The sequence below is a fragment of the Vanellus vanellus genome (genome assembly GCF_965231255.1).
Source record: "Vanellus vanellus genome assembly, chromosome: 1".
Classification (NCBI taxonomy): Eukaryota; Metazoa; Chordata; class Aves; order Charadriiformes; family Charadriidae; genus Vanellus; species Vanellus vanellus.
This window is the reverse complement of record NC_138905.1, coordinates 25,106,142-25,250,320: the sequence shown is the minus strand read 5'-3', so window position 1 is coordinate 25,250,320 and position 144,179 is coordinate 25,106,142. Positions and strand designations below refer to the sequence as shown.

Sequence of the window (144,179 nt, the reverse complement as noted above, 5' to 3'; positions counted from 1 at the left end):
AGTTGCAGCTGCAGGGATTTGACATGGCACAGAGACTCCAGCAGCACGTATGGCCCCCTGATGTGGTGGATTGGCTGTCCGTGTCCAGGTGTTGGCAGCCAGGGGTGGCCTCTGTGAGAAGAGGCCAGACCTGCTGGGTGGGCGTCTGCCAGCCAGCCAAGGTCAACCTACCACATGTGGACAAAGAAGAGTTGGTCATCCTCTACGAAGGACTGGCTATTGTCCCCAGACCCCAGTCCACCTGGCTCCCAGGATGGCTAGCGCTGTGGGTAGTTCCCTTCCTTTTCTGCTGTTTTTCCCAGCACAGACCTCACAAGGATAACCTTGCCACATGAAGGGCTACAACACAGGGCTTGAGCTTTCCATCACAGGGGTATCCCAACTCACTATAGAAACAGAATATATGCCCCTACAGGCCCTGTTTGCCTGTATTCATGGTATCGTCGTGAGAGAATCTAGAAGGAAAAAGCTTTTTCCCCACAAAAAGACCTTCCCCTTCAGCCTGAAATGTGTAATGTCAAACACAGCAGATAAATAGTTCAGTTTGGCCCTTTTCTGAGGGCTTCAGTCTTAATGCATCAGCAAAAAGCTAGTCCAACAAACATCTCCTCCAGCATCTGATCCAGCTTGATCTCTTCTGAAAGAGACTTATCTCTTCATCATGGTATATGAGACCCTGTTTCCTCCTCTTCTGCAGAGTCCAGCCCAGGCAAGCAAGGGAGGGTACAAGTATCCGCAGTGCCACACTATAATCAGGACCCTGTGAGCTCTAGGAGAGTGCACAGGCTCATGGGGAGGCTGGACAGATTAATGAACTATAGCTATACCCAGAATTATTAACTAGAAAGACACCACTTCTAAGGCTGAGGAAGTCCTTGAGCTTAAACGGTGGAGACTGGTGGAACATCTGCAGGAAGTACTACCACGTGCTTGCCGTACTCATACCACTGCTGGAGGCAGGATTCTGAGCTGGCCTCGTAAAGCCGTTCTTCAGTTCCGATATATCGTCACTGTTGAACAAAATCTGTTCCAAATTTTGTTGAATCTAGATAAAAGTCATAAGAAACCTGTCTTCTACAAACCAAGCCCTTTGTAATAGTCTTCCTGTCTTTTAGCTATCATTTACATGGCTGTTATGTCAATTTTCAATGTCACATTCACGTAACTTGCTTTGAAGGGGGAATTAATAAAACAAGCCCAGTTGTCTCTACTGGCGACTAGTTTTTTGCAAAGAAAATGTGCCTTTCTAACACAGTGTTTTTGTGTAGATCAAATGCCAGCGTTTTTTGAGGTTTTGAAAAACATTTGGGAAAAATATTACAGCAGACAAGTCACCTCTGCTAGTTACACGCAAGCTCTCTTTTTGTTTTCCAGGTCAGGATTGAATGATTTGGGAAGAATAGCTTCAGACAGCATTTAATTTACTTTTTTGACTGTGTAATAAAAATGTGACATCCAGGAATGATGAGTAGAAACTATTGTTGGTCTAGTTAAAGAGCTGATTCTAACTGTCTTTCCTCTGTATCATTGTTCCATGACATGGATCAAGATGAGAAAATTTAGAATTCTTTTCATGTGACAATTGTAATTTGTCAGAATTATATTTTTTGTTCTTTAACTACTAATAGAACGTGCACAATCGTAACAAAACACTACAGAAGAGAATGAAAATGTTATTTTTACCATTTTTTACCAATTCAATACTGCTTTTTTACTATTTCCTAGTTTTTCATAACATTTAGTAATTCACTGCATAGTCAGATTGCTCAATGAGAAGATGTAGCACCTTTTATTAATTGCAAAAGAATCCAGCATGTTCTGAATGTTTTAAGGCTTCTGGAATTATTGAGATGACCATAAACATGCTCAGACTTAAGCAGTACATTAGCACAGTGCTTCTAATGACTTCTTTTTTTTTTTTCCTTTTTCATACAAACTTCATAACTATTCCAAAGATACCTGGCAAAGGAGGGGTGCTAAGAAAATTACCTTATCTCTGTTAAGATGCTGTCTGGATCTTCGTTTGTGAGCTTGAAAAGTTGCATTCATTGCCATGACACCAAACACAATTTTGTGATCAGTTTGGACAAAGACCTATCTTGCTTAGTAACTCCATCAGCTGTCCAGGGCTAAAACCAACACATGAGTTAGTATTACCCAACATAATTCCCACAGGCATACGCTGATGTTAAAGGGAAGGTAAGCCTTAATCCATCCGTTCTCATTTGTGATACCACATTTGAACAAAGATGTATTTTGAAAAGACTTTTGAAGACCATTTATTTCGTGACTTATACTTTATTACTTCTGTACTTCTCTGTTTTCTCGAGAGAAAAAATGTCAAGACGTAGTTCAGCCTTCTTAATATGTAGCATCAACATGATATACTTACTAAAGAGCTTTTAGAGAGACCAGTACTTTCAATATATAGTTTCCTATCAAATAAGTTATTTATCCTTCTCATTTATCTCTGTTGTGATACCCTTTCTTTGCCAATAAGGGTTAATCTGAAGGCAGTCTGTACAGGTCTTTCTAACAGCCAGCTAGAGTAATAACCTCTACAGCCTCACCTCAGACCCTTAACACAGAGAGCTATTAACAAATGATGGTAATAACAAGTAGAATTATTATTGTTGCCAAGCATAAGTATCCTTTTTATACGTAGTTTAATTACCCCTTTCTGCTATGATATCTTTTTAGGTTATTATGAAGTAAATGTTATTATTACACATATTATGAAGTAAAAGGGCAAAAAAAATCATAAATATTAGACCAGGAAAAGCTGGAGCGGCATTAAATCAATCCACAGCTATTCTGTCTGAGGAACTGACAGAGCTGGACCTTTGGGGTCATCAAATCTGCTGTTTGTTGTGAGCTGCAAGATCATATGGATGCCATAGGCCAGGATCCACAGTAAAACTACAGATGTCACCAAGCCCATCCAGATTCCAGGAGCGAAGAAGCCTGTACAGTCACTTGCATAGGAAAACTGGTTGTTTTCAATGTTGAAGCCTTGAATCTGGGAACGAAGAAAGGTAGATAGATGAGTGCAAGTAAACACAGAGTGTAGGCCCTACTTTCAGGATGTGTGTGGTAATTACAAGAACCACACCTGTTAATTACCACTCACTCTCTGCCCATTAAAAAAGAGTGAGAACCAAATCCTCTGCAGAACAATTTTCCAGGTGCCCTTTTCACCCAGGAAATTAAAGATGCAGAATTCATTTTTTTTTTTTTTTTGGCAAGAGGGAGGTTTCCCACTCAGAAATTTGTGTTACTTTTAGAAGTAAAGTCCCAACGGGAATATGTGATCAGTACAGCGCAATGACCACTTAAGAACCAGGACACTCAAAGCACTCAAAGGCATCAGAGTTAAGGCCCCCACAGATCATGAGATTTGTTGAAATACTCTGAGATTTTTAGCTAATAACTGCTTGACAAGCAGAACTCCTGAAACCTACTTTAAAATCCCTCTAATGAAGGTGACCTTTTTGGCTGAGTTTTAGTGAAAGTTCAAGGAGAAAACATTGTGAAACCTTTCCCCCCCTCTCAGACATCAGAGACTCAAAACAGGAGAAAGGGCTTGCTTTATTGAGGTGTGGGACCTGCGTTGTCTATTAACATATGAAACCCATATAAACTTTTCCAGCAGTTAGAAAAATCTGTGATCTCTCTCCTTTGACTGTATTCTCGAGGTCTGCTGCTGGCTGAGCTCCTGCCATATTGTTTTCCTCAGAAAAAAACAACTAATCTGGGGGTCTCTTTTGCAAAAAGTATCAACAAACTTAAGTGTCTTTGAGACCACTATCCTTCTAAAAATTTTGTTAAAAACAGTCAAAAGATTAGAAAGCAACGAAGAAAGGGAAGACACTTCCCCCTCTAAACCCATGCACATAACGACATAAGCACTGATTCCTTCAGAAGGACAGGAATCTAACTGGTGGAAGAAAATGAAGGAAAGAAAGAATTAATCTGATCTGTGGGTTTGAGTCTTTCTTAAATAATTTTATAACAAAAAATAAAGACTGGGATTCTTATGTATTTACAGATTCTCTGAAATGGTTGCGTAAGGAAAGCACTGAACGTCATAAATCCACCAGTAAGGAAATAAGACCTTAAAACTGACTATTTTCTGTAAAATATTATAGTATAAAATAAAAAAGGATTATTTTATGTAAATCACTTCCCTCACCAGGCAATGAGCAAGGAAGCAGGAGATCATGGATTTCTACTTTTCTGTGTTCCCACTCCATGATTACTCTATGCTTTACAATAAACTAAATGGGAAGCTTTGTGGTAAGAAAAGAGTTTGTACTTCCTAGCAGAGGTGTTGGTACAAACTCCAAAAAACTTAGTCTGTGGCTTGCATGCCATGCTACATCAGTAAGCACTCTGGGTTTGAATTCATTCATGGCTCAGGCGTCTAAAAAGTTAATGTGTATGTAATATCCATATTAAGAGCAATGACTATACCTTCCAGAATGCTGATTAATAAAACTCTTATCCTATGCAGAACTAAGGGCTATTTATTTACTGTGGAGGTGAAGACAATTTTAGCAATTCAAGCTTTTCTGGGCTTCTGAGAAGAATCTTTCTAAGTCAGACCGTGGTAGCTAACTTGCCAATACTGTCTGCTTTCACTATAGGCAGTCAGGCTTCTGATTAAAGCAGGATTAGCAAAAATAAGCTTTTGGGTTAGATAACAGTTTGCACAGTTTTAGAGAATACAGGTGATTACCTAAGCCTTCGCTTGTTAAGCCACTGCTTTGACAACAGATGAGAATGCGACTAAGAGTCATGAAATGTAGTCTGAAAGACTTATTTACAATAAAAACCAGAAAGCAGGTGATGATTTATGTCATTTATATTCAAAAAATGGATTAAAATTCTGGAAAACAATACACATTTGTTATTACAAGAACTCTCTGAAGCCCTTTACAGGTATATTTGTTTTAGAAAAGCTTTAACACTTCTGATTTAGAGCCAGAAATACTGAATTTTATTATGTCAATCCTACTGGGGTTTCTTGAAGCAGGATTATGCTTATTGAAGCTTCGAGGTGAAAGCTTTAATTGTACATTCTTAAAATGCTATGTCTACTTTTAGGTGGGAGATGAAGTATATGCAGGGTTCTTTTATTGTTTTTCTGAAGCTTTATCATTTCTGTGGGAGTGTTAGATCCCAGGTGGGAGATAAGAATGTGATTCCTAGCAGTATTTCTGCCTATAGAAAAGTTAAAAATACTTACATGTGATTTTCTAATTTTTATGAATGTAAAAGCCTTTTGGAAGTTCCCTGTGGAAGTTTTAATTTTAGTGTTTGGACAAGCATCATTTGTCTTGGTTATACTAGTCTGCATTTACTGTTAATTTTGAAAATATTTTTTTGAATGGAGTTTCACCTTTGACAAAGCCTCCAAGTAAAATCTGTTGTGTTCAGGGCTCTTAAGTGTACAAGGAACATCTAATTTTTCAACTTAGAAATATTTAACCACAAAGAATCCTAATATTCTTGGTTTTAAATTCTTTGGCAGTTTATCTTAGGAACAAATGGACTTCTAAACCACTATGACACATACTAAAGAAAAGCAGTGCTTTTGATGGCAGTGTCCTCTTTATCTTCGTAGACAAATCTGGGATCCTTGAAAGGATAAAATGTATCACGGTAGAACAACCATTCCTGTAACAACCACAAAACCAACATAAAACCCCACCAAACCCAGAGGAGTTTTGGTACTGTGTACAGCTATGAGTGGTGACATCCTAGGCTATGGTCATCCCACAGGGGCTCTTCAGGTGGCAGTGACTGAGCTAGCTCCAGAACTAAAGTAAAAGGCTGCATCAGTTCAGCCTTGCCTTGGAACAAGCTATGCAAGGCTTCACTGTGCAGGTGCCATGTCCCTCTAATACTGTGCTACTGTTTTCAGGACGTAACGTTGCAAAGTACAACTGTACCAGCTAGATTGGTATTGGACCCTGGTTTCTAATTTGTTGCATGACGTTGACACGAAAATCATGTTCCTCAGTTTCAGTAACAAGATTTTGTGCCGGCTGCAACGACCGAGCACATCCCATGTGCTTTTTTCACTGTGCAAAAGAGTTTTGGGGTTTCTAAACCTCATTCTAAAACAAAAACTGATACTGAGATCTATCAGATTTCACTACATATCAGTGGAAGATATCTGGAAAGGTTCAAATAGAACTTAGAAACGAGCCCAGAATGGTGACTTCCTGTCTTTTCATGCAACACAAAAGATCAGAACAGGAGTTTTCAGGTTGTGTTCTACGCTTAGGACTTCATCAGAGAAAAAGGTCTTTCCCAAGAGGAACGGGAAGTTCTGTTGTCTGAACAGTGCAAGCAGCTGCTGCTCCAAAACAATAAGGAAGGTGGGAACCTACTACTTTTACTCTTGATCAAGACCTCAATGCCTACCAAGGATGGAGCAAAGCCTCTCTCTAACCTTTGAGAAGGCAGCAGTATCAATATACATAGAAATTCCAGGAAAAGATACCTTGTAAGTGGATGCTTTGCATTTTCATAGCCCATGTACTTTCATAGCCTAGTGATGCCAAAGTCTAACTTCAAAGAGCTGACTAGGCAAAGTACAGTTGCGTGGACTCAGGTATTCTCAGGCTTCTCCATAAAAAATACTATCAGGAGGAACCTTTATGACATTGGTGTGTATTGCTATGTTGCTTCTCAAAAAAACTGTGGAACTTGATCCTGGAATTTGTGGAAAATAAATCACAGCACCAATTCTGTTCCCGTGAGATTTCCATTGTTTAAACAGAAATGTCAAATCTGAACTCAGATTGAGATTTGGGTTGTTATCAAAATCAGAAATACAATTATATCAGCATTTGTATCCAGTTATCATGGACTTAGCTCATCTTTGACAACTAGAGTCCAGTTTGGAATTATTCCTATCATATCCATGATCTCTTTAATCAAAGAGATTCCTTAGTGCAACAGTGTATTAAGATATAAGTGTCGATGTGCTCCTCCTAAGTCAAGATCAATGCTCTAAATAATAAAGATGCAATTGTCTACACCTCACATATGCAGTCTGTACTACCACACTAAATATACACAAAACCTATGTTTCATGCCAAAAAACCCCCAAAACAACTGCTTTCCTTCTGGGCCAGGCGGGACCTAGCATTGCTCCTGATTGAAGTCCATGGCAAACCTTCCATTAAATCTAATTGCACTGTGCTTTGTTTTTGTCTGTAGGAGTATAGTCTATATCAGTGAAAACAGTAACCACCCTAAGCTGCCCTTTCCCAGGTAAACAAAGTGCAAAGAAATCAAATAAAAACAAAGTAAGCAGCATAAAGCCACCCACCTAATAGGCCCGTGTTTCCAATAGCAGCCCAATTCATTAAACAGGCATGGGGACTTAGTCATTCTTTGCCTGATTAAGCGCATTTGGTTTTATTGGTTTTTCTTTTCTGTGGACAACTTCATAGTTTTTTGTTTTTCAAAGCTGTGCTTTCAGGTTCTTATTGTTCAGCAACTGCCGTCTTTTTTACCCCTTTATTGAATAGCTCACCTAGGGGGAACAGCTTTTCTTTTACATTTTCCTTCAGGCTGCAAAGAAAGTGAGGACATTATGGATGTGTGTCGTTCAGCACCCACAATAGCAAGTAATCATTCTTGGAATTATCTCTGAAATGTCAATGTGTACTCACTTGCAACCTGGAAATGAAAACATCCCAGTTTTTTGCCTCGTTGTTGGATGGAATCAGCCTTGCAGGATAGAGATTGCTTGTTCCCACCAGCTGACAATGAAATGAATACTCTGCAGGAGCAGAGATGACAGAAACATTAAATTTAGCAAACTTTCCTCCATCCTGCACAATCTCAACTGAATCTAAAGTGGACCAATTTCTAGCCGAGCCTCCATAGAACTTGTTGGTCATTAAAAACCTAGAAAGACAACAGAGGGAAAAAAAAAAAGGTCAAAATGACAGAAGGAAAAAGTTAATATTCATTTGATAAAGTACTGGTGGCAGATAAAGGTTCACTACTGCTGGCTGCAAACATCACAGTACCTTAGCTTGGCCTCTCATGTCATTAGGATTGTTCGTAAGTGAAGAGACTTTGTGAATATGCTTTTACTACTTCTTAGAGTTTCATCTCATAAGCACAGCTTTCCGCAGCTATGGCAGGCAAGGAGCAAATGCGATCTCATTCTTCAAGGGCCTCTGCCAGTGCCATATTTCATCAGTTACCAACAGTTTATGATCAGTGGAGCAGAACCTGAGAGACTGTCAGTAGGCCTGCAGCAGCTCTCAATGAACGTTTTATGGGATTTTTTAAAAATTGCTTTTATGATAGGTACAGACATGATAACCATTTTCTGATTTATCATTGCGATTCTTCCTTGGTTCAGGTGCCTAAATGGCAATTTGCCTTTGCAAATGTCTGAATTTGCAGTAGGAGACAGAGTTTTCTCTCACTGAAGGGTGGGGATGGATTGTCAGCCATAGTTTCCCAATTTATAGTGCGTTAGGCTCAAATAAATACTTTATCATTTTGAAAAGGTCTGTGTATGTACAGTATTGCAGCGGTTTCCAGTAGTTTATAATCATGGGCTTTATATATACGTTGCTACCACTGCAGTCTGAACACCTCCCAGATGTTCTGAAACTACCACGTTGTACCCAGTTACCTTCAGGTATTCAACTTATCTCATAAGGAAACGATAAACTTTTCTCCTTGCTGTATGTTGCATAATACTTTAACCCGACTTGGTCTATGTATGTACTGCTCTATATAGTTTGCTGAAGATTTTTTTTTTTTTTTTGCTTAGTGATAACCACAAAGAATTTAGAAGAAGAATCTTTTTAGCCATAAGTGAGACTTGCTACAAAATGAAATATTCTAATACATCTACAACGAGTAACACCGTGTGTGGATTTTAAAATTTGGGGTAATACTAAGATGCCATTATGACAGGTTTGAAATATAAGCAGTCATCTATATTGCGGCATAATATAGAATTTTATGTTCTATAGGGTATATGTATATCTATAGAGAGAGTACTCTCTGTTGTAGAATATTGCTTGTTTGTTCAAATGAGTTGCTTTCAGTAGCATGTCATTCACACAACACAGAGTCTAAACGCAACATAAACAATGCTTTTTAGGAGTAACACACAAAATTTGACAGGTTAGGTTACTACAGTACTTGAACCTTTCCCTTTGATTCGTATAACTTCATAATCCTCAAAAGCTTCAAAACGCTCAGAAAGAATCCTAGAACTCAAAGCGTCATCCACGTGAGAAAAGCATGTTTTGTCTTATGGCATTCTTTATGTTTTGAGCCTAAACAGTTCTTTCCACACAACATTCAGCTGCAAGAAAAAAGCATTTGAATTTCATCTAGTAAACATTCACAAATGTTTATGGAAAATATGCTCTTGTTATAGTGAAGAAGTTACAAAAATAAAACATGTATTAGCCTGGATATTAATGGCTAGGAGAGAGAATTTTTTTCCTGATATACGGCACAATCTGAACAGAATTTCCATAGTGCCTCAGTAGCAATGCTATGGGCACCAGCTGAAGGCCAGTTATAAGCACAGAGAAGTTTACATAAATGTTCATGTCAACCACAGATGCTGGGTGTGCTCTGTACTTTTGCTGAGAAGATAAGAAAAGTAGTAAACAAGGAAATTCTTTGGAGACTTACCATATGAACAAACAAGTTTTATAAGGCTACGTATGCGAGTATAACGTGACTTCCAAAGAATGCTGTCTCTTCACGTTGCGCCAAAGACTAAAATGTTATGTTTCTTGCAGATTTATGAGAATTAAGATTCTAATTAGTGAAATATAGTTCACGTAATAGTGGAGCATGGTTAACTTAATAATACAGGCTTTTACCCTTAGCATTTTTCCGAACAACTGACAGTGAATAGCCCTCGACAAGCACGCGCTTAACTGATAACTGATACAACTATAATTTATTAAATTACAAAAAAGATATTCAAACAACAAAATCAATAGAATTATTTCATTTAGTTTAACATTTTCTCGGATGAGTAGATAGCAAATAGAATGAGCGCAATATAGCAAAAGAATGACAAGGGGAAGAGAGAGAACAAAGACTTTTATCTGCAGAACTGAAAGTACCTGGGTTTTATAAGAAATGCTGTGCTCATATTAAACGTCAGAGCCAATGCAGGAAGCAAACTTTCACATAAACATTGTGTACCTTATGTATCGTGGTACAAACAATTCCTGGTCACAGGCCAGACTCCCTTTGTGCCAGATAACCATATGAACTCTAAATGCCATCACCTGTTACTGATCACCATCCCACGTGGCTGTTCTTTACAAGCAGAGCTATTTCTGAAAAGGAAGCTAGCTGGAATTGCTGCTGTTTCAAAGACTCAAAGAGAAACACGCTTGTTAGGTGAAAGTTCTTGAGTCAATTCTGTTCTGTGTGTGCTATAGGCAACAACAGCCAAGCTCTCACCAATGCAGGTGGCAAAAATACTAAGGCAGTTTTGTCCACCTCGTGCTCTGCGTTTCCATCCGCTTTGGCACCTTTTCCCAGGGATGACAGACAGGTGGATGTCATCAGCTGCTGAGAGAGCTGAGATTATGCTTCTTCCAGCAAAACCTACTGCCCACAGCTCCTACCCGTGCTGCAGCAGCAGTTCACTTTTCTGAAAGCAGCACAACTAGAAACACTCTACCACCGCTCCCGAGCAGCTCACCTCTCTCTGGCAACTGCAGGAGGATGAATGGGACTGCTGCTTTTGCTGGAGGGAGGAAGAGGGAGATGGCAGCTGTTTGCACAGGATGAAGCAGCTATCGCAGCCACTAGTAGGAGGTGGGATATCGCTAGCTGCTCAGCGCGAGGTGGTAGACTAGCGGTGGTAAGGGCAGGCTCTGGATCCAGCTCATGCTGCTGAGGTTAGAGCCTCTTTTATTGAGGAATAAATTCAGCTACTTGAATGTGGTTCTCTCTGGTGTCACTTTCCGTCTTCAAGGGATGCTCTCCTACACTTAAGTAAATGGCCTTTACAGGGGAAAAAATGCAGCCATGGCTCTACGCTCTGTTCCTTCCCACCTCTTCGCCCTGCTTTTGTCTTGTTTATTGAGGCAGACCGCAATCTTACCAAAGAGACATCTTGAACAAGAAATGTAATCTAAGTGAACCAGAAAGGGAAAACAAAGGTTGTAATGTATCTCTGTGGATTTTAGGGGCTTTTGAGAATAGACATGCCGAGATAAACAAGGTGAAGAAAGTGTCCCCGAATCATTAAAAGTTCAATGGATTGTTCTGGTTCCGTTGAGTATATCTTATTATTTGCATTATATGCCATGCAATGTTCTATTGTGGTAGCTAGCGCAGACCTAAAATGACATGATTGCCTTTTAGATCAAGAGATAATCCAACATAAAGCAGCACAAATAACCAGGTGTGTCTTTAGCAGAAAGTTGTCTTTATAAAGACTTCTGAGGTGTTGTGGGTTGCCGCCAGCCAACAGCCAAGGAGCCATGCAGCTGCTTGTTTATTCCCTGTCCCCAACAGGACAGGGATAGAATAGAAAGAGCAAAAATGAGGAAACTTGTGGGTCAAGATAAAGACAGCTTAATAAGTGAAGGAAAGAGGAAAAAAAGCAAAGCAGGAGCAATCACCCGCTACCTCCCGCAAGCAGACCAATTCACAGTGAATGCCCGAGCAACGACTTCCCTGGAAGCCACCCCCGACCTTTTTCATCTACTCCATTTTTTATTGCTAAGCACCTGTGTCACACATGAAAAATAATCAGTTTAGGTATTTTTGTGTCTAAATGACCCTATTAAATAGGGTCATTAATAGGGGCTATTAAAAACCTAGATCACACCTACCCCAACAGAATAAATCAAATTCTCCTGCAAAACAGAGCCAGCCTGTGCTACTTTAATTACATGCTGGGCATGACGATGGGCAGGACTTCACCTACTCTCTTTTCAAGTCCTCACCTATTGTGAAGCCTGAGTTTCTTATCTCAGCTTCAAGGGCTGTTTATGCATTTCGATATTTAGTTATAGAGTATTCAAGTAGAAGCTCAAGTCAAGAGAAACTTTGTGAGTATTTCCGCCTTTATTACAACAGGCTTAAAAGATGTAAAAAAATATTCCATAAGAAGAGAGAAAACATGAACCATTCACCTTTTGTGCTGATATTCTCCTTTAATTTACAGTCAGTCTGTCTGCAGAGTTACTTCAAATTTCTTCTCTTCAGATGCACCTCAGATTCATGACATTAAAGTTTTCTCCCCATAATTAATTAAAATTATAAGATTTTAACAAGCAGATGACTAAACATAAATCTGAATAATCCACATTAAGTCCATATGCAAACACTAACATCACATTTGATCTTCTTATGCCTACTGCAGCAATCAAACTCTAAGATAAATATTTTAACTGCCAAACTACTGTTTTTTCTATAGTAGCATCCTAAGGTTTACAGTTTGCTGTTGTATAGTTGTGCAAAACCTGTTGACCACTTTAAAGAAAACAAACCCTCCAAGATGTATCAATTAACTTGGTAGCTAGTATTGCAGCACAGTTTCATGCTCCATAGGATTTTCAAGTGCTTTATGATTCATACTATTTTCTTGGAACTGTAATTTTACTAGAAAGCATGGTATTGTGCTGAGGATGGTGACATTCAGGACAAATGTAGAAAGCAACCAGATTCATTCACACCGAGATTACAGGAGAGCAGTTAAGACCTGCACCAGTAGGAGCAAAGATGCAGAATGAGAATCCAGGGCACTGATTGTGTGGCTCTGTCTGTACGAGAGTGAGACAGGAGCAGGAGAGAGCAGACAAAGAAGCACCAGAGGAAGCGATATTTTGTAATATGGAGTAAAAGTAAGGACACAACTTGGGCAGAGTCTTGGTTTGAAAACAGTATTTTTGGAATGGGATCCAAGGAAAATGTTTCCTTAATTCCCCGTGGTGTTCAGGGAAAGGCATGCCCCTTTGATAATTTAAAGTATTGAAACCAAGAAATGCTTGAGTCCATCAACAAGGACGAGTCTCAAGGATCCTATACAAAGCTAACTGCAATAGCCAAAAAGTAGAAATACTGTACTAACAGCAATGTTATCTGTACATTATATTCTTTCACAAAGCTCTAGGTGCTTGGGGAGGGAAGGGAGATGTTAAATAACAAAGCATGTTTGGGTTTTTGCCACCTATCGTGGTCTCTGATGATGACTGCAAGTGTCTCTGCTCTCCAGATACAACTCCAAACACATCACTGACTATTCAACACAAATTCTTCTGGGGGTCTTTTTACCTAAATGTAGACTGTCCATCTGTCCCAGTGTAAATAATGGTATTTACTCATTTGTGCTTATCATCTTGGTGCCGCATGCCTCTTTTACACTCCTACCAAAATGTCGTTCAAGCTCTGATTGTCTCCTACGTTATTACTTTAAACTTCCTCTCCTTGGTTTCCTTGGTGCAAGGTTTTGCACCCCTCATTAGCCACAAGCTAGCTCTGACAGAGCACACTGGTAATCCACATTAGGACTAAATACAACCCTGGCCATACAAGTAGACTTCAGGCCCTAGAAATGTTTATAATCACAGTTAGATTTTCCCGAGACACAATTGTGGTCTGATCCTATTAGCAACACACAATGTTTCTTATACCAGTACCTTACAGTATAGTTGTTTGCCTATACCGGTTTTTCAGAACTTTTCCTGAGTGTATTAATATATTCTCTATATAAAGACCATATTATTGTTCTGCTGAATAGTAACCGCTCAGAACAGAAATCAAACTGTAATTTCAAAAACATTTTCACTTAACACCTCCTTTTTTTTTTGGTCCTAATTTACAAACAGGCTTAGTACAACACAAAGATCTATGTAAGAAAAAATCATAAGTTACCTTATCTCTAGGCTGCTGATTCCATTCACTGGGTTTGTATATTTTAATGACAGTCTAAGAATAAGAAACAGATTTTTAATGTTAGAGTAGTCAGCTTTAATTAGATCATTGTGACATTTCAATCTGAGGGAATATTCTAAATCAATAGGCAATTACAAAAGTCATATAGCAAAGGTTCGGTACACAGAAAAATATGACAAAATATTTATATAATTTTTTTTTTACCCAAGAGCAGGTGCTTCCAAGTAAAGGAAAGCAGAGATCATGTTTCATTAATGTACTTCCAGCTGAATTACTACCTAGTAACTGGCAATACTCTCCTTCAAGGGAATTTTACAATGAAATGATGATCTCATTAATGCCAGTGGGGTTTTCTGTTATTGTAAGATCGGGCACAGGGAAACTTGTTTGGACCAAATATAAGCAAACAAGGAAGTAAGGAATGTAAGAGGAAAAAAAATGTGAAAATAAGAGGCTGCATCTGAACAATTTCTGTGGTCTTAATCTTTTTCCTCTAAGAATATCCAATTTAGTATTTTTTTCTTATTTTGGATGCTTTAGAAGAAGAAAATTAAAATAGTATTAACTTGACATTGCACCATTTCTGATTAGCTTTCAGAATCACATGTATTATGATGTGAAATTTCTTGTGCTACTCACGTCGTGTTGATGTCTGAGCACCTAGAGGAAGAAATATCCACATTCTGGGTTACAAATGTTGCATTTGTCAAATCTATAGAAACTGAATTGTTGGCTTTGAGGCTGAAATTGCTAGCGTAAAAAAGGATGCATATATCATTTCCAGTGGTCACGTTCAGAGGAGGATATGATAAACTGTCTTCTTCCTCAGTGGCCATTAATTGTCGCCTTAATTCCCACACCACATCAGTTCTTCTCGAAATCTGGAATAAGAGCACATTAAAAACTCATCTCCTTTGCAAGAGATAATATTAGTTGAACACTGACCTTCACCATTCTGTACCATGAGCTTCCATCCTTCTTAAATCCTCAGTCAACCTCAATATTTATTATCGTCTGTCTATTTAATTGGCAGTATGGAGGCAAAAGAAGGGGTGTTAACCTAGGTTCCCTTGGTCAGGTCTCCACATGTGAAAACAAGCACCACTGACATTAGGCAAATGACCGTAAACCCTTGTTGGTAATGCTGCCTTAGGATAGTAGTATGCATTAGGGATTTTTTTATTTTTTTTTTACAGAAGAATATACTGAAAGAAATTAACTTTTTTTCTGCGATAAAATCACAAGAAAACATCAACTTGCCTGTTCAGTGACACCCATCCTTAGTAACAATACCAGGTTTTGCACTCTTTTTAACAGGCACAGAAAGCAGGCTACTTAACTACAGCAGTGCTATATTTAGACTCTTCTGATGGCTTCTGGAAAAAGAAGATCTATGCTTATTTGGCTGATACGGTGAACTCCTACAACAAACTTCACTGCATATATACATTTTCTTTTAGGAGGTTTCCAGGAATTCCCTTTAATAGATAATGCCTTTTTAGAAATGCGCCCAGGGCATCCTTGGTAAAACAGCCCCATGGATACCAATGGTAAAAGCTAGCTGACCTTATCAGACAATAACTAACTTAATCCTGTTGTTCCTATCTCACTCTTCACTTCTTACTCTGTTCATATCTGGGCTATTCCATCTATTTTTAAGACCCATGTAAGTTTTACAACTTTGTATTCTACAAGCAGCCTCTTCCCTTGAATAACTTTTGGATACAAGAAATGAGAGGCATCACAGGGGTTACCAGATCTATAATTATGGGGAGCTATTGCCTGGAACCACTTTTAACAGGTTTAAAGACAGGCAAGGACCATTTTCCAGTCTGGAACAGAGGCTATAACATCACTTTATAACCTGCCTGTGGAGAGGAGCCCCAGTAGATTTTGTCACCTTAACTGCTGCTCTCTCAACGCTATGGGCCATCTGTTATTTACAACGTGTCTTTGCAGACACCTCATTCGACGAACAAAGCAGAATGGGCTGTGTTAAAAAACTTTGACTAAAAGCTCAAATGAAGATTGCAATCTTCCTCTCCCATACATGCATACTTTATGAATTTCTTTTTAATTCGGGGTAGTGCTTTTTCAAATACATCAGAACATGCATTATTTTAAATGAATACCATTTTCTTTAAAAGAAGAGTGTAAAACAAAAGAAAATACTCAACTTTCGATATAAAACTTTTAATCTTCCCTTAGGCTCTCCTGAAATGTAATCGTTTTATTTCAAACTGAGAGGAAGAGCTGAAGTCTAAATTATATCCTGTCTAACAATTGACTTCACTATGTGGGCCCCGCGTATCATCCGGAGAGGGTTTTAAAAACCACCTGCTAATAGCTGAAAACAATGCTACACCGGAGACTGTGATTGGGCTAACTTGGGGGATTAGGTTTAAGTATCTTAAAATAAAAAGAAAGACATTAGAATATAATCATGAGACTACAGCTTTATCTCTGTTGCTCCGCTGCCAGTACTTTGTCATGAGGCTCTCACATAAAGATTCCCTTTCGTCTCTGGAAAAGCACATGAACTGAAAGAACATTTGCCTGTGAAGAAGGGGTGTCAAGGACTAAGAAACCCACTGGCTTCCCACAATGAAACCTGCTTTTAAAAATTTACCCATGATGAAGAAGGGAGGCAGCACCGCTTGGCAAAAACATTTCTAAAAGTGCGCTTTTCTTCAGTCATATTTGTGGCTGAAAATACAGGTGGTGGTGGACTGTGCAGCCCAGTGAGTCCTTAGGCGCACAGCGACAGGCAGCAGGATGGCTACACCAAATGGGAGCCTGAAAGCGTGAGCTCTCTGGAGAAATGTTCCCCAAACACTTACTGGCCTCTATCACAGAATCACAGAATGGTCAGGGTTGGAAGGGACCTCTGGAGAGACCATCTAGTCCAACCCCCCCGCCAGAGCAGGGTCACCTACAGCAGGTTGCACAGGACGGCATTCAGGTGGGTTCTGAATGTCTCCAGAGTGGGAGACTCCACCACCTCTCTGGGCAGCCTGTGCCAGTGCTCTGCCACCCTCAAAGTAAAGAAGTTCCTCCTCATGTTTAGATGGAACTTCCTATGTTCAAGTTTGTGCCCGTTCTCTCTTGTCCTATCACTGGGCACCACTGAAAAAAAAAACTGTTCCCATCCCCCTGGCACCCTCCCTTTAAGTATTTATAAGCATTGATAAGGTCCCCCCTCAGTCTTCTCTTCTCTAGACTGAAAAGACCCAAGTCCCTCAGCCTTTCCTCATAAGAAAGATGCTCCAATCTGTTAATCATCTTCGTAGCCCTTTGCAGGTCCCTCTCCAGCAGTTCCCTGTCCCTCTTGAACTGGGGAGCCCAGAACTGGACACAGTACTCCAGATGCAGCCTCACCAGGGCAGAGTAGAGGGGGAGGATGACCTCCCTCGACCTTTATATTTGTCCCTTCAGCCTGGAGATGCATTTCTCTAAGTTACCTGTGGGTGAGGTGGTTTAGCACATTTGAAATCAGAAAGAATACACTCACAGAGATTCAAGAAAATTTAGTCTTGAGGCTGGAAGGAGAACCTCTGAAACACCCCAGCCCGGGACTCACTGGAGACCTGAAAGCGGCAGTTGCTCCTTCCAGTTGACCCGCAGTGGGAAGCTGAGAGCTCCCCCAGTACCTCCCTGCCTCTCTGTTTCGGGCATGTTTTCTTATTCTTTTGTTGCTGCACAAACGTAAGCTTACTGAATTAAAATCATTCTCCCCGTGCCATACATTTCATGCTAAACTATAAATGACAAGATACTTCCTTGAGAAAAGGATTGTATTTACACTGAATTCTTGTAAAGCAAATTCAGTTATTTAGGAACAATCCGTAGTGGCAGTGTTGTCAATCTTTAAACCGTATTTTATTCTGTTGTTTAGTGCTCCCTTCGCCTTTACCTAATCTGAACCGTGGGATGTGTGAGTCACTGCCTTGTTCCTCTGGATTTATCAATGACATTTTTGATCTCAGATATGCTGTGAACAATCGCAAGACCTGATTAAATAAGATACAGAAAAAAAAAAAAAAAGGGTGCCACTTACGATGTCCTAGACCAGCACTGAACACTGTAATTACTAACTGAACCTGCAATAGAAGTAGCCTGGACAAAATTCTTCCCTTTGATCAGTTTTGCAAGCCTCCTAATTCAGAATCATCTCTCTTGGAATGGAGAAAGACAGCTGATCTGGCACCATTTTGATGCACCAACATACTGATCTTTTTCAAAGCAAACAGACCTTACATCCAAAATTATTCATTTGTTTTGTTGCTGTCGCCGAGCTTTTGTTGGCTGTTCCAAAATAGAATAGCTAGAGACAAGAAAAAAGATTTGGGGCCATATTATATATTTGAATTACAAACAAATATAAATTGAATGGTTGCAAACACATGAGAAAAATACAAAATACTGGGAAAATAAAATTTTCATTGGCTGAAACGATGAATGGTAATGAACCATAGAAATAGGCTACATTTCACGCTAGTTTCAATGTGGGATTTTTGGATATCAGTTCAACAGATGGTTCTACCTTCTTTTCAGTCTTGTACTTCTGGACTTTTTTATTGCTATGTTTAGGTGTGCACATCAAGAATAAGAAAACCATCCTGGTGGTGCTCGTTGGTCTTTTTAATTTCAAAAGGTATGGATCTATGACCACATCCTCTCTGTGGAGTTGTTGCTTTTATTGTAACAGCTAAGGGAAGGGGAAGGTCTTTCTGTACCTTCAAGGAGGGAGGCCAGGAGGAAGAAGGGTTCAGTCCCTTTCTCTTTTTAGGTTGTATCTCAGCCTAGTCCCTGCCTCCATACTGTACTGTGCACTACAGTGCTTTCTCTGTACATTACCTACATAGATGTCAAATGCTAATTTTGTCAAATTTAGCCATAACATGATTAAACAAGTTGTTAGAATCACAAAACTACATAAAATTCTTATCTTCCATTAAAAAAAAAAAAAAAGTGCAGTATAACAATGTGATACTGCTAATAGCATTAAACTTCACGCATGCAGAAAAGAGCCTGAAAATATTTAGGGCGTGCAGGTATAGACAAAAGCTCAAAATACATTGTGAAAGGGGAGGTCAAAGAATCCTTTTGGGTCACTTACGATGGCTTGAATCACACAGTGTAACTTCTGAGGAGGTCCGGGCAGACACTGCAACTGCTACCACAGCACCCCAAAGACAAATACCTGCTACCTGAACCAGATTTGGGGTTTGGTAGCTTGAACTGCTTCTACCCATAATGTACCATCAGTCATTCTTTTAACAGGATACTAAGCTGACTGTACGCTTGCATTTTCTCAATTCGCTTTACAATCTTTTTTTTTTTGGTTTTTTTTTTTGCAAGGTATCATTTAAAAACTGGTTCTATGAGGCTGCCGTGTGCTGAGTGCAGGGGTGCTGCTCCCAGCAGAATGGCAGGTCGTGCTGCTTGCTGGGGTTTGGCTGTGGCACATCAGAAGCTGCTCAGCATTCACATCCCAGCCCAGTACCAGCACGTTTCAAAGCCTTTTGCTGAAATTACCATTTCAGTTTCCTTCCCACGCAAACAGGTCAGTTTTCCTCCATGTTTTCTAACCGGTGTAGCATCATGGCCTTACTACGGACAGCATCACCATCACCCCAGCTAATATATCCATTTTTCTGAAAGATACTGTACCGCCAATCTGTGATGCACGCAACGGCTGTTTGTTTCTCACTGCTAAAGGCAAGCATTACAATTTGGTATAACCACAAAGATGTTCTTTGCAGTGTAAAGCCTATAAAATTACATATATAGCAAGCAGAAAGAATTCGATTACACTTATTTCAGTCATCTGTCGGTGCAAGACTGTAGCAAAACAGTGTTTTGAGCTGTCAAAATCTAGAACATTAAGCAAAGAGTTACCAATTATCTCTATTTTTGAGAGTTTGAACTGTTTATATTTTTATGATTTCTAATGTTTTGTGGGTTTTGATTTTTTCTTCCCCTCTAGGCTATCTTAAAATATAATTTCAATTTTGGCCTTAGATTTGGTGAATCTTGCATTCCATATAAACCTCAAGCACTCTCCCTCTGTTTTATGGAGGAAATTGGATTCCTCATGGATTCATCCACCGATATAGCAGAGGGTTGTGCTGCCGTCTGGGGGAACCTCCACAGGCTGAAGAAATGGGCTGACAGGGACCTCATGAAGTTCAACAAGGGGAAGTGCAAAGTCCTGCACCTGGGGAGGAACAACCCCAAGGCACCTGTACACACTGGGGGCCAACTGGCTGGAAAATAGCTTTGAAGAAAAGGACCTGGAGATCTTGGTACTGAACATGAGCCAACAACGTGACAAAGGAGGCTAATGGTATCCTGGGTTGCATTAGACAAAGTATTACCAGCAGGTCAAAGGTGGGTGATCCTTCCCCTCTACTCAGCACTGGTCAGGCCACACCTGGAGTGCTGGGTCCAGTGGTGGGCTCCTCAGTACAAAAGAGACACGGACATATTAAAGACAGTCCAATGAAGGACCACAAAGATGAGGAAGGGTCTGGAGCATCTGTCTGAAGGGTCTGGAGTTTTATGTGGAAAGGCTGAGAGAGCTGGGACTGTTTAGCCTGGAGATGAGAAGGCTCAAGAAGTGGATCTCACTAGTGTGTGTAATTACCAGAAGAGAGATTATAAAGAAGATGGAGCCTGGCTCTTTTCAGTGGTGCCCAGTGACAGGACCGGAGGCCATGGACACAAACTGAAACACCGGAGATTCCGTCTGAAGATTAGGAAATGCTTTTTCTACTGTGAGGGTGACAAAGCCCTGGCACATGTTGCCCAAAGAAGTTGTGGAGTCTCCATCCTTGGAGATTTTCAAAATCCAACTGGAATTGGTACTGGGCAACTGGCTCTAGGTGGCCCTGCTTGAGCAGGGAGGTTAGACTAGATGACCTCCAGAGGTCACTTCCAACCTCAATTATTCTGTGATTCTGTGTGATTCTGTCTTAAATCATCTACAGATCTAGATCTCAGCATGACCTGAGTAGGATGCAGGATGAGGAAGACTTCTTCATCACAATGGTCAAAGCCTAGATTCCTAGTTTTCAAAAGATATAGAAGCCCAGTCTTGTTAGGATATATTTTCCTGCCTACTAAGTGAACAACACTTATTACTTTTTCCAATTCCTATTGTTTGAATTAAGTTATCACTACAAAACGCAAACCATGAGATACTGCCTGTCCATCACCTACAAAGATATGAAATTAGGCATATGATGTCATGCTCAGCATATAAAGCAGGGGGAAGAAGAAGGAAGGGGGGGATGGTTTGAGGTACAGCATTTGTCTTTCACCCCAGATGGGACTTGAACCCACAATCCCTGTCTTAGGGGACATGTGATGGAGTCCTGCTCTCCCGGAGATGGCTGAACACCTGCCTGATGATGGGAAGAAGTGAATGAATTCCTTGTTTTGCTTTCCTTGTGTGCGTGGCTTTTGCTATTAAACTGTCTTTATCTCAACCCACGACTTTTCTCACTTTCAGTTTTCCAATTCGCTCCCCCGTCCCACCGGGGGAGAGTGAGCGAGCAGCTGTGTGGTGCTTAGTTGCTGGCTGGGGTTAAACCATAACAGCATGGTACTGAAAAAACACACTGGTTCAGAGCAGCATAAAATTTCAAGTAAGTTCAAATTCAAATGCAAGCTTCGATGCAGCAACTACGGTCTTCTGTGCTCCGTTGCAAAGATCTTACCTACTTGCGATGGATTTTGACTTTAGTTTTTTATAACAAAAACTGTCAGAGGCAGAGTTTCTGCTCTGCTGCAAGTGAACCCAGGCGATGTTTAAACCACATTTTCAACCAGGAATGTTTGTAGGGTGACCTAGTTATACTCAGAATCCCCCAAACATTTCCAGTGGAGATGCTTAGCTTATCAGGAATTACCAGAAGCCCATCTGAATACACCTTTCTTGCTCATTTACCTGTCTCGTTCAAGGTGGTATGTTATCACAACTTCAAGGTAGCTTTTCAAATTTGAAATTTCTGTTCATACTAAATCACCTGAAATTTTATAACTTGCATATAATACAGTAAAACTTACATATCTAAAGACTGCACAAATCCCAAGTAATTGCACTTGCAGGTGTTATCAGAACCAGAATTCAATTCCTGAAATTGTTCTTTCCTTCCATGTTAATTCTTTTCAATGCAAACAGCGTGAGGTAAAGCTTTCAAGGCAAACAAAGTAGGTAAAAATGTGCATTGCGTAGATTCAGGCAAATTTAGAAACCTTGTTTAGAAAAATCAGTTTTTGTAGGTATGTATGTATAGCATGTATGTATAAGCTGCAGTAAGCTCTTTCGATTGTGAGAGCCAAGCCCTTACATTTTTTACTCAGACATATTTCCTGTCAATAAATGTTTTCCTAAGTAGAAACTTTAAACTGACTAGAATCAGCAGTCTACACAGAAAAAGCAAGCAGGTATGTAATGTGCTCCTCTTCAGCGAAACACAAAATAGAAAATTTGTTCTAAGTTACAAGCAAAGAGAGAAACATGCTTTAACATAAAGATAACATAATTCAAAATCCATGCATAACTGAACTATGACAATACTTGGCATAAGCATGGTCTTGGATACTTGCATTGCTCACATACATACGTGCATTCATGCATACACAGATACAGAAAGAGTAGAGTGGAAATATACTCAGAAGTGGAGAATTTCTCAGAAATCTCATTCTTTTCCCTGCTGACTGCATGGATCTATGGGTAGATCCAGATTGAGAACGCAGATCTGAGGGCATTTACAGGATGACTGAGAGAAGGAGCTTAAAGTGGTCATACTAAAAAGCACACACAAAGAAAAAAGTTTTTCAAAGCAGGATTAAGTTTACATTGCCGAAACTGGAATAGACTCCTCACAAAAAAAACCTGAAATTAAACTTCCAGAAAACGATCTCCTTCTTAACATTATACTTTCTCCTTTTTATTTCCACTTCAGCAGCTGGTAGGGAATCATTAGGCCACTGCTCCTCTCACCTTGAAATGAATTCTATGCTATTTCACATGTCTGAAAAGCAACTGTAAGCCTAAGCAAGACATCAGAATAAATATCAACAGCATGACGTTTTGCCCAGAGGAATCCTTCACCTCTTTTCCCCTTCTTTATTAATGTTCTGATAAAGCAGAGGAAAAAGAATGCACAGAAATGAGGTACATTATATCCATAGCAATCATTTATTAACAATGATTGCTATCATTTTAGAGCCCTGCAGGGTATATGACCAAGCTTACTGGCTCACATTATCATCTGAGGGCTCCCCTGTCCAACCATGTGTACTTTTACCAGCAAGTCAAATGGCCTGGGGACTGTGACGCTCGTCTCCTACCTGGTGTTCTGCATCTCCCAGGGTTTTCCACAAATGTGAGGCTGGGACACAAATGTTAAAGTCAAAATATAAGTCTCACTGTAAGAGATAATGATGTAAATGTAAGGGATAAAGTTCTCTTTGATAATTGACAGTATTGTTATGACTTGCAGAGAGTACCCAAGTCATGACCAAGCACTTGAAGATCTGCTGTTAGAAGGAACAATAAAACTGCAGTATTTATTATACTGCTGAGTTCAGTGTCCTGCATGAACACTATCTGTGGTGTCAGTTCATATGTTTTTTTTTATGACTCGATGTGTTTCTTCACTGTCCTTTTGCGGCACTGGGCTGTACAAGAGATCTCTTGACTGTCATTTACGGAGAATGGGACTACAGTTCTGTGGAACTGAATGCGGTGCAGGGACCGTGCCAGTGGCAGAACACAGAGCAGAGGAAGGTGCTGTGACGCAGCACTTGTGATAATCATTCTGCTTGAAAGGCCTTAAAATGAGGCAAGGGATTTTTGCATGTATGGGACATACAAGCACATCCATAAATGCCACAGTAGTCCAAATTTTCTGAAGAAAATGGTGATATTTCCTGCTATTTTCTTGCTCCAACTTTTAATGCATTTTTTATACCAAACTTTTTCAGATAACTTAAGAAAGAGCGGGAATTGGTCTATAAAACGATCTTGATTTTAGAAAGTAAAGCAGAATACATATAAGCTGGAGCAGCAGTGGAAGGAACTGCTACACTTAACTCTCCACCTTAAATTTCACTTTGGACAAGTAACCCAAATACAATTATTCCAATGAAAACAGTGTCTTGGTCATCTACCAGACTGTTAAAACTCATTTGCATCCTTTTAGCTAATCAGATTTTTCAGTCTAATATACAAAAGAGGAAAAAGGTTGTATTAAGAGCTTGCATTGTAAAACATAATTAATCCTGAAAGGAATATACCAGATGTATTACTTAAAGAGTATTTGCTGATGCCAATCTCCCCAGGTTTAACATTAGATTTTGGGCCCTGTTTAAGGCAATTCTGCCATACGGATAAAAGAAGTTACAGATTTTACATAATTTTTAGACTGCTAAGGGGAATACCCACTCAAACTGGCTGTTTTCCCCACTTTCTTATGTCCATAGGTGGAATCCAAGCTGCCATGGGAGATGTGAAAAAGGATGAGGAGCCTCTGCTGCAATAAGAGGAAACGGCTATGTAGTGAGGGTTGGACTGAGGTTAGGCAGGGGTCTGGTGGGTTACCTAATTAAAAAATGCAGACACGGGCCAAAATATGTTACTCACAGCGCCAGAAGAGTTGCCAGCACTGTTTGTCCCAGATCTAGGCTAGTCACAGGGAAATGAAAAATCTGAAGATCCATAAAAGTCTCCCTCCCTCCACTTAATATTTTGATCCTGCAGCACTTTGGACGACTAATTTGCAGAACTGGGGACCCTGTCTCCCATTTTTTCCTAACTTGAAGGAAGAGGTGTGGACAGGAACGCTAGTATTACATGTTACATTTCAAATTTTTATTGATACTTGAAGGAAATTAATTTTTAACTTTAAAAAGTTACACATCATTCTTACAACTCCTCAGGTTGAAATTACAGTCTAAACACCAGTAAGTTCTTCAGATGGTCAGATTCTCTCTGTAAAATTACTGTGTTTAATGTGACAACCCCATTCTTTGCTTTCAGTATCTTCACCTGTGTGTGACAACTCTTTTGGAGAAAACAGACAAAGCCAGAACTTGCACTGCAGGAACTTGTGAGGGGAGTCTGGCTCTGTCTTCCTGGTTTTGCTGAATCAAAATGCAAAGGCCAATAATTCTACTAAACTGGATCCCTTTGACAGGGAAATCAAAACAGGCATTTTTTTCACAGAAAATCAATAAAAAGCTGCTTACCTTCAACTCTGCTTTCTTGCACTCAGTATCCACTTAATATTTCTGACAGTAGTGTATGTAAGCTAGAAGGTGTGTATATAAATGAAACCCACATCAGAAAGTCTAGACAAAGCTAATCTTAGAAATAACATCCACGCTTTTTTGAAGGAGATTACCATGCTTTCTTTTCCCTTGATAAACTCCTTTTCCTCTTCCAAGTTTGTCTCAAAACAGACGTATTTCCACCAAAGCCTAGTTAACCCTTTCAGTTAACACATCTCAGCCAATGTCATCAATCTCATCATTTCCTTCATCTCCTACCAGTCTCTGTCCCCTCAACTAAACCAAAATGAGACTAAAGCATGCAACCTTTGCCAGCAGTTAGGTGCAACTGCCACCTCTGTGGCTGGTAGCTGCTGACCCTTGTCATGGTGTTTTGATATTAACCTTTGGAAAACTGAACTTTATAAGGTGAGGGGTATAAAAAACAAAGACCGACTTCCTCCCATCACTCCCGGGGGATTGCTTTAGCAGCTTGATGCCTATTGCTGTTCCCACACCACAGCCAAGCTTCAATGCCAGGGAATGGCACGCCTGGCTGGGGGTTCGGTTCAGCCACAATCAGTTGCTCCTGCTGGCAGCTCAGATACTGAGAAAAACTGTGGAGCAGTAGCAAGGAATATTGTTAGGGTCATGAGAAAATCATGTGTTGGGGAGAAGGAGGAGTTTTCAACAGCAAGGAGGCAAAGTGGGATCCAACATTCACCTTGTAATAGTCCTGCTTAACATAAGGTAAGACCCCCTCCTTATTCTGTTCCAGGATTTTGCAAGTGATTTGGCTGAAAGCCCCACAGGAGGAGATACCTAGCTGTTAGAATACTCGGGGTACTCAGGGTACTTGGGTAGTGCACTAAAATGTAGAATGATACTTTTTATGCTTCATTAAATATCCGTCTGTGAAGTCACACAATCATTTGGGCTAAAACAGAAATCCCATCAGAGAAGAACAGCTGCAATTTTTCAATAAAATTGTAAACACTGAGGTTTTAGGAAAATGAAAAAGACAGAACAAGAACAAAATATGCCATGTAATATCAAATTTGATGTCAGGCACCACTTTGTGTATGGCTTTTACAGCAATGCTGCCATTAACAAATTAAATAAGAAGCCTGTGGCATTTTGGCAGGAAAAAGATGAGTTTCTTGCCTTTTTTGTTTGTTTGTTTACCAGTGACACTAAGGACATATGTCATACAACAATAACAGAGTTTTCCATGCCAGGTTGAAGTGAACTGGTAAGCCTATGTGGACCAGTACAGTGCTATGACACTACGTTGGGTCCCAGAAGAAAAAAAGGCTTTGCCCATCATGCTGGGCAAATTTGCCTCTTCTCTTACAGCATCCTGTAGAGAATCAATACCAGATGCAATTTTGTCTCGGCATTGCCGCCATGCCGCCATCTTCCAGGAGGACCATCTGCTTCACAGTTTTAGAAGTGGTCGACTTCCGTGCGCCTGTGCAGGGACTAAAGGCGCGAAAAGAGCAGGAAGAGGCTTGTAGGGGACCAGCGCTTCCGGTCGATCTGCACATGAGCAAGATCTGTATATAAGGCTTTTGGCGGGCTTCTTCTTTGTTCTCCTCACCTCCCTGCTGTGCGCATCCCCGGACTCCAGACTCAGCAGAAAACTGTTGGACTCAGGGTGGCAGTAGCGAACTTTCTCCCTTTTTCTTTGTTTCCTTCCTTACCCCCCTTCCTTTCCCCTTTGCCTTCTCTTCCCCTCCCTTTTTACCATTCTTTCTCGTTTTTGTTAAGAAAATTAATTAAAAGGTTGTACGACATTTGACCGACTTCAGAGTCTTAATCTCGTCCTTGGGTTTATAATGAAACCTTCCCGACACTGGATCGGGATGCATCCCCAGCCAACAGTCCAGGCGTCCACTGGGGAGTCCCAGGGCCCTCCCACCATTTGGCTGGGGCGAACACAGGCGACTGCACGGGGGTCTGACTGTACAGGGCTATTTCCTCAAAAGATATGAGCACCACAAGTTTCTGTAATCAGTCAGTTGTCTAATTAGACAACTTTCTAAAAAGAAATACCACATATTAGGTGACTGAAATCTGATTCGATTTAAAGTTGTCAGCTACAAGGGATGGGGTAAGACAGTTCTCAGAAAGAAATAAGATCTGTGTTTCCATACACAAACGAACACTGCCGTAACAGTCTGTCAACGTTTTATTAACACCCTGGCCCAGTTCTTAGCTTTGTCTGCTAAAACTCTAATGTGCAAACTTTGTGAATAGAGGCTTGCGTGCAATTGCAGGTTCACAGATTGTTATGGAGAAGCCTGTAGGATTCAACAAAAGTAACTTTTATAGAGAACATTTCAATAGAACTATCCATCACTAAAGCAAGGATATATTTCTCTGTTGAAGTCATAAATATGCTTGAAAATTACACCAAAAAAAATATTATCCTCTATCCTGATTTTAGAGGCGTGCATGCTGTACTTATGAGTTTAATGGCTGCATAGGCACAATGGCTATGTATGAATAACGATGGCCCCTCTTTTCTGTTTCAGATGACAGAATATCATTAGCTGATGGCTTTGAACAAAGTCTAATACTTCAGGGGACTGCAGGCAGGGTAAGAGTTAGAAAGTAGAGAAAAACACAACCACCACATGCATAAATATAGCAGATCTAGAAACGCGCAACAAAATGTCTGCTTACCACAAAACACTGAATTTCTAAAAAGGAAATATTCTGTGGCACTACATGAAGTGAGTGAATTCTTTTCTAAAGTGAAAAGAAAGATAGAATATGATGTGTGAATTGAAACCAAAATGAGATAGTCCAGGTTTATTTTGATTAGTCTTAATAGTGTTACGGATTGGATGGACTAAAATTTAGGGGTTTGTTATTCTGCCATCAGATCACACATATTTCCCTGGATTGGGGATCTGCATTTTACCAATTGTTGGCAAATTTTTATGTCGTGTGTTGGTAAAGTGTGTCTTTGTTCCTCTAACAGCTGTTGCTTTAGCACAGACAGCGGAGGCTGCAATAGAAATGAAATGGTCCAGGATATAAACGCTTTTGCCTCTGCACAGGGCATCCCAGTGGTTGTACCAGCTGGTTCTTTTACCAGCTTTATTCATTTAATTTCCTACAAAGGGAAGGAAGACACGAAGTACTGCAGGTGGGTGTTTAGGGCAAGGCTGCTCTGACCACCTAGCCGCACAGCACCGAGCTCCTGCCTCTTCAGCCCTAGGAACGCGTTGGGAGGAGACACGCACACTGTGATCCTCTGGGTGGATGGGAGCATTTCCCGTTTCTAACCCTTCGCTTCCCCAAAATGGGAATGCACGTCTGCCTCTGGAAAAGGTCACACCCATGGGCTTTGGTGCCTGGAGGAGGTGTTGAAGATACAAGTCTGTGCTCACCAGTAGTAATGAATGGGGAAAGGATTCACAGTTCCCAGAGACAACTTTGCAGATCTTTAATCACAAGGAACTTGTGAATCCAACCCATTTCACTGCACTGAAAGTAGGGAAAACTGCACCAAGCTTGGGGTGCTACCTACCTGATATCCAGCTGACACCGTCATTTTTTTGTTGTGGATTTCCTGGTTGCCAGCAGAACAATGATTTACAAGCAGCAGGCATTTTTCTGATGCGGCAACTATTTTCAGTTTCAAAGTGGCAATTCTACAACGACCTAACAGGTGAGCATGAGGAGGAAAGTCCGTGTGCTTCCTTCAGTGGAGCATTGTATGTTGGCTGCCTCTTCTGGCTCACGGCCTTTAGTTAAATAAGTTACATATTACCTTTCACATTCCTGCCCCAGAGAAATGCTATCTCAATATCCCAACCTTCCACCAGCAAGACACAAGACCAGCTAAACTGTGAGACCAAAGGTCCACCTAGCTCACTGCCAGGGCTACTGATAGTAACTGGCAGCTAAAAGTAAGAAAAGGGTAAACACAAACCATACTTGTCCCATGATACTCTCCTTGATTTCTGTAAACTTTGGGTTACAAACCTTCAGAGCTGAAGGCTGCATTCAAATGAATACGTGTAATAGGATCTTCCTTCCTGTCTTTCTTCCGCTAGTCCACAAAATCACTGCAATCTATGTATTTTTGTCACCCCAAAATAGTTTGTTTCTTTAAAGTAATTTGGTGCTCCTGAATTCCCGCGTTATGTTCTATGAGTGGTGATAATTGTGAATACTGGCCAGTGTTTAAGCTGAATCAGCTACTGGAGACATGGGGCACCCCAGATGGGACCGACAGATGCTCCACCCTACCCCTCTTCTAAGAGAGAGGCAGAGGAGGGAAAAAGAGACTTATGAGTTTAGAAGGAACTAAACTACTTTAATGAAATATTAATAATAAAATAAAAAGGAAATAGTGAAATATATACAAAACCATATCAAGCTCCTAGGATGACGATCACTTCACCGGCTGGCACTGGGGAAGTCCCAGGCTGGACTCAGTGATGGATGGGATCTGGATTCTGGATCTGGATTCAGGAACACATGGATTGGGATCAAAGGCAGATGAACAGACAGAGTCCTCCTCAGACGTTGGCCACTGAAGAAAGAGGGCTGACCCTTCGATCCTTCAGCTTTTATACTGAGCATGAGGCGGATCGGATGGAATACCCCGTTGGTCAGTTTTGGGTCACCTGTCCTGTCCGCTCCTCCCCGCAGGTGGGACCCTTCTACGCTTTTCCACTTCCGACCCTCCGACGGGGCAAATAACAAAGTTGGTTGGCCTTGGGGGTTATGGCAATAAGTATAAGCAGGAGCCTCTCTGCACACCATGCCTGGGCATCAGCTCTAAACATTGGTCTTATCACTCTGAGAGAATGAACACTGTCTGCACAATATGCAGTTAATTTCAGTAGTTAGAAGAGGCCCAGCTAAGAAGCGAAGTTACTGGACAAAATTAGTTCTGTTTTAGCTCAAACCAGGACAGCCAGAGAAAGTAATTATTTCCTGCTTAGCTCATATGTGTCATTGGTGGGTTTATTTATTATTTCCCTCTTGGATTGTCACATTTCCTAGCTAAAATATGTTAATCTTGTAGCTCTACTGTCTCCCTTTGAAGATGGGGTGGCCAGAACCACACACTCCATTCCTCTGGCAGACTTGCGCTCGCCAAGGGCTTAGTGAACTAATCGGTGCTTGCTGCTTTGCCCCCTTCCTCTCCGAATGATTGGTAACACTCTGCTGGCTATTCATCCCACTGCTGACTGCTGGGATGGCCCACGAGATCTGCCCACATTCTCGCTGGAATCCCTCTTTGAGAAATAGCAGCCACTCACCACAGCGTAATACGCATTTTTAAGGTTTTCCTTATGTGTGTTACTTCACACTGGATTTCGTCTGTCATTTTGTCACCCAGTAGCACAGTGCTGTGAGTGGTTTCTCCGACTTGTCAGTACATCAGCAAACTTTGGCACCTTCGGATTTCCACCTCCTTTCCATATTAACGACTCTGTTGAACAGCACAGGCGTCAACATCAACCCCTACAGAATCCCACTGGTTATTACTCCCCACTGGAAACAGCAGTTCTTTATTTTTATCCTTTGTTTCCTACCTTTAAATTTTTTATTTCTGCACCAAAATAATTTAACTTTCTTACCTTTTTTACTGTAGCAACAGGATCCCTTTTACCAACATATTTTACGCCTCTCAAAGAACACCAAATCCATATTATATTTTCTTCATATATTCACATATTTACTACTTTAGTTTCAACCAAGTAAGTCAGTACAAAAGGTGGGGTTCCTGGTTGTATTTCTCCAGAGATATGGAGCCACTTTTCAAACCCCATGTCACACTTGCCTCTTCCTGCTCCTCTAGGATTAAGGCCAAATTGATTTATAATTTTTATATATATAATATAATTTAAAATTTAAAAGTTGTACATTAGAAATCATGACAATTTACAGTTTGGCAGTTTCTTATCTTATTTTAGTTAAAACTTAGGTGAAAACTGTCTGACCTTGGTGATACAATACTATTCATTTTACTGATTTATTCTGAAATGTCTTCTACTACCACCTCAGAAACAGCAAAAGTTTTGGAGGCTTGATGATTTCTGAAAAAGTCTGTGAAGCGAGAACTTCTCTATGTTCCACCACAGGGATGATCACACAGAGATTCATTTGGCTTTGTGTTGTCACTCATTTTTCTGAGTGCCACTTTTTATTAGATCCAATGCTCTCTGACAGAATTAATATCTAATGTGTTTTTATGAATAGTTTTTATGTCTTTTGCACATTATTCCCCTGAATTTCTTTAGGTCTGCCATATGATTTCACACTAAAATTGCAAGAATTTATATTCCTTTCAATTTTCTGTACACATGCAGGACTTTTTGCTTTTCCAAGCATGGTTTTATTACTTTTGATAGGCTCACCTTTTCCACTGTGTTGTTTAATTATGACACAGTTTGGAATGTTTCCATGTGGGGAGGAGGGTGAGGGGACAGAAGCAGTCTTTCAAAAATGCTTTTTGACATAAAGTTTGAGCTTTCAATATGTTGTGCTTAAACAGTTTGCATTCCATCTATAAACAGTGTCAGTCAACATAATTAGTGGAGCTTACCAGGCAATTCACCAAATCACAGATATGTGGGTCATTTCATTGTTTAGGTTAAAGTCATATCACTCATGATATTTTCAGCCTCAGTCTTCAAAGACTCTGTTCATAAGAAAAGGACTCTAGAATTCCCAGAATACTTATCTTTGTCTCCTTGAATCCAAACTTCCTTTAAGATACAATAGCAGTCCTTTACAGATCTATTCTGTCACTCTAATATTTTTTTTACCTTGGCATTTTCCTTCCAGAAAGTTTTCAGCACACCTACCAACATGCTTGCTCACAGTTACACGTTCTATTTATTCTACCTTATTTTAGCCTTATACCTTAATTTTATTCTGAATTATTATGTTTAAGACCTCTGCCAATATATGACTGTATTTTGAAGAGTATTCATTTCAATTTTTATACCTGCATTTTACCAATTTCTGTTTTTTTCCAAAGACAGAATTCACCCCCACCTGTGTCCTTCTCCACCATCCCACCCCAGTTTTCCTGGCCCTTAGTTTTAAATGCAAAATAAATACAACTTTCTAATTTGGTGTATGTGGAATACCTGTATAGTCTTCATCTATGCCTTAAAAAGTTAGTTAGCAACTGAAAATAAAAAAAAAAATTGTTTTGATCAGATACAAATAATAGTTTAGTTCCATGCTGCCCTTCACTTCCCAGTGAAGTCAGTAAGCATGTGTATATAAAAACATAAGTATAAAATGAAAGCTAAAGTTGAAAAAATGTTTGAAGTAAGTGAATCTTAATGCCTTAGCGCAAAGTCTAGGGTTAAAGGTAAAACACTAGTTTTCAGTTATTTCCCTGAATTCCCCACTAACACATGGAATGAATCAGACAGAATTGCTAACAAGAACTTCTCACATCCTTAGCATTCAATTTCCAAGCTAATTTGGCTAAATGTTTGTTCATTTTTTTTTCCGCTAGAGTGACAACTAACTGGCTTCAACCAGCCTTAAGCAGTTCTTTTGTAATTATTTAAAAAGTCTCTACCTCTATTAAGTAAAAAACCACAACACCTGAGTTAGCTAGGAAATAATTAAGTGCATATTCTTCATCTACAAGTTAAAGTTTATTTTTTATTGTTATGGAATTCTTTAAGTGGAGAGAGGAGAGGACTAAAGGATGAGGAAATCCCGTGGTTTCTTCTTTTAGGTTGGAAGCACTGATGCTTTATCATACTATATTAAACTATGATTGCTCCTTCAAATGTAAAAAATACAACAGTAAATTAATAAGGCAATTCTTATATTCAGGGATGCATGAGGATATTAATCCTACAACCTCAGCTCCTGCAAATGGCATTATAAGCATTTTTCTAACATTTTGTTCATGGGAAAGCTCCCATTATATAATGTTTGAGTACATTAAATGGTTAAAAGCATTCCATTAATCAGAAGCTGTGAAGTCAGTGGGGTGGCTGTTGCAAAGTTTAGTCTCCTCAGAGTGGTGAACTGAATGGTCAACAAAAAAGAGAGGAGTTGGGTGTAAGTGGAAGATGGATGCAGCACTGCAAAATGTAATGCATTTTTAAAAATTCATTACGTAGAAGCTACAAACACTTGTCAAAGAAGATAAAAACTTTTCATGTTCTTTTCAGCTGCACATCAATAGCACCTGAGGACATCTTCAAGAGACACTTTTTAAGACTCAAATGCAACCACTTGTGCTGCAGATGCCCATGTTACTTACAGCTGAATAAAGTTCCTATAACTCATGTTGTTTGGCTCTGAGTGGGATCAAAGACTCAACACACTTGAACGCCAACTAGAGCAGACAGCTGTAGAATGCAGTCAAAAGCCCACGGTAGCTGAAGCTCTGTGAAAACGTGGAGGCAGTAGAGAAGGTTTAAGCAGCACTTCACAATGCATCTGTAAGAAGTGGAGTCAGCAAAATGAATATCTGCTGGGAAGTAGCCATAAATCTCCTTTTGGCAATACGTGATTCCTCAGCATTCAGTCTAACTGGAAAGAGATAACAACTATAAAACTGTCTTGCAGAAGTTTCAGAAGTAAACTTGTAAAAATGTGACATGGACACCATGAGGATCTGAAGGATGGGAAACATGATGAGATTTATGATTTGAGGCATATCCATCTTTCAATCATTGCAGCCTTTTTAACCTCTCCGATTACAACAGCACAGGTAAAGTTATGCATTACAAGTCAGAAAAACTAACTAGCAGCAAGCATAAGGAGAGTGGTGACTCTGATCATAGTCCCCAAGAACATAAAAATTCATATATTCATGAGAACTTCTGATGCAAGAGTGGAACAAGGACTGCAGAGGGGTGTGGTTCTCCTGAAGAAAAATAAGCTATCAAATGAGTTTCAAAGGAAAGAAAGATCTTGGCAGGAGACTCCTCAATTCTTGGGATAACTTTCTGGTTTTTAATGGAAAAGAAGATGAGAAATGTTGAGTGACATTTGACTGACTAAATGTATATGTCGAGAACCGACCTAAGCACGGGGACTTACATGAGGTCTCAGGTCCAGATGAGGGCCATGAAGATGATCAGAGAGCTGGACCACCTCTCCTATGAGGACAGGCTGAGAGAGTTGGGGTTGTTCAGCCTGGAGAAGAGAAGGCTTCAGGGAGACCTTATTATGGCCTTTCAGTGTCTGAAGGGGGCCTACAAGAAAGCTGGAGGAGGACTTTTTACAGGGGTATGTAGTAATAGGACAAGGGGGAATGGCTTCAAACTGTAAGAAGGGAGATTTAGATCAGATATCAGGAAGAAATTTTTCACTGTGAGGGTCGTGAGGCACTGGCACAGGTTGCCCAGAGAAGCTGTGGATGCCCCATCCCTGGAGATGTTCAAGGCCAGGCTGGATGGGGCTTTGAGCAACCTGGTCTAGTGGGAGGTATCCCTGACCATGGCAGGGGAGTTGGAACTAGATGATCTTTAAAGGTCCCTTCCAACTTAAACCATTCTGTGCTCCTACGACTGCCTTTATGGTTGTCAGAGACAAAGGAGATTATGAAGGGTGAGTTTCATGTCATCCTGCAGCAGTCCCCTACAAAATAGGTCAGAAGGATCATACCTTATAAAGTCTTTGATTGTAAAAAGAACCCTGGCTGATGAGTTCAGATGTATACATTTACAGAATTAGATGATACAAATCACTCTCTCAATGTCAGGCCAACTCAGCCAGACCTTGAAGGTAAAGCGGTTTAGAGCAAGAGTTGCAAGACATGGCAGTTGCCTTGGAGGAAGGCAGCTCCTTTACAACATGATGGGATATCCAGAGGAATCATCAACTGGTTAGTGAAACCATTTCATGTAGGTCACCAAACAGCCTCTGTTTCAGGGTCTTAATTCTGTCTCCCAGCTTCAAATGCTGAAACTGGAACAGAACAAGAACAAGCCTGAAAAAATCTCCATCATGCGTTGGAGTAATTAACTGGTAACTATGATAGCCGAACAGGATCTGTGACTGCACTGGCTAAACTAAACAGCTCTTCGTTACCAAATCAGAAGAGAGTCTCAATCATAGGGGAGTTTTGCCTCCTGTCTCATTAATTCACTTTCTGTGAAGCCAATAACAGTCTGGAATCTTTTCCAATGTAAGCATTTCTCACATTTATTTTTCTCTGCTTGAGGCAGCAGAAGAATGAGCGAACATAACGAGATGATGCTGTGAAGCCATCAACTGCCCAACAGCAAGGAGGTAGAGCTATTGAGAGACAAGTATCTCATAGCCCCAGTTTTTGGGAGCTTCATTGCATAAAGTTAGTTTCTCTGATCAGAAGGACCTGTCCTTTTTTTTTCTTTTTAGTGTCATGCTGAATGATTGCTATTGATTTTCAAATGTACTAAGTAATGTAAACTCTTTTCCCATATGATCAAAGCCTTTTACTTCTCATATATAGTGATCTTGGTTATCACTGGAGAGAGACCCTTTTAGTTCTAGATCATGGAATACAGTCTTTATAGCTTAAGCAAAGAGACTTATTTCTTTAGCTTAAGGTTTTGAAGCAGTTCACACCTTCTGCAGCTCAAGCACAGCCAAGGATGTGCAATACATACTAAGAAGAGGTTACATGCAAATGTACAGATTGATGAATCCTCAAAGGTACTTTCTGTTTTGTCTTTTGTAGCTCTGTAGAGAAGCTGATAATCTTGAATGCACTGAAATAACTTAGTTATTGTGAGGAAAAAAATATGTTTCAAATGGTTTTATATGGCATTGAATTTACAGAATTAAGAAAACTTTAAATTGCTTATTTTTTAAATATGCAGAGCATCTTAAAATACATTGCTTTAATTATTTATAAGTGCTCCAGTTGCTCAAACTAAGTCACTTTAATTTAGAAAGCCTGTTGAAATATGAATAGATTTAAAATTCAACAAACTTTAAAAATTGCTTGAAAAATTCCTTCTCTTGATACCAATTCTTTCATTAATTAAAAATATTTCTCATTCCAATTGTTCTAAATGCTATTTTCAGCTAAGAATGCCCATGTCCCTTTAATTTCAAACAGTAAAGAGCCACAATAACTAAATCATTTGCATTCTTATTTTGAATCTTTGTTAAAAAAATTTACAAAAAAGGCAGATCAAAAGCCCAGGACTCATGTCCTCTCATTTACCACAAAAACATACAGCACAGAGAATATCAATGTGAGCTTGCTTCCTCATGCTGCTCTGTCTTTGTATTCTATGTCTAGTCTTCAAAACCCAGTCTCTGGAAATCACAGGGTGGATTATTGAAGAAAGTTCTTGTTTTTCTCGGTAGAACTAGCCTTTTTCCTACAGTCTGAAGGTACGATTCTGATCATCTTGTTGGATAGTTCAAGATCCCACCTCCCTGCAAAAACCTGGCTTATTTCTGATCGAACACAGAACACCTTTGGGGAGTTCATTCCCTTTTGGTTTAAAAAACATTTATGAAGTACAGTGAAGTTGCCTCTTAATCTTATTTAGGATAAGCTAAAGGGACTTCACTCCCTCCACATTTAAAACAGGTTTTCTAAGTTTTGTTCTTGTGTTAAGAACAGTTATGAATTTTTCATAGTGTTCCCTCCCGAAAACCCTCCAGCTTCTCAAGATCCTGTCTGCAGTGCTCACACTGTATCTAGACAATCCCACTAATGGCTTTCCTGTTGCCTAAACCAAGGAAATTATATCTTCTGTATTCTTATATTATCTTGAGTTTGAATTAAAATTCATATTAAACTAAGCATCTTATTAGGATCTCAGATGTGTTACCACAGGAACAGATAGATATGTTTCTTTCAAAGCTGCTGGTCTTTAGGATACGGCCCATCCCTCATATGCCTCTCTTCTTTGTGAGAACTTTTTTCCTCAAGACATGACTGTCTTCTATTTAATTTCATTAACATTAAAATTTGAATGTTTCTTGATTACAACCTGTATGTCATACAAAACAGCTAACTCTACATAAATAACTATTCTGCATTGCTACTTACTGATGATGTAATAAGTTGTGATCTATAAATGATGTTCTGACTGTCAGCAAGGGTGAAAACTACCTTCCAGTTGTAAATACCAAGTATTGACTAAAAGTAATGAAGCCAGTTAATTTTAAAATGAACACATTAGTAGCCTTCAATTAATTAACAACATTCCGTCTTTACTGACCAGCCACACTAGGAAGCTCGATAAGGTTCCACGTAGAACTTACTGTAAAACTATTAGAGTTAAATGAAAAAAAGAATCTAAAATTACAGTCCTTAAAAATAATAAGTTATAAAGACAATGGCAGATTTATGGTCTCCGAGATCAGTAAAACTTCAATAGTATGTGATATAGCTATCGTACATGAAAATTCACGCAATCAGTTCTGGTTAAAACCTCATAAAACACAGATTGCTTGCTTGTGTAATCTTGAAAATCATCTACAGCATTCCTCTGTAAACATTAAGTTGTTAGATGCCAAAAATCTGACAGTTCTAGGCACTGAAGATTACTCACCCTTGAAGGTCTCACTGCAGTATAAATTACTGAAAAATGAATCCCTCGTTCCTGCAGATCCATGGTCAGTCTTCCAATCATTTTGTCTATAAATAGAAACATCTATAATTTAACAAACTCTGTAAGCTGAGAAAGCTAAAATCCTACAGTACTTGGAGAAGTAATGAGCTAGATGTTTAAGATTATTTAGTTTATTTAAGCAATTTAGGTGCTCGTAGCATTTGTATGTCAATAGGTTCGAATGGGATAAGACATGTTCAGTGTCTTGAAAAATGCACAATTTCATTGAGATGATACAAACCGATTACGTTGCAACTGTTCAGAGAAAGGAGTGATTCTGAAACCGAAAAGTAAATAAAGTAGAAACCTGAAAGGTTGAACTTTGGGCAACAGAAAGCAAGAGCAGAAGAAATCACCTAAGAGATGAAAGCAGGATGCACATACTGTTAGTCAAGTGACCCTTTAATAAATAAATAAATAATAAAGCTTAAGTAGTATTATTCTGTGAATTACAAAGTACACAGAAGCAATCTCTGGGAAACAATAGTCAAAATGTAGTGCTTAGTTTGGGGCAAGATTATGCGTCCTCTTGTCAGCAAACTTCCCTTTTGCTTCAATGGATTTAGAGCCTGGTTCGGCACCCTCAACAGGATATGGAAAAATTTGCTGTTGACTACAGTAGAGGCCAAGGGAGAAACATGAGGGAATATTTCTGAAAAAGGAAGGAAAAGCCAAATAAGGAAGTAAGGAACTTTCAAAGAGGTCCAAAGACACCTCTAAAGAAGATCCTCCTTTAGTTCTGAAACCACAGGCAGTTGTGACAAACATTTACAACTGATACGGTTTTTCAAGCTGTGTGCAGAAACATTAACATCTGCTTATGATAAGGAGCGTAACAGTTGTGAATCAAGAACCATTATTAGTGCTGTTATTGGGACTGATAGAGAAACAAGCAAGCGGACTCACATTTACTGTTTCAGTACCTTCCCACTTCTCATCCATGTACCACTCTGGTGAATGGATATTTTATAGCCTGGACATACAGGTTTCTCAGATTTTGAGGTTACGCTTTACAGAAATTGTATTTTATTTTCTTGTACTAGAAGTGGAGCTTATATTATTATCCTTTTTAACCTCTTCTACTTACAGTTATTATGGTCTCCTGGCTAAGTAAAATGTTTAGCTTTTGTTGCAGGGTTTTAACCAAATTGGTTTCCTCATATCAGTCAAGAATCATAGCTACGTAAATTTTCCTTTTAAAAAATTATTTGTAAAAGGATCTGCTATAAGAAACAGACTTACTCAGAAAAACAACTGCTTATATACCACTAGTGTACTTATATTGAGTGTGGAGGTCCAAGGCATTACATAACGTAGATTTTGTATTCTATATGCACAGAGTGCAACTCACTGGAAATTCTCAGCAGCTTCAGCTAAAATTTGCAGAATAAAAAATAATACATAGAAAAATGCATAGATTGTCTTTGGTTTTTCTTTCATTAAACCAACTGTCTGCTTTCTGAAATAACACATTATTTGCATTTCTCTTCAGTAAGGAGCTACGTGTAACTATAGTTACCAGTAACGTCTATAACTCTTGCCTTTGGGAAGATTTGAGAGGCAATTCCTTCGTTCAGAGAAGCTGCTGTGAACACTCTTATGACAAAAGAGTTGATATAGATCTTTGTTTGTCTGTGATCAAAACTCTACCTTGCTTATGAAGTATCTGCAAATTGTCCAAGGAAAAAGGGCCCAGATTGTCCACCATACTTTAAAGCACCTAAATTACATGCCTACACAGGAACATCAGTCATCCCAGGCTCTTTCTTTAATGGAACAAGAGGCATCTCCAGACGGACATATTGATGTTAGAGTGATTTTAGAGTGGTTCTACTGAAGTGGTTTGTTATTTATTTTAGATAGCATGGATCAAGGAAACACTACGCAGCTCTATGAATGTAAAACAGTTTGTCCAGAATAACACCTTCCAATTAGCATAACTGCCTGCATCTATGCCCTGGTGGAAGGATTAAACCTTTCTAACTCATTGAAGATACATCCCTTGAATTTCACCAGGGAGCGCAGGGTTAGTGCTATCATTAATTTCTAATCTGTCTTAATTTCTTTGTGTGATGTTACACATGGGTGGAAGGGATGGAAGAAAAGAACAGAGAAGAAATGTTCTGGAAGGGGAAAAGTGAAAAGAAAGGAAGAGTATAAACTATGAACAAGAGAGAAAGAACAGAAAAGAGCAAGATGGGGGGGGGGGGGGGAATGGGAGAGGAGAGAAAGAGTGGAAATGCACTGAGAATCAGAGTGGAAAAAGGAATACGTGTATGTCATGGTTTAACCCTAACTGGCAACCAGGACCACGCAGCTGCTCACCCACACCCCCCCCCCTCCTCCAGCCCCAGTGGGATAGGGGAGGAGAACTGGAAAAAAAAGGAAACCTCATGGGTTGAGATAAAGACAGTTTTATAGAACAGTAATGGAAGAGAAAATAATAGGAACAGTAATGATAAAAGAATATACAAAATGAATGATGCAATACAATTGCTCACCACCCAATGGTTGATTGCCCAGACCATTCCGAGCTGAAATCCCAGATTCCTGCCCCCCGGCCAACCCCCATTTATATACAGAGCATGGCGTCTATGGTATGGGATATTTCTTTGGCCACCTTGTCCTGTCTATGCTCCCTCTCAGCTTCTATGGGAAGCTGAAAAAGTTCTTGACTTAATATAAGCATTACTCAGCAACAACTAAAACGGTATGCGTTATCAACATTATTCCCATACTAGATCCAAAATGTAACAACTACTAGGAAGAAAATTAACTCTCTCCCAGCTGAAACCAGGACAATGCAGTAGCAATTAAAGAGCCTCATCTTATGCAGATGGAGTCATAGGCAGCTTTGCCATTGATATTGAGGTATGCTGGATCCAGCAGGTGAGACTGACATGACAGAATGAAACCTTCTCCAGACCAGAGAAACGTTTAGGAAAGCTGGCAAAAACTGAGTAGTAATGTCAAACTCTACCTCATGCAAAAGAAAGAAAGAAGAAATACTGGAAAGAAGCATAAAGAAAACAGTAAGTATGAATCCCTTGAAAATTGAGCACATTTGGATTCTGAATTTCAGTTTGGATTTCGTAATGAGGCTCATTTTAATAACGTGCTAAAAACCTCTGCATACTGCAGCTTCTAGATATTTCAGAACAGCACATTTCCCTTGGGCAGAATCTGAGCCCATTTGTTCTGTCTTACAGAGCTTCCTGTCTGCAGTGAGTAAAACAGCAGGAGAGATTTCTCTGACATTTTATTATATCAGATCTTAAAGCCCTCTACAGCGGAAAGGAAAGAAGTTGCTGTGACAAATATAAGAGGCTTTGTGAACTTCTAGGCAGCCTACTACAGGTCTGCAGTGCTTTTCTATGGGATTACTGTTGACACTGGAAAAAAAAAATTACAAGCGACATTTATGGGTTAACTATTCTCTTGTCACATGGCAGGTATGTGACAAATAGTATTTATTGTTGCTTACCCAGGTAGGATCTAGCAGCAGTCCTTCCGTAACAAACACCAATAACTCATGACCTTGCAAGCAGTCCTGACCTTGAAGGGTCTCCTGACAGCAATATTTGGCAAATGATTGTGGTCGTGCTGCAAACAGTACCTAGACCTGCTGGAGCCCAGATTGCATGACTTGGAAGACTGTGTTTGGGACACTTATCTGCTACTTTTGGAATGACTCTCTTCCGACTCTCCCATCTGCTGCACAGACCTTCAGTGGGATAATTCTAAGGAACTGTGGCTCAGTAACTTTCATTTGAATTAAAACTTCCTGCTGATGTTATTTCCAGCTTTTATTCAGCAATGCATCGAGTGGCTGCTTTGGCAAATAAACTAGAAGGTGAAGATTCAGCCCACACTCCCACTTGTCTAGAGCACAGCCAAGACACTTGGACGTACAAAGTGACACATCTTCCCTGATCCACGCACCTTTTTCCTGGTAACAGCTAGTTGACACTAACCAGAAACTTGGTATGGCCTGTTCCTCCATCATGCCACAGGTCTTCCATTAACTTTGCTGTTCCAAAACAAAGTGGCCTGAGACAGGGTTTGGGAAGCTTATTCTTGAGTTTGTGCAGCCGGTGAAAGAAATGTCCCATAAAGCTAATATTTAGCCGAGGCTTTTCCTACCTAGTGTGCTCTGGGGACTAGAAAAGAGAACGGAACAGCTCCTCTGTAGTTCAGAGATGGAAATCCAGCTGCTTATTTGAGTATAAAAACCACATTCGTCTTGGAGTGAGTAGTGCAAAAACTAAGAGAAAGGACACACCACTGACGTATTTTCCCCTGATTTTCAAATCTGCTTCTGATTTTACACCCCCAGGTCTGGGCAGAAAAAGTCAGAGGCATTAAGGACACTGTTTAATCATCAGCCCCCTACACTACATGTCCCTGAAACTACGACTACAGTGATTTGCAGACTTTATAACTCGAACCCGAATTTAGAGGAGTGAGTAAAAGCCCTGCAAAAAACCAGATGCCTCTCAGTGCCTCTTTGGTGTATGGCACCTCTTTTTCAGCCAGATGCTAGTCAAGAAAAGTTTTATTATAGTGTTATATGGAGAGATTCAACTTTAACAAGTAGTCTTTAACACCTGCAAAACCAATAAAAGACTCTAAAATCAAATGCTGTGAAGGGCACCAGTATCATTTTACGAAGATTAGAAAAACATTCCCTATTCATTCAGACACCCTCTGTTGAGACCAAGACCTTCGAACTGCCAGTGAGCCTGACACCTCCGGCTCCTGGTGTACAAGGGGAGATCCAAGGAGGCAATCTGAGCCGCACGGAGATGCAGGGTTCATCCTCTGAACTGGGAGGATCTCAGAGCGTGAGCGCAGGCCCATGCCTGAAGCAGAGGTGAATTATCATTGCATTTCAGGTCACAGACCTGTATCCGTTTCAGTAGATTTTGAATCAGACACTCAGTACTTTGACACTAGGATAATTGACTGCTTATAAGTACTGTAGATGGGGGAAAGGAAAAAAATAGTAGCATTACAGCAAACCCCAGGAACTACAGAATACAATCTGCTCAAGTGAAAACACAGACTTAAATAATGAAATGTTAGTTGTATCTTGGTCATATTGCTTACCATTTTCAGTAATTGCTTCCAGGGTGGAAATACCATTTAAACCACTACAAAAAGAGTAGGAGAAAATTAGTTTAAAATCTTTTCTAGGCAAGAACAACGTGAACCAGAAATGTACAAATATACGGACTAGGAAAAGGATTACTGTCAGCATCAGTCCCTCCATTATTCTCTCATCTCCTCCTCATGAGCTTTTTCTTCTCCAAAGGCATTAATAGGACAAGGCCCACATTTTCAGTTGATTTGTCAAACCCCTCAAACTGCCCCAGCTGCAAAGAAGCCAGACTACTGATGTTATTTTGACCAATCTCTGCATAGCTTTCTTTTCATTTGATGTTGGCCCCTTGTCTAACATTTGGGCATGAGATCCTTAAAATGGATAACGTGTCTTTTTTTTTTGTGTAGTGACACTATAGCCGTAACTGCACTTCCTTAGGATACACGCACCATATACCAACTTCTAGAAATGCCCAAATAACAAGCTAGGAAGAAGAAAAAGCAGGAGAAGCTGAGCAGAGGGACTCGATACACCCATGCCTTATATTTTCTAAATATACATTCACCTGAAAGAACAGCCACTCTCTATCTCCTTTAGATCACAGCTGTCATAGGCCTGGAAACATGAAGAATTATAGCCCTCCTCTTCCTTCTAGAGCGATGAAAACCAGTCTTTTTATTCATACTAACTTCAGGTTTGTCTGTATGTTTATTTGCTTGCTTATTTATCCTGCCGGTTTTTTTGACCCCTGGACTGCCTTCTAGCAATTAATTCTGCAGGTTAATCATGTGTTGCATAAAACAATTCAGCCTTTCTGCTAAAAGCGTGTTGCCATTAGGTTTTAATAGTTGTCCTTTGTTCTCATATAACAAGGCAGACAAAATAAGAATGCCTGACTGACTTTCTCAACGTAATTCATCTAATACACCTGGTAAGCTCACCAGGGGACTTTAAAAAACACCGAACTCACCCTTGCAAGAAAAATAACTTTGCTAACCCTGTAAGCTTCCACTTTGTTTTTTTAAAATTTTCTGGATACAAGTGACATTTTCAAAAGCTTTAAAAATCATGCACACATGTGGGTCAGTTTTGTTTGTGACAAGCTCCTACCTGACAAGTGGTTGTAGCTGAACCACCAGTAAGTTTGGTTTAGATGCATTCACTTCCAGCTGAGAGACATCGAGATTAGTTATGTTTGTTAACTTCCAATCTCCTGACTCCTGAAGAAAGCTCAGAAGATACCTGGTAGCTTTGCAGTCAACAGCTGGCAAAACTAAAGATGAAGAAGCAGACTGAAGAATTTCCTGTAACAAATTTATGAACAGTTTATTTACTTGCTTAATAATTAAACACAAACTTTTTTTTTTTTTTTTATGTATCCTTAATTTGATATTCAAGGTGAGGAACAACCCTGGTAAACACTACGTGAGTTCTCACCAGCCTGATGCTGGCTGCGGGCTGCTCCTGGAAAGGGGCAGTGAAGGGACACTTGTGTTGCTCTTGTTCCTGCACCTTGTTGGGTAAGCTTAAGGCACTCAGGGACACCAAATTCTTACTGTCCTTTCCACACATGTGGTGGAAGAGGAGAGACAGGTGATGTAGCAGTTCTCAAGCCAAGGATGTATTGGAAAGACGGGTTATGAACGCTGCCAGAAGCAAAGCTCATCAGATGACCATCTAACTAAGTGCCCTCAGAAGTGAGAAGGACCAGTGTCAGACACCCCAAGTTCCAGCAGCAGTATTCAGTACAGAGTCATACTTTGCATAATCAATACCGTTCCTCTGCATACATCCTGGTGGTACAGCACATGGTACAGACAAGTGTCTAATTTGTAACTATTAATTAAAACAAGCTGCATGTTTCAGGATCTACAGAGCCTCCAGGCACACACGAATAAACTTCATGTCATGTACTTTCTGTCTTTCTGCTCAAAATATCAAAATACAGATTATAAAGCTCAGGCTGAGCTGGTTCAGATCATCATGCATCAGGGTATGTATCCCTTTACTTACAATTTTCATAGCTGACCTTCTGATGAAAATACTTGAGTGAAATGCATTTAAAAACATTCTTGTTCTATGAATTTAAAATCTGCATAGTTGAAAAACTTCCTTTCCAAAGGCTTTTCTTGATAATATAATTAACTTGAAATATCCAGGAAAAGAAAATGCAAGATGGAGACTTGAGAATGATCAAAATTAATGTAAGCCAAATTTAACATGAATATTTGAATATAGTTTTTCATTGAGTCCTAGTTTAGAACTCGTTAACTTTGCTTTCCCATTTTCTACATTTAAGCCTAGATTGAGTCTGTCACTCGATCCAACATTCAGATATTGAAGTTGTTATAGACTCTCTCTCCCCCTCTGACTGATGCAAGTGTTGTAGTGTTGCTAACACTTTTCTCCTCCTACTCTTTTAGCATTTTGTGTGTTCTCTGACTGCCTACCACTTTTTTGACCTGCTCTGGTTCTTTCTAATTGCTCACATGTTTTCCTTCCTAGGCAAAGGTTAGTTGTTTTCACATTTCTATAGATCCTTATAAGGGAATATTATGCAATATTGTCTGAATTGCCAGACTGATAGAAAAATAACTGCAGAAATTGAAATAGAGCAGAAAGCACTGATCTGGTTCACAGGTCTTTGAGAAGCATTTTTAGCACTGTCTGGAAGGAAAGGATGATATGTTTCATTGAATCACAAAACCATAGAATGGTTTGGATTGGAAGGGACCTGAAAGACCACCTAGTTCCAACCCTGCTGCCATGGGCAGGGACACCTCCCACTAGACCAGGTTGCCCAAAGCCCCATCCAGCCTGGCCTTGAACACCTCCAGGGATGGGGCATCCACAGCTTCTCTGGGCAACCTGTCCCAGTGTCTTACCACCCTCATAGTGAAGAATTTCTTCCTGACATCTGATCTAAATCTACCCTCTTCCAGTTTAAAACTGTTACCCCTCGTCCTATCACTACATGCCCTTGTAAAAAGTCCCTCTCCAGCTTTCTTGCAGGCCACTCTCAGATACTGGAAGTCTGCTTTTTTTTTTTCATTTTGGTTTGTTTGCATATATGGATTTCGAGCTAAAATCCTGAGCAATAGAATTTATTTCCAACACTTTAATCCCTTGCCCACTAGAATGGCAGCAGCCACTTCTTCTGAGAATATATATTAAACAGATTACTCATTTATTGTAGAATAAGATATAAAATGCATCATTACTGAGTAATATTCGAATTATGCCTCTGCTCCTAACCAATCCTGCACTGCCATCTGTCTCAGCTTCCAGCCACTAGTATTCAATTGTTTTCCATCTGAAGGGCAGACACATCTGGATATCTACTCTTTAGCCTCAGATAGCCGTTCTGATCCCACGCCTCTGGTTTCTCCTTCTTGACATTTGGCCACCGCACACTTGTCTTTACAATACCCACCTGTTGCTTTATGCATGTAAGAATTTCAAGTACTGTGGATGTTCAAAACATGAGAAGTCCAAAAGAGGGTGGATCATAAAGAGGCTACTGAGAAACACCTGATTTTGCATTCTGCTAAAGAACTAAACAAATAGATACAACCACGCAGTAACGAGGGAGAGGGAGAGGGAGAGGGAGAGGGAGAGGGAGAGGGAGAGGGAGAGGGAGAGGGAGAGGGGAAGAGGAAAGGGAAAGAGGAAATGGAAAGGGGAAGGGGAAGGGGAAGGGGAAGGGGAAGGGGAAGGGAAAAAGGGGAAGGGGAAGGGGAAAGGGAAGGGGAAGGGGAAAGGGAAGGGGAAGGGGAAGGGGAAGGGGAAGGGGAAGGGGAAGGGGAAGGGGAAAAGGGAAAGGGGAAAGGGGAAAAGGGAAAGGGGAAAGGGGAAAGGGGAAGGGGGAAGGGGAAGGGGAAGGGGAAGGGGAAGGGGAAGGGGAAGGGGAAGGGGAAGGGGAAGGGGAAGGGGAAAGGGAAGGGAAAGAGAAAGGGAAAGGGAAAGGGAAAGGGAAAGGGAAAGGGAAAGGGAAAGGGAAAGGGAAAGGGAAAGGGAAAGGGAAAGGGAAAGGGAAAGGGAAAGGGAAAAAACCTCCTATTGAGCTGTTGGAGTGATAGCAGAGCTTCCTACATTAAATGCCAGAATCTATAACCTATCTATGGGCAGCTTACTCTGAGTATGAGTACATTTACTTTCTTAAGTGCCCCCTGAAGCATCTCTCCTGAGTGAAATCTACAAGAAACTTCACTCTTGGATTACATATATACCACTGTTCGGTTTTTTTTTTGTTTTGAAGATAGGTCTGGGATGACTCTGTTCACATTTCTAACCATCCTGAAGCCTAGTAGCTGCACTATGAAAAAGCTGTGCTTGGACTTAATTGCCCAGCTCTGGTTTCGCTGTTACGTTGACTGGATTGATATTACACCTAAGCAATTTGAAGCTGGAATGGAGTATATTTAGATATATCATTAAAAAAATATTCTTAAAATCTTTGTTAAAGACTCATGCATCCGTCTATAAGAGATTGTTCCTCACAATTCTGCTGAAAATCTCTGAAGGAGTCAATAGGCGTGTGCCCCAGGGACCTCCAGCTGACATAGTCCACAAAAGGCACTCAGCACAGTCTTGAAGCAAAGACTCCTAAAAAAATGAAGCAGCTTCAGCGTGAGAGAGGCAGGCTTCACATGCAGGTAGGTAAAGCATAGGTAAAGAGTAGGTAAGGATATAGTAAGCAAGGGGTAGAAAAAAGTATCTGTTCCTGCACTAGGGTCTGTTCTGTCCCATACATTCTTAAATTATCTGGTAAAAAGGCATAAATATTGAGCTAATGAAATCTGCTGCTTAGGCTGAATTATTCAAGATGGTAAAGGCAAATTGCAGAAGCAACTTCTGGTACGAGCTCTTGGGCAACAAAGTAACTGATGAGATTCAATGTAAATTGATTTTAGCAGAGCAGAGGGTGAGAAAAAAAGCAACACTAATTTTATGTACACGATAATAGATAATAGGCTCAGAACTGAGTGTTACTTTTCAGTAATGAAAACTTAAGAGGCACAACAGCTCTTTGAAAATGTCAATTCAGTGGCTGATAGTGATCAGAACTGAAAAATCAAATATTAGTAGTTTTTTGAAAAAGGCTAGAGAACAAAACATCTTCATGTCACTAAATACATCTATAATGAACTTATATCCTGATTATTATGCAGTTCTGCATTCCCCCTTATCAAAAATAATATAATAAAACTAAAAAATGTAAAGAGAAAGGGAACAAAAGACAATTAAAACTATAGCAGGACCTCTGTATCACATGTGACTAAATAGTACTCCTCAGTCTATGACCACTGAGTGAGGATACGATAGAGATATAGAACCAAAAATGGCAATGACTTACAATAATAATTATGCAGCTGCACAGCTGGCCATTAATTGGAATGTGTTACCACACACTGCAGTTCTAAGGAGCTGAGCATTTTTTGGGGAAAGCCAAAGCTAATATTAAAGAAAAATAGTTTGTAGGGTAGGTGACTACATGACAAAAAGGTTCCCCAAGTGCTAATCTTTGTATTTTATTATTTAATTAAAAAGTTCTTTGAATGTCTAAGATAAATAATCTACCTATAAGATTCCTTTTATGTTAACTGGAAATGGAATTCTTTTATTGCATACAAACACTTGGATCCCAAAAGCTCAAAACAGCTGCTAATGTCACTGAACAAACCTAATATCTGCAAATGCCTCTGTGGTTTACAAGCCTATAACTGTTTTACAAATAACGCTTCCTTCTTGTAGTACACATACTGCTACATGCACATATACATTGTAAATAAGATCTCCAGTTTAGGTTTGTGAATAAATTTGCATTTCTGAAGTTCAAAAGGAGGTTACTCAAATGACATGGAACATCTATTGTAACTTAATGAACCACTTGTATAATATAGAGTGTGAAGGTACAAAATTTGTGATTATGCAACATCAAAGATTCTAATTTCCCCAGTGAGAAAATTCAGATCTGACCTTCACTTTGTCCTGTGTGCTGTGAATATTATGACAGAGTCTTTCATAGCACCATTAAGAATGGATTTCTTTCCCAAAGTAGCTCAAGTGGAGTCCAGCTGCTGCAACACCAACTGAGCAAATTTTTGTAGCCTCTGTTACATCCAAGATGGAACTGGATGCTTATAAAGATCCTTTCCCTAAAAGCTACAAGTCTATGCAATAGGCAAAATTCTCCATATGGGCACCTAAGTGAAAAAGAAATATTTAGTTTGTATGTCTCATTTTCTTTCACTCGAGTTACAGCACTTCACCCCCACAATACTATGCCAGAAAAGTATTAAGATTGCCAAGTCCCACGGAACCAATCTAGGAAGTGCTGGAGTTAAGGTGAGCAATTTGTCAAAAGAAAAAAGTTTCTCAGTTCCAAGACAGAAAGGGAACAGAGGCAAGGTCAGAAAGGAAAAAAAAAGCTACTGACATTAATTCAGCTTGTTGAAAACGTGGGTTTAAATCTTTGCTGCGCCAGATACAGACCAAAGATTTACACAATCCTTTGTTTAGCTGAGGATCTCCTCACTAGTCTCAGCAGGTCCCCAGTCCACCCGATTTCTAAACCCATCAGTCTCTGGACTAATCTCTAGTCTTTGGCTATAAACTCTATCTACAGTGCTAATGGAGTCCTGATTACAAGGCAAAAGAAGGAAGTTTTAAATACTTTAATATCCTTCCTCTTAAACGTCCAGGGCCTACTTAAATAAGACCATCACATCATTAGGAGTTTGCAGTGCCTTGTGTACACAGCTTCTAAAATCAAACCGGCTTTGCAGTCAGGCAGCAAGAAAATTTACTCCAGACACAGCCTTGCATAGATTTTAAACCCAAAGCAGATAAGGAATAGCAGAGAAGTGCCAGTACATCTGCCTGTGGGTGCAACCGTTCATCCTTATGCTACAAATTATTATTACTTCCATTCATTCCTCAGAAAACACATGTACATACTGTAAATAGTTGTTTTTCTTCCAGCATCAGTGTTAAAATGCTGTTATATGTCACAGTGATGAAGATGTCCAGCATTGTTGACACAAAGATGTGAGGTTCTTAGATAGTACAGATGTAGAGACAGGTAGTATGCAAATATTTATGTATTTAATTACACATACAGCTTGCCGTGTGGCGCTTGGGAATTTACCCTTCCTCATGTGGTCTAATACCAGTTACCTTACTAATCGCTCTGTTCATCCTGCTCTGCCTACAGGAATGCCGTTATGACTTCCACATGTCAACACTTCCTTTGTCTAATTACAGTTCAGTAAACTGTCGTGCAAGTATGATGTGCACAAAATCTGTAAACCTCCTGAGTGAGAAGATACGTTGGAGTTGCTGCCCAGCTCAGGAGCCCTCTGTCTGTGCTGGAGTTAATTTCAAATTACTCAAATAGCATAGCTTTTTTTCATGAAGATTAAAGCCATCCGGTATCTATAGTCATATATTAACTACATTCAAATATGAAACAGCTAATTCCCTGCACGAGTTGAGAGTTTATTTCTATGAAAATAAAATAGATGTTCAATTCTGAAAATCAGAAATAAATAATTGATTCCTATAACTTCTTTTCTTCTTATGACTTCAAAACAGAGTTTTGGGGTGTCAGTCTGGAAGCTTATATTGTTTTTTACAATACAAAATTGCAGCATGTTTAGGAAAAAATTTGTCAGTTACGATGAATTCTGAAAACCTGATCTTCAGAAATAAAATAGCTACAAAACAATTCTGCAAACTCCATTGATTTCCTTTAACCCATTTTCTTAAACTGAAGTAATCTCAATAAATCATTTAAACAGGAAAACTGCTGCAATTCAGTTTAATTTTCCCAATTATTGTTTGTTTGCATCTTTCTTAAATCTTAAATACTGCATATAAAAAAAGAAAAGAGAGAAATGCTTGCCTGAACATTTTGAAATGGATTCTTGTTACCGTAGGATTCGCTGAGGTACGTGAAATCATCTATGCTAAGCTGAAAAACAAAGGGAGTAGATTGGTGAGAAGGAGCCACGGCATCTCATTTAGGTACAGACTTGCATTTGGCATTGGTGACAGAAAAGGAATCGATGTTACATACTGTATCTTGCAGGAACAGGATGAGGTTTCTGGAATTCTGGGTAAAGACAGGTTGCAAGAGTACAGTCAGCTCCTGTGCTGAGACAACGTGTCCTTCGTGCAAAGCAGTGTCAGGATTCCACTGTAATCTACAACGAAAAAATTTTTTATCTGTAAAATTTGCTGCCAATGATGACACCACTTCTTTCTTTAAATATGCAGCAGCAGGTGATAATACAATCATCTCTGGATTAAGATCAGGTTTATGGTTCAGGTTATTTTCATTCTACTCAAGAGGAAAAGGACGTGCCCGTTTGTGTCCATATCGCATTAAATGTGTTACAGCAGGAATGAAATTGGTCCAACCAAGATAACTGCCTCTTCCTACTCTCTTGTTTGTGTACAACAGCACAGATGCACCTTTCAAAGAATTAGCTACTAAGGGGAAAGAAGAAGAATATGTTGAAAATCCTCAGAAAGAATTCCCAAAGGGAATCCTGCCAGACGTCTTGGTGGCCAGAGAGGAGAACTCAGGCTAGACCACAAGTTGTCATAAACCAGCGTTTTTTGATAAAACCTTTTGTTCAGTAAAAGAGGCTTTTCAGTGTTATTGTAAACAGTGTGTTCTCTCCTAAGGTTTTCGTGATGAAGGAACCTCTCTGCAGAAGCAGCTCAGAAAAGCCACCTTTCCAGAAGCAGGAGCTCTTTTGAACAGAACAGCTCAAGACACCAAGGAAAGCTGACGATGCTTTTGCCAACCTGTCATTGTGAGGACTGGACAGAGAAATAACTCATCTATTTGGTTTTACTACTACCAAAACCAGTTATGGGCAAAACAAGAGGTGGCATTATTCATTCAACACCTGATTGGGATTTTAACAGTGTGCAACGTGGGTCTATAGGGATGAAATTTATTATGAAAATTTTGGTCCTAGGTGTCTTGACTAAGGTAATGTTGTCATTCTGCAGAAAACCCAGAGCTCAAAGCTTAATCTCCCATCTTCCCCAAACGCACATCAGTTGCTTAGGCCTGAGAACTCAGGTATTCCAGACCCTCTAAATGGTTCTAATTACAAAGAATAGAATAAAGAGAATTGCTGTGTGCTGTAGCATCAGCTATTATATGATTGCGATTTGGTGAAGTTGAGAGGCTTATTAAATTTTCTAACCCAACAGCAATTTGAAAATGACCCTAGCACAGCAAGCTTTTATGAATGGAAACAATCTTTGCGGTCTCTGAAGATGGAGGCAGAAGAGAGGTAGTGAACACATAGGGGGGTTTCAGTGTTGTTTCTCAGGTAAGGAAAATCTGTATTTCTCTTCAAGACTTTCCAGTAATTCCAATGAAGATTGCTGAGAGTGAATCGAAAGCGTCTAACTGCACCCACGGCAGAGATAAAAACAGTGCAGTCCTGCAGACCTAGATACCTCCCTCCCTTCAGAGACTGGGGTTTGGGAGAGGGTTAGAGCAAACAGTACACGGGGAAGACTCTTTCAGGACAGTGTGCTGCAAATGTTAAAATTAAATTCTAGTAGATCTTCTGTCTTTCACTTCGCAAGCTTTGGAAGTAAACCCTGCTGTGCAGGAAAGAATTTTTTTCTGTTTGGTAGAAATTATCATTTGCAATTTTCTTAGTTTTGCTCAGCATCTTCATTTCTTTGTTAATTTGTGCTTGGAACTCCATATTAATTTATATTTATGGAGCCAAAGAACTTAGAAATTGTAATAGATATGCCTCAACTTTTCAGAAAAGTCAAACCTCACAAACTCAAATATTTCAGGATAATCTTTAAAAGTAATATATTTGAAAACACAAAAACTCCCGAAGTTTCTGAATGATTATTCAGGAACTAAGTTTCATATTGACTACTTGCATTGGATGGCCACACCAAAATACTAGCGATATTAAAGGAAAAGGAGATAGATAGATTAAAAGATGTTTAAAAATGGCTTGTGTAAAAGAAAATGATAGTGAATATCTTGGTATATTTATTTAAAAAACTAACTAAAGAAATCTATTTCATGCCAAATATTAGGAAAAAATGAATATTTCAACAGCTTTTAAGACTTGCAATTAAGAATAAAAAGTAACAGAAAGCACATGAAACAAAACTAAGTCATTTGCAGCAGCACAATGGCAAAGGTTTTTGTCATGACCTCAAAACCTCAGAAATTTAATGATCCTGTTTTAAAGCATACTTGCTTCTAAGGTATTGTCTGCTCCTTCAAGCAGTTCTTGTTAGCTATTTAGCCTTGGCAAGCACCTTTTGTGAGACTTTTTAACTTCCTAGCAGTCAACTTTAGTAACTTCAGCATCATCTTTAGAGAAATAAATCTACATCAGTTATTTAAGAATTCTATTATAATGCAGCATTTGCCTAATACTTATACTCACCATATTATACACGCACTTATTTCGCTTCTTTTAAATAGTTTGCTATTATCATTGTGCTATAGCACGATGCATGGCAGTAGGCAAAGCTACACTCTTCATTGAATGGGCTGCCACTGTCGGCTGGGTGTAACAATATTCTCACCATGGTTCGGGCGGGAAATAGAATCATAGAATCATAGAATTGTCTAGGTTGGAAGAGACCCTTGGGATCATCGAGTCCAATCATCTACCCTACTCTACAAAGATCTCCCCTACACCATATCCCCCAACACCACATCTAAACGTCTCTTAAACACATCCAGGGATGGTGACTCAACCACCTCCCTGGGCAGTCTATTCCAATGCCCGACCACTCTTTCTGTGAAAAATTCTTTCCTAATGTTCAGTCTGAATCTACCCTGTTGGAGCTTGAAGCCATTCCCTCTTGTTCTGTCATTAATTACCTGTGAGAAGAGACCAGCACCAACCTCTCTACAGTGTCCTTTCAAATAGTTGTAGAGAGTGATGAGGTCTCCTCTCAGCCTCCTCCTCCTCAAACTAAACAGTCCCAGCTCCTTCAACCGCTCCTCATATGATTTGTTTGCTAGGCCCTTCACCAGCTTCGTTGCCCTCCTCTGCACTTGCTCCAGCACCTCGATATCTCTCTTGTATTGAGGTGCCCAAAACTGGACACAATACTCAAGGTGTGGCCTCACCAGTGCTGAGTACAGGGGCACAATCACTTCCCTACTTCTGCTGGCCACGCTATTTCTAATACAAGCCAGGATGCCGTTGGCTTTCTTGGCCACCTGGGCACACTGCCAGCTCATATTCAGCCGCTTGTCAATTAGAACCCCCAGGTCTCTTTCTGCCAGGCAGCTTTCCAGCCACACCTCCCCAAGCCTGTAGCGCTGCATGGGGTTATTGTGGCCCAAGTGCAGGACCTGGCACTTGCCCTTGTAGAAACTCATACCATTGATGTTGGCCCAATGATCCAATCTAAGTCCCTCTGTAGAGCTTCCCTATTCTCCTGGGAATCAACACTCCTGCTTAACTTGGTGTCATCTGCAAACTTGCTGATGATACACCCTATGTCCTTATCGAGATCATCAATAAAGACGCTAAACAGAAATGGTCCCAACACTGAGCCCTGAGGCACAGCACTTGTGACCAGCCGCCAGCTGGATTTAAATCCATTGAGCACCACTCTTTGGGACCTTCCAGTCAGCCAGTGCTTGATCCAGCAGATCATATGTTCATCCAGGCCGTGCAAAGCCAGTTTTTCCGTGAGAATTGTATGGGGGACAGTATCGAATGCTTTTTGAAAGTCCAGGTATACAATATCAACAGCCTTTCCCTCGTCCAATATTCTGGTTATCTTGTCATAGAAGGAGATCAGGTTCATCTGGCAGGACCTGCCTTCCATAAACCCATGCTGACTAGGCCTGATGCCCTGGTTGCCCATTATGTGGGTTTTGATGGCACTCAGGATGACCTGCTCCATGACCTTCCCTGGTATCGGGGTTAGACTGACAGGCCTATAGTTACCTGGATCCTCCTTTTTGTCAGTATGTCAGTATGTTTTACTAGTTGGTTTACTGGAAACTGCAGAGTGAAATGGAGATACATGACTGCCACAGATAATGCACCATGCATAAGCTGAAGGTATGTTTTCCTGAATGCAATGAACTGGTCCATCCCTTTGAACTCTTCACCTCAAGCAGGCAGCAAGGGATCGGTAAGGGATGGCGTAGGATGAGACAGGCAGTAGGCCGACACACGGATTGATTGCTGCTATTGATTGCTCACACAAAATTTTATGTCCAAAGATGCACAGCCTTGTGCAGTCATCTGCACGCCAAGCACAGCAGACTTGACCTCCCCAATGCAGAGCCATCCTGGGGCCCTCAGTTGTGGGAGCTCACAGTGATGACCATCCCTGCAAATGTATGTACTTTCCTGCTGTCTAAAAAGGAGGAAACATAAAACTCCACTGCTCTCTCTTTCCTCTAATAGCCAGAAAATGCACTAAAGAAAGAGGGGAAAGAAAGCTCAGCTTGGTATTCTGCTTCTTTCTTGTCCCTAACTGCTCTGGCATGACAACAAGTTTAAGCATACAGATTTTTCTCTGACCAGAGCTCTTTCTAGGTAGAACTGGGATTTGAGCACTTACTTATTTTTGACGGAAGCAAAGTTTTCAAGATTTCTTGTACCTGGGCCTCCCAGAAGGGCAATGGTAAGATAACAGGACTCCTATCACTCTGACTTGTGAGTTTACATTCTTGCTTTGTAGCTGGCTTCTGAACTCTCTCCTACAAGTTATTCTTGTCAGTTTTCTCTTTCGGTCACCTTATAATTACCATATAAGAAATAATATTTTCTCCTGCTCAGCAGAAGCAAACAAGCTGATTAAAAAAAATTGGAAATTACCTTCAAATACCACTTTTACACACAGAGGTCACATGTCACCATTACTAGCAGTGGCAGTAGAATGAAAACTCATGATCATAGGAAAAAAATTCAAAAAGCTACTCAAGCATGTTAGCACACAGTATCTCCACATAGAAGTCCAATAAAGTTGCAGCTAAAATAATTTTCTGTTTCCACTGTGTCCTTTTTATGTTCCACCCTCTTTCAGCAGATTTTACAGCAAATTCCTTGCAGTTTTAAGAAATACTGCAAATGTAGTATTTGGCATTAATGCCTTCTCAAAGTCACTCATAGTCTGGATTTAGAATCACAGAATCATAGAATGGTTAGAGTTGGAAGGGATCTTGAAAATCATCTAGTTCCAACCCCCCTGCCGTGGGCAGGGACACCTCCCACTAGGCCAGGTTGCTCAAAGCCCCATCCAGCCTGGCCTTGAAGAGATTTGCCAGAACAGGATTAATTTCCCAATATAAGGATAGTATAAATGAAGGTAGTAATATATTTTTAATGACAGTAGGCAAAAATAATTCCTAAAACAAACACATGAGGGGGCAATCACAAAAGCTGATTTTAATGAACTTATTTCCTCAGTCTGCCTCTCTAATCTATGGAGGGAATGAAATTCTTTTGAATAATGGTTCAAAACTGCTAAATCAAGTTTCTTCTGCGTATCTGTGAAGAGGAGAAACCTCTCCATCTTTACTGCTTTGAAAAGCAACCAGGAGATATAAGTTTAAAGGCTAATTTAAGATCAAAGTTAATTTTTCCATGACAAAATTATCTGGAGAATATCCCCTGATGTATTAGTATTAGTTTGTGAAAAGCAGGACACTGTGACCTACTGAGTTATTCCCACTTCATCTTTTTCCGGAGTTCAATGGAGAAAGACTTGTTTGGTAGAAAATATTTATTTTTCTCAAAGTACAGATCTGCATTTTTCTTTCTAGAGGAAAGAGGTAGTTGATTTACTAATGTCCCTGTAAGGATTTATGTCACACTTCCTTTATGCTTTGCACACTGCATGTGTTTGTCAGCTGCAGGTTTCGTCGGTATCTGACATCTAACATTATCTTTAATAGCATGATTACAGTACAATAATAATGCATAAAAGAGAGACTTAAAAGTGTTACATTTTTCTAATATAGCCATTCCTACATATGGCTTTATGGACACTGGCTAATTGTAAAGAGCAAAATGTATTATCCTTCAATTATTCAATATCATATCCTAACAGATAAGCTGGGAGAGGGTGATGGAAAAGATCAGTGAATCTTAGCTTCTGTTGGTCAATGAATCACTGAAGTTTTAAACTGGTGGGAGGTGTTTCCACAAAATGAATAGCAATCCATTGATAATTGCTGCACTTCTTTAGTTACCCTTCCTAAAACTCTTAATAGTAGTTTCCAGATTTCATAAGCCTGTAGACCACACACTGCAAACCTTGCATCCCTGCAAAGTACCAAGATGTAAAGCATGGAGTAAAAGGTTTAGCAAACAAATGCTACTGTTACTGTTTCTTTATTTTGTAAAATAACATAAATCTCCTTTCCCATTGTTTCACTGACTTTCACCAGAGATAATTTCTGCCCCACAAGAACTTCACCTTTCAAAAATGCAAAGGTCATGGTAGGAGGAACGCTTCTTCCAGAAAATGTTCTGTTTCTGGAAACATGAAACTGGTTTAATCAGTCCACTATCCTGATTTTTCTTGCTCTGGATTTGTATAAACGTGAACAATCTGCAGTAGAGCAAGGTGCTAATTACATCTTGCTGGAAAGTTTGCTGTTATGATCACCCTAGATTAAGTGATAAGATTTTGCTTATATTGACAACAGGTCTGTTGTTTATATAAACTACGAAGTAGGACAAAGGAAGCAGTGATCTTTGCTTAGACTCTTAGGATCACTTTTATCCTAAGAAAAACTCTTTCCAACATTTACTTTGCTTTTAAATGCAGAGGTTTAGTACTCTTACATAGGCCTGTGTTGTATAAAGGTGAACAGATTAAGTATTCTGAATATAAAAAAGCCTTGGTGTTGAGACATCCATTTATTTCTTTCAGGTAAAAAAAAAAAAAAAGTCAAAATTACCTAATCAACCTTTATTATCCTATACGTTGTGGCTCCCCAGGGACCAGAGGTTCTGTTTCTGGAAATGCTTGAGATGGGTAGACATATGTCAAATCTGGTATTAATTACTTCTGGGAAAAGGATGCAATGTCCAGGATACTTATGAAAGAAACACAAACAATACCTCCTACACATCTGTTTTCTGTGGCCCTCAATGTTAGAGCATCACATACGAAAAACCAGGAAAGTAGCATGCTTCTATACATTGAGAAATGTCTCCTGAACAACTGAATCAATCTAATTCCTGATGTTAATAGAAATTCTGAATCCTCCAATTGCTGCCTTAAAATTACCACATTAAAAAGCGACAGAAAAGAAAAGAAAAGAAAAGAAAAGAAAAGAAAAGAAAAGAAAAGAAAAGAAAAGAAAAGAAAAGAAAAGAAAAGAAAAGAAAAGAAAAGAAAAGAAAAGAAAAGAAAAGAAAAGAAAAGAAAAGAAAAGAAAAGAAAGGAAAAGAAAAGAAAAGAAAAGAAAAGAAAAGAAAAGAAAAGAAAAGAAAAGAAAAGAAAAGAAAAGAAAAGGAAAAAGGTATTAACAAGATACAGCTCTCAGCTTTAAATTTTAATAAACTTGCCTAAAGACAAAGGAGTTACACTAGGATAAATGGTAGCAGAATTTAGTCTAATTCTCCTCCTAGCAAGATAATTCACAGTGTCTCAAATGGGGTGAAGAACGGCTTGAAGCCTCATGAAAGGTAGAGTGAATCCATCACAACTAGCTGAACCAAGAAGCCATTGGTTTCATTCCTCCCCAGATTACAGAAGAGTAAATCCCAAGTAACACCCTGGGAATTAACAAAGCCAGAAAGATAGAAAAGAATCAAATCCCATGAATTCAGACCTGACAAGAGTTGATGACCAAAGGATTTCAGAAGCAAAACTCCCCCTGCCCCGGCACACATAGCTTGGTCACACCAGCACAGGGACCCAACAGGAGTCCCCGTCACTGCAGCCCCTTCTGTTCAACCTAACAGCAAAATTGTGGGTTAACCTGTGCCCCAAGGACATTGGTGGTACAGGAAGCACGTTATGCTTATGAAGTCACTCAACTGGATTTTGACAAATTCCAAATACTGCTGGTGTTATGGGTTATTTGTATGAGAGAAATTAATAAATACCCGGCTGAGATCAGGCCTGTTGACCTAGGTATAACACGTTTGCTGAGGGTGTGAGATGAACTCTCCACAAGAGGGTTTACAATTTAGATAGACCTGGTTAAGAATGTGGAGGATCTAGGAATTAGGAGGAGAAAGTCAAGTGATTGGAGCCAGGCTCTTTTCAATGGTTCCCAGTGACAGGACAAGGGGTAATGGGCACAAGTTAGAACACAGGAAGTTCCGTTCAAATACACGGAAACAGTTCTTTACGGTGAGGGTGACAGAGCACTGGCACAGGCTGCCCAGGGAGGGTGTGGAGTCCCCTTCTCTGGAGATGTTCAAGACCCGCCTGGATGCAGTCCTGAGTAATGTGCTCTGGGCAATCCTGCTTTGGCAGGGGAGTGGGACTAGATGATCTCTAGAGGTCCCTTCCAACTCTGAAAACTCCGTGATTCTGTGATTACGTGATTTACTCAGGCCAAAGCACGCCTTAGGCAAACATAGGGTACAGAAGATCTGTTGTCACCTTCCCACCCAGAACAGGACTTTGCCCTCACCCCTTCCAATCATCCCTGTGATCCCATAAGCCCCTCAGGAGCCTTTTCATACAAATCTCTTACTGTATTTTGGGGCAGTACTTCCTAGATGCCACCAATGTGCATGCCCTGCAGAGGCAACCGTGTGAGTAAGCGGCGCGTAGTCCTCTGACAACTTTGCATATCCAGTACCCCACCTGAAGCTACTGAGCTCCCTAAGCTGCTATATTTCTGAAAATCCCAAGTAATTATATAAAAACCTTAAAGTCTGTATGAGTAAAATTCCTGGTTGGAAAAAAGGGGTCTATATCTGGCTCTTCCAAGACAAGTTCAAAGTCTTACTTCATAAGTATATGCAAACCCCTGAATTTCACATGTCTGGTTCTGTCAAGACTCTGCAGTTGTTTTTAACAACTGATGTCTATACATACAGCAGTGTATTCTATTTAAAAAAAAAAAAAAACAACCTGCACTAAAAAGAACATTAAAGTGAAAAATCAGGATCCAGGAGTTAGGAAATGCAAGGATTAAGGCTGTCCACACAGTTTTTGGTCAGGTCCTTTTTGCGAGACTGCCTTGTGTTGTGCCTTTAAGTCACGACAACAGTGGAGTTCAAGGTTGCCTTAGGGTGAATAAAGCATATCTACTTCAGATTTGAAGAACAGGGGTTTTATTTACTTCTCACTGCCCAGCTTAGAACACTAAAATTGTAAATAAAAAATGGGTAAATTCAACTGTTAGGTTGTTTGATTGCAGAGAGGCAATTTTATTTATTGGGTAATTTTATTGCCCAGAGGTTATTTACCGCAGCTGACGATATATCATGTATTCTGCACACACACACAGAGCAACAGCGTAAGTAGAGATCCTCTTTTGTTAGATCTCTTACCTCTGAGTTGACCAAAGCAGCATGGGTACGTGGTCCACTGACAGAGACGTTGTGAAGAGCGCGGCGAGGGTGCAGAGCAGCGGGGCTGGAGCAGCGGAGCAGAGCTGCCTCATGACTCCCGGCGAGTTCGTAGGGAACTGGCCGGCTGCAAAGGGAAGTCCGAGCGTACCCACAGCTGCACTTTCCGGTTCAGTTGCAGCACTCCGGATTCAGCTGGGTGAGGTTGCTCTGTAACGACAGTGAGAATTTTCAAAACACGGACTTCCTTAGCTCGAAGTGGGAAGTTATATGCATTTTTAATAACTTTCAGTTTTGTGATTTGAGCAGCTCATAAAACTCTCCGCAGTACAAGCACAGACAGATTCCTATAACATTCTAGTACAAGGGAGAGTCGTGAAGTCCAAACTCCTGTCCTACTGTTTTCTAACTCCCTGATAACTGCAGGCTGATATCAGAGTTGCTCAATTTCAAAATGGAGTTTACAGAAAAGTTTTTGGTACTGCGCAAAATGTATTCTGCAGAACTTCTATCTTCTTCCCCTGCTACATATTATCATGTCCCTCAGCTTAGCTCTTTCACATGTATCGAGAGCTGGTGTCACACATTTGGGTGTTGACAGGTTTGAAATCTGCAGTAAATCTATCTATTGCAGATTCCAGCAAGAAGGAAGAGAGTGAGAAAATGGTACGTTTGGAGTGTATCCACTGAAACATGGAATTGTTCAGCTGTCTTTTGCATGGAGCGATGCTGTCCCAAAAATCAAAAATACCAAAAGTCAGGAGCGAATTATAATCGCTTCAGAACCTGACAGGACTTCAGTATTTCACAAGCCTCATGCGGGATCAAAATAGTCGTAGAGAATTTCATCGTGCTGGGAAGCAAATTCCTCCAGCACACTCCTTTGTTCCTGCCAAGCACTGAGCTGTTTCTACACCTTGTGACTACATTAGGCAGCAGCAGTCACTCCGCACGTGGTCGTCACAGGGCACAGATGCTTCTTCACAATCACATGTTAAGGATAATACAGGGAAAAAAAAAAAATGTTAGCTATGTTAAAAGAAGTTGTGTTAAGGCAAAAAAAAAGGAAGCACAATGACAATTGTAAGAGAAGATATAAACAGATGTCAGAAGACACGCGCTTCTGAATCTGAGCACACGTAGCTTGATTAATTAAATCCATTTGCCTTAACTCACAGCATACTGTTACAGTGCTGTTGTCTAATATAAGGCAATTTGTTCCTCACTTCAATCTGAAATCAGATTTCTGAGACAAAACTAATAGTTTCAAGGGAAGTAATAAAACCAGTCATCTACATGTTCCTTTTCTTCTCCATGTTCCCTTTATGCAGCACTGAAGTTAACCCTTTAATTGCTCTTTTTCTTCTTCTCCTCAGAGATATATTAGAAATCGTCCATCTCCCTTTTCACCAGATGCTGTTTGTCTGTCTGTTTAAGGGACCATACAGGTAAGACAGCAATCCAGAGCGCAAAGACAGGGGTGGAACTGGGATGCCCTAGGGAGATTTTAGTATGAGTTGGAATAGCTCGGTCAACGCAAGCAAAATACCTTGTCATTCTCGAGGTGGTTGGCTTTTCCGTGGTATCCTCCAGAACACGAGAGATCTCACATAACTGCCCAGAATATTCTTTTTGCGTGCACCTCCTACCCACAAAGCCAATCGACTGTTAGTCTTCCTGTATGCTTACAATTAACCTTCATATAAGAAACGAAGACAACCTGAAGGTCGGCATTATGTAAATGAAGAATGCACAGTGTGGTTGCCACAGAATACTAAAGGAATCACACAATTTGCAGCAAAACTTTCAATTTTGCAGAACCTGCTGGGTTGGCATTGCAGTTGGCAGTCTGGAGAAACAGCGCATTACCACCACACTTTAATTCCACGAAGCCCATGCCTTCTCAGATGGTGATTCCTTTCGCTCTTGAGCCTGTGCACCGCAGAGATCCTTGCTTTGCAAAACAGAGCAAGAAAGTAGCAGATCTTACTATTCTTCTAACACGAACCGATGAAGAGCAGGTTCTAGTGGGTCTCCTCCATGACTAAGACAGTTGACAATTACGACCCACACTGCCAGGACTTCCACATCAGAATAAGCCCTCAACAATCTGATCTGAATGTATGGAAATCAAGACCAACAAATATATGGTGTTGTACAAATATGTGTTGTAACCTGACAGGAACCTCACCACAACAGCAAATGATTCATTACTAAAAATGTGACAATTTTATACTTTTTAAATGGGTGACTAATGCTCAGCTCTGTTATTACAGAGTGTTTTCATAGGGCTAAAGCATTTACACCATTTCAAAAATTCCACTTCCGGCATGTGCAACTTCTTTTACAAGCTCATACTCAAATACTGACACCCTCAACAAAAAGCCTAAGTCATGTAAGAGATTCCGGGCTTCTTGCACCCGAAATGACTGACTTAAAGTAGGTTAATGAGACAAAAGAGAAGCTAATGCAAGGCAGAGAATTATGCAAGAAAGGTGTATTGTCCCTGTCTCTTTCCAGCTGGTAATATCTCAAAAACCAGATTATCCCTTGGTTTAGGCTGGATCTTCTGGAGGGGATTTGCTCATGGTAACTGGATCGCACACAAGGGAGACGGAGCACAGCTGGTGGGTGCACTCTCTGTATTCTGCCTTATAGAAACAGCCTTAAAACCTTTTGAAACAAAACCAGATTGTTTTCTCTCAGATTACCATATTACTTACGAACAAACTTTTAACTGAAAACAAACTGAACTTTCCTTTTTAATACTTCTCCACAAACCACAGTTTGGGAACAACTGAAGTGAAGAAAGCTTTGAAAAAAAGGAATGAGAAGAACCTATTGAGTGGGATTTTAATTTGCCTCCCTCAGTAAATTTGGCTCACAAGTGCATCTGCATATATTTTCTTGGTTTTCTTTTTTTTTTTTTCACTTCTAAAAATAAAGATTTTTTTGCCAAACAATAAGAAAAAAATATACCTATTGCAAAGAGATTTTTCAAAAAGATCCCTTTCTTTCATTTAATTAAAATGAGATGAGATCACAGTCGGTTTTTAACCTAAAAACACTTTTGATTGATGTCTGTCAGCATGCACAAAATCACACACACACAGAGTTTACTGTTGCATTTTCCATAGGGCTTTTTCCTTGAAAACCCACAGGTGATCTTGAGCCCAGGTTTAGCACTGCTTGCACATGAAGATTTTTTTAAATCCAACACAAATTCAAAACACTGAAACTCAGACTACTGTGAAATCTTTATGAAACTGCAACGAAGAAAAAAATACCTCCATGACCATGTATCTCCACTTAACTAAAATAATTTTGTTAAGAGAACTATAATATTGACATACTGTGTATTTCCATTCTACTCCTACCCATTTCTCTGGATTTATACATGCTTTCTTTTACAAGTTTATGCCTATCCTGTCAAAGTTGAAATATAGGACTCATAAAAAATAATTGAAGAGAAAAGACCAAGATGATGGAGACTTTATTTCTTTTCCTTATGAATCCTTTTCTTTAAAAAAAATAAAATCCTCTCAACTTCAGAATTCTACATTCCTGATGTAAAAAAGTTTGAATAAAAAGCAGTGTGAATGCCAGATTTGTGTGGGATGAAGGTAAATTTAGGACTGTAAGTCAGGCTAAAAGGGATAACTGTTGTAACAAGGACAATTTACGGTAAAAGATAAGTCAGAAGAACTATCTATAGATAGGTGACAAAAATAAGTGCCATGCATTTTGCATGCAAATTTGATCCTTGAGCAGTAGGTTTGGGAGCTAATACGATACTACAGCAGCTCAGATAATAGACATATTCAAATTTAGGCTCTTAAAAAAAAAATTAGTAATAATTAAAAGAATCCATGATTTGGATGATTTTTATTTATTTATTTATTTTAATCTCAGTTACTATCAGTATCATTTCCTATTGAAAAAGTATTTTCCACATACCAAATACTGGTCAGCAACTACTTTGCTGCCCTCACATATTTAATTTCTAATCCTGTTTTATTGTATTTTATGATAATTTTATTGTCTAAGAAGGGAATTAATGCTTTGTTCCATTGGGACACCTTTTTGGGGTAAGGAGGTGGAGAGAGCAATTACTTTGCATTCTTCTTCCTTTGAGACATATATAGGGAAATTTAGATCCTGGAAAAAACATGGACTTTTCTCTTAGGAGCAGGGAGGCAAAATGCATGTGCTTCTTTGCCGAATTAACATTACCCACTTGTGCACGTGGGATGAAAGCTGGAACTTCTCCCTCCGCAAATGGATTACCAGTGGCATTGGAGGTGGGTAGAAGGCAAATTTTGCTTCATGCTTGAAGAGCCCTCCTCACAAGAGAGTCCTGTGAGGTAAGCTGCAGGTGTTAATTGGCCATATGTCCCTGCTAGTGCAGAAGGAGGAATACAAGCCGTACGGTCCCCTTTTCCTGGCAGTGAGTATCTACATCTGGGAAAGAGCTGAGGCAAACCCAGCATTTCTCACCAGCGTTTCAGGAATGTGGACTCCTCATGGTCTCAACCTCTAAGCTATGATTTAAGAGACTTTATAAGCCTATTATTTAGCCACGTCTCAAAAGTGAAGAGAGAAGGTTAAAATTTCACCTTACAGTCTGTTCTCCTTTGAAGAGGCACTGACACTTTGCAATCATTTGTTCTCATTATCCTGGAAAGATCTAGGCTCCAAAGCAGAGGCCTTTTTACCAACAGATTCCAAAATCATCTTTTGAGTATTCTCTGAAATTCAAGCAAAGATGATCAGCTGTGCTTTTAAAGAATTTACTCAGTTCTAACAGAAAGTGGCAGATCTGACCCTTTATCTGAACAGTTTTCTTCTTCTGATTATATGCAATGACTTCTCCTAGAAATATAGTGTTTTTAATCTGACTCTCATCTTTTCAGTCAGCTTTTCCAGTATTTGCCACTGTCTGATACAGAGAATGCTTTTATTCTTCATTCTTGTCCAGCATCTTTTTTAATATCACTTGTAAGCTACATAAACTGGTGAAGCAACACAGTAACTATTAGAGAAAGTTTTAAATTAATTCCCTTTCGAAACAAAATACAATTATAAATGCTATGCACAAAAAGTAAAAAAAATCTTTGCTTTTAAATTCAATAACGGTATAAACACAACGTTTATGATGATCAAAGTAGCAATTAAAGAAAACTAACACGAAGGATTTTAAACTAATTTCAATTACGCTAGATTTTTTTAAAAAATGTTATCCTATTTTTGAATTATGTTGGCTTTACTTAGCTTTGCCCTAACAAAAGTATTCAATTAGCTATCCAAAACATTGAAAATAATTTTCCCATTTTTCAACAACTCTCTGTCAGTACATCATGTCCTCCAAAACATTCAATTTCTATGCTTGCAAGAGCCATTTTTGGACCCTGACTTGAAGGAAGACATTAGTTTTCACTTTATACAGGTAGTCACTTGTTGTGTGGACAGCCATGTCACAAATATTAGTCAAGTATCCAAGTCGCTATAATTTCAACACAAATTTTTAACTATTTACACAAGCACTTCTACAGTGCAATTAAATGGCACTGCTATTATCAGGGACTACCTTCTGGCTTCTGCATAAACAAAAAAATTTTTGTGTGTGAGCAATTATCTAGGAGGCCAAAACATCAGTTTGCTCGAGAATACTGAACTGAATATAGAATCTGGAACTCTTCAAGCATAAATCTGTCATATTGTGTCAGTTTTGGGCCCCTCAAATCAAGAAAGGCTTTGATAAACTGGAGCAAATTCAACAGAGGCCCACCAAGAAGCACAAGGGGCAGAAGCACTTGACATGTAAGGAGAGGCTGAGGGAACTGGGCTTGTGCAGCCTGGAGAAAAGAAGGCTTGGGGAAAACCTGATAGCAGCTTTCCAAAACTTAGAAAGAGATTATCAAGAAGATGAAGCCAGGCTCTTTACAAGTGTGCATACTAGAAGATGAGAGACAGCATACACTATTGAAATGAAGAACTTTTTTTAAGATGAGGACAGTCAAGCACAGGGACTTGTCACCACTAGAGGTTATCCATTCTCCATCCTTGAAGGTTTTCAGGACTTGAATGGATAAAGCCTTGAGCAATTCAGTCGGACCTTATAGCTGACTGTGCTTTGAGTAGGAGATGGACTTCTGATGTCCCTCCAAACCTGAATTATTCTACAATTCTGTACAGTCCTGCTATGATAAGGTGACCCGCTTAGTGGATGAGGGAAACACTGTGGATGTTGTCTACCTAGACTTTAGTAAAGCCTTTGACACCATTTCCCACAGCATTCTCCTGGACAAACTGGTTGCTCATGGCTTAGATGGGTATATGTTTCACTGGGTAAAAAACTGTCCGGATGGCTGGGCCCAAAGAATTGTGGTGAATGGACTTATATCCAGTTGGTGGCCAGTCACAAGTGGTGTTCCCCAGGGCTCAGTATTTGGGCCAGTTCTCTTTAATATCTTTATTAATGATACGGACGAGGGGATTGAGTGCACCCTCAGTAAATTTGCAGATGACACCAAATTGGGTGGGAATGTTGATCTGCTTGAGGGTAGGAATATAGTGGGAAGGAAGGTTGGAAGAGGGCCCTTCACTACAAGAAAGACATTAAAGTGCTGGAGCGTGTCCAGAGAAGGGCAATAAAGCTGGTGAAGGGTCTGGAGCACAAGTCTTATGAGGAGCAGCTGAGGGAACTGGGGTTGTTTAGCCTGGAGAAAAGGAGGCTGAGGGGAGACCTTATCGTTCTGTACAACTACCTGAAAGGAGGTTGTAGCGAGGTGGGGGTCAGTCTCTTCTCCCAAGTAACAAATGATAGGACAAGAGGAAATGGCCTCAAGTTGCTCCAGGGGAGGTTTAGATTGGATATTAGGAAAAATCTCTTCACTGAAAGGGTTATCAAGCATTGGAACAGGCTGCTCAGGGAAGCGGTTGAGTCACCATCCCTGGAGATATTTAAAAGGCATGTAGATGTGCCGCTTAGGGACATGGTTTCACAGTGGGCTTGGCAGTGTTAGGTTAACAGTTGGACTCGGTGATCTTTTCCAACCTGTATTACCTATGATTCCAAAATTCTTCAACAGCACATGGCATTGAAATCAATGGACTAGTGGCCTTTCACATTTGTTTGAGTTATTTCCTTACTGTTTATGTAAATCATCCTTCTGGGGTTGTAAAGGACACTTTTTTAAAAGCAGTTTAAAAAGATAGGCGACAAATTTATAAAGAGGTAGATTACTATCTGTATGATTCATGTTTTCCCTCTTGCCGTTCAACCCATTATTTTTTATCAATCTGGAAGAAGCCCAGTCTTAGCAGCCATTGTTATTTTAAGGCTTAGATTCTGGAAAGCACGTAAGTCAAATGGAACGCTCAGGTGCTGCAATTCTACCATTAATTCAGTACTGAACTAAAATCCAGAATCTGAATTTAATAGTAAAATCGATGGAAAGACTCCACTGATGTTAGAATGCACTCATCAGTCAGGTACTGGTTCTACAGTTCATGTTCTGTTGAGGGAGTGAATCCAGTTTCCAGCTGCTTGCTGCCCGATATATGCTTATTTCAGTTTGTAAATGCTACTGCTTTTTCCTAGACAGTTTTATTTGTCAGATCAAAAGGTGTTGTCCTGGGTCAAAAACACATCTAGAATAGAGGTTTCAAGCAGAACTTTGCAACTTTCTGTAGGACTTTATTGAATGTACACCATCTCGTATTTTTCTCTGTAACTATAATCAAACATAAACATAACTAAATAAGTTTATAGAAAGAATTGATTTCTACTTTAAATAACACAAGCTCCTCAAAAAAAAAAAAAAGTTCCAAACAATCTGCATCATGTATTTCATAGTGTAAGTCTGATTTACAATAATTTCAAGATCTCGGATGCAATAATTACGTGCTGGTAGTTCCACTATGACCATTGAGATCAGCTATAAAAAGTAAACTTATTCTTTTGCACAAACGTTTGCAAGGCAAAGCAGCTATATGTGGAAGGGCATATCAATTCTGTTGTTCTGTAGGAATTTAGGGTTTGAGAGGTTTTCTGCCTTATGTGGTTAAGATGAGATAAATACATTTAACACAGTGTTTATAGTATTATTTTTCTAATTAAAAGGTAAGAAAGAATTAGCTCAATTCCCCCAACAGGAATATTACACTACATACAGGATGTTCCAAGCAACACAGGCATACACAGAAAGACAGTCATTGCTCTAAAAATTTAGAACGTACAAAGCTCATCAACAACATTTTACTTTTTAAATAATGAGGTTACAAAACATGAAATGCAGTTATATTGACTGCTCAAGATCAAATTATTTTATTCTCAGAATTTTATTTTGATCTGTGTAATACAATTAAGGTATTGGTGAAAAAGTACATTTCTTCAGCATCAAGGAAATTGTATTAATCAATAATTCAGTTAACTTCTTTAACTTCAGTTAACTTCACCTAAGAGTTATGTTTTTGTACCAGTAGGAATAGGCGTAGCTATTAAAAATTCATTTGCATTAGCCTGATTGTCAGTCCTATGCAAAAATGATGTCATCGCTGGAATCTGAGCAAAGTAGTTTTTTGCCCGGATATGCTTATGTTTTATTCTGTGAATAAATGCCGCTTCATAAGCCTGAAAGCAAAAAAACATCCAAATCCCATTAAATACAATTAAAATATCTAGCAATCTACATGTTGCTTCATATTTTAGGCAGTATAATTAGTGACCATTTAATTAAACCAAGACAGATAATTTATTTGTATATGCTACATAATGAAATATTTTGTAGTACTATACTGCTATCTTATGGCCCAATAGTGAAAATTACTAGCAGCTCCTTGTGAAATTAGTCACCTTTTAAAAACAGAAAAACTTCTGGCATTTTTTTATCCATTCAAGACAACACTTATTTCTTTTCAGGTAAGAACATTTGTACTTCCCTTTGAAAATTAAAAAAGGCAATGCCCAAATATCAGCTTTTGCAGGGTGACAGCTATAGGAACTTTCCTTGATAAGTATCAGTAATTATTTCCAAATAATCATGGCAGCAAGCATTTTGCAGCATTTCAGTCAGTCTTTGTGTTCAGTGGTGACATTTTCCTAAATTTCTAGTTATTAGTAGTAGTTCAGATGATGTAATAAATAACCAGAATATTTAGTTGGAAAAAACCCTTTGCTGTTGCTGTAGTCATTGTTATGAATAATTGCTATTAAAGAAAGTGCTTGAAAGGCCTTTTTTTATTTCAGTGAATAAGAAACAATGATTCAATTTATGACATTTAACTTTGCCTCATTTTATTTATTTCACTTTTTTTTTTTTTTTTTTTTTTTTTTTTTAAACAAAGCCTTGGCCGCTACCAGTGAAGAAAGGTGACTCTTCATTATAGCTGGTCTGCTTCTATTTTTGTAGCAAGAACTAAATGAAAATTCCTTACGATTTTTAGATAGGTCTGCATACCTTACCTGTTGCTCTTCTGGCCTAACTCCCAGCTCCACTGAAGCTCTGGACCTAATCAAGTTAATGGTATCTCTTTGACTGCGACATCCGAACTTACGAAGTTAAACCAGGTAAGTGCCTAATCAGAATCTTTGCCTGCCATAATGCTAGTCATATTTATGGATGCAGAGAAGCATTGCTAGATTCAGACTGCCTGAACACTCTTGTTGACTAAAAGTGAGACAGAGGAGCCAATAAAGGAATTTCCAGCTTGAAATTGGTTTTACCTTTTAAAGCTAATGCTCACATAAACATGTGTCTGCTTGAAGACACAAGCTAGGCACACACACACAAAACGTCATGGACAGCAGAATTCGCTTTACCTTTAGAATTCCCTGACTGATATATCTCATCCCCAAACCAAACCTTTCATTAACAGAGTGATTCATTTGCTCTGTCAGTTTAGTTATCACATACTCTTAAGACTTTCAAAAAAGAAGGGCAATGCATAACAGCTGAAGTTGCATTTGTGATGCACATATATTATGTTAGAAATTGAATTAAGAACACCCTGAACAAAAGGGCACTACAGAACAATGATAACAGATCGCTTGTTACATAAATCAATAACCTCCTGTGCCTTAAAAAACTAAATATTCTACCATATGATGCCCCATGAGTGAGATATTTACCAGACTACCATGCTTAGATATGGAATTTAAGGGGAGTGGTGTAAAAATACACAGTTTCAATTATTTCTTTAACAAATTATTAAGTTTTTTAACTCAGAACAGCAACTCCATTTTATTGCTTAATTGTAAATTATAGGATTACGTTGTCAGGGGTACTTAAATGGAATTTATGTAAGAAAGTAAATTGAGACAAATATTATTATGACAAACAGTCAAGCTCTAGACAAAGAGCCATTCTGTTATTTGAACAGAAATTTATAAGGCCAGAAACTAATGAGGCCAGAGCACATGCAAGAGCATAGGCACACAATTGTCACAGTATTTATGGTTAGTCTTTAGTATGTTTTTCATGCAGGCCAGCTCTTGTCTGACCTCGGCTGAGGGAAGAGCATAGGCATGGCACTACTCTAAGTGGGCAGCGTGGATGAGGGCCCTTAGCTTCTTGCATTTTGGGAGGGGGAACCAGGGCAAGACAGAGTTCAGGTACGTGGATGTGAGCTGTACATGCCAGCTGCCCCCTGGACTAGTGGCTGTTGTATTTAATAGTACAGATGCAATCATTTAAATATTCACAATGGGCTAATTTAAACATGGATGAGTATAAGGATTAAATTTGGCCAAACATCGTTAGTCACAGGATTCTATTGAAACATAACATAAATATTGTAAAAAATTAAGCCCATCAAATTTTACCTTTTGAAGGTTACACAGCTTAAGATGTGCATCTGCCTCATCTTTAGTGAGGAGAATAGTGTTCCACGGAGACCACTCATGCTGCTTATCCCATCTGACCATAACCAAATCATAGAGGTCGCTGCAGGCACTGAGAGCTGACTGACAGCCCCATATGTTCTCAATCATGTACTGCAGATCTTGATGCTGAAATGGAAAACAGGGTTAAGAAGGATGAAGCATGTTTCATTCTACAAGAAAAGCACTGTAACTATATAAGAATTGAAATAAAGCTGAGTAAAAAAAAATTTTATGTGTATGTCATATAACCACTTGGTTAAAGAATGTCTAGACATAAACATCTTCCTTCAGCATAGCATGGCAATCATTAACTGCATTTTTCTTGTATCGTCTCTAAAATATTACATTCTTACTTCGATTCTCTCTGCCAATGGCAATTCATATATTCTGTTGACATCCTGATTGCTTAACTGCTCTTATAAAGCTTCTTAAATCTCATGTTTTTTTCTCATATAGCATGTTTAAGCCTACTCAGACCTTTTTGGTTAATAACAATAATCCATCTCTGTCATTACTGAGATGACTTCCCCATTTAATTCTTGGATTCAGAATTAATGTTATTTAATAAATGAGTTATTACACTACTAAATTACTTAAAGTTTACATGAAATCAGAATAAACTGGCCTGGAAAATGTGGGAAATTAGAATAAGAAAAATTCCCACCTATGGCAGACTCCAAATCCCTGCCTGCTTTCTTTCTTCCCCTCACTCTGCTGTTGACATATGGAAAGTTTATTGTGCTCGTGATACTGTTGCTCATTTTACCAAAAGAGATTATAAAATCAGGTAGCTATGCTACAATATTAACAAAAAAAATAATAGACGGTCTTCTAGTACAGAAAGACCTTTAAGTGTACTTTCAACCTACACCTAAGGTTAATTTATGGCAATCCTAATTTGTTTAATTTATTACTAGCTATCTGAAATTACTACTAAATCTTGATAAACACAGCCTCTTCAATGAAAGAAAATAATCTGGGGTGGCATTTACTACTGAACTTTGGCAATTGTTGTTGGGAGAGAAAGGTAAAAAAAGCAAGTAGCTCAGAAAAAAATTAATAATTTAAGGAAATTTTAGAAAAAAAAAAAACAAAGCAATTAGTGATTTAAGATATAAACCTCTGCTGTTTAGATATTTACAACTCTAAAGAAAAGAAGTTTATTTGGATTAAAACGACATAGTATCCAGAGATGTTGCAGTGGTACAACCACAAATGGAACTACACATTAGGGCTTTTGGTGTCAGCAGTTAAGAAGCAGTCATGTTTCAGTGCATCAATGACCACCAGCCTTCCTAAGTGATGTGATGTGAGAGAGGTCCAAAAGATTTTGGAGGATGTTTACATATTAAGATAAATTAAGTTAGACACAGACAAAAAAAATTTCAGCTTAAGTAAAAAGCAATATGGATTAACATCATCGACAAAATCCAGGTTCTTTGACAATACTTCTTAACACAGGTGTGATAATTAAAGAATCCCAATCTTCCTTTTGGCAGCTACCACTGACAAAGTGCTAAACCACAGCATGGCTTGTTTTGGTAGCAGTGGGATATTGATTTTTTTTGTTTGCTTGCATGTTGTTTCAGACATGCAGAAAATACAGTTCAAAAACTATTCTATGAATATTGATGCTGTAGAGATTTTTATTACTAAATCTCAGAAAGTTCAAATAAATCTTGGCTATTCAATATTTTCAATAAATAACACTTTGCAATTATCTCAGATTAAGAACTTTCCCAGTGGACATGAGATGTCAAACTCTTTGCTGACAAAATAAGTAATAACAAGTAAGAGAGAGAATTTTCTGAAGACAGAGGCAAGAAGTTCTTTGAACTGAGTTCATAGAATCATAGAATGGTTTAGGTTGGAAAGGACCTTGAAGATCATCCAGTTCCAACCCCCCTGCCATGGGCAGGGACACCTCCCACGAGACCAGGTTGCCCAAGGCCACGTCCAGCCTGGCCTTGAACACCTCCAGGGATGGGGCCTCAACAACCTCTCTGGGCAACCTGTTCCAGTGCCTCACCACCCTCAAAGTGAAAAACTTCTTCCTAATGTCTAATCTGAACCTGCTCTCTTCCAGTTTAAAGCCATTCCCCCTCGTCCTATCACTACATGCCCCAGTAAAAAGTCCTTCCCCAGCTCTCCTGTAGGGCCCCTTTAGGGACTGGAAGGACGCAACAAGATCTCCTCAGAGCCATCTCTTCTCCAGGCTGAACAGCCCCAACTCTTTCAGCCTCTCCTCATAGGGGAGGTGCTCGAGCTCTTGGATCATCCTCATGCCTCTCCTCTAGATATGCTCCAGTAGGTCCATGTCCTTCTTATGTTGGGGACTCCAGAGCTGGACACAGTACTCCAGGTGGGGTCTCAGAGAGTGGAGTAGAGGGGCAGAATCACCTCCCTTGACCTGCTGGCCACACTTCTTTTGATGCAGCCCAGGATATGGTTGGCCTTCTGGGCTGCGATCACACATTGCTGGCTAATGTTGAGCTTCTTGTCAATCAGCACACCGAGGTCCTTCTCCTCGGGGCTGCTCTTCAGCCATTCCCCGCCAAGCCTGTATTTGTGCTTGGGATTGCCCTGACCCAGATGTAAGACCTTGCACTTGGCCTTGTTGAACTGCATGAGGTTGGCTCGGGCCCACCTCTCCAGCCTGTCCAGGTCCCTCTGGATGGCATCCGTCCCCTCCAGCGTGTCTACCTCACCAAACAGCTTGGTATCATCAGCAAACTTGCTGTGGGTGCACTCGACCCCACTGTCCATGTCGCTGACAAAGATGTTGAACAGTACAGGTCCCAGTACCGACCCCTGAGGAATGCCACTCGTCACTGCTTTCCACTTGGACATCGAGTTGTTCCAGTAATGATTATTAAGAAACATTAGTTACTTAGTAATATTGCAAAAGATTACAGATTATTACAGGTGATGGCAATAGAAAATTAAAAAACTTAGTGAATCCCTCTCTTAATAAATGCAAAACAGTAAAATTTCCAACTATACAGATATTCTGACATAGAACAGGAATATCAAAACCTCAGCTCCTTTATTTTTTTTCCTTCTGAGAATACAAAACAGTTTAGTTTTGTTACTAAAACAGTGCAAATAAAGGGGCTCAAAATGTTTTACTAGCATTATGTCTTGAACAATATTACAGTCACAAAATCATTATCGTTGCTTTACAGATGATGCTAGTGTCTTTAAGCAACAAGACAGCCACTGCAGAAACAGAAGAATAATTTGGGTCATCTGATTCTTTGACCTGTCAGCTAGACTTCTACCTTATTTTAATATATAGCCTGAAATCAATCACTTTTGAAATTACAGCTATACTTCAAGAGCTTAAGTGCTTCTTCTTTATGATATGGAACATCCCATATCACAGGAAGAAGGTTTTGTAGCTTTCAACCTATTTCTCAACCTGTCAACAACATACGCAAAATAAAGGAAAAATTATAGTCAAAGCCATTGGTTTCCATTATTAGCAATGCTCTTTCAGACAGTACCTGAACTAAGAAAACAATTTTAGCATCATCGTGATAATCAACTTCAGACTTTCTGAGATTTTCTAGTATAAGTTTGTACTTCAAAGATGTTTCTCGTCGCCGAGCCTCATTATCAAGCTTGCAACACAAGCAACATCTGCCAATGGTGCAGGAATTAGCAGGAACAGGAAACTCAGTAGATGGTAAGTAATTTTCGCAACTATGACAGAAGTTAAAATTTTTATAAAGCTTTAAGGGATCTGGTGGAACCTAAAAGATTTAAAAAAAAAAAAGTTACTTTACCACAGAGTATCTTTGTATTACTTGTTTGTCACCCTAACTCTGTCAGAAGAGATTTTACATATATTCATGCAAGTATTCTAATATGCAAAAGCTAGTAATATTGATTTTAAAATACCCAATACTTTCATTTTTTTAAAGAAATAGAAGATCAAAAGCCACTGTATTTTCTTATTGTACTTGTTAAAATCAGTTATATAAATCAGTCAATTCATTTTTAAGATATATGAGGATCCTAAACATTATACTCCAATATTCTTGCTGGCACTTTTATGTATGCAGATCGTCAGACATTCTGGAAAGCTGACAACACAGAGAAAACAGAAACTAATTCTTCTGTGTTTAATTTTTCATATAGAATCTTCCTTTTATGTTAAAGATAAAACCCTGAGATTATGGGCATATTAACATTTTGGCATAAGAATGTAAAATCATCAGAGCTGCATGTCCAAAAACAATATAGGGGAAGATAATAAACTAAACTTGCTAATGACCTTCTCATCCTCATATTGCTTCATGGGTTCTGAAAAGAATATAATGTAGTCTGTGCAGAAGGCCCAAGTCTGTAATTGGGTAGTTTGAGTAGTCTGATAACCCAGCTACCTTTTGTGGTCATCTGCCTTTTTATGAAAACCTGAAGATTTGGTCACTTTGACTGTCTGTTGATGAACTGCCATCTTTTTTATGGTCTACAGAAGGTTACAAGATTCAAATAGAAATATAGGTACAATTCAGCCTTCAACTCAAGGTACAGTTAACCAAAAGCTACAGAAGACAAAGAGCTCCTGTCTCCAGTCTCTGCTATGACACATCTAGGTAACCCTGTTCACAAACCTAGTGTAAAATAACTGTTAGTTGGCTCTAAATCTGACTACCATTTACTGACAGATTCTCTACTCCTGAGATACCATCAACCACTGTAGGATGAATCCTCTTCTGACAGATGGAGAATACATGTTGCAACCTAAAGCAGCAACATATGATAGTGAATCATATTTTTAACTGTAATCTGTAGGCAGAAAAGAAAAACAATCAACACAACTTGAGAGGTGTCTACCACTTTCTCCACTTCCTAGCTGTATCTTCTCATGAAGTAGCAACTGGTTGTACAACAGAAGCTCGTAACATCTCTTGCTTAGGTGCAAGCTCATTAGACATCACTTTGACAATGGCAATGTTCTTCCTTTCTGGACACATGAGATGTGTCCAGAGGAAAAAAAAAAAAAAAAAAACAACTGCTCTCTCTATTGGTTCCCCATTTGCTATTACATTTTACTGTTACTATCCCATAAGATCTACCATTTATAATTCTCAGATTTTTTATTTCATACATAGAGTTCCTGGGCTGTCTCAGTGCTACCAGCTACTTTACAGGTTCTTATACCCATATCTACACCCCATGCTTCCTATATGATTATATAAGCTTATTTGTGTGAAGCTTGTGTACTTGCTACATTTTATTTCTTTACTTTACTTCTTCCAGCAATTCTACAGCAAAACGTAAAACAAAAAAAAGCTTTAATTGCTTTCCACTCCCCTTCTCCACCGTCTTTACTTTGATTGCCACTATGTCAGACTGCAAAATAGGAACAATACCTTAAGTATCCTAGCAACTTCAGGGTTAAACTTCGGAGTTTTAATATACTGAAGAAATAACGTACAAATTCTTTTCCTCAGTCCTTCTAAGTTGCATTCTTTCACCTCTCTTGACATAAGATCAACTTCCCTGTCAATTAATTCCACTATTTCCTGTGTTAATTTACATTCATGTTCCTGAAAGAAAATGCAATGGAAAAAAACCTCCACAACAATCAGGAAGTAAACAGACAAAATATTTCTAATGCAGATATGAAAGCAAACTATGGATTCTATGCCAATCATCATTCATACCTCTGTATGTTCACATAAGAACATGTTCATAGAAGAATTAGGAAAACAACCTCCAAGAAATGTAACGTAAAGAATTACAAACCTGAGAATGCTTACAGATTCTGCTTTAAGGAACCTGTACATATACCAAAGCTGTGAGCAACTGTAAACCTGGAGGCATTAAAAAATGCTAAGCAGAGGCATACAACACATGCAAAATTTTCAGTCTCCAAAAGCCCCAAGAAATATCTCCTTAAGAATCTTCCTTTGGTTATGTGATAGGAGGTGTAATGTATATACACAATAGATTTTTTTTTTTAAAAACAGAAGACATGGGGGACTTTACGAGTATGCTTCGAAATCAGCCATGTCAATATTTCAAATGCTTAGCAGGAAATTTTCCAGAGAAAGATAAGAGGTGAATGAGTTCAATATCTTCTCACCTAAAATAAGAGTGCTAATTTACAGAAATTCTAGACTTTGTTCACTAAAGCAATATTGACTTGTATTAAGATGGGCAGGAGTTCATAAACCAGCAGTGCTCCCAATGCTATATTTGCGTTGGTAATACCAGAATTTGATCTAAAGCAAACAGCAACACTTTAGTTTGTTTTAATGAGACCAGGAAGCAGCATTCTAGCAGCATTCTATTCTAGTTTATGTCAACAGTATCATCCTGAAAATACATTGAAACTCATATTATTCTTTTTGTACATAAATAAATAAATAAATAAATAAAACAAATATGAAAGACTAAAAGAAATGCAACCAGCCTCTAATGCACTGGGAACACTGGCAGCAGCAGTGGGGGTTGGGAGTGTGGGGCAAAGGAAAAAAAAAAAAAAAAAAAAAAAAAATCAGTATTTGCCATCTATAAAACTGGCAACCCAAACCAACAGAGACATAAAGTTTTAAACACAACATTTCAAAGAACTGAGAAAAACAAAACTAATAGCCACTAATGTCTATGCCATGGTTTTCATCAAATTGTTTTAAATATTTAATTAAACTTTGTACTAAAATTGTATTACGTATTAATATACAAAAAAGTCTAAAATAATGGGATTAAAATTCTAACACAACTTGAAGAAAAACGTGCATAAAATGAAATATGAATTTAGAGTATATCTAGAATGGAAATTACACTCTCATGCCAGGTGGTACACTAGGCTTTCTCTTGCTGCATGCTGATCATCCTGGCGCCTGTCTGCCAGAAGAAGCATTGCTTATGTGTCAACAGAAATAAGTGATGGTATCTTTCGGAAGTAAAGCTTCAAGCTAAACATAAATAAAAAAATAAAACTTACCTTTACTGTACGTCTAAGTGTTAACAGCACATCTATTCTCTCCTCTTTCGGGATGTCATTCATGCTAATGCTGCGGTAGATTTCAAATAGTTCTCTGGCACGGAGTGTGTACTGTGTATCCATTTCAGTGACTTTTCCATCATATGCTTTCCACCTCTTAGGTTGTGCACACTGCAGAAACAATTTGTATAACTGAGCTATTATAGTTTGATCACCAGCTGAACACGTGTGTTACGTTACATAAAGTTTCACCAGAGGTGAAATAGGTACTTAACATTAATGCTTGACTAATACGAAAGGATAATTCTGTTGTCAGTACCTTTTCCACCAGAGCAAGTATTCAATTGCACGTTTTGTTTAAAGTTGCAGGTCACAAAAATTTTGACTTACGGTTTATTAGAAGTAAATAATATCCTCTGACAGGGATATGGTCTACTTCTTTAAAATTAATTTACTGACAGTAGTGTTAGAATACATTTGCTCTGCATTTCATCTTGCAGTCATAAATCTGTCTAAACTATCAGTAAAAATCAATGGAACTGTTGACTGTGTAAAGACTGCAAATTTAAGGCCTCAGAATCTACTGCAGTACCAAATATCTCCAGGGAACTGTTCTATTTATGCTAGCTACAGATGGACAAGAGGCACAGGCTTTGTTAAACCTGACTAAGGCAGAGCATGAGTTTACAGCTTATCGGATACTTCACCTCGCTTGTTTGTTAACTTAACCACATACAATACGCCTACTACTTTATTTGTCTCTTTACACATCCTTAACTTCTATAGACAGTGAGAAGTTACACAGTGTCAGCTGTCCCGCTCAGTGGGAAGAGTCCAACCATTCTCCTCTTTCGAGAGAACTGCTTTTGGTTGCAGACCACACTGTTACATAGGGAGGCAGGCACCTAAATCCGATAGATAGTATTCAAAACCCTCTCCCCATCATAACCTAACTCCACTCCCTTTCATTAACTGGGACAGGTATTCGGAACCTCATTCTGTGTATTAATTGTTCTCTTTCACCGTATTTGGAACTTGAGTGTTCACAAACATTTGTGAACTTCACATTGCAGTATCAGTGCGAGTTAGGTACAGCAACATTTCATGCAGCATTCACATGCCTAGTAGTTTTCTGAATATGACCCCAGCATTGATGTAATCATTATTTTGACCAAATATACAGACTTGCTATGGTGATAAGTCATAAAAATACCAAGAATATTAGATAGTTAGAACAGATATGATTAGTCACCACCACAATAAAAATAGAGCTTTCCTCACTTTTAAATAAATAAATTATACAGTTAGGTAAACAAAAGAAAGACAAAATAATTGAAAAAAGGATTTAACGCTGAATAACTAACATTTAATTGCATTATCAGTGGGGCTGGAACTCTTATTAAAGGAGGTATTGTTAATGAGAGGTCACAATTCAGAGCCAAAAATTATTAAGAAATGCAATAGCAAAACCAGATATTAGTAAAAAGTAAAACTCTTAATTCCTCAGTGAAATGTTTGAACTTCTTCAAGACTAAAAAGAGGCAATTTTCTCTCTGTCCTAAAAAGGGAGCATTCTACTGTAACTTCATGACTTTGTTTCACTACCTGTGTACAATGCCAGGAAGTTTGTTTTTTTTTTTTAAAAAAAACAACCACCCCAAAACCAGGCAAACAACAGAAAACCCCCACCAACTTAAAAGCTGCATCATGCTCTCTCTCCTTTGTATGGTAGACTGGGAAAAATCACTGCTTTCCACATAGTAGTTAATTCAGTACCTACATTTGATCCTCTTCAATGAAATCACTTATAATAAGACAGAAAGGTCATTTGCTTATGCTAGGGAGAGTCAATGGGCAAGTTATTAAATTTCTATAACCTAGGAAATGGTTATTAAAACTAGGTTCTTCTGATAAATTTGCAACAACCCATATATGAGCTAGCAGTCTTGGTATTCCACTCTGCAAATGACCCTTAACACAGACCGACTACATTATAATAACGTCTAAATTATTCAAAGCAAGATATTGTATCTGTAACTTCTGTAATCTTTCTTAGTACCTCATCATAACTGGGTATTATATAAAATAAAATAATTTAAAAAGAAACAAATTATGCAGCTTCTTACTGAAAAAAAATACAGAGGTCTCATCAATATGAAGATTTCCGGTATTTCAGAAAGAATCACAAGCTGTCTGATTTTAAGACTATTTTCATGTATTCAAGATTGCCGTGAGAAAAATAAAACTGTGAGATTTTTTGCCAGCTTTTTCCTTGCCTTTTAGTCTGCTGGCAGTGCTGTGGAATTTACAATAATCCTGTTATCTGTATTACTTCAGAGAGCAGGACTACTATAACTGCACTCTGCTGCCAATGCATGAAACCAAAAATAAGAAGCACCTGAGGAGAGAAACAGACCACCACAGACACAGAGAGAAAACGGTAAGAAAAGTAAAAAAAAAAAAAAAAAAATCCATAGTCTGGGTGCAGAAACAGCACATAGCATGAAAGGTCTGAACTGAGCGTTAATAATTACACAAATTCTTTTAAGAAAATATGATTGCTGTATAAAAGCTTAATCAAGTACTTCCTCTTCAAAATACAAATGCTGAAGAAGAATGAGCTCAGCATAGAAAAGAAACCCCTAGAATGTTGCGCACACACAACCAGTAACAACCATTGTAAAAGGACGCATGCCTTAGGAGGTACATGCTTAAAGTAGCAAAGAAGGGGACGAAGGTTTCCATGGAGAAGCAAGTTTCACATCACTTTGGCTACTGCGGCAAAGTGAAATGCTTGCAGTCTTCAGATGTGAAAGGTGTTATTTCAACTTTAGCTGGCAAGTATCCAGATTAACATTACCAGCTCAAAGTTCAAGAAATAACAGAATAATCTATACTCTAGCACTCCAACAATAAATTTCATACTACAGTGTTTAAATTGCAGTTGCAGACATAAAAAAAATCCATTTAATTTTGAGACTTCCAAAATTCTTTTAAATTTCTTTTATTTTTTAAGAAATGCAGAAATTGTTACTTTCTTTACCTCTGAGTTAGGCTGCCATCTATGTCAACAGTTTAGAACAACACTACAAACCCTATAGCTGACATGAAAAGAATAATTTGCAGTAGTTCAGAAGCTCACTAGATTTTCAAATTAAAAAGGAACCAGTCTGTTTAATAACAAACATAATTTATAAATTTAAAATATGAATTAAAAAATTAGCAGTACATGCTTCAGAAACATGTCCAGTGTTTGGAAAGAGAGAGCATCTCTTGTCTCTCATGCGTCTTCTGAATCTCCAATCATCAATTGTCACTAAGAATTCTGGTACTGAAGAATATTTTGCTTCTGATTCCTAGATATAAGAAAACTGTACAACCTGTGAGAATATATACTAGAAGTAACCTATCTAGGGTAGGACATTGGAAAACAGTCCTTAAAGGAAAAATATAGAGACTCAGTTAAGAGAGAAATATATTTACTTTGACTGTTCCAGGCTTCTTTTTCTGAGAAGATAACAGAATAGATTGTAAATAGTAGAAGCAAACATTTAACATAGAAATGATTCAAGGTTTTGATATCATTCCTAAATATTTAGTTTTCTGGTATTTTGCACTCTTGAAAGCAGTAATGAGAATAAAATCACATCTCATCTGTAAACTTGATAACAGTTCTACCAACATTTCAGATAAGTAATTTGTTCATAAAGAAGAAAGGTAATAAGTTTTATCAAATCCCTTTTTACAGTCCAGTTCCCATATATCAGTAATAAGAAGAATGAAAAAAGTCTCTTTTGGACAAAACTGCTGTATTTACTTTTGAGCATTAAATAGTCAAAATTAAAAAAAAAAAAAAAATTAGATAGTAAAAAAACTATTTCTGTTGCAATATTTCTTTACATAATTACATCGCATACTATGAAAACAGCCAGAAAATAAACTATTTCTTTTTCCTGAAGGAATGTATTGCTGGGATGTCTAACTAAAAAGGACTTTTTTCTTAATCTAATGCCATTCTAAATCATCTTTGTGTATGAATGAGTTCTCATCTTTGTTTTATAGATGAAAGCCTGAAGAACGCTTACATTATGTTTCATCCCCAAGATTACACAAGAATAAAATCTCAAGTTAAAGTTCTAACACGAAACTAGTTGTCCTGGTTTGAGCAACACAGGACTAATTTCTCTTTCAGTGATTTTGCTTTTTGGTAAGGTCTCTCCTAATGCTTAGGAAAACTGCACTTTTAAAAGACTCTAGTGTCTGAATTTCTGAAAATATTTACTTCATAGCCAGCTATAGTATGTGGGTTTCAAGATCTCAGTGTTTTCAAGCTCACCAGGTGCAGGGATGAGGAGGAGCAAGACCTGAGCACTTGACTCAAGATGGCCAACAGGATTATTTCATACCGTGAACATCACATTCAATATGAATTAGAAAGTTTGCTGAGAAATTCTCTTTCTCCCTTGATATCTGCCATCCTAAGAACTTCTTGCCCCGGTGCTGGACCCCTGAGCCTTTCCCTTCCTCCTGAAGCTGTAGTGCTCACAGTGTCCGACATCTGCTCTCCACTGCTAGGCGTGCACAACTTCCTACTGATATAGTTGGTTGAGTATAATCCTTTTATATTTTATATTGGTATTGGGATCAGTATTGGTTCTTCAGTGTTATTAATGTTAATTGTTTAGTCTTATTCTATTAAATCTGTTTATATTTTAACCCTCAGGTTTCCTTGTTTTTCCCGATTCCCCTCCCCACCTGGAAGGGGTCATCAGGTGATACAATAATTGTCTGAACGACAGTAAATTGTGAGCTCCTCAAACAATAACACTATTTAATTAATAACTGAGTTCAATAAGATTTAAGATTCAGTCAAAGCTCTTCTGGGTTTCTATCTTGTACATGAAAACAGAATAAATGCTTTCTTTAAAGACAGGCATATGATGACCAAAGGTCTGTGCTCAATGGGGAAATAAATGACAAATCTAGTTCCTGAAGGGTAACATTTCTTAGAGAAGGAAAAAAAAAAAAAAAAGAATCAATTAATCCATTCTGCAGGGTTAAAGTTTAATTTCACAAATATTTGCTTAAATGTTTGTTTTTAAGCTTAAATGCAATACTAAACTTTTCACTATAGAGAACAATGAACATACCAGAGGGATGACCACTTCATCACTAGTTTTGATTAGTGAAATTGACTATTTTTGAAAGAGAAGCTAATAGGCAGATTTTTAAAATATCAAAAACAGATTCGGAAAGAGCATAGTTTCATGCATTAATTGCTACGTCGCTACACACACAATACAAAACATAGAATGGTATGCAATATCCTGATGCTTTATAACCTCAAATTAATCATTCTGAATTGTTAGAATTTGAGTCTTTAATCCTGTTAACAGTGCCATCAGAATCACGTTCTTTATGCAGAATAGTTGCATAATACAAAATTCATCCACTCAGCAGTATTTTTTATATTATATATACACAGGTACCTGTGTCTATGATAAATCTCAGGTGACAGTCTTAATGATGTCTTTCAATCAGTCACAGAGCTAAGAAATACTCAGCTTGGAAAAAGAAATTTACTGACTTGTATTGACATGAACAACTAGATAATTTGGATATTTATAACATTAGCATTCACATGACTAACTGTTAAAGCTACAAAAGTTACTTTTGGCAGGTAGTTTCCAGATGTCTTTTCTGTTCCTGTACTTTGGTATTCTTTATGTTCAGCCTAAAGTTACATCACTGACCTTATCCAGAAAGTGCAGTATTGCTTTTTGTTGATTCTCCTCATCTGCATTTAGTTTGTGTCTCCCAATGGAAGCAATCAGCTGTGCCTCTTGTTCCACAAGTCCACAAAATGCTGCCTTTCTTTCAGCTCCAGTAAGAGTTCTGTTAATCCGTTCAGTCTCCTCCTGCCTCCACACTACAGATAGAAATATTTGGGGTATTTTTTACAAGATCTTTTCCAGTGAAATGTCTACTTTCATATTTAAGAAATAGCATCATTAATTTTCAATATTTGTTAAAAAACAGTTTCTATCTTAGGGAATTGATTGTTATGCATATTTTCAATACAGGCAAAACGGCCCAGAAATTAACGTAAGTTATACAGATGTTCTGTGAGAATATGTGTGCGCACATCAATTCCAAACTACTAATTCATACTCAAAACTTAAAGATAGGTTAGAGAAAAAGGAGCTCTATGCAAGAAAAGGAATTTAGCTCCTGTGGAAATATGTGATGAAATCATTTCTTCACAATTTTACATCTAAAATGACTAAACTGAGTCTCAAACAGCTCCAAGAGGTATAAGCAGTAGGAACTTTTAAAACAATTGCTCATCAAAGTCACAAGAAAAGGTACCATGGAGATCTTCTCAACAGATTAAGGACAGCATCTTACTGTGGTGCCACTAGTACTCAGTGCTGAGAATATTACTGTTTCTCTCTGTATAAATGAGTAAAATCTAAAGAAGCCTGAAGACCTCCAAAACTGAGATAAAACTTGACTGACAGTCATGTTTAGCACTCCAGGTCTTCAACTGATTATTTCAGTGGTATCATCTTTTGTCGTCTAAGGCAGATGGATGTGCATTAATAATTAGACAGTCATTGCTTTACTCTTCCTTTCCTCTTCTAGAACAGAACCCTTCAAGTGGAAGGAAGTGGCATGCCAACCACAGGATGGTAATGACACCAGCCCGTGAAATCAGTACATGCTGTATAAGAATCTGGCCTTCTGGCTCTTGGCATCAAATCACCAAACCACAGGTACCTGCCGCACGTACAAGTTAGAGAAACATACAGATGCATAACTATGTGTCATGTCTATCATGGTTTATTTTGTAGTACCCATTTCTTGACTATAACTGGTTATACACAGACTACATGTCTTTACAGAAATCTGTTAATAAAATCAAATTGTGTTTACTGAATAGTGTTTTACTTTGCATACACTGTACAAATTCTTGGCTTCTCTGAAGAGTCTGTTCCATTTTCAAATACCTCTGGAGCTTTGTAGGGAATTTCATAAGATTCAAAACTTCAACATTCCTGAATAATATCTCCAAGTGTTGTTATTGTTCCAGAACAGTTATGCAAAAGCAAAACCCAGCATAAAAGAAAACAATCCAATATGCGATGCACGCTTACTGAAAAAGTCTATAACATCCTGTATCAGGTAAGATTAGAGGCAGGAGGAGGGAAAGGAGGCAGGTTTATTTTCTGCCTGTGGCTTCCTTATCTACAACACCTTATGTTTTCCATTTCAAAATATTTCAATTCATTTCCTTAAGGCTCTCCAAGCTTTGGTATTAATATGACAGCTGTCTGACAAGTTCTGAGTACCCAAAGATATATTTTTAAATGAAGCCATTTCAGCAAACAACAGCACTGTATAGAATGAATTTACATGAAGCTTTATATGCCTGAAGGGGGCAGCAACTTCAAAGACAGAGCTAATAAATACAGTAAGCAATTTTGTACTTATAGAAGTGAAGAAGCTGTCAATTATCATCAATACTCACCTTCTGATTCACCATATACAATATAGATACAACCAAATTAAAAACATTCCTCTTAGATTATCAATACTACAGACAGAGATTTTACTCATTATAATTTTTATTCCAGTTTTTATAAAATGAAGTTCATGCTTTTCAAATAAATAATCAATGCCTCTATTTGTGGACACACTGAATATCTAGATACATCTCATTTGCACCAGACAGTCAACAGGCAAGTTTTTGTACCAACCGGAATTGCCTGTACTGGCTGACCCTGTAATAGTATCCCCCTGTTGTGATCAGCAGCAATAACCTTCACAGATCTCTAGAGGACAATAGTCTCATTCTATTACTGTCACAATGATTTAGCCTGTGTAGACTGTTGACACTGTAAGAATGTAAAAGTAGTTTTAGATGCAGGTAGAAAAAAAAAAACCAAAACAAAACAACTTCCTAGAACTACTAAGCTCTGTTAAAATAAAGAGCATGACTGCAAGTCTCCATATAGAGAAGCAACTAGTCAACACTGGTAAACAAAAACAAATGAAAAAGATTGATACCATTATTGATTGATAGACCATTATTTTTAACAAAATGTTAAAAAGACATTTCAAATGCGGTAGTTTGTTCTGTTCCAGTTTTGAAGTGGCACAAGCTTTTTCAGGTTGCCTAGATATTAAATTCCTGAACATGCAAAGCTGAAAGTTTTATTATTTGTGAATCCAATGACATTAAATTAAGCAAAAGAGACACTTATATAACCATGAATTTTAAATCTAAAAAATATTGGGAATATCAGCACACATTCACAACTTTAATCTTTGCTGTTTCTATTGCAAATAAGAAAATAAGACTCATCACACTTTTTTTTTTTTTTTTAAAGTGGATCATACATTTGATAGTACATTAGCTAGGAAGCAGTTTTTAAAAGAAAATATTGCAGGAAAGCAGATACCAAACAGCAGCACCTGCCATAAGTGGAGAGGAAAAAACTTATTATTTGAGTGCCTTGGTTTTTCATTACCTAGTCACATACACCTTTAAAAGGGCTTGATTCTTGTGAAATGAAAAGCTATCTATGAAGAAAAAGGGGAGTGGGGGAAACAACACCTAACAAACTACAAATCTCATGAAGATACCATTCCCAAAATTCTAAAGTTTAAGACCAGTAATAATTTTTAAATTTTTTACAAATGGTAATATTTATAAGTCATTTATACATTCAAAGTGATTTGTTCAATGCCAGACAAAGTATGACAGTATTAAAAGATTAGTGTATAACTTGGGAATTCTTGAATCATGATCCTAAGCTCTATGAATAGCATGCCACCAAATTCATGCTCAGTTTACCATGGAAGAAATAGCTGGGACGGTTTAAGGTAGGTCAGGTGGCTTTGTAATGAAGCCGGTAGTCCATTAGGCCAGTTCTGCTATAGGGATGGTAATGTCCAAACTGCCAAAGAGTTATACCATAAGCAAGGACTGTAGCCTTAAATAATAAATGAGTTGTAACAAGTCACAATGCAAGCATCTTGCTTAAAAGGAGACATTTTAAAAAGAACTCTTGCAGTTTCATTATATGCTGGTACAAGTCCACTGCTTCCCCTTGTGTTTGCTTTTCCAAAAGAACATACTCTAGGTTTTTTGTTACATTTGCAACATTATTCTCCTGTAAGTTATGTCAATTATCTGCAGTATTCACTTTATTTTTCCAGCAAAGTTTAGAGATGCTTACCTATACTAGACAGCATCCATTCCAACAGGAAAAGTAAGTCTTTCAGGATGCCTTGTATGATTCCTAACAGATATTTAAAATTTTGACCACACAGTTTTGTGAAATGTGGAATAAATTAGAAAGGAGAAAAAGCAGAAGATGACTAGGACGAAAGGAATAACCTCAGTCATATACTTTAAAATTCTGGTAAAAAATTTAATCCATTATAAAATAATATCTGTATTAAATGACGAGTGATGGATCTTAATAGTAATTTCTTCACAGTATTATTTTCAGTATCCTAAATGCAGAGTAAAAAGATTAAAGTAACTATGATCCAAAATAAGTTCCTGTTCCTCTAGCTGACCTTAATATGAGAGATGAATGAAAAAAAAACAAAAACAAAAACAAAAAAAACCTGCCACGTAGCATTATTCTACGAGCTGATTATTTCTTAAAAAGGTGTGCTGGGTTTGGCCGGGATAGACTTAATTTTCTTCATAGTAGCTTGTATGAGGCTATGTTTTGGATTTGTGATGAAACCAGTGTTGATAACATAGGGATATTTTAGTTATTGCTAAACAGTGCTTACACAGTGTCAAGGACTTTTCTGCTTCTAGAAATATATGAAAGCTAAATAATTCTTTAAAAATGAAAGACATTCCACTGTAAACCAAAAAAAAAAAAAAATCAAGGACGTGCCTATAGAAACATGTCAAAAACAGAAAAGCTTGTTTTAAACAAACTGTACTTTTTGGCTGATTTAAGAGTATCCCTTTAAGAAAAAAAACTTACATTCTAAAGCATGATACAGTAGCTCAAAGTCATCTTTTGTTTTAGGGTTTAGCCTTCGTTCGTGCTCCCTTCTCAGTTTTTCTTCTTTCTCTTTTTTTCTCCGTAACTCTTCTTGTGCATCCCATGCCAGCCTTAACCTCTTTTCTTCCCTCAGATTTTGTACTACATTTATAGCATGCCAACGACGGAAATACGTCTGTAATACTATTACCTACATGTGATAGAATACCGAAGAATCATGAATTTAAAACAATACAGCATAATATTTTTTTCTTAACTGATAGTTTTTCTAGATATTTAACTACGTTTTCTAATATTTGTCTTAAAAAGTCAGGTACTATTACTCTAAACACTGCTTTGCTGATTTAGGTAAGTGCAGGAGTTTAATCAGTGAGGACAGTGGAGAAACTAAGTCCAAATAATCAAATTAAAGCATAAAGTGCCATTACAAAATCTATTTTTCTTTGTCAAATCTCTCCTTAAAAAACACCTTTTGCCATGTTTTTATTCTTTTCAGCTTTGTGGGCAGAAGTCCTCATTTTACTATCCAATTATATAGTGTCTAGATTGAGAATGTAGAAACATATTTGCAAAATTTCTTTTAAATTTCTAAATGCAAAAATCAACACACATACACAAATCAACTGCACTTTATTTGTAAACAAATAATGAAAGTGAAATTACCAATGCTGTCATGACATAACTTAAAAAAGAAGATTAAAAAGCCCATCTTCCAAAGCAGTAGCCATTAAAGATGAGGAAAACGTCTATAGTATACTAAGGGAGCACAGCGCACAAGTGCGAGCTGCCGCCAGCTGAGTTTGCACTTCCACCACAAGCAGTTTAGCCAGGTCAATACCATGAGCTAATGAGCATTGTTCAGCATTGAAGGCTATCAAGCACAAAACCACACTAATACAGTTATACTGTCTCTAGAGATATCTTAACCTAACATTTCTCTTTAATATGTCTCCAGCTAGTATTTCATTATGGAATTACACCGCACCATGCAAATCCATCAACTTGAACCAACACCAAACTGATGTCTCTCTACTGTGCATTATAGATTACCTAGAGATACGTTAAAGATTTCAGTAAGTGGCACTAACGATCCCAGTAAAACATACTGGTAGCCCTGAGGAAACCGTTACCTATTTGAGTTCCAATTATACCAGATCCTTATTGCCGTCAGCTGATGCTTCTTACAGAAGACTTCTACTCAAAAGATGTCAAAGCATCTTGCCAACCACGTCAGTACAATTATCCTACTTAGACACTTGGGGAATCAACTGATTCTCCGTTTAGTTACACTCAGACTATTTTAAGCAATCAAATTAATAACTAGAGCATCTACAAAGCAGTGCCCCACCTAACATGATGTTGGGCATACTTAAGTTATATGTGCAGTCACTGAATATGTGGTTTTCAAAAAGCAATTTGTAATGCCTAAATGGCATCCTCTGTACAACGAATATACACAGTCTGTCATTGGAATTACCTGTATGAGGCCACTCAGTGCGCCAGAAAACTCCACACGCCCATTGCATGTGTTTGAACAGCTAGGTTCTACCTTAATGCCAAAGCAGGTAGCTTGAACTAAATCCAGAATGGATCAGTTTGCCAAAGGTAACATAGCAAGTTTGTTAAAACAAGCAAACAACTCCAGAAAATACAGAACCCAAAAGTTGAATGCAGGGCTCTGAAATCTTAAAACCAATAGTCCATCCATTTAGGGCCAATCATTAAGCATGTAGCTTAGGTCCTTCCAAAGAGACCACAAGAATGCCACAGGGACAAGCCTGTTTTAATCCCTAATGCTCTATACGGAAGCCACTGTAAGATAGAAACTGCCACTGTAGGATAGAAAACAGTAAATTCAGAATTATTAATACTTAAGAAATCGCAAAGTCTCAAATGTGTGTTTGTTCTGTATTTTTTAGCCACGCTTCCCCCGTATCTGAAAGATTACAAAATGTGAAGATTTATTTTGCAGTTCATTTTTAAATTCACTCCTTGAACATTCTGAACACCCATTAAATATTCAGGTAATCTCTGTAATACTTTGCTTTACAGATAGTTTCAAACAGATAAGAACTTACTGCTTCAAGTCTACGTTTATGGTATTCTTCCGCTGTAAGATACTTTCCAGGACTTATTAGTTTGTCAGTCGTGTTTGACACATACAGGCCAATTTTAGTCATCTGTGTTGATGTTGTATTTTTTGTTTGTTGTGGCTTATTTTTTTCAAAAACCGTCTGGGGAAAAAACGCATGTCAGATTATAACAAAATATACAGAATTGATTTTCCTTATTACAAAAAGTGGCAAAATTAGCTATTTGTAACAAAAACCACAATACCAATGATATTCATTCAATAAATTCTTTCAATTGCACACTTATTTCTCATCTACTTCCTCATTCCTATTGGAAATAACCGTGTCAACATTCTATCGCATTTGGCAAGAACATCATTCTAAAAAGACGCTAAAAAGCCATTACCTGTGTTTCCCTACAAAATAACTGAATTCCTTTGTCAGGTCGTTTTTTGGGTATCGTTTGTGATCCTGCATTATGAAATTCCACTCCTGTTATCCTGTTCTTAAATCCACCCAGAAATGGTTTATGATAGGTAGATCTTTCAATTTTTACAACTACATCTTGGAATGAATCAGAATCTGTTAAAACAGAAGTTCCAAGATAGAAATATTGTTTCTTTTAGTAACAGACTGAGGTTAAAGCACGATTATATATATTGATACATGTGTGAAAACAGCATTTACCTGTTTGTACTCTGACAGTTATGACATTAGGCATGCGGTAATCCTGTTGAGCTGTGTTCCCAGGAAAATGTTCTTGATCAAGATATAACTTCTCAGACCACATCATATCATCAAAGTTAGCCTTAGTCCTCCGAAGAGTTTCATTATCTTCAATCATGCTTCCTAAAAATAAAACCAAAATTAATTCCTGATAAGCTTCTCAAAAAACTCATATAAATAACTCTTTCAAGTTTACCGAGATGACTTTATTGAAATACTGTAATGCAAAATAATCATAGATTTTTGAACTGGAAAGACAGTCTACTTGAAAGCTGCAACAGTACATTTTAAAGAGATATCTAACATAATACTGCCACCACAAAAAGTCATTCATATTGCAATTTTTTAAAAGTTACAGTAAGTAAATGTATTTAGTTGCAAATGCATAATTTTAAATCAAAATCACCGATTTATACAGCAAACTTTTATTGAAAAATAAAACCTGCTGCAATTTAGACCTGATCTAAGCATACAATGGCTGAATCACTCTTGTCTGGCACACAATACTTGACCTGGTGTTTATTCAAAGCCTATATTCTGGACCAGATCTACTTAACTCAAAGCTCAAAAAATTACTTCTTTTTGATGTAGAGATAAGAGTCTATGTGGCTTTGGTGCAGTGCCCTTCCTAGGAAGCAACTGCCAGCTACTCAGAAGGAGAGCATCCCAATGCAGCCCAGCCAAGAGGAAGGCAGTCAGCAGACCCATACTCTGAAGGGTCACTCACTGTGCTCGCCTGCTGAGTGGGATGTGCTACCTTCCTCTCTGAAAACCTAAGAAAATGGGGCACTGAACTGGGAAGAGAAAGTAACACAGGATACCCAGAATGGAGAATTTCTAGTTCAGGAAGTGACAGGGTGTCTCAGGGACTGCAGGAGAAAGGCATGGATAACAGAAGGGTGGCAGGTAAGTTACAGGGCAATCTAAGAGACATAAAATAATAAGATGATTGCTGTGGTCTAGTCTAAACTGTTAGTAGCCCATCTACTCGTGAATTATGCAATGCTTTTTTTTCAAATGCGTATATAAAACATGTATACATACTCAGACACCTTTCTGGAAATGAAGATCACTATAAAATGCCGTATTAGTCTATAAATTGCTACTGCAATTTGAGATAAAGAATACATTCCTCACCTTTTCAAGCATGTTTCATATGAGAATTTAAAAAGTCACTTCAAGACCAAAAACCATCAAACATGAACAGAATGAGGGTGTGGAGGGGTGCAAGAAGCCATCATCAAGTTGAAGAAAAAAGAAAAATCTCTTTAAAGCCTTAACATCCAACATTTTAATAACTTCTTTACCTGTTACTGTCCCTCTTGCCATATTCTCTGATTGTACTGAGTTTTGAGATGTTTGTTCTTCCCTTTCTGAATTTCTTAATTCAAGCAAAGTAGAATAATTCTCATTGGTTACAGGAGATGTGCTCTGAGGTGATGTGCTGAACGGGGCATCTGGCTCAAATAAATCTTGTTCATTATTTCCAATCACTTCTTGTCCTTCACTAGGTAATTCCCACTGTGCTGAACTTGGCTGCTCTCGTTCCTTCAGAGCTGACTGCTCCAGAGAAGGCTGCTGCTCACAGCCCTCCTCTGACTGTACAGTGCTTATAGCTCCTGAAAGCAGAGGCTCCTCTGCTGGGTCTCCATTCTTGGCCCCTCCAACTGCTCTTTGTGAAGCTGCAGATGGCTGCTCTGCACCCGACCTTTCCGTTTTAACAACTTCAAAGCAACTATCTGATGTAGCTTCCATTTCCAAAAGTATCAGCTGCACGTTTTAACCTTTCTGCAAGAATAATCACAGTATCTATTTAAAATTGCATACTAGGACATTTCTACTACCAAACATATGGGTGACTTAATAAGCTTTTTCTGTATCTATTCCCAAATAACCTATTTAAAATAGCATGAGGCCTTTGCTTCCACCAAACGCAAAACCTTTAACATCTTCTCGTTGGTCTTTAAAAGCAATAATACTGCATAACATTGCGAGCAGGCAGTCAGCATAACTCTTAGGTAGATATAAAGAATATATATATAGGTAAACTGTTGATATAGGTAAATACTTCACACCGCTATAAAGAATTTAGAGGAGCGTTATCCAGAGATGGCACATCTTTAAGGTTTTCTGCGCTGCCACTGAAATGACATGGGCCAGAAGAATCCAAATCCCATATTCATGAGAAAAAAACAAACAAACAAAAAAAAAAAACACAAAAAAACAAAACCAAAACAAACAAAAGGGAAGAAGCTCCCTACCGAGCGCCCGTCTGTGCGGGCGCTCACCGCCACCCCGGCCCGCTTGGGCCGCTCCCGCCGGGACACCCCCAGGACCCCTGGTCAGCCACCCTCGGCGCGGGGCGCAGCGGGGGCCGGCGGGCTGCGGCCGCTGTTCGGAGCAAGGCCGGTGCTCCCCCGCCCGGCCCCGCGTCCCTTACTTTCCCTTCACGGCTCCCGCGGGGCCACCCGCCCCCGCGCCGCTCTCCCTGGCGGCCGCTTCCGGGCCGGGCGGCGTGCCGCGGTAGCCATAGCAACCGGGACGGGCGGTGCCTCGCGCAGGCCCGGGCCCGCGAGCATGCGCACTGGCGGGAGGGGCGGGCCCAGGGGCGGCAACGTCCGCGCTGCCGTACATCACCCTGGGAGGAGGAAGGCCGTTTTCGGGGGCAAAAGGTGTGAAAGCGTAAAGGCTGAGAGACCTCCCCGGCTCCTTCTTACCCCATCGGGGTGAAGGGAAGTACCTGCAGCACCCCAGAACACGGCATCCGCAGCAGCTTGCGCTTGCTGCCCGCTCTCCCACCCCCTCCTCCCCGGCGTTCCTGAGGTGTTCCACACCCTGTGATCCGTAGCAAGGCGAACATCAACTCCTACTAGTTTACAGTGGCATTAGTGTAAGAAAACACCATTTTTCCTTTCGGTTTATACTCTAGGTAGTAGCAGAAATCCTGGATATTACAAAAAGCTTGAGTGTCTGGATGCTGACAACGCTCGCTGTGACGACCATGGCTTCCCCGTCAGACGTGCTCAGGCTAACAGCATCGTACTGCCCTGGAAGGACTAAGTCTGCCAAGCAAAAATTAAGACACTGATACCAGAATTAAAACTATGAAATTGAATTTCCTGGTGTTTGATGTGTGATTTCTGAGATAACCCATGTGAGTCTTCCAGCCCACTACAGGAAAAACAGACTACGCTCACTCCACAGAACCATTTTAGAGGTGAAATATACAGTTCTGTGTCACAACTGGACCTGCTGGAGCGTGTCCAGAGGAGAGCCATGAGGATGATCCAAGAGCCGGAGCACCTCCCCTAGGAGGAGAGGCTGAAGAGTTGGGGCTGTTCAGCCTGGAGAAGAGAAGGCTCTGAGGAGATCTTATTGCGGCCTTCCAGTACCTAAAGGGGGCCTACAGGAGAGCCGGGGAAGGACTTTTTACTGGGGCACGTAGTGATAGGACAAGGGAGAATGGCTTTAAACTGGAAGAGGGTGGGTTTAGATTGAACATTAGGAAGAAGTTTTTCACTTTGAGAGTGGTAAGGCACTGGAACAGGTTGCCCAGAGAGGTTGTTGAGGCCCCATCCCTGGAGGTGTTCAAGGCCAGGCTGGATGTGGCCCTGGGCAACCTGGTCTAGTGGGAGGTGTCCCTGACCATGGCAGGGGGGATTGGAACTGGATGATCTTCAAGGTCCTTTCCAACCTAAACCATTCTATGATTCTATGAACTCCGGGAGATTCCTGAAAAAAAAAGTTGTATTTCAGCAGGTACTGAAATTATATCTATACCCAGTAACAGTATGCCATGATCACTGTTACCAGGTTTCACAGACATTATTAAGCATTTGAACACACACCTCCTTCTCGTTCTAGTTGCCAGCTAGGGTTAAACCACCATACCACCAAAAGAAGGGCAGAAGTTTCCTGTTACTGCTGTTAATGGTCTTTTTTCTAAAACCTGGATTGAACTTCAACTCGGGGTAGAATAGGACCAGCAGTAACTTCATAGATACTATGTAATTTTGTGCCACTGTCACTACTACATAGTCAACTTGATTAAACAAACTCACTTTCTGTTTCTAAGACCATTTTTCTTTTTTTTCTAATGAAATAGCAAACATGCTGTAAATAAATTAAAAAAAAAAAAAGCGGCTTTCACTTATCTCCCTTTGAACACCACCATCAGAAATTCTGTCAGATGAAAACAGTGTCCTGTTCAGAACCCACCCACTCAAACCAAAGGAAGCAGCAGAGAGATCATGTTAGGGATAACAAAAACCCTGGTACTGCTGCTACAGTAGTAGCAAAAGGGAGAGGATGTGAAGGTGAAACTCAGTTTTAAAAGACCAGATATCAAATTTCAGCAGCAATGGGCCAACAAAGCGATACGTCCTCTCCCCTGCAACACAACTCTCGAGCTTATGGGACAGCTACTGCAAGTCACATGACAAACACAGCCTTAGAAGCGGAGAAAATAACTGAGCAAAAAGAGTTCAGCTAATGTCCCAGTTACAAAAGAGTAGAAAGAATTCCGATAGCTGTCACCATATTCTGGCAACTTTTTTCCCCCCCCTCTAAGTATTGCATGCCAATGTCATTCATACTAACTTCGGGGTGTTTTGTTTATTTTTTATTTTGCTTCCTCTCGCATCAGCTTGATACTTATTACCTACAACCATTCATCTTTGTTTCTCATCTGACATCATTCACCCTCATTCAAGTTTATAAACCTTTAGTATTTCCCATGTGAAAACTGTTTGCTAACTTTAGCAAAGTCCTCTTCTAGAATGCCATCTAGTGGTTTTATCTCAGAAGAGACAAGCTTCTACCATTTTCAAGACTGAAAAAGCCTTCAAAACCAACCAATGAAGCAAAACATTTTCCACTTTTTCAATTTTCAAAATTTAAAAGTTTCTGTAATTATAGTAATAACAGTTGGAAAAAATAATGCTAAAGAATGCAGTGAAAATAGTTACTAGTCAACACATTAGCTGTACTTATTGGTTTTTTCTGTCCTACTCCCTTAACATCTTGATTGTATGAAATAGTATATAAAGATGTCATTAATCACTAATAATAATGATGTCACAGGTAAACTTATAGGCCTAATGACTATGAAAAACCAGCTATGACAAAGTACGTAATGTAATACAGTGCAGCGGTACTCTATCAACGTTTAACAAACTGCAGATTTTTGTCATACGGCTATAGCCTTATCTTTAAACTTGCCAAAACTTTATTAATGGTACTGAAAAAATGTGAGTAAAGGCAAACTCGCACAGTACCCTTATATCTAGTTTGGATATTTTAATTGGGGCTTATAAGCTTAAATCTGTAAACAGAAGTTTTCAGAAGAGGCAAGCACCATTTCCATTTAAATGTTTGAAAGAACCTAGCTAGCTGTGTCAAAAAAGATCCACTTTTTTTTTCATATTACTAAGTAATATTCAAGGTCTGAAACAGTAATATACAAATAAATCTATAAAGTATATATGTTTACATACAAACCCTTTGTAAGACCCCAATACTACAATTTGTGCCATGTGTGCTCAGTATGGTGACCTACCAAGAATCCTGCTCCTGTTGTCACCTGAAGGGACTGTCCTTCCTTCTCCCCCTCACCCCTCCAACCTTGGCTCTTCCCAGTGCTTCCCCCGAGCCACAGTCAAGGTTGTACAACAAGTTGTACAACAGCTGAAAAGAATTTTCTTAAAACCGATCTTGCAAAAAATTGGAAGCAGTCTTTAGATTGCTAAATATAAGTGGACATTAGGACAAAATGTTTTTATGAAGTTCTTATAATCTTTAATTTAAAGACAACATTCAGTAACAATAGATTAATTTTAACTTTTTTTTTTTTACTTTAAAGAGGATATACCCTTTTGAAAATTATATTGGCCATCTCCACTGGTCAGAAGGAGGTTCTTCAACTAGAGGCTCCCATGGTTTCCACTGTATCATTTTTCTTGCCAGGGAAAGCTCCTTTTCAGCCTGTTAATAAACACCATACACGAATTCTTAAATTCTATACAGTTGCCAAAGTATTAAATTACCTCTATTTCAGTTCGTTATCTCAGTGACATCACTACCTATCACAGTCAGGGACTACCACAAGTTTCACGTGTAAATATCAAAAGAAACCATGTGTTTGGGGCATTTTGTTTTTTGTTTTTAAAAAACATACTGAATCACCCAGAGTCTCTTCACCTTGTCACTTTCAATGACAACTTAATGATATTTTTCTCTCTATTTGGATTATCCCCCAATATTAATCAATCATCTGCCCTTTGCACCGATTTAGACTCTGTAAGAAGCAATGTAGGTATACATGGTATATATGTAAGCATAATACTGTATACACACATTAATTGTGTGTAGGTTTTAGCATGGTCACCTCAATCGCTATATGACAATTAATTTTCAGATTTATTTTGTTTGACTGACTGTTTTGCAGCGAGACCAGCTGAGGAACCTGAAGGTGCACAATTCCATGGGACCTGACGAGATTAATCCATGGGTCCTGAGGGAACTGGCAGATAAAGTTGCCAAGCCATTATCCACCATATTTCAGAAGTCATGGCAGGCCAGTGAAGTTCCCACTGACTGGAAAAGGGGAAACATAACCCCCATTTTTAAAAAGGGTAAAAAAGAAGACCTGGGGAACTACAGGCTGGTAAGCCTCAATTCTGTGCTCGGCAAGATCACGGAGCAGATCCTCCTGGAAACTCTGCTACGGCACATGGAAAATAAGGAGGTGATTGGTGACAGCCAACATGGCTACACTAGCAGCAAATCATGCCTGACAAATTCGGTGGCTTTCTATGATGGCATTACAGCATTGATGGATAAGGGGAGAGCAACATCTACCTGGACTTGTGCAAAGTGTTTGACACCGTTCCACACGACAACCTGGTCTCTAAATTGGAGAGACAAGGATTTAACCAATGGACCACTCGGTGTACAAGGAACTGGCTGGACAGTCACACTCAAAGAGTTGAGGTCAACGGCTCCATGGCCAAGTGGTGAGCAGTGACAAGTGGTGTTCCTCGGGGGTCACTACTGGGACCAGTATTATTTAACACCTTTGTTGGTGTTATGGATGTTGGGATCAAGTGCACCCTCAGCAAGTTTCCCGGTGACACCAAGCTGTGTGGAGCACTTGGCACGTTGGAGGGAAGGGATGCCATCCAGAGGGACCTGGAAAGGCTTGAAAGGTGAGCCTGTGCAAACCTCATGAAGTTCAACAAGGTCAAGTGCAAGGTCCCGCATGTGGGCCTGGGCAATCCCATATACAAATACAGGCTGGGCGGAGAATGGATTGAGAGCAGCCCTGAGGAGAAGGACTTGGGGGTGTTGGTTGATGAGAAGCTCAACGTGAGCTGGCAATGTGTGCTTGCAGCCCAGGCGGCCAACTGCATCCTGGGCTCCATCAGAAGCGTGGTCAACAGGTTGAGGGAGGTGATTCTGCCCCTCTACTTTGTTCTTGTGAGATCACACCTGGAATATTGCATCCAGCTCTGGAGCCCTCAACACAAGAAGGACGTGGACCTGTTGGAGTGGGTCCAGAGGAAGGCCACAAAGATGATCAGAGGGTCAGAGCACCTCTCCTATGAAGACAGGCTGAACGAGTTGGGGTTGTTCAGCCTGGAAAAGAGAAGGCTCTGGGGAGACCTTATTGCAGCCTTTCAGCATCTGAAGGGGGCTGATAAGAAAGCTGGAGAGGGTCTTTTTACAGTGGTAGGTAGTGATAGGATGAGGTGGAATGGCTTCAAACTGGAAGAGGGTAGATTTAGATTAGATATCAGGAAGAAATTTTTCACTCAAGAGTGGTGAGACACTGGAACAGGTTGCCAAGAGAAGCTGTTGAGGCCCCATCCCTGGAAGTGTTCAAGAACAGGCTGGACAGGGCTTTGAGCAACCTGGTCTAGTGAGAGGTGTCCCTGCCCATGGCAGGGGAGTTGGAACTAGATGATCTTTAAAGGTCCCTTCCAACTTAAACCATTCTATGATTCTATGAAAGGAAGATATGGAAAACTGCCATTTTTCTGAACAGAAGCTCAGCCAAAGGAACACTGAAAACCACTGCTCCCGTTTGTACCTAAACTTAAATTTCCCCGCTTTACCTGTACAATGACTTCTTCTATATGACCACTATTCAGTTTGTCCTGTAGCTTTTGCACATCAGTCTCCTGTGTATTCAAATACATATAAATACATGCTTAGTTTTACTGAGAAGTAGAAAGCCTAGATAAAGCATGAAAACAGTGATTTAACCAGATCACACTCTAGTCTTCCTCAAAGCCACCATCAAATTAGCTGGCTTCTGTCATTTTACATTATCAAAGAAGTCTCACACACTTTTCGTGTTGAAAACAAACATCAAACTCTCAATGATAAATACAAAACCCATGTACTATTTAATGTCATCCAAAGAAGCATTAGCAGCTAAGGGATTTAGTATGTATCTTGAAAGAAAATTTTGATCTTAGCTTTTTATAAAATGACATGCAACCTTCCAGTTACCACCTTAAATACACAATACCAGTATTGCATGGTTCAGTGTACCAAAAAGTGTTTTAAAGTGTCGAAGGCAGGGATTGAGCTAAAATACTACACTGGTAAGAGCACATGCGTTTTTTTGTGTGAGTGTGTGGAAATTACCACTGTTGTACAAATCTTAAAAAAAACCCACCCTGTTTTCTTCTAATTTTCACAGAGAAGATCAGTAAGAAATTGACAATTCTTTTTAATATACCATCAAAATATTCCAGTCAATAACAAAAATAAACCTCAAGACTTCAATTATTTCTGAATTGATACCTTAAAGTTACATATACTCCTGGAAAACAAGCCAGTCATTTTGAAAATCATTCATGTGTGATACTTATGAAGCAGCACTGCACTTACCGTTTGCACCAAATTAAATTGCTGATTCACAATCTGCTCAGTGTATTTCCTATACGCTGCATCTTTGGGAATCTTTTGCAGGACACCAAGGATTTTTGTGTACAGTATTCGCAGGCGCTGAAGTGATCACAAGACATGGTTAAAATACACAACTAGAATTATTTAACTTCCTGTCCTACTTAACCTACTAGCTAACTATCTATACACAAAATTCAGAGGGCTATGCTATTCAATCCAGAAATGTAGGATTAACAAAATAACTAAGTCTGAATCACAGAACTCTGTCTTGGGTAAGACTGGGATTTATCAGGACTGGGATGTTACCACTGTCAGACTCCTCCAAGAAAAAAAAGCTGTGATTTGAACTACATTTGAAACAAAAGTAGTACACAGAGAGTACACAGAAGTACACAAAAACAAACAAACAAAAAAGCTGTGTTTCTAATACTAACCATAGTTTTTTATAAGAAGATTAAAATTCATGTCTAAACCGTCAGTTTCTGAAAAAATTACCTGGGAAAGATATAAAGAAGCACATAAGCTACCGAAGCATAACTAAATTTTTTTGGCACATCTCCTCATGCTAGTGCAAATTTCTGAGCGACAGACAGACTTAAATCAAACCTGAAACTTTTATTGCTTTAAATGCAGTGATAAAATACACATTTGGGTGAAAAAATTGAAGCTTTTGGGCCATACTTTGACTGTGTAACTGTATCTAACTGAAGGTGAATGGATGTCCTATAGGAATAATAAGAAATAGAAGCAGAGTACTGCAGTCAAAGAAATACAAAGAAGAAAAAAACAGGAAACGAAAAGGGGGCTGGCACTGAATCTATACTTCAAATAAAGCATTGTTGATTTCTTTAATCTTGGCTTTAAGTCACTGAAAAACCCAAAATTTATGAAGTTCACCCAGAAGGTGTCTGACAAGGCTGTAGACTGAGCTAGAATCATTTGTACAGAACAATAACAATTTTTTCAATGGTTGGTTTTGACACTATTTGTAACTTTTGGTGGCAAAAGCATTTTTGAAATAAAATTGTTGCATAACAAAAGCACAGAGAAATTAGAGAATTACTGAAGTCCTTTCAAAGCTAGTGCCTCATGAGTAAGCAAACAAGATGTGGCAAACATGCCTTCATTACTGAGCCTGAGGATGCAAAAAGTACCCAATTGCTAAAGAACCACCTAATCTGTTTCCTGAGAACTACTTAAGTACCCTAATCTCAACAGTGCTTGCCATCACAGGGGCTTGATGTGGCTTTGTACCACGTGGTTAGCCTCTATCATGTAAGACTAGCCTATCCCCTTAGTACAGGTATAAGTTATTTTAGTACTTGTTAGAAACACAACATAGCAAAGCAGCAAAAATCTGTATGCTTCTGACACTGAAATTACATTTATGAAGAACTGAATTTAAAGAGTTCTTTGCTTTTGCGTTAGAGATGCGAAAACGAAATCAAAAACTGGTTCATAAAAGTACTTACACAAAGGAAGTTCTTGAAATCAGCACATGCAACATAAAGTACACACACAAAATAAATCCTAATGATATGAATTAAACCTTTTAAGAATTTTTTTCCTTTATCACTTTGGAACATTTTTACACTTTCATTAAATTGGCACTGTTTTAAGGTACCTGGAGTACCTACATATGCAAATATGCAACAAAAAGCTTTGATCTCACTGACAATTTCCATTAAATACAGAACAAGACATGCGACGTACCTCATGAGGGTTTTCAGCTACAGCCAGTCCTACAAGTCCAGTGGTCTGCACAGACAGCATAAACATTTAATATACCTAAGCATCTATTCCCATGCTATCTGATTGTTTTGTTTTGGCTCAGCATACACCTGTCAGGGACCATTCTGTCACACGAGCCTCTGCCTCCCACCACACGCATGCCATCCCACTAATTGGCAGTGTTTTGACCCGCGCACACGAAGGTGAGGGAGAGGGCGAAGAGAAGGAGCAGCTCACATTACAAAGCAGCTGCCGAGAAGCCTTCCCGGTGGGGCGAACTGCGGCGGGTGACCCGCCTCCCTCCTCCCCACACGACGGGCCCACCCCCTCCGCTAAAAGTCGCTGCTGCCCCGCCAGCACCCGCCGCCGGGCCCACCGTCCCCCGCGGGCCGGGCCCCACGCTCCCCTCAGCCTTTTCCTCGCAGGGCGTCCAACCGACTCTCACCCCGCCGCTCACCCCGCCGCTCGGGCACCCCCTACTCTCTCCCCCGCGCAGGAGGAGGAAGCGGCAAGACATCGGCAGCGTCTCACCTTCCTCAGCGCCCCCGCCATGGCTGCGCCAGACGCCCCGCCCGCCACAGCCCTGCGCATGCGCGACGCCGGGCGCCTGCGGTCGCCGGATAGAGGACATGGCGAAGGACGCCGGATTGCGCATGAACCGCGGCCGCATCCACTCCCGGTCCCGGCGGGCAGAGGGCGGAGCGGGTCGGATGGTAGCACAGGCGCATGCGCGAAGGCGTACGGGGTCAGACGACGCATGCGCTGCCGGAGGGCAGTGGGGCGGTGCGCATGCGCAGTATGTAGTCGGGGCGCGGTGCGGGCGGCGAAGGCTGGTCAGGGTGTGGAGGGCGGTGCTGCCGCATGCGGCCCAAGGTGTGGTGGGCCGGGCCGGGCCGGGCCGGGCCTGGCCTGGCCTGGCCTGGCCTGGCCTGGCCTGGCCTGAGGCAGCGGTGACCCACCGTTCGTGCTTTGCTGTCGTTTTAAATATAAACCTGTGTTATGGTAGTGAATTTGTTTGTAGGAGGCTGCTAAAGGCAGCGTATGATCAATTTGCAGGACTTCACCGTTTCTAAATGAGGAGTACTCTGTTGGAAGATTTGTTGTAAGAAATGCATCAGGCAGAAGTCAAAACTGATGTATGTTGTGTTCGGATTTTCAGCACGTTTCTAGCACAGGTGCATTTGGTTGGTGTGTTCTGTATGGCAATACTTGAAATCAACTGATTTTTGCCAAGCAATAGCTAACTAACTGCCAACAACGAGAACTATTATAGGGGCATAGTTTTTGATTTGTTTTATTTTCCAAAATGTTTTGCAGAGTCCAAACTTAGTCCAAGCTTTAGAGCTGATTTCAAAGCTCCTTTCCATGACTCAAACAATTACGCCAAGCCTTAACACTTCAAAAGTATGTTTGGCAGCTGCTGGGAGCAGTTTTGCATGATGTGTACTTGGAAATGAAGCTGTTTATGGCCACTCAAGGTGAGATTTTGGTGTAGTAGATGTGACTTGAATATGTTTCAGCCTCTGTTATTCTTTCCTGAAACATTTAGGTGCTTAGGGTTTGCAGAAGTTTCTAGTACATGAATTCTAGTTTTCTGGAATGTATACGTAAAAAATAAAGACCCTCCAATTGATAACTGATGCAGCATGTAACAGTATTTTTATGCTTTGGAACAGGGTCTAATTTAGAAATAATGCAGAAGCTTCTAAACAAATATTTTATATATATGCTTTTAGCAAAATTATTTTAAGGGGTTGTATGTCTGTGTATTTATCTGTCAGGTCTTCCTAAAGGTGATAATTTTCTGCCTCAGGGAATAGTAATAAGTATTCCGGAATTTGTTTAATATGCAGAAGCATGCATATACCTTCTATGAATTTTAGCTGTGAAATTGGTTTGACCAAGGATTTGTGTTAATAGTAGCTAATTAACTGCAGACTCAAAAATAAGGATCACTGTAATAGAATATGGCAAATAGGTAATTTCTGCGTTAATGCGATCAGTTAATAAAGTAAAAAGCTGTAAAATACTGACAAAGTAGAAAACTCAATTAAGGGGCTTGAGATAGAATGGGAGAAAAGAGCAATAAAAAGACAGTTTAAATTATTGTTGGAGATAAACATGGTGTTCATTTGAAGATCCAGTTGGCCTTGTGCTAAGTCTTATCTTTATGGCCTAGCTGCTAATGTAAAGGGTGAGTTTTGCATAGTGAGTAAGATTTGATAATAATTGTATTGTAACTTTATATTGTTTTTATTCTGGACAAATTTTTCTTTATAATGCCTTTGGCCTGCTTGTGAGCTCCTCTTTTCCGTAACTGGTAAGCAAACCTGACAAACTGAGTTTTAGAATATCATAGAGTTCTCACTAAAAGCAAGTGTTTCAATAAGACACATGCTACCTCCATTCCATAACTAAAACAAAGGGATTAATACAGTTTGTATCAGAATTCAGGGCTTGTGCTTCTCCACTTCAGAGAGTTTTTTGAGATTGCATCAGAGAGACCTGGAGTTTCTTTCCAAGTCATTGAGAATATCTCTCCTATCAAAATTATGTTCTTTAAAAAATTCAGCCTTTTTTATAGGATCATCACTGTATTTTTCCCTTCTCTGTGATGGTCCAACCAGATGATGTATCTCCTGATTACATTAACTGACCACAGCACACATTGTTCAGTGCCTGGTGATCTTTAGCTAAATTAGCCCAGTCAGCATCATTCAACCACTAGTTCTAACCATCTTTTCAGACAACCCAAGCATGTAGGTGTCCTTGCCACATCCTAATACAAAGAGTGAAAAACAGTAAGATACACTGATGAGACAGTTCATTAAATCAATCCAGAAGTGATACAGTAGGAAGTTCTCCAAATTGCCAAACTCCGTTTCGGTACATAATTTATTTCAATATATAACAACTCCAAGATGTAAGAAGTATTATCAAGAGTTCGTTCAATAATTACCTGGTTTTGAAAGCAAACCCCCAAAAAACCCAGAACCATCCACATAGCATTTCATAGTTTATTATCTGGAGGACTGGGGACTCTGTCAGGAGTATTATCCTGTGCGCTAATATACAGTGTGTAGGCACCCTAGGAAGGCCATGCTATAGCTGTGACTTCTGTGCCCTTTTTTGTCTCACCAATTAATTTATCTCACTGTGAAGTCTTGCAAATTGCCGTATGATTTAGTATCTGGACAGGAGTCTTATTCTGGCTTTACATGCATGGAACATAGCTGACTGATGGATTTGTAACTATGTAAGATCAGAATCAAACACTATTTACATAGTAATGCAAGATAGTATTAGAAAGATCTGAAAAGCAAAACAATACCATACTTGTAATATGGATATATACTAGTTCTGATAATATCCTGGTTATGTAAAGGAAATTAAAGAACTCAAGGTAAGTAATTAAAAGATTTATGCTCTTTATATATATTATAAATATATATTTTAGATATTTTTATTTTGTAAGAATATATTTCTGTTCTTATCAGCTCTTAGCCAACAACAGAGCAGGGTCTCAGCAGTGTTTGTCTGCTTCTATTGTACTGGCTTTTTTGGAGGCTCACTCCACTTACTTGGGTTGCACTGGCAAATAAGGTTGCAATGAATATTATTTATCATCATTAAACGGTTTTCTTGATCTTGTGTCCAAAGATGAGATGCATGTAGTGCCTTAGTTAAGCTTACAGTTTTATGGTTCTACAAATGCAAGTTAATCATAGGGCGTGGAAGAGTTCACAGTGTACAATTTCATTTCATCAGAACAATGAAAGATAAGTTGAAAGTTTGTTGTTTCAATTTATGTTCCCTTTTTGTCTGTTCATTTTGGTAGAGATAGTAACTAACTGGTTAAAACCAAAAGCAGACAGAGGTATTGCATCAGTGATATGTATGTCTAGCTAGAGGAAAAAAAAAAAATCCCTGCTCTTCCTCATCCCATACTTGTGATTTAACTTACTGGGTACTAATACTCTTGATGTTACTCTTGGGTGATTTGGCTTTTGCATCACTGCTCTTTGTGGTGCCGTGACTCCTGCTTCTTTAGCCAATTTCAAGTTACTAAATCTAGTCAAATGATTACTATAATTGGCTGTTGTTGAATCTATAGAGCTTTGCATCATATTGGCCTCAGAGGGAGGGATTAGTGTTTGGTGATGTAATATGGTGGGATCTACAACTAGCTGAAGGCTAAACCTTCTCAGATTTGTTTTAATTTATGTACATATGTTACCAGATTCTGTTAGTGTAGCCCTTGAGACTAAGTTGGCAAATAATTTATTTTCTTAATGAGAGTTGTTGAACCAATGAGGGCACAGATGGTCTTATTATACCGTCCAGACCTCGTGTTACATTTGATGAGATTTTAGAGAAGTCATGTGTAATACTTTCCTGTGGGTCAAGTCTGCTTATGTTACAGTTGTACAAGGTCAGACCTTATTTTATCTAGCAACTGCGTATTTAATTTTAGAAGTATCACAGGACACATCAGCTTGCAGGGCACCATTCCTGGCTGTTCAAAATGCAGGCCCCAGAGTAACAGTGGCAAGATAATGGGTTGAAAAGGTGAGAATATGTGTTATGCTCGCCAATTAAACTAACAGTGAAATAGTTTAAAACTGTAACATTTAATAGACTGAGTCCAAATTTAGATTGCTATTAATTATTTTATTGCTATGAATAACCTCTTTGCATGCCTGAGGGCCTTCTATTTATAGAGAGTAAAGCTAGGATTGTCTAGTTTATTTTAAGGATAAGAAATTAGAATAACATTAACACTCACAGAACGTTAACTTTATACCTATGTGTTTAAAAGTGATGAATACTTGATACACTTCTTTCCAAGGAAAGACATAACTTCCATGATTTTTTTTTTGATGAAAAAACAGTAACTTAATTTAACAGAGCAAAACTTTTTTTTTTTTTTTTAAGGAGAACAGCAAGAAATAATCTCTTTATTTTTTCAGGCATAAATGGAAAAAGTATCAGAAAAATATCAGACTGGTCCAAATGTTTAAGGAAAATATTCTTTGTAATACAAACAGTAAAACTTGTTTAAAGGAACCATTTGCAATTGTTTCTAGTGATCTAGTGACTAGGTCTGGTAATTGCGAAGCTTCCATTTTTGAATAGAAGAAGATTTTGCTGCTGAGCTTCTTAGCTTTTTCATTGCCACATCGTGTAATGTAGCAGAGATGTCTCTGCTGCTGCTTGGTGTACCAGCCGTGCTGTTATATTCCACTGTGATCCTAGTGGAACATCCACGCTTCAGTCAGAGCTTGTCACCTCAGCACAGCGTATTACCAGCAATGATATAGCACATCAGGCTCTCAAAGCATGTATAGACCCCTGGCAATGTGTCCAGCACTTGTGCCGTGGTGAGCTGTTTGCCTTATACTTACTCTGCCATGTCACAACCACTTGCTACCTTACTAACTTTCTCATTTTATAATATATTATTAAATTTTGTGGGTTAAGATAATTTGAAAACAGTACACATGACAATTCTGAAACAAACACTCCTCATCTGAGACCTTTCTGGTTAAGACTGTGCTCAAGCAGGGCTCTGTGTTGCCTGTGGCATAATCAGTTCTAGGGAATACAGCAAAGCAGGAGATAGCTGACCAAATGGGTATGGATGTTGTACAACCAGAAAAAGGAAAACGAGTTTCTATGATAAAAACCTGTAAACTGATTTCTTCCTCTAATCTTTTGGAGTTAAAGGGGAGGTGGAAAGGCAATACTTTTTTTTTTTCCAACAATAAAAGGATTTTCTTACTAAATTACTATCCTGCAAGATGCTCTGTGCTCTTAACTCTTGGAATCAGTGACGTTGGAGAGTATTGATCACCTCACAGGACTAAACCATATGTGAATATCTTCATAAAGATACTGTAGTATGCCAAAACAGCCTTTTTTTTTTTTTTTTCAGAGAGTTTGCAATGTGAGGGTCTAATCTAAGGCTTATATGTCTCCAGGAGTCTTTTTGTTTCAGGCTCTCGTGTAAATGTAATATGATGGGCTGTAGCATAATAATTTTCAGTTTCAGTTCTCCGTTGAACAGCAAATTCGGTAGGACTTGCAGGGCATGAAGGTCCATCCAAGTAGATCTGGTAGGGTGATCATGATTCATTTAAAAGATGCTTGAAAAATGGCATTCAGCAATGGCATGAAGTCTTCAAATGGAGGGCTGTCAAAACGAAAGGTGTGAAGAAAGGGAAGGTAGCTTCTGTTTGCCTTTAAGCTGTTGTGGAGGAAACAAGAGATTATGAATGTTAGGCATTTTTCCCTTATGGAAATTAACTGTTTAGTCTCATTAGGAGCGCCTCCCAACTGCCAGTTAAATGTCAATTTGTTCTAAAATACACTTTCCTTTTAGCTTATGGCAGGAAGAGGTTGTACATATGTTTTATTGAGATACAATTCTAAAACTGCTAGTCCAAGAGAGATCTTGTCTTTATTATCTAAAAGGTTTCTCAGTCTTCAGAAGAGTGTATATTTGTGGGTTAAATAATGGAAGCTTTAAGATGCCATCAGGACTAGAAATGTGTTTATGAAAATGTGAAGATAAACGCATGAAAGAACCTTGACTCAGAATTCTCCTGCCTGTTAACAAAGTGCATTGCCAACAAGAAATAAGGAAGAGAGACTCAGTTTCATCGCCTTATTGGTGATAATTTTACATTTTTGGTTAATAAGAAACTTGTGGCAGCATTAAGAAAAAAAGATGGTCAGCTGCTTTGTTTTGTGTAGCTTTTTGAAGGTGCTATGTTTTGTATTACACCTTAGAAGTTTGACATGGGATACCTTTCTGCATAAAGCAAATTATATTTAAAAAGAAACCAACTTCATATTAATTTCTTATTGCTGCAACAAACTTGATAGGCTTTCATAAGCTTGTTTTGATCATAAGACTTTTAGAACATTGTTATCAGTTTTTTTAGAATTATGGAGAGGTTCATATTGTCTATCCTGTCCAACAGGATAGTGTCAGTCAGTCAGTGTTCTTGGTAATTATAGAGATCTTTTTCGCCTGAGAAGTTCTACCTGAACTTCAGTGTGCCAGAACATAACTTTGAGAACTTCTAAGCATTAATATGATGTGCAGCAGGTTTAACATTAGGTAGTGTGTGAAAGATTTTAGTACACGTGTCTGCATTGTGCTGACCAGTTAATCAGACTAACTTATGTATGAAATCTTCTTTTGGACCATTATGTTGAAGCCTTGATTGTAGATACAAAAGGACAGAATAGAGAACCCTTCAGAAAAGCATTGTCTTTTATGAACAACATAAAGGTGTAGTCTTCTAGCCTCCAAAAGAAAATGTATTCATGAATATTTTTTTATTATTCTTTCTGGAAATTTTTTTTGTAGTCAGAGGTGGCAGTCAAGACCAAAGTTGTAAATTTTTCGTTCAAAGAAAATGGGACTGAAGTGGAGATTTTTTCCACTTTCCTTCAGATTGTCCATCCTTGCAGTTAGAAACCTGGGCCATGGTTCCAGTACATGTTCAAAGAGGTGGGAAACTACATTATGTGGGAATCTGAATCCAAGAGACCTTTAGCTTGTGAGTCATTCTGACTCTAAGCCCTTACTAATTTGATCGTGGTTTGCAAGCTTTATCATAATATACTAAGTTGCAAAGTGTTTGTGGATGGGATTATGATATTGGCTATGGTACTTTGATTGACATTATTTATGGGAACAATGCAAAAATTAGTCTAAAAAGAAATCTGTTTAGCACTTTCCCTTGAAAATCATTTTCAGAAAATGGCCTTTCTACAATGTTCCTTCTCTATTTTTAAGATGACTAGGATGCCCCACAATGATTGTTGTGTGAGAAACATACAACAGATGCTTAGCATAATTGTTTAATATTTGTGCAACGCTTTGATGATAAGTGTTCTGTGTGGTAGATACAGTACATTACTGCATAAACTGTGGGAGCAGTAGTTTAAAACCTTTTTAAAAATAATTCAACATCTGATGTCCCCAGTCTGATTAACGGACAAACTTGTTAAGCCACTAAGACCGAATCAGAGAAACTTCGGCAAAACCCGCTTGTAAAACCCTAGGTAGGTACAGCTAGGCATATATTAACTGAAGGTTTTGGTGCTTATATATCTTTTATGATATGTAAATACTATATTTTACACTTCAAGAACCTACAGGAAAATGTTGTAAAGACCGACATTCCTGACCTTCCAATTATAGTTATAATTTACTAGAAGGCATTTGGTTGATATGATATCACTACCAAAAAGCACAGGGAACATAAGCCACAGTTAAAGTTGGTGATATGAGCAGACTGAATTTAAGCTGGTGACTTTAGTTAAAAGGTTTGACATACTCCATTACTAATCCACTGAGCCTTCCAACTACTCTCACACCTTGAAAATAATAGCTGGCATGGCTTGAGCATCACCCGGGCTTGTGTACCGAACTCCTGCGAATGTCCATTAAACTTTGTGACTGCAAAAGTAGTACAGAGATTCCAGATTCCTTAGTCTTCTTTGATAGACAGTGCCTTGGCAGTGTCAAAATAAAGCAAGATTTGCAAGTGTTTGTGGTTTAGGGGTTTTTGTTTGTTTGTTTATTTCTGTTTCTTTTTTAATATATTAATGATCATTGAAAGTGATAATTAATGACGCAAACCATTGTAGTGTTTTGTTGTACAACTACCTGTCTGTGAAGTCCGAATATCTTGTGCATTATTATATTAATATAAAGCAGGTTTTGCATTCAGTATAGTCTTGCTCAAATCCCTTACTTTTTATTTGAGTAAACATCCCCATCCAGTTCCAGGAAAGGAGAGGTGAATACAGGTTACAGCTGAAAACTTTTCATGGAATCATAGAATCATAGAATAGTTTGGGTTGGCAGGGACCTTTGAAGGTCTCCTAGTCCAACCCCCCTGCAATGAGCAGGGACATCTTCAATTAGGTCAGGTTGCTCAAGGTCAGGTTGGACAGGGCTCTGAATGTTTCCAGGGATGCGGCATCTACCACCTCTCTGGGCAACCTGGGCCAGTGTTTCACCACCCTCACTGTAAAAAATTTCTTCTTATATCTAGTCTGAATAGATATCTAGTCTCTTTCAGTTTAAAACCATTACCACTTGTCCTATCGCAACAGGCCCTACTAAAAAGTCTGTCCTCATCTTTCTTATAAGCCCCCTTTAACTATTGAAAGATAGTAAAGTTCTGAATTCAGAACTGGATGACATGTCACCACCTAAACTGTAGTGACACTGTGGGCTTTCGCACACTGAAATCCTGTGTCCAAACGGCACTGGTTGGTGGATACATCTTGTATCTGCTGCCAGTGCCACCCTGGGTGAAGGAAGAGGGAAAAAATGCTCTTTCCTCATGCAAAAGCGTTAACTTAGTTCAGAGCTTCTCTGAAATAATTTGATGATTCTGTAAGTCCTGAATAAGTACAATGTGTGATCACTCTTAGAACTGATCACGTGTTTCATTCTGAACTACAGACCCTCTCTGTAAATAATCCTCAGACAATGTGAGTGTTTTTCTTTTTTGTGTCTATAATTTTTAAATATATATGTGTTTGTGTTTATGTTCCTTGTGAATGCCTGTGTTTGATAGGAATCATTCATGTGGGTGATAACTGTTCATTATTCATGCTTGTATGGAAATCATATACTCACTGATTTGATGACCAGAGCTTTCTAAAGAAGAAAAGTTTCTTTTTTATGATTCACAAATTGTCCAGTATTTGTCTGTAGAAGACAAATATGTGTGCAAAACAAAAATAGCTTTTCCGAAATGGCATGTATAGTACTAAATGTTTCCAGGGTTGTTTTCTTCTCTATCACCATTTCAAAAATTAATTTTATCATGTTTAGGTAGGAATTAACTCACCAAAACGTTATTAAATTAAAAGAAATTTATGGAAATACCTGATTTTATTATAAAAAATACCTTAAGCAAGATATGATCCTTAGCAGTATGTTTTTATGTGTATTTCAAAATAGCTTGTCATTATAGCTCCCCATAAAAAAATGATGGATGAAAGAGAAGATTTGGTTGAAGATCTGCTCACTGAGTATGCCATACAGCTTAGTATTCAAGAGTCAAATGGGGCCAAACCACCAGTGTCTTCCAGCTATAATGACAGGTACTGTCAATTCAGTATGTGTTAGAGATTATGCCATATTTTAAGAGTGTTTTGAGACATTGATACAGTGCCTTATATCATGCTTAAAACAGTTCTTAGTCTGACTATTACACCTCTTTCTCAGTGAAACATCATCTGAAGCAATGATTGAAAAGAGTAAACAAAATAGAAATGTTGATTTTGTTTTTCTCAAATACTTCTGAATCTGAAGGGCTCATTTCTGTAGTGTGGGGCAAACACAGCTTTTTAGTCCAGGTCAGAATTCTTTACCAAATTAGGAGTTTTATCAGGTCAGCCCTCAGCAGGAATTGCGCCGAACTCGTGAACTTTGGGTGCTCTGAATGTCCACAGAACAGATGTAGCTTAGGTGGTCACAAGGCTAATCAAGATTGTAGTTGATGTATTCAAAGGAAAGTTGGCTCAGATGAGAACCTAAAGGAAAACATTGAATAAATAAAATAATGCATCTACTTTTCGTTTATATTTTCTATTTTCTGCTCTTTTTTTTGGACAGTTTTGTACCACCTAGTGAGGAAAATAGGAAAATTGTAACATCCATAAAGGAAGGTAAAAACCCTAAAATAAAATAGTCCCTTGCAGAACTGAGCTTTCGGTATATTATTTTTCCAACTGCGTCTCCTTTATCTGTTGGATTTTTTAAGGTCATGTATTTGGGCTCCAAGATCTTGTGAAACAGAAATATGCTTTGGATGAAGCTGATGAAAGAGGGTGGTTTCCACTGCATGAGGCTGCAGCTCAACCAATTCAGCAAATACTTGAAATCATTTTAGATGGTAAGTAAGATAAAAATATCCCACAAGATAAGGGGAGCAGCATAGAGCAATAAACAGCCATCCAGAACAACAGGCTAGAACTGTTTACTAAAAAAAGTATGATCAGCTCCTCTGTGGAGCATCTTGCTTACGTTGTATAAAATATTCAGGCAAATTTTCTTTTTGGGAAAGTTGCATCCATTTGCAGCAGCAAAGAACTTGGACCGTTTTTAAGGTTTTGTTCAGAAAGCAAAAATTACTGTGCAGTATTCAGTGTGTTTGGCAGTACTAGTTAGGTTTAGTTAAACATAATTACAAGTAATTTTCATAAAGCCTTAGCATTTAAGGATTTCTGGTGTATGTGTATGTCTTAATAACCTTGTGCTTTAATTTTGTTTTATCTTTTCTCAATTTCTTACCTCTAGCATCTTATAAAACAATGTGGGAATACAAAACATGCGATGGAGAAACACCATTAACTTTGGCAGCAAAAGCTGGCTTTGTGGAAAATGTACGAACGTTATTGGAAAAGGGTGTTTGGCCCAATACCACAAATGACAAAGGAGAAACTCCACTTCTCATCGGTAATTGCCTCCTCTCCCTGGGTTTAAACAAAGTGAATGGCAACACTTCCCCTCTGCTAAGTATTCACCCGAGTACTTCTGTTGGCTTGTGTGGTTTAGATGCTGGTTGTCTTTTTAGATGACACTAAGTGCCCAGCACTTGGTGAAATGTACCCAGAATTCCATTCAGCACTCATTGTGCTTTAGGTGATCACTGAGCTGCTCTTAAAGATTCTGCTTATGCTTTAGGTGATTGCTGAGCTGCTCCTGAGAAAAGGAGATCTATTTTTTTGTTCAAGGTACCTTCTTGGTATATTCAGGTGCTGTAAGACCTTTAGCAACCTGGTCCTATTTGACCATCTTAAGGTAAAAGTATGGTACAAGAATGAGCTGTTGCTTTAACTTGAATGTACCTTTTCTGGAGGTCTGGAGGTTATTGGAGGTTTTTTGCTTTATCAGATGATTTCTTTGTGAGTATGCAGGTGTTTTCAGTTTCAAAATCTCCTATCTCATTTCCTTGCCCTCTTGCACTGAAAATGAACTTCAACTACGTTTCTAAGTAATACCCCAATCTAAAGAAAGATGTTTCCTTTGGAAGATTTTATGCTATTGGTAGACTTAAATGAGCTTTACTATACATGAGTAATTTAGCTGTATCAGCTTTTAATTTCTATTGAATGTAGAAACATCTCCATTCTTCTGAAGCAAATTAATCTATGAAATTAATAAAATATTAGAAAATACAATATGTAATGCAATTATAAGTATTAAAATACTCAGTTCTCTGAATTTTTGTTAACTACCATGAGATGCGATTACTGCATTAATATTTTAAGGCCCTGAGGTATTTCTAGAGGGTTCCTCTGCAATGTCTTGCTTTGTGTTGTTTCAGCTCTTTTAAATAATTGTAAGTCTGTGAAACTTTTAAGTTATTTTCAGCCTTTGCTTTTAGTGAACCCTGCAAAGAGTAACTAGAGCTTACGAAAATGATCTTTCCCCTTATAATGACAATTTGTTTTCCTAAATATTTCTCTATACAAACTCCAGAAAATGAGGATTGTGAGCTGTGTATTGTTTATGTGATGCTTTTTATGTTTTTGTGTCACTTGGCACTGAAAACGTGGCTGTAGATACTGTTGTGCATTATACATTTCAGTCTTAGTCTAGTGAAACAGAGGATCAGGTGCTTAACACTTAATAGGTAATGGTCATGATTTAGTTACTCCTTTTAATTTTCAACTGCTGAATTAAAGGGCTTTTCAGTACAAAGGTAAATGCTGAAGAAGTACCTATCTAGTGGGATGATTTCTGCTTCCGGGTACATTTGGTACTCGACTTCAAAGCAATTGTGGATTATTATGGAGACTGTTGCCTCTTAAAAACCTTCTTACTTGTATAATGGAACATTCACAAAAGTTAAATTTGCTAACCCTACGATGTTGATCTCCCTCAGCTGTCCCACCAATCAGTGGAGAGATCTGCTGTTCCAAAGGGTAGTTCAGAAGTAAAATCAGACTCTTATTCAGGATCACTATTTTATATGTAAATAATTTGCAGGTGTAGTTATCCATGAATATTTCAAACCCGGAACCTCAAAAGGGCAGAACATGGCCTTTAAGTACGACAGATGTCAACTGTATTTTGACTCACAACAGCGACTGAGTACGCGCTAGGATTAGAGTTACCAGGTGACAAAGTCACAAGTGGAATTTTCTGGGGACGCTGTTACGTTTGCACCAAGTTTAGAAATAAGGACCGTATTTGAGTAATATATTATTTTTATTGTTGCTTTTCCTTGTGATACACCTGCTTCTGCTTTCTCACAATCAAAGCGGTGCTGGTTTTGCCCTCTGTGCCACAAACTGACATATTTTCCAGCTTGTGTTGGTTTGCCTTGATTTCCTGAGCAACTGACATTTATTTACCAGTAAAATGGATTCCCAGATTTCTAGGACTGGAAGTCTTCTTAATTTCCTCGTATCAGTGCACAAGGAAAAGCTTTTCTAAACTTATTAGATGTCTTTAATTTTCAAGACAACATACCTGAAAATGTATTATTTTCTTCCTTATTTTAAAATATCTTCAAGCTATAAGAAGGGGCTCTTTTGACATGGTATCCACGCTGATTAAACACAACTGTAGTATCCATCAGCCGTGTGTAAAACGTTGGTCAGCAATGCATGAAGCTGCAAAACAAGGGCGCAAAGACATTGTTGCTCTTCTTCTAAAGAACGGTGGAAATGTGAACCTTAAGGATGGATATGGAGTAACACCATTAGGTGTTGCTGCTGAATATGGTCACTGTGATGTGCTGGAGCATCTTATTCATAAAGGTATGTAGTCAGGTAAAAGGGAAATACACTCTGCAGTGGCATACACCTTGCCTGGTTGTTGAGGTGGTTTAGGCTGATCATGGAAAAGTAAAGAAAGAGTAGTGATGAATAAGATTTGGTTTCTTGGAAGGAAAGAAAGCATCTGTGAGTGTTCCTGCTGGACTGGAGGGATGCTTACACGTTTCCATAGTGCATGTGAGAGGAGTGGCAGAGTTGATACCAATCCATTTCAGTCAAGGAGGGACCTTCTTGCCCTTCTTTATTTCTCTTTACTCCCTTCCCCTTCCTCCCTCTCCTCCCTCCCTCCCTTCCTTGTACAGAATTATATTGGTATTAATGAATTAAATGAATTATTTTTGAAATATGCAAGAGTTTTGAAAATCCTCAGGTATAACACAGTCAAAGCAGACCCCACTCAGGTGAGCATTTGAACTTGCATCTGTACAACTCTTGGTTTGCCTTTCAGTTTTAAATTTATAGGAAATACCTCTTGGTTTAGTGAAGTTTTAACTTCAATACATCTGAAAATGAAGAGGAAAGTCCTCTGGGCTTGTTTTTATCATGATCTGCAAATAATTTTGGATATAATTATAAACTCTGCATCCTCATATCGTCCTTCAAGGTGGAGATGTCCAGGCCTTAGCAGATGATGGTGCATCGATACTGTTTGAAGCAGCCGGAGGAGGTAATCCAGACTGCATAGCCCTTCTTTTGGAATACGGAGGAAGTGGCAATGTGCCTAATAAGGCAGGACTGCTTCCCATACACAAAGCGGCTTATGAGGGGCATTACCTGTGAGTATAAGCTTGGACTTTACATTTTCTTTAAGATGAAGTGTGGCACAAGGACACATTGAAGGAGACTGTGGTAAATTTGCAAATGTATAGATCCTTTATATTTCAGAACTGTCTGTGTTACATTAGTTTGAATTGACTTTTAAGTGTGTTTTTAGCATAAACAAAGCAAAAAAGAACATACTCCTTAGAACTAAGGGAAAACCACTGAAAAAAAACTAAACACTATTTGACAGTGCTTAAAACTGGTGGTGGATCTTCTTGTGTAAAGCGTCTAGCTGGTAATTTAGTGTACAGCTGGATGACAGTAATTTTGTTCATATAGGGAAGCAATGCCTAACTAGTTTTATTCACTGTTTTTTAGGGCCCTGAAGTATCTCATTCCGGTAACATCCCAAACTGCAATCCAGAAAAGTGGGTTAAGCCCTGTTCACTCAGCAGCAGATGGCCAGAACTCGCAGTGCCTAGAACTCCTCATTGAAAATGGTTTTGATGTCAATACTCTCTTGGCTGAACACATTTCGAATAGTTATGATGACGAAAGGAAAACCGCACTTTATTTTGCTGTTTCTAACAATGACATTCTTTGCAGCGAAATATTGCTCAAAGCAGGGGCAAATCCAAACAAGGATCCTTTGAACTGTCTTCTTGTGGCAGTGAGAGCTGGCAACCATGAAATTGTAAGGCTGCTCCTATCTTACGGAGCAAATGTCAATTGCTACTTTATGTTGGTTAATGATACGCATTTCCCCAGCGCCATTCAGTATGCTTTGAATGATGAGGTGATGCTGAGGCTGTTGCTCAATCACGGATATAATGTGGAGATGTGTTTTGACTGTATGCATCAAGATATCTTTGGAAATTCTTTTGTGTGGTCAACTCCAGAGGAAGAGATTCTCCCTGGATGGACTTCTTCTGTAATAAAGGATAATCCAGTAAATACATACCTCTTCACTTTGCTCTTTTCAGTCAGCTTTAAACATCCCAGATTATTGTGCAGAATTAAGATTAACGTACTGGCAAAACCCTTTTTTTAAAACACCCTAAAAATAAACCAGCCATTTTTCATTTTCTGCTCTGAGATAGAGAAAATTATGTACATAGACTGGTTTTAGATTGGAGTTCATATATTAGAGATTTAGGAAGGAAGTTTTAAGAAATCATGAGGCAGGATTCAGGAATTTCTGTTCCTGTCCTAACCAGTGGAGTAGATCTGTTTCCAAAGAGATAATCACTGTTGAACAAAACAGTGCTGCAAATTTTGGCAATGTTATAATAGTTATTAGCCTTCAGGCCTGTCCAGACAAATAAGGGATCACAAAGGTTAAATATAGAGGAAAATGGCTTTTAAAGTAACCTACCTAGACATCAGTTTATGACTGTTAAAGGTCATTGCTAATACTTTGTTTGAATTATCTTGTGTAATTGCTTTAAAATTTTGTCATTCCTCTGCACAGATTTTGAAATTATGATTTAATGTGTTTTCCTTTTCAGTTCTGTGACTTTATTGCTGTTCCTTGGTTGAAACATTTAGCAGGAAAAGTGGTTCGTGTTTTTATAGATTACATGGATTATGTTCCTCTATGCACAAAAATTAAGTTTGTCTTAGAAACACAGAAAGAATGGACAGAGATACGTCAGATACTGGGTAAATATCTAACTTCCAGTTAATTATATTATGACTTATTATAGGAGACTTTAATTGTGTATGTCAGGTCACATTCATCCAAAATGTTTTAGCAATCTAAGAGTGTACTCGCTTAGAACCAGGTTGTGTCTGTCATCCAGTCCTCACGTCAAGACAGATCTTCACCTATCGCCACTGATCATAAAGTAGTTAATCAGACTGGAATATGGCAAATGTGCACCTGGTGAGAATTAATCTCGTAAGGAATGTCACTGTTGGGTGGGAAGCCCTTTTAGTTAAGCAAGACCACTGGGGTACTTCTCAAACTCCTTATTAACCCACATGACACTAGTCATTGCACAGCTGTGGGGCACAACTTTTTTTATTGAGGAATATTGCTCACACTTCGATCCTACTTTTTGCTCCCTCAAACTCTCAAGTCTATTAATCGTTCAAGGATTATCATAAGAGCATATTTTAGATCCCATTATGTTCAAGGTGGTAGGTGGTGACAATGAGTGTACCATCACAATCTGTTTACCATCATTCGCTAGCTCTGGTTTACATGATATACATCTAGAGTTGCAATTACTAATACCATAATTGAATACTATTTCTTATGTATGCTTTACTTTTGAAGTTCTACATGTTAGCCTGGACCTTCCACCATTGGTGGCACCAATGCATATTGCATATACATGGTGCCTATTAAATGTTCTCTTTGCATGAATTAATTTTATTTGACTTTTTATTTTTTAATTTTAAATAGAATTTGATTTAATATTGGTTGCTATAAAGCAAAATATTTATATTTAAAACTGGTACCCTGTATTTAATTTTGCTTAAGTATTATACACACGAATGCAGAGGAAGTCGTTTTTGTTATTTCACGTACCTTGAAAGATTTTTTTCTGTTCAGGAGAGCTAAATTAAACTGAGCTCTCTGACTGATGTAAATTCTGATAAGAAATATTTGTGTAGAAGACTCAGCAGGCCCAAGTGTGGTAAGGTCGGGTCCTGGTGCCTTATTGATACAGCAGAAATGGAAAGTGCCACAGCTGGCCGCGATATGCAATTTTTAAGATGCACACCTAGGTAGAGGAGAGATCGTTCATCAGTTACCATTGATGATGCTAAATAAGGTCCTTGTTTAGGTGTTTGGATGGGTGCTTTGGAGGCAGTGCAGTGTGCATATTTCTAAAAGTAAGACAAAAAAAGGCAGATGTGTGGTGGAAGAAGTTTGATTAATATCAGCAGCATGTATCATCACAATTTTGAAGTGGAAAGAATGGTATTCAGAAGTGGCAAAATAGTAATGCTCCAAGGTAATAGATTTTGATATTCATTTTATTAGAGCAGGTTTGGGGATTGTGAACTGGCTTACAGTCATTAATAATGGCATTGATTTTTCCACCATTTCTCTCTCACTATTATTTTTAGATAATCCTCGCCCACTGAAACATCTGTGTCGTCTGAAAATACGTAAACTCTTGGGGTTAAGGAGACTCCAGAAACTGCCATCGATGAAGAAGTTTCCACTTCCACCAATTCTCAAGAACTATATCCTATATAAAGAATATGATCTGTATGGAAAAGGGATACAATTAGAATAGTTTTATAAAATAACTGCATACAGTCTGTAATTTGACTCATTTCCTCACTATTTTTTACTAGCTGAAGAGCTGCTTGGTGTTTTATATACATTCACAACATTCTGCTATTTGTTGTTAATAGCTCTTTTATGGGAACAAATTTGTCTTCAAAACTAGTACAGTAAAGCTCATGTTTTAACACGTTGTACTACTAAATATAGGCTAAAATCAGAATAAGGACACGATAATTATGTAGAACAGTATGCTTTAAATGGGAACTCATTAATAAAGAATAAAAGAAGAATTTTCCTGATGGTCTTCCCAATGAAGACGATAAATACAATTGCTGATCTCAGTTTGTAGTGTTAGTTTATCTGTAAAAGAAAATAAATATCTAATTTAGCTTGGCAAAGAAAATTAAACCACTAAATGCACGTCTCTGTCATGTAATTGGCATGAAATGTAGCACATTTGGTACTTGGAAAATCATGGTCCTATTATAAAATTCTTCAAACACTTCAAAGATTCTTTTAGCTATTTTTCCAAAGTGTTTGCTCCCGGGTATGACTGCTGCGTATGCCAGTACTGCACGGTTTAATGCTTGGCAAAGTTTGAGGGACTTTCAGTAGGCTTTTTAAAGAAAGAGTAGATTTTGATGGACAAACAAACCAGGAAGTAGAGCAGCATATCCACTTGGCTGAAGAATGTTGCAATTTTGTGACTTTAATTACATGTCGTATAGAGAGCTGACAGATCACTTAATGAGACTAAACAACACCCTCAGTCATGCTGTGATGCCCTTGGCAGTATGCTTCTGCACATCTAGAAAAAAAACCCATCTGATTAAATGTTCTTTAAATCGTTCTATTAAAAGTGGATTGCACTTATTCTCTTCGCTATTCTACCATCCCTTCCATCTTGGGGAAGAAAGACAAAGAAGAGTCCAAACCCCTGAAATTCAGAAAAGATTTCAGTTAGTGGATGTCAGGATTACATAGTGCACAGTCAGAGTTTAGCTAAGCATGTAACTTAAGAGATATGCTGGTTACCACACACATACCCACGCTCACACAAGCCAAAAGTCAGCTCAAGCAGCCTTCTGCCCTGCTTCCTGCACTGGCTCTCCCTGGTCTTCAGAGCTTCTCATTTGCTGGGTGTCACTGACATATATAACTTATTAACATCTCAGTCAGAGATGGAAATTCCACTTCCAAAAGCTGCTTTGGGACACTTAGAGGGTTGAACAGAAGGCTTAATTGCTGCTTCTGCTCTCACTGGGGCTACTATTCATCTGGCTTCTGAAGACGTCCTCTGTTTTTTTTTCCCGGAAACTTTGGCCAAAATGAAAAAGAAGAATTTGGTGACTCGTGAAAATTTCCCATGTGTCTGGCATGTGGGCCAGGCCCCTGATGGGAAGATGTGCCGGGTGACTGGTGACTCCAGGCATGGCCTGAGCACAGAGTGCCCAGTGAACCCAACACGGCTGTCCACAGTCAAGGCTCCGCTGGCCAATGCGTCCTGGACATACCAGGCTAAAGGCATGTATGCTGCATAACCTATAAACCGATATTTCTATGTGGGAATTGCTAAACAGAAATACAGGCTTAATAACAATGTCTTAAATTGCAGTAATTTTAATGAATACAGTGGCCACAGCACAAGAATCTGGGTAGTCACATATCTGATACAGTATACTGCAACCAGCTAAGGAAACATGATCAAATAGGGCTTTAGACGGGAGATTTTAAACCCTTTCTGTGGCTAGAGCCAAATTCCATTAGTAATTTTAGTTCATGGGCCAAGGTTTATATTTAGGACTTTATACACGCCTCAGGCAATAGTTACATTGCCTGCGGCATCAAAGCATTCAGCTCTAGGACAGAGCATTGCCCCAAGTGTTTAAAATATCATGGATTTGTCCTTAGAATATCATTAGGTAAGCTAAAAAGACATGATATTATTGTGTTTAGCTTTGAAACAATACATTTAGACCCTTTGTGTTGTTTGGTAGCCTTTTCTTGAAGGTGGCCTGATCCTGTTTTAAAAACTTTTCTGTCCTTCAATGTTGAAGTTTATTTATTGAAGAATTCTACCACCACATTTCTTGCTAAAGGAAATGCAACATTATGAGAAAGCTTCTTTCATGCTTCCAAGGCATCTGTGAACTGAATGGAGGCAGGAGGGGTAAGACTGTTTTAAATGGAACATAAGGCGAGATAGACATGGAAAAGGAGCTGTTTACCCTATGCTGTGTTTATGGCACAGGTAGGAATTGCACGTGAGTCTTTTGACTCCCATGTTTTGCAGCCAGACCACTGAATACTTTTATGGAGTTGAGTACATGGTGGTGGAAATGTAACCGGTCCAGGACAGGTGGTTGTGTGAAAAGAGGCAAAGGCAGCAGCCCCAGCTGGAGGGAGAAATTGGTAGGAAAAAACTACTCCTTTTTTTTTTTTTTTTTTTTTTTTTTTTTTTTTTCTTTTCCCCCCTGTGTGGACTGTGATTGAACCCTTGCAACACTGGGGTTTAATTTTCTCTGCTATTTGGGTGTGACTCATGGGGTATTCCACCGCAACCCAATTCCATGGCACGCCCACCCTATGGGCGACAGTGGCTAGAAGTAATTAAATGCCCTGGCGTTGATTCAGGCATGCTCTGGGGTAGGGACTCCTGTTGGTTTGGGGACAATATTTGAAAGCAGAAGTATCATTTGGTCTGTGTTTCTCATAAAATCTGACACAAGCAGCTGCACCAGACTGATGAGCTCTCCCAGGAGCCAGACATTCAGCAGTGCTTACATCAGCCTTTGCGGCACCGGCGAGATGGACTTTGTAGCTGCAAGTGTTTTCATAGCTGGGTAAAGGACCAAACCATAGCCATGAGTTCTGTATGTCACAAGCTATTCCCTGTAGGGGTCATAATGTTGTGTGCGCTATCTATAAAGCTTCCATCCACTGGCTACCATCTGATGTTGGAAGCTGGCGCAGCAGATCCTCGTTCTGGGTATCAGGAGGGGTCAATTTTACTGTTCCACTTCAGCAGTTACTGTTCTGGCTCAGGCTCTTTGTGCCTGCGCTGCCCTTTCTCAGGCTGTTGCTGATAATACGGAGTCATGCACGGAAAAACACGGTCACAAAGGTACAGGCTCTTTTGTGTCTGCCTTGGTGTAGGGCAAAGGGATTTTTCCGACCCTTACTTGTGGCAGAAAAAAAGCTTCTAAAATATCCAGCTCTTTAGCTATGGTTTGCATGGAGAAAAGTGACATACATTCATGATTGCTTATCTCTACAGAACAGGGCTTGTCTCTTTGCTTTTCCATCACTCGCTTTAATATGCACCTAATCAGCAGTCTCGTGCCCTCACCTCTGCGCCTTCTGTGTAACCAGCTTTGCCTCCCTGGTGTACTCTGCCACAGCTCTGGTCTACCTGCTAAATGCGTCCTTTTAAAGCCTTCCCCCTACTATTTTTTTCATGTCAGCCTTAGGTCTGATAGACCTCTGCTCAGGGAATCGGTATCAAGAAAAGTAATTCCAACCAAAGCGATTTTCAGCCTTAATGACCCTATTCTGCCTTGTTCTTTTCCTGACCTTTCTACTGGAAATTGTTTGTTTAGGCTGCAGTAATTAAAAACGGCACCTTGCCACCCGGTGTGTCTGTCCCTCAGAGTCCTCTTCTGCACCCTACAGATAACGACCTTGAATCAAAAATATGCCATCTGTCTCCAAATGCACGGAGCAGTCTTCAAAGAAATCCATCCCGATTCTTCACCTGCTGGATAAATCACAAAGAAGTACATGGGTAAGTGCACCAAATTACTGTATAAATATTTAAAGGTATATATTGCATTGGGAAGCATTTTATCTCTAAAGTGCTCCCTTAAGTGTCACTCACACCAGCAAAAGAGGTACTTAGATCAGGAGAAATATCCCCTAAGGAACCCGTGTTTCATGCCTCTCCAGAAAAGCTGTAAAAAAAATTAGTAAATCGTTAGTAGTCATAAGACTGACATAACAATGTTTTCAAAATTCGCACGTTCAGTAGAAATCTCTACATTTGATTGGGCAAAACCATTGTCTTTTTTTCTGCATATTCTGCACTTGGTAGATTTGGTGCCCAGAACTGCTGTCATCATTAATACGGGCTATTTAAAAAATAGACATAAATAAGGACAATAAAGTAGAGAATTTACTTACTTCGTACTGCTGCTTGTATTTAATTCTCTATGAATTACATCATTTGTTTATATTGCTGAGATCTCCTTTAAAAAAAAATTAATAAACACATGCTGTTAAAAAAGTGATGAAAATGAAGGAAATGCTAAATATAGAAGTAGGTACCTGTATTGCTCTCTGTGTGGAAAGGAACAGAGCAATTTTTTATCTGAATGACAAACTGTAGGTTTGGTGAAGCTACACAGGAAAACTGTCTGGGACTACGGCATTCAAGGGATTAAATCCATGCACTTTTAATAATCACTTATAATTTAATAACTACCTGACCTGGACATGCAAATTACGGTGTATTTGCAAATACCACCACAAATAATATAATGCTTACATTGGCAGATGATACCTTTTTTCTCACGCTTTTTTTGGGAAAGAATAGGTCAACTGCGGATGCCTTAGCAGCAGCCCGTTCAAACCGCACTTCCAAAACCCACATTTTTTGTGCACACAGTGGTTCCTCTGCTACTTTCTTTGCAATACAGTGGCCTCTACTTCCTCTCCAAACCTGTTGAGCAATGTCGCGATATAATTCCAAACAGCTGCTGTGGTCACCCTATGGCTGTACATCAGTAGCGAGTGAAATGATTTCTATATATAGTCTGTAGATCTGTTGGCAAGGTTTGTAAAGCACACCGAGATTCTTCCTGAGGGATAAGAACAGCTATATGAAAGCAAGAGCGTTAAGATCATCACTGCGTACAAAGCAGTTTATCTTTTTTGGTGCGGCAGAAACTGGCAGCGAGGAAATGGGCAGTCTGCGGCGATGTGGCGGAGCACTTGCTTTGAGCAAAACCCGGGCAGGAATAGTTTGTGCTGTCAAAGATAAGCAGGTTCATCTCGCAGTGTTATTACAGAACATGACAGTGTGCTGACACAAGACGATTAGAACGTATTGGCTGTGTGGGAAGGAAAGAAAACTAGGAACATCAGAAACATTACAGACATTTGTTCAGTAAAATCTATTTGTCCCCCTCACCTTCCCATTTGTAGTGTGATTCAGGTGGGCAAAGGGGACAGTAAACCCCAAGTCTGCCTCTCCCTTGGCACCCATCTGTGTGCCTCGCTGTGTCATCAAATAGACCTTCAGGATCGTGGACAAAGGACACCGGGTGCCTGTGCAATATGGGCAGTGAGTTTTCCTTCTTTTCATCAAAGGTTGAGGAATTTGGTACTCCAGAAGCATTCTTATTTGCACCCAGATGATTTTTTTCCCCTGGTGCTTCCCTGCAGCCAGGTCAACCTCTTGACTCCCCTTCCAAGATGCATCCTTACACTCTTCCCATCAGCAGCACTGTCAGAGCCCAGTCACTTCTTCACTAGCTATGACTTCTGTCTTCTTGATAAGCAAGGCAACCCAAACACCCCCACCGTCACTATAAGTTAGATTAGCAGTTGCCCCATGGCTTGTTGCTATATAATGTTGTATATAGACTTCTGGTTATGGTTCCAGTAGCTGTTGGGAATGCTGTTTTCAAAACTAATCTGGGCAATAAGGCAGCCCACATGCACATGTTTTTGAGTGAAAGCTGATCACTGTGATGGGTCCGAGTTGTTAAGCTACGATCTGGACCTGGAATCCGCCCTCCCGGTAGCCTGGGTGTGTGGCAGGGGTCACTGGGAAAAATCTCTTTAAGATGCTGAGTCTGATTCCCAAGCAAAGATTGCTTTTTGTTCAGGGTCATCTTTAAACTTACCCCACATTCTTTTCCCCGGCATGGATGAAGGGAAAGATCTTTTTCTCCTGTGCGACTCCCTGTTTACAGCATTGCCAGCAGAGATGGACTGGACAACAGAATCATCTGGCATAGAGAAAAGCAGCTGAAAAATTGTTCCTTCAAATGCCTCCAGCGCACGCTTTATCCCATATGTTCCGCTGATACCACTGTTAAATGTGGGTGATGACACATCCTTTTCAGGAACAGCGTGGCGTGCACAATTTTCACAAGTTACACTGGTCTCCTGGGGAAAGAGCTACAGCTTGTCCCATCAGTCTGCCTCGCGGTCCTGTTTAGATGCCAGGTTGCTGACCCCTTGTCTCTTCAGGCCAATTTGGGCTCTGCCTTCAACCTGAGCCTGTAGAAGCAGCACACAGACATTGAGACACATACAGATATATAAAATATATATATTATAATGACACATATAATAACTATATGCACTATATATGTACTATGTGTACTATATGTACTGTTTGAAGGAACTGGGATTGTTTGAGGGAACTGGGATTGTTTAGTCTGGAGAAAAGGAGGCTCAGGGAAGACCTTATTGCTCTCTACAACTAACTGAAAGGAGGTTGTAGGGAGGTGGGGCTCCACCTCTTCTCCCAAGTAACAAGCTATAGGACAACAGGGAATGGCCTGAAGTTGCACCAGGGGAGGTTCAGGATGGTTATTAGGAAAAATTTCTTCACAGAAGGAGTTATCAAACGTTGGAACAGGCTGCCCAGGGAAGCAGTGGAATCACCATCCCCAGAGGTATTTAAAAGATGGGTAGACGTGGTGCTTAGGGACATGGTTTAGTGATAGTAAAGGTCCCTTCCAACCTAGACGATTCTGTGATTCCATTCTATGATTTTATATAGAATTATTACATCTACAATTGTATGTAATAATTATATGTAATAATTATCATAGAAACATTGAATGTTTAGGTTGGAAGGGACCATAAAGATCATCTTGTTCCCACTCCCCTGCCATGGGCAGGGACACCTCCCACTAGACCAGGTTGCTCAAAGCCCCATCCAGCCTGGCCTTGAACACCTCCAGGGATGGGGCAGCCACAACTCCTCTGGGCAACCTGTGCCAGTGTCTCACCGCCCTCACAGTGAAAAAATTTCTTCCTAATATCTAATCTAAATCTACCCTCTTCAATATATATGTATATATTATATGTGTATTGTGTGTGTATATGTGTATGTATATAAAAAAATGATATGGGGGGAGGGGGAAGGCAGGCGGGGAGGAGCACGGGGGCAGGAGAAGGGAAGACGTGTGAGGAGGGGAGGGAAGGAGAGGTCAGGGAAGGGCCTGCAGAGGCGGGTGAGGGCATCGAGGGGCTGTGCGGGCAGGGCGGGTGAGGGGGGCCGGCAGGGCCAGGGGAGGAGAAGGCCGCGCAGCCGGGGGGTCTGCCGGAGGGGGCGGCAGGAGGGAAGGAGCTGGTTGAGGAACGATGGGTGCAAAACGGTGGGGGACGGTGGGAGCGAGCACCGCAGGCAGAATGGTGGCAGGGGATATGGGGGAAGCCCAGACGCGCTGTGGTGCATTGTTTTTAACGGGCTCTGTGGCAACTGGAGCTGTTCCTGCAGTGTGGGACTGCAGCTCGGTACGAGCCAATGCATCTGGCTGACAGGCTGTCCTCAGGAGCCGTGACTGAAATAGCCGCTGTCCTGGGGACGGCCCTGCCCTGCGCCCGAGGACAAGGTTGTGCAGCCCTCTCTTTGCTCGCCGGGAGTTTTCCCTGCGCTCGCCCGCATGGAAGTAACATTTAACCTGTGGGCTTTGCCCTGCAGGGTTAAGTAGCACCCCTCAGAATCGCAGGGTCACAGGATGGTCGGGTTTGGAAGGGACCTTCAGAGATCATCTAGTCCAACCCCACTACCAAAGCAGGTTCATCTGGAGCACGATGGACAGGAACGCATCCAGGTGAGTTTTGAATACCTCCAGAGAAGGAGACTCCACCACCTCTCTGGGCAGCCTGTTCCAGTGCTCTGCCACCCTCAAATGAAAGAAATTTTTCCTCATGTTGAAATGGAACCAGTTTAGAACACAGGTGTTGCTTGCATCCTTCCAGCCATTGGGCTCAAAGTGAGGAAACAATCAAGAAGCAGAACAAAGTTTCCTAGACTGCTGGTTAGAATAGTTAATTGCTTGGAAAGGAAAAAAAAAAAAAACAACAAAACATTTAGAAGTGTTTCTTCTTTTAAAACCAAGAAAACAGATCACCTGGGCTGGGAAACATGAAAAGTCTTGTCTGCAGTCTAGCTGCTACTGAGTGGGCTCCATCCCACTCAAGGCTGGAACCTGGGTGCCAAGGATCTGCAACGGCAGAGTGAATCCTGCTGCTGTTAAATGGGCACTCCCGGTTCTTATCTTCTCTCTCCTTAGCCCAGGTCCTGAAGGGAACAAACCTTTTAATGATTCTGTTGATTGAGTGATGAGTTTCCATGGTGTGTACGTGAAATGGTTTATTCCCTGCACAGCAGATTTCATCAGGGCATTGTGGGGGTGAGTTCGGGTTTTCTGTGAGGAGGAGGCAAAGCACTTTAGAAGATTCATCCTAAACAGTGGTCAGTGCCGCCAGTATAAACCTGTCCTTGTGTACTATGTATGGTTTACACTCTGCCCTCCTGTCTTTTGTGGTGGAACTTAGTTCACTGTGCCACCTTACTAGCACAAGGTCTCTTCCTAAGCTGTTTATAATAGTTTGGTCGAGCACATAGCCTAGGACGTATAACAGGATAAAAGCTGGAGAGGGACTTTTTACTAGGTCATATAGTGATAGGAGGAGGGGTAATAGCTTCAAAATGGAAGAGTGTAGATTTAGAGTGGATATTGGGAAGAATTTTTCACTATGAGGGTGGTGAGGCTCAGAAACAAGTTGCCCAGAGAAGCTGTGGATGCCTTATCCCTGGAAGTGTTCAAGACCAGGTCAGATGGAGCTTTGAGTAACCTGGTCTAGCGGGAGGTGTCCCTGCCAATGGCAGGGGCGTTGGAACTAGATGGTCTTTAAGGTCCCTTCCACCCTAAACCATTCTGTGATGCTCACACTGCTATGTTTTTTGCTCTTTTTTTTTTTGTTTTTGTTTGTTTGTTTGTTTGTTTGTTTTTTCCCCAGAAATCCAAACGTGTAATGCCTGAGAAATGGGATTGTGGAAAGAGAACAAAAGATTTCAGGCAGGAATGCTAATAACAGGAAAGCACAATCACTCCTGTCTTTGCAGCAGAGTTCTTCTTGGAAGTTGGAACCTGTGATCTGAACTGTTGAAGTGGTGGGCAGCTTCAGCAGTGGCTGGTGCCCACAGGAACTGAGCCCTGACCAGCTGAAGTGCTCCATAATGCCAAATACCCCCCAAAAGGAAATCCTAAAACCCAAGTTAGCAGATACTGTCAGTCTTAAGGTCTCTGTACATCTATTATTCCTCCTCACAAAGGCAGTAACACATTCACGTCTCCTGAAAGCGCCACCGGACAAATAAAGCCATCAGTAGTCTTGTAATGCTGAAGAATGGCGGCAAAACAAAATGCTGAAAGGCTGTTTATGAAATGTGTATTATCTCTCCTGTACACTGAACAAGAGTAAAGGTCCTGGGGACTCATAGGATCAAAGTATATGATTACAGAATTATGGAATTAAGGACTGTGTTTCAGTGCTCATCAACAGGCAAGGGCAAATATTATCCCCACATTTTCTGACCTGTGAGTACTCAGCTTGCCAGTTTTAGCATCCTTTTTGTGTGTGTAATTTGCCATGTGCTACAGCCTTATTACTTCAATTAAAATTGCTCTAAAGTGTGTTCATGTGTCTTCACCCTTCACCCTCCCTATAAAGAATGGGTCCTAAATTACCATGAGTGACATGTACAGGATCAAGAAAGGACCCAAACCTCTCACAACCTCACCTAACTGTGCCAGGTTCCCCTGCTTCAGGGAACTCATTTACAATCAAATACTTTGTCCATCTTTAGTAGCATCTTTAAATTCTCTTATCACATGGCTAGAATGGACATCGCTGACATTTTATATATAGAAAATCATCACTACTGGCTCAGTGTTCTATCACTCCTCAGCAATGAGTAGGATTGAACGTAACATTCATGATGCTGCTAAGGACTGGACTAAATCTTCCTTTGGAATATTATTTTAAAAGTGAGTAATGCATGTTGCTTTTTGAAGTTCCTTTGAATTATACATAGAAAATTTTAAAGAGACAATTCCGATATCTGTATGTTTGTACTTTGTATTATGGACTCTCAGCCCAGGAAAATTCAGAGACTTACAAATTTTGTTGTATCTGAGGAAAAAAGGAAAAGCAGAAAGCTCAGAATTTCCTGGGGAACAGTATATTTGAATAGATTTCATTTTTAACAGCATGGTTTTGCTTTTAATATTGTACATATCAATGCTGTACATGTCCATATACTAATAAAATATAGCACATTTCTAAAAGCATTTCAATTTCAATCAGCATTTTCCAACAGAAAATCTGTCCAGTGCAAATTTTCTGACCAACTCCATCTAAAAATGTTTGCAACAAAATGTTGTCTGCAAAAATGTACCCGAGAAAGATAATTTTATTGTGCTGCTTCTCTGGCTAACTCCAGGGGTGACAAAGTGAGCCATTGTCCTAGACATACTGAAGAAATAAAATTGCTTGGAGTTCTGTTATGTACATTTAATTAATGCCAACGTCAGCATTCACAATGCAAAGTTAAAAGAAAAAAGGTACTTCTCTTTTTTGCCTGCTGTTTCATATTTTACAGAATTTGACCTAAGCATCGTTTCTGCAAGTGCAGCTGAAAGAGTGAACAGAACTTCTACTGACCCACTGACTTCGCTAGACACACATGACCCATCACAGTGTCTGATACCGTGAAGGTAACACTCTTAGCTCCATAAGCCAAACAGTTTTGTATCATCTTCCTCCTTTTTGTTTTACACAAAGATTTGGTCAATGTAAGTGACATGCAAATATTTATTTTATTTTAAGATGCACAATATTCTTTAGTCTGCTTTATTAATGTATTTCATGTGTTAGGGAAGACTAAGCTTGTAAGCTTTCATCCCACTTCTTGAGCAAGCTAAACTGTATGAAATTCATATAGAAAAATGATCAAAGGAAAAATGTGATTTCTTACCAAATCTGTTTATGAAAATCATGCTCAGTCTCCTCTCTCTGTTGCCAGTAAAGCAATATGCATAATAATAAAACTAAACGAGCAATTTAGCTAAACATCATACATTTCAGGTGTCCAATCCATACCAACCAAAAAGAGATGATGTTGGACAAGAACAATACTTCAAATTATTTTCCCTTACATTTCCATTAAATACTGACTTGACTGTCTAAAAATAAACCCATCATGTGTTACCCTTTAATAAAGTTAATATATGTTGTTGTTACAGATGTGTTCCCACTTCCCTGTACCAAAACCAACCTTTTTTCTGTCTTTCTCTCTTGCTCTCCCTCTCCCTCTCTCTCAACACAGGTTTGCAGATATTGCTACACATTTCAGAAAACATTGCTAGTTCACCATCATTCACTGCTAAATAAGGAAAGAGCAGTGTGAGTTTTAACCTTTCATTGTGTAGTTTCTTACATAGGAAGATACCGTCTGTAAAAATAATATCAAAATAATGTCATTTATGGACATGTGGACATGATAATGTAGATATACAGTTAAAATTAAGAATTGAAGGGCACTCTCCAGCTGCACATCAGTCAGCTACAGCAAGCAATGGCCATTAACTAAAATAGCCACTAGAGGCCTTCATTTCCTAGGGGCTGCCAGAAGTGATGAAGACGGAGCCCCGCTGCCCACCCAGGGCTGGTTCCCCCTCAAGCTCTGCAGGACTCTGCTCACTCCCCCAGCAGAGCGCAATTCTCCCCATGAAAAAAATAATATCTCACAGGAGCTCCAAATGGATGTGTCAAGCTGATTCTCCCACTAATCATCCTCAAAAAAAAAAAAGGGGAAATAATAAATAATCCAGTTGTGTGATTTGTTACGGGCGAGGCGTGACATTGCAGGAGCAGTGCTCCCTGCGGGCGCCGGCACAGCAACCTTCTCCCCTCGGGCTGCCTTCCCACGGATCCCAACCTCCTGCAAACACCTTGGTGGGATAACAACGTGGTTCCACTCGAAAACCGTGAAAACGAGAGGAAGTCCGCTGAACAGCAGCGAGGGTGTTTTATTTCCAGCCCCTGTGGCGGCTCAGGATTAAATGGATTTTCATTGTGTTCTTTCTCTACTGCAGTTTGGACACGAAGTCGGTGTAAATGCGCCCAGGGTTTTATTTGCTGCCTCCCCCCCCGTCCGCGAGGCTGGTATTCTCCCGCTAGCCGCCTGCTCTAAATATGGCCATGGCCAGTGTGTCAATAATCCCCCTCTTTAAGGGACCTGCAAACACTAGTGTTGGGACATTCTTGCTGTTCAGATGTCTAGCTGACGTCTGATGCTTAAAACGGAGCATGCTTTCATCCCTTCGTGCATTGTCGTAAGCCCCCGGTGATTACTCTTAAAAGGGTGCCTCCGCTACGCAGGGAAACAGTTGCTGACCAAACGAGACACAGCTTGCTTGCTTCAGCCTTCTTGAATGCCGACTCACTTCAGGTTCACACTAGCCTGACCAAGCGGGACCATGTCTACCTTTGGCTACAGAAGAGAGCTCAGTAAATATGAAGACATTGATGAAGATGAGCTCCTCGCTTCTCTCACTGAAGAGGAGCTGAAGGAGCTGGAGCGGGAGCTGGAGGACATAGAGCCCGACCGAAACCTTCCGGTGGGACAACGGCAGAAGAGTTTGACAGAGAAAACACCGACGGGGACTTTCAGCAGGGAAGCGTTGATGGCCTATTGGGAAAGGGAGACCAGGAAACTTTTAGAAAAAGAGAGATTGGGCGCGTGCGACAAGGTAAGGTGCTGAGGCATTTGCTGTTTCCTAGAAATATTTGGGTTTCTTCTTCCCTGGCATAGTCTTGCTGACTCTTTTCATTTTCTTTCCGTCTTCTGCAGCATTTTTAAGAACCTCGTTAGTCATACTTTTGTGCCTGCTAAAGCACTTCATATTAGCTCAGAGGATTTTTGCTGTCTATGGAGGTACCTTAAATGCTCAGTTAAGAACAGAAGAAAGTCCCGTAAAAACTATCATTAGTGATTAAAGTAGGAAAAATCTTAAAGGGCATGTTAGAAATTATTGCCAGGTAGTGACATGGACTTTTAGATAATATTAGATTTTGTTTAAAAGCTAAAAGAAGTGCCTTTCCCTTTCCTTCCAAAAAGAAAAAAAATCAGTATTGACTGCTAAGAAGCATGTCAGGAAGATAATTTTGAATACACGTTATGTCAGAAGTCGAGCAGGCGGCTGCCGGGCTTTGTGCTCGCTGGGAGGAAGCAGCATTGAAGTCAGCAGCTTATGTTGCTTTGTTCCTGCTGAGGATCCCTGGCACGGCTCGGGAGTCTTCTGGCAACCGTTGTCAGAGGGTAGCCGCAACTTATTTAAAAAGTGGCCCAGAGTAGTGTCATCAGCCAAAACTGTTTGTCTGTATTCCCCAGAAAACAACCAATAGCGCTTGTTAAGCAATTAACCCCCCAAAATAATAATAATAATTAAAAAATAATAATAAAAGCCAGTCCCTGAACTGCAAATGGACAGTACAGCGGGGTGGGAGCGAAGGGCTCAGGCGTAGCAGGTGATGAGCGCGCTCAGCCTAAGCTAACATCCGTGTCGGCACCCCCTGGGCCCTTGCTAAAATGATTTGTGAGGCTGAGCTCTGTCAAAAAGCAAATTCTGTTTTCACATTGGCTCCAGGTACTTTCAAAGGAAAGTGGGGACTTGGGGGTGTGAATAGCTTTTTTATTTTTAAGCACTGCTTCATACCAAGCTCTGACTCTGTTTATAAGGATACGTTTTCCTGTGTTTAAGTAGAAAATAGTACAACAAAGGCAAAGACAGCAAAACTGGACTCGGAACTTCTAACAGCCTTGATTCAGGAGCTCGGTTCATTTGCAAGGAAATAATTGCAGTTTGTACATTAGAGAAAAATCACCTGGATTAAAGTAGCCTGCACTAATAATGTCCTGGATTTCTTTACACGTAAGTGTTTTCTCCTGCTTGTGAATGGTGGTGTGATGTCTTTGCAGGCAAGCGCACAGACCACTAGCTGTCATCAAACCATTAGTATCAGCTTGCAGACGTTGACTTCACTCCCTGTTTGTCAAGTCCTAGGGAGGCAATGGCAAGATTAATGTTTATTTCCAGCTGAGCCTGGAACTCGAAACCTGGACAGTTCCAAAAAACCTTCTGAACAAGACTAGTTCAGTGCCTTATATAATGGCAGGATTTTTTTTTTTTTTCTGTTTCCATGTCTGTACAGCATTAGTGATGGGTACTGCTTAAACCCCAAAGTGCCAACAAAAGCCTTTGTACTTTTTGATTTGAGAAGAAACTTCCTAAATGCATCTGTAAATATGAAAATGTTGACATGCTGATGTAGAGGGCACGAAGGCTCTCTCCACCGAAGGCAGTAAGAAAGCTCCTTCTGAATTTCTTGAAAGCAATTTTCTTTTTGCCCTCAGCTTTCTGAAAGTTAGACACCTTATCTAAGGTGGTTATTTGTGCTTCGTCTATAGTTTGTGGTGAGAGGTCAGCCCGTCCAGAAGGCAAACATCCCGCAGATGGCCTTTTAGGGTCAATGACTTGACCTCTCTGCATTCACTATCTTAGTCCTAACTTTCCATCAAGTAGCTACCACGAAGTAAGATGAAGCCTTGTAGGCTGCCTGCAGCAGTCCTGTGCTGAAATGCTGCCACAATAGCAGAGCGTGCCTCTATGGATCTACAGAGAGAAGAGTACTCCATTGCAAAATTATTGTGCAGATGGTTATGACACCAAACGATGTATCTGACAGGAAAATAAGTTCCCCCTTTGATCCCAGAAATGCCACTCAAAAAATTCAAATATTTTTGTTTATTGATCTAGTGCCATCAAGCGTATTAGCAGTCCATTTAGAGGCACCAACTTCTGCTCATCTGCAGCTGTGCTGAAGGCTGTAGTATATATTCCTGGGTAGAAAAAAGCATAGCTGTGAAGATGAGTTGCTGGATACCTGGTGTTTTCAGCTTTTAAAAGTCTCTGCATATATATATATATATATATATATAAACTACAGATATAAATCTTAGTCCCATAACAAACCTGGCTTAAACACAGCCCTGTTTCTGTATGTAGCACAGCATCTCTCAATGTAAGGACCTTCCCACACATGATCCACAGGAGAAGCAACACGGCCGGACCCTGCAGGCCCTCCATGTGCGGGGCAACGGGGACAGACCCTGCAAGACCTCCAGGCGCTGAATCCTCAGGAACGACAAGCTGGAACACCTCCGTGTCCTCTTTCATTAGAGTCACGCTTCTGCAAACATTACAATTACTGTCTGTTTTGTGTGTGCCCCAGCACAGAAATCTGCTTAGGATTGTGAAACGGTACCATGCAGTCTGTCATTACTATTATTTTAACCTTTCCCTGCATTTTCAGAGCCAGATAATTAGGCAAACCTAAAACCTCACAGGTTTTCTAAAAATAGGCTCTCATCTTAGTAACACTTCTGTTTTCCAGAAGCACAACACAGAATCGCTGTGTCTCCACAGAGTGTACTTGCTTTGTAAGGTACCCTCTAGCATTTTGCAAACACTAAAATATGAAAGTTGCTAAAGTAGTGCATACAGAACAATTATATTTCCTCCAAAATCTTATAAAAGTTTACAAATGTGTATAAAAAGGCATACCCTATGGCTTGTCCAAGAGACAAAACAGGACGTGAGAGATCCTTTTGAGCAAGAGGTTTAAGGTTGGTCATAGCGCGTGGGTTCAGTCATGGTCCATACAACACTGCCGTGCTCCTGGAGTCCTCCAGGTGGAGAGGGAGACTTCCCTGGGGCGCAGACCTTTTGCTGTTCCTGCACGGAGAATTGTCCTCTGACACTGTGATTGCTGAGGGCACCGGGCAGACCTTTGAGAAGTAGATCCACATTTGCCATTTTGGTGCCCACCAAACACATCAAAACAACCTTGGGGTTTAGAAAAACAGTCAGTTTACTCTGTAGGCAATGAGTTATAATGAGTTACAGTACGGCAGCTGACCTGTGACAGCTGTCGGTGAGCACAGTCTTAGCTCTTGGCAAACATTTGGGGATTATTGACATGTGATTACTTGTTATCCATGGGAATCTGCCCGAATCTTTTCTTCACAAATAACTTCTACGGGTGTATAGCCCATACGGTGCATCCAGAGTCTTTTTTACATGACTGCTGTGATTCTGTATTATTTTGCGTATCAATCTGCATGTTTACATGTGCAAACACTATTTGTATGCTAAACCATGGCAATCTTTAGCCTTTTTAGATGTACTAACATATGCAAGGGAGTCAGAGCATTGACACAGATGTCTAGTCCTTATGAAACCAAGAAACTCATTGCTCATAGATCATGTCCATTCTGAAATTGCAGTCTTATGTTTCTGCTGGCAAGGATCCAATAACATCCCCTTGTGGACATGCCAACACATAGAAAGCATGAAGTATGTCCATGTTGCAATATCTTGTATCAAATTTTCTCTTGGCAGAAATCATTGACGTCAGTCAAACTGTTCCAATTTATGTTAAGCATTTGTCTTCCAAAGAATATGAAAGAAATATGGTTAAAAAGGTGTCAGGTGCTGAAGTATTTTCTGTTCTCCTAACTGTCTGTGTTTCTGGGGATTTATTTTTAGCTTTCAGTATTGACTTACATAGTTTCAAGACAATTGTTTTTGTGTGAAAAGGCAGTAGCTACATTACTGCAATCATGTTTAACACCCACACCTACATTCCTCTTCAGGACTCTGAGCAAGAAGACGACAATTCAGAAGACATTCAAGAAGAATATTTCACAGAAAGCAACAGTGAAGTGTCTGAGGAAGCGTATACTGAAGAGGATGATGAGGAAGAAGAAGAAGAGGAGGAGGAAGACGAAGATGACAGTGACGATGAGGGTGAGGAAAAGCAAAATGCTGCAGCTGGTGAAAGAACTGAGGATGGCAGGAGTTCTGACCACATCAGACGCAAAAAGTGTAACGGCGCAAAGGGCAATGAAAACTTACTGAATGGTCATGATGGAAAAGACACTGATAATCTGAGCTTAAAAAGCAGTGCCATCCACCCTTGTGGAAATCCAACAGTTATTGAGGATGCTTTGGAGAAAGTTAGGAGCGATGACCCTGACACCACAGAGGTCAATCTGAACAACATTGAAAACATCACTTCACAGATGCTTATACAATTTGCTCAAGCCCTGAGAGACAACACAGTGGTTAAGTCATTCAGCTTGGCTAACACGCATGCTGACGACAACGTTGCAATAGCTATCGCTGGCATGTTAAAGGTAAATCAGCATATAACTAGTCTGAATATTGAGTCAAATTTTATCACAGGCAAAGGAGTGCTGGCCATCATGAGAGCTTTGCAGAATAACAAGGTACTAACAGAACTGCGGTTCCACAATCAAAGGCACATCATGGGCAGCCAGGTGGAAATGGACATAGTTAAACTGTTGAAAGAGAACACCACTCTGGTCAAGCTTGGATACCACTTTGACCTTGCTGGCCCAAGAATGAGCATGACAAGTATTCTGACAAGAAATATGGATAAACAAAGACAAAAGCGTATGCAGGAGCAGCGGCAACATGAGTCTGGTTGTGATGGAGCCATGAATTCAAAGGCCAAAGGCTTGCAGAAGGGGACGCCTCGGTCCTCACCTTATGTGTCACCTAAGAGCTCACCTTGGTCCTCTCCAAAGCTCCCCAAGAAAGCACCGCCAGTGAAAAGTCAGCCTCCAGCTCCTGCACCCCCACCTCCCCCACCACCCCCGCCTCCTCCTCCTCCTCCTCCCCCAGTTATTCCAGAGAAGAAGGCACCAACCAGGAATATAGCTGAAGTCATCAAACAGCAAGAAAGCTCAAAAAAAGCCTTACAGAATGGACAGAAAAAGAAAAAAGGCAAAAAAGGCAAAAAACATGAGAACAGCATATTGAAAGAAATTAAAGATTCTCTAAAATCAGTCTCGGACAGAAAATCGGAGGAAGGTTCACAACCCTCCACCCGTCCCTCCACCCCACAAAGGTCTCTCCATGACAACCTTATGGAAGCAATTCGGGCAAGCAGCATAAAGCAATTAAGGCGGGTAAGTAAGATCATATTTCAGTAACTGATTGTGGCCCAGATATAGCACAAGCTCAATTAATTTTAGTACACAGATATTTAATAAAAAAAATCATTCTTAGAAATGTGAGCATAAGAAAACATTTGGGGGGGGAGGCTTTCCTCTGAATAGGCTTTTCTCAGCACGCTGGTTTCTATTCCACTGTGTTTTTGACAGCAAGTGGAGTACTTTCCCAGGTTCAGGCTTGTTACAGGAGTTGCTGCGTAGCACAGGGAACTTGGGAGCGTGTCTGCAGCTCTGGTAGGAATTTTGCCATCCAGACTGTACAGCAAATGTAATGAACACCCTCGCCACCCCTCCTTTCATAGGTGGAGGTACCAGAAGCCCTTCGGTGAAAGCCTGGACAACAGAAGAAGCAGAGCACTGCAGTGGTCAAGGAGAGGCTACTCGTCCATTCACTGGTGGTAACATAGACTGTGTAGAAAGCTGAGTTCAAAGTACACTCTTAGATTCAAACCATTTCTCTTTTATTTCAAAGAAATAAACCCTCTATATATGAAACAATGCTTTAAGGATACATTTACCTTGTAATCTGTAAATATGGAAATAATTTTCTTTTTTATTTAATGAGATTTCTATTGAGAAACTGCTGCTTATTTAGATATTCTTTTCAATCTCTGTTTGCACATCACTGGACAAGTTCTTCACACTGAGATGTAATAGTTTCCCAGCCTGTGGTTTCTTCTTCTTTTTTTCCATGAATTTACAATAAATGTGGTTTGAAGCTTTCAAGCATAGTCCCGGGTCTCTGTGAGTGAAAACCTGCCAGACGTTTCCGTCAAGTTCATGAGCATTAGGGAAGTCTCCTGGGAAAGAACTCGAGATCTTTTTCAGCTGCACCCATCAAGCCTGCTTGGAGGATAGTTACCTGAACCCCTATGTTAGTGCAGTTTAATACCGACATGAGAAAAAAATGGTTCATAAGGGTATATATGACTGAATTAAGCTGTGGGCTGTGTCAGGTCACTGGTGTTTCATACCAGGTCCTAAACCTTATTTAACAGAAAGGGAAGTGGGTGATGAATAGAGCTGCAGTTCATGTTGACTTAAGGTTAAAAATTAATGTGGATATTTTAAGGATGCGGCAGAATTATTCAACTGAGAGCCATTCAGTACAAGTGCACATGGCTGTATCTAGGCAGAACTAACCCCAGTGCAGACAGTCAGACAGAGAAACTTGAAGAGCAGTCTAGGGTTCAGGTGGAAAAAGACTTTCATATGGTATCAGCTGAACAACAAGTAGGGTGTGAACTGTCAATATGATATGGTGGAAGCAGAGCCAATATCGTTTGGAGGTGCACAGCTGGAGGTATCACATCACAGGCGATGGCATGAATAGCCCTTCTTCATGTAGTACTAAACATCTCCCTCTTTCAAATCAGGTTTGGTTCTGGGTGCTTCAGCTCATGTGAAGGTGGCGATAACATGAAGAAAGCTGAGCAGTGGCCAAAATGTTGAAAGACAAGAGGAGATATATGTTTAGAAGCACTACTAAATAGTAATTATTGTGCTCATTTCAACAATAAATAACAAAATTAATATTTCTTTTACATAAAACCATGCCACAGAGAAGTAATTACTTAAGGTCACCCAACATTACAGTAGCACTGGAAAAATACAGGTAAGCTTGTATCTAGAAATAGTAATGAGACAGATTTCCCCAGGAAGAGGGAGAAATTACTGGAAGGATGTAAAGCATAATGGAGAGGGCGTCCATTAGTGAATTGTCAGGAATGTTAAGGTAAAAAACCAGTGAAGATACCTTTTTGCTTTTGTATTTATTGACTAGAACACACCAAAGACAATTTATAACTAACTGAAACACTTCCCAACGTTTTTCCTCTTGCCTCAGGATATCAACAACTCACGAGTATTTCTAGACCCAGTATCACAGGAAATATGGTACGTCCAATTAGTCTTTAGCTGCCTTTGTAATTGCATAGGCTCCTATGGCATAAAAATCAGCCTATAGTCAGTCTCCCACCACCAAATGGAAGCTGGAGCTTGGAATCTTCTGAGGATGGAAGCAATGGAATGCAGACGACAGTCAGGAAGAGACCCGCGACCCCAGACCTTGACCCCAGCAGCTTTGTGAAGGATGAGAAACAGCAAAATATTTAATCAAATGCCAGAAGCAGCTAAGCAGTTGCAAGGGAGAACAAAAGATAGGGAGGGAACTCAAGGTAAGCACAAGGGAGAGGATTTGGAGGAAGACAAGAAAATGTTAAAACACAAACCCAAACATTTAAAGAAAGAGGGAGAGAGAAGTGAGGAAACTGTCTGTATGGGAGGTGAAAATGGATATAGAAAAAGAAGATGGTATAGAAGAAAATGAACACTGAAAAGTGGCAGAGAGAAGAGAAGAGAGAGAAGAAGAGAAGAGAAGAGAAGAGAAGAGAAGAGAGAGAAGAGAAGAGAAGAGAAGAGAAGAGAAGAGAAGAGGGAAGAGAAGGGGGAAGGGAAAGGAAGGGAAGGGAAGGGAAGGGAAGGGAAGGGAAGGGAAGGGAAGGGAAGGGAAGGGAAGGGAAGGGAAGGGAAGGGAAGGGAAGGGAAGGGAAGGGAAGGGAAGGGAAGGGAAGGGAAGGGAAGGGAAGGGAAGGGAAGGGAAGGGAAGGGAAGGAAGGGAAGGGAAGGGAAGGGAAGGGAAGGGAAGGAAGGGAAGGGAAGGGAAGGGAAGGGAAGGGAAGGGAAGGGAAGGGAAGGGAAGGGAAGGGAGAGGAGAGGAGAGGAGAGGAGAGGAGAGGAGAGGAGAGGGAGAGGGAGAGGAAGGAGAGAAGGAGAAGAGAAGAGAAGAGAAGAGAAGAGAAGAGAGAGAAGAGAAGAGAAGAGAAGAGAAGAGAAGAGAAGAGAAGAGAAGAGAATGCAGAAAAATGCAAAAAATCTAGAAAAAGGAACATAGCAAGGTAAGATTTATCTTTCAGGTTGGTAAGAGCTGCTGGAGTTACTCTTTTGCAGAAGGGGAGGGCGATGGGCACAGCCCTTGCGAAGGATCAGCCGGAGCTGCTGACTGTGGTTGCTGACAAGTGGCTCATCGGTCCTCTCTGGTGTGAGACCCGCCCTGACGATGCAGATTAGTGTTTCAGCTAAAATGTGAAGTCACGGAAGTGCGGCCGCGTGTGGTTATTTAAGCTCCTGCGGCACCCTCCCTCACTAAGTGTCAGTCCTGCGCCTTGGCCAAAGTCTAATCTGGGTAATTACCTTCTGCCTACATAAACTTCGCAGCGGTTTCACTTGGAGGCATTTCAAGGCCTCTCTCCTATTTGCAGAGTCGCGAGGCAGAGCCCCCGAAAACACCTTGTTAATGCGTTGATGCCCTGCTGAAGGGAAAGGCAGCCCCCTTCCCGCCCCGGGTGGGTGTCAGCCCTGCTGCTGCCAGCACTGAGCTCCCTCATGGATGCTTCCAAGGAGCAATTTGGAGCAAACTCATAGGGCTCTCTGCGGTGGGTGGCTGTCCACTTTCTCTCAAAGACCAGTCAGAGAAACAAACACACCAAAATCTGTCAAAATGAATTCCTTAGCAATAAAAAAGCTGCGAAGGATAACCGAGTGCTTTCTGTCACTGAAGAGGTAAAAGGACAGGAGAGGACAATGGGTTATAACATCTTTAGAAACAACCTCCACATCTTTAGAATGTTATTTATCTCCTCCTGAGTTGCAAAAATGACAAGCCCAATGAAAAGCAGAAATACTGTAGCTTCCCAAGGAAGCAAAAAAGCAAAACCTGCCTCCTCTCTTTACACTGAGCCAAATCTCTCCCGTGAGTGTTCCCCCAAATTTGGGCTGGGGTGTGGGAGGGGAGGGCTGGGTACTGCACAGTTCACACAAGCTTCACAGCGTGGTTAAGGCTGACACCGGGTCCTCCCGTGTGCTGCTGCAGTGCTGCTGTAGCAGTGACCTGCCACCCAGCTGCACTGGGCAACGGCTGCAGCCTTGCGTGGTGGTCAGAGGCTGTGCTGGTCCAACAAACAGGGACTGCCTCCACTGCACCTTCATTCTTTGGCCCTTCCCCATAACGTGTAGCCACGTGAGCATCCATGCCACGTTACAAGGTGTGAAAGAATTGACCTACCAAAGCACCAGAAATATCAGAGCTTGACTGTTACCTATAATTCCAGTATTTGGCCTTTAGTTTGTGATTCATCACCTAGGGAAGTGTCTGAGCTTGTAGAAAGAAAAGAAGCTTGTAAAAGTCCAAGAGATATTCTTTCCATGTCTTCTGAAAGTTTCCTGCCCTCCTGCCGAGTTCCCCATTGGAAGTTCTGGACAGTGACCCATGTTGCTCTGCAGCTGGGGAATCTGGCTGGGCGTAGAGGTGCTGGTCCAACATCCTGCTCTGTCCACCTCCCCCAGCTCCACAGAGGTGCTTCTTCCCACCAAACAGGGAAAGTCTCCAATGAGACTCCTGCCAGGCAAAGCCACATCCATTTCTAGGGGCCAAGTCTGTGCTGCACGCAGTGGGGACGCCAGAGGATCCAGTGCAGCACAGTCCCACCATGGCGTGGTGGAAGGATTGATGTCCTGGGGCCTGTGAGGCTGCAAGGTGGAGGGGGAGCAGGAGGTTAGGCCAAGGCCTCTCCTTGCCCGCACATTAGCACAACACAGACGCAGCCCTCCCAGCACAGAAGAGAAGCTGTGAGTATTCAAGACTTCCACCCCACCACACATATGGTTTCTTCAGAAGTTCATCAGATATATGAAAATAATGATTAAGACAGAGTAGCTCCTCTGCCAAAATAGAGAGGACTTGACTGTAGGTTGTTTAGAGTGACACATAACTACCATGAGAAGGTACCTGCAATGGCTGGATGTAAGGGGAGAGGCAGCTCCAAGAACTATGCCTGGTGCAGGCCCAAGTGAAACAGCATCTGGAAGAGTGTGTACAATTCCGGTAACTGACAGCCAGGAAAATTTGTTTTGAATCGGAAGAGGGGCAGCAAATGGCTTGGATAATTGGGGAACTGGAGAGGCTGTCCTATGAGAGAGATGAGAACAGGTGGTGGGATCAGTCTAGCCAAACAAAGGCTCAAAAGGATTTCAGCTCACGTCTATAAATACTGCAAAGGGGCAAGAGCTACACGACATTGTTAGCAGTAGAAAAAAAATATAAAAGAACAGAAACTGTTCATGATTGCGTTTGGATCAGAGTCCTAACTCTTAGAACAAGAAGGTTCTTGGAACAGCACTCCCATTAAAAAAGAATTCACCAACTTACTGTGACAAGAATGCAAGAAGCTTATGAAAATGATAGTATGGTATGGTGCTTTCAGCAGCAGAAGCCTGAAACCGGTAACACAGAAGCTCCTGCCGTTGCTCTATCGATGCTCCCAGATTGAATAACTCCACAGGATCTGCAAGCCAGAATGGTATTGAAAGTTGTAAAAATCTCCTACAATTTGTAGTAAGATGCTTTATTTTCAAATCCATGCAAGTCAGATGTGACTTTAGAAAAAGACAATCACATGGAAACCAAAGCCTCCTACTAGATGCTGCTTTAATGCCATCTATGCTTGATACCAACAGGAACCAAATACTTACAAGAGGGAGCAGAATTTAGTTCACATATGGCCAAGCCCAGCACTGTACATACGCTGGCTCGGTCTCCTTTTCCAAAACCTCCCAGGTAAGACAGAATTCATTTTTAGAGTTACACACAAGTTACTTTCACTTGCCAGTTCAATGGTTTCATTTTGAATTTTAAGTTCTTGAATAGGATAGTGGTGTGTCTTACACACAACTAGAAAACCTGCACCCGGGAGATAAAGCCTTGCTCAGAAATTAAATTGTGTGCCTGAGTAGATATTCTTTAGAAACATCTGGTGATTTGGAGTGGCTGCTTTTATTTAAGTAGCATGAGATATTTTTGTTTTCAGACATGAAAAATATCAGCCCACTGATGGTGTTTCAAGCTCGGCCCTTCTAAATGAAGTTTCTGAACCAGACTGCGATTTTTGCGGTATTTTGGTCATTTTATTTTATCTGACAGTTCTGTAAGTACAGACGACTCATGTTTAAGAGCTGCTACTCAGAAAAAGACCTTCATCGTCTGAGGGGAGACATGTGAACATCCCACGTCTCAGCTGGGACTTGGGCTTCCCAGTCCTCAGCCTCACCCTGAGCTGCTAAGACCTGGAGCCATGAAGGAGGAGGAATATGGGCAAGGGGTGCTGTCACAGCTCAGGTAGGCAACATGAAGGTATGAATCTGGATGAAGTGGGCTACTGGTAAAGGTTAGGTGTGGCAGGGCAGCTCCCAGCATGGACTGAAAGCTTCCTTGAGGTCCGTGCTGCTCCCTGGCTTGCCAGGGTCGTCCTATGTGGGCTGAAGGTCCATCACAGCTTTGGGTCTGCAGGGTGGACGCAGCCTTGAGCTGAAACTGGGAGGTGAAAGAGCAAAC

The 144,179-nt window shown here is 39.7% G+C and overlaps 5 protein-coding genes across 8 annotated transcripts; 2 read left to right on the top strand and 3 right to left on the bottom strand.

Annotated features, from left to right (window-relative positions):
* Positions 1 to 1,803: 1,803 nt before the first annotated feature.
* ATP6AP1 (ATPase H+ transporting accessory protein 1) lies at positions 1,804 to 60,526 on the bottom strand (the record flags this gene model as incomplete). The annotated part of the gene is made up of 10 exons (XM_082498456.1): positions 1,804 to 3,019; positions 7,692 to 7,929; positions 13,915 to 13,968; positions 14,575 to 14,816; positions 37,737 to 37,822; positions 42,906 to 42,949; positions 44,011 to 44,204; positions 50,807 to 50,875; positions 50,981 to 51,107; positions 60,414 to 60,526. 10 exons carry the CDS (start codon positions 60,524 to 60,526, stop codon positions 2,810 to 2,812), a joined length of 1,377 nt encoding a protein of 458 aa, XP_082354582.1. The 3' UTR covers positions 1,804 to 2,809.
* An 8,216-nt stretch (positions 60,527 to 68,742) lies between these two features.
* Positions 68,743 to 92,898, bottom strand: IQUB (IQ motif and ubiquitin domain containing). Its single transcript, XM_082498739.1, has 11 exons — positions 92,423 to 92,898; positions 91,077 to 91,238; positions 90,796 to 90,971; positions 90,396 to 90,551; positions 88,297 to 88,507; positions 84,031 to 84,206; positions 78,278 to 78,448; positions 76,698 to 76,874; positions 74,823 to 75,071; positions 71,257 to 71,442; positions 68,743 to 69,066 (listed from the first exon to the last, which is right to left on the bottom strand). Exons 1-11 carry the CDS (start codon positions 92,868 to 92,870, stop codon positions 68,899 to 68,901), a joined length of 2,280 nt encoding a protein of 759 aa, XP_082354865.1. The 5' UTR covers positions 92,871 to 92,898; the 3' UTR covers positions 68,743 to 68,898.
* A 3,990-nt stretch (positions 92,899 to 96,888) lies between these two features.
* On the bottom strand, positions 96,889 to 102,573 carry NDUFA5 (NADH:ubiquinone oxidoreductase subunit A5). Its single transcript, XM_082482652.1, has 5 exons — positions 102,294 to 102,573; positions 101,745 to 101,789; positions 100,014 to 100,130; positions 99,230 to 99,295; positions 96,889 to 97,097 (listed from the first exon to the last, which is right to left on the bottom strand). Exons 1-5 carry the CDS (start codon positions 102,519 to 102,521, stop codon positions 96,996 to 96,998), a joined length of 558 nt encoding a protein of 185 aa, XP_082338778.1. The 5' UTR covers positions 102,522 to 102,573; the 3' UTR covers positions 96,889 to 96,995.
* Positions 102,574 to 102,774: 201 nt separating this feature from the next.
* On the top strand, positions 102,775 to 123,233 carry ASB15 (ankyrin repeat and SOCS box containing 15). Of its 4 annotated transcripts, XM_082480641.1 has the most exons (11): positions 106,245 to 106,331; positions 111,773 to 111,902; positions 112,417 to 112,469; positions 112,565 to 112,696; positions 113,101 to 113,259; positions 115,326 to 115,571; positions 116,194 to 116,365; positions 116,730 to 117,300; positions 117,860 to 118,013; positions 119,433 to 119,552; positions 123,180 to 123,233. In XM_082480641.1, exons 2-11 carry the CDS (start codon positions 111,787 to 111,789, stop codon positions 123,209 to 123,211), a joined length of 1,755 nt encoding a protein of 584 aa, XP_082336767.1. In that variant the 5' UTR covers positions 106,245 to 106,331; positions 111,773 to 111,786; the 3' UTR covers positions 123,212 to 123,233. The 4 variants fall into 4 exon arrangements, with proteins under 4 accessions (XP_082336765.1, XP_082336767.1, XP_082336764.1 ...); XM_082480639.1 differs by lacking the exons at positions 106,245 to 106,331; positions 123,180 to 123,233 and adding an exon at positions 102,775 to 103,240 and having other exon boundaries at positions 111,760 to 111,902; positions 119,433 to 120,449; XM_082480638.1 differs by lacking the exon at positions 123,180 to 123,233 and having other exon boundaries at positions 119,433 to 120,449.
* An 8,932-nt stretch (positions 123,234 to 132,165) lies between these two features.
* Positions 132,166 to 138,517, top strand: LMOD2 (leiomodin 2). Its single transcript, XM_082480675.1, has 3 exons — positions 132,166 to 132,440; positions 136,406 to 137,746; positions 138,094 to 138,517. The coding sequence occupies exons 1-3, from the start codon at positions 132,168 to 132,170 to the stop codon at positions 138,118 to 138,120; spliced, it is 1,641 nt and encodes a 546-aa protein (XP_082336801.1). The 5' UTR covers positions 132,166 to 132,167; the 3' UTR covers positions 138,121 to 138,517.
* Positions 138,518 to 144,179: the final 5,662 nt, after the last annotated feature.

Excerpts from the sequence above, each read along its gene's own strand:
- IQUB (XM_082498739.1), bottom strand. The coding sequence starts at position 92,870 with ATGGAAGCTACATCAGATAGTTGCTTTGAAGTTGTTAAAACGGAAAGG. Across the intron at positions 84,207-88,296 it reads ACTGTATCATGCTTTAGAAT|TGTGGAGGCAGGAGGAGACT; the intron begins GTAAGTTTTTTT and ends TTCTATCTGTAG. Across the intron at positions 69,067-71,256 it reads AGCTGTGTAACCTTCAAAAG|GCTTATGAAGCGGCATTTAT; the intron begins GTAAAATTTGAT and ends TTTTGCTTTCAG.
- NDUFA5 (XM_082482652.1), bottom strand. The coding sequence starts at position 102,521 with ATGCGTCGTCTGACCCCGTACGCCTTCGCGCATGCGCCTGTGCTACCA. Across the intron at positions 101,790-102,293 it reads TGGCGGGGGCGCTGAGGAAG|ACCACTGGACTTGTAGGACT; the intron begins GTGAGACGCTGC and ends CTGTCTGTGCAG. Across the intron at positions 100,131-101,744 it reads TAGCTGAAAACCCTCATGAG|CGCCTGCGAATACTGTACAC; the intron begins GTACGTCGCATG and ends TGATCACTTCAG.
- ASB15 (XM_082480639.1), top strand. The coding sequence starts at position 111,787 with ATGATGGATGAAAGAGAAGATTTGGTTGAAGATCTGCTCACTGAGTAT. Across the intron at positions 111,903-112,416 it reads TCTTCCAGCTATAATGACAG|TTTTGTACCACCTAGTGAGG; the intron begins GTACTGTCAATT and ends TTTTTTGGACAG. Across the intron at positions 118,014-119,432 it reads AGAGATACGTCAGATACTGG|ATAATCCTCGCCCACTGAAA; the intron begins GTAAATATCTAA and ends TATTATTTTTAG.
- LMOD2 (XM_082480675.1), top strand. The coding sequence starts at position 132,168 with ATGTCTACCTTTGGCTACAGAAGAGAGCTCAGTAAATATGAAGACATT. Across the intron at positions 132,441-136,405 it reads GATTGGGCGCGTGCGACAAG|GACTCTGAGCAAGAAGACGA; the intron begins GTAAGGTGCTGA and ends ATTCCTCTTCAG. Across the intron at positions 137,747-138,093 it reads GCATAAAGCAATTAAGGCGG|GTGGAGGTACCAGAAGCCCT; the intron begins GTAAGTAAGATC and ends CTCCTTTCATAG.